Source organism: Rhinolophus hipposideros, assembly GCF_964194185.1.
Source record: "Rhinolophus hipposideros genome assembly, chromosome: 5".
Lineage (NCBI taxonomy): Eukaryota > Metazoa > Chordata > Mammalia > Chiroptera > Rhinolophidae > Rhinolophus > Rhinolophus hipposideros.
In genome coordinates, this window is record NC_138051.1 from 37,456,568 (window position 1) to 37,578,375 (window position 121,808).

The 121,808-nt window shown below is 42.0% G+C and overlaps 2 protein-coding genes and 1 pseudogene across 4 annotated transcripts; 2 read left to right on the top strand and 1 right to left on the bottom strand.

The window, feature by feature from the left end:
* Positions 1-236: 236 nt before the first annotated feature.
* On the bottom strand, positions 237-20,602 carry BMF (Bcl2 modifying factor). Of its 2 annotated transcripts, none has more exons than XM_081048545.1 (5): positions 20,473-20,602; positions 19,958-20,085; positions 17,512-17,808; positions 15,896-16,056; positions 237-4,218 (listed from the first exon to the last, which is right to left on the bottom strand). In XM_081048545.1, the coding sequence occupies exons 3-5, from the start codon at positions 17,801-17,803 to the stop codon at positions 4,117-4,119; spliced, it is 555 nt and encodes a 184-aa protein (XP_080904671.1). In that variant the 5' UTR covers positions 17,804-17,808; positions 19,958-20,085; positions 20,473-20,602; the 3' UTR covers positions 237-4,116. The 2 variants fall into 2 exon arrangements, with proteins under 2 accessions (XP_080904671.1, XP_080904672.1); XM_081048546.1 differs by having other exon boundaries at positions 19,958-20,056; positions 20,473-20,566.
* A 26,756-nt stretch (positions 20,603-47,358) lies between these two features.
* Positions 47,359-108,677, top strand: BUB1B (BUB1 mitotic checkpoint serine/threonine kinase B). Its single transcript, XM_081048693.1, has 23 exons — positions 47,359-47,542; positions 50,366-50,512; positions 54,701-54,760; positions 55,199-55,343; positions 58,947-59,143; positions 67,145-67,314; positions 68,405-68,619; positions 68,797-68,888; positions 80,602-80,831; positions 85,319-85,431; positions 85,955-86,070; positions 86,670-86,719; positions 87,856-87,916; positions 88,034-88,136; positions 95,914-96,188; positions 97,439-97,572; positions 97,861-98,001; positions 98,331-98,431; positions 101,206-101,355; positions 102,694-102,836; positions 105,697-105,868; positions 106,648-106,754; positions 108,128-108,677. The coding sequence occupies exons 1-23, from the start codon at positions 47,511-47,513 to the stop codon at positions 108,357-108,359; spliced, it is 3,186 nt and encodes a 1,061-aa protein (XP_080904819.1). The 5' UTR covers positions 47,359-47,510; the 3' UTR covers positions 108,360-108,677.
* Positions 62,914-64,224, top strand: LOC308497804 (large ribosomal subunit protein uL4-like; annotated as a pseudogene). The gene has a single exon. The product of its transcript is annotated as a large ribosomal subunit protein uL4-like (transcript).
* Positions 108,678-121,808: the final 13,131 nt, after the last annotated feature.

The window sequence follows — 121,808 nt, forward strand, 5'->3', positions numbered from 1 at the left end:
GCTGGAACCCGGTCCAAATCCAGGTCCAGATCTAAAACCTGTGTCTTTCCACCTTATGGGGACTCTGCTTTGCTGCTTACTGTGTGGTCAGAAGGCTCTTCTCCACTCCGAGGGGAAGAGAAGTCCTGACAAGCTGCGATCCTCCGGGTGACTCAGTGTGACACAAGTTAGGAGTCAAATTCCCTAACGGACCCCCTGGCGCTTTTACCACACCTTGAAAATGACAGACCAGCTTTGCTTTAAATGGTTTTATTAAAAATGGTACCAGTTGATGGGGGGGAAGATACACACAGACACACACACACGTATGTGGACAACAGAAAGCCAAATACTCTGTACAGGTTAAAACAAAATGGGTCCCTATTCCCATCCCTCTTTCCCTGTCTCTCTCCCAGAGGCAGAGTGCCTAGAACCCAGGGCAACTAATCTGGGATGAACAAAATGCTACATTCTCACTGGGTCTCCCCTGACAGCCCCTGTGGACTCAGGGATGGGGTGGCCTGCTGAGCAACGCTCACAGAGCAGGGAGAGGCACTGGCCCCCTGCACAGAGAGGGGTAGTGTGTACCGGGAGCCTGCACCGGCTCCGAGCACCTCCAGCCTCGAGGCTGGCACATCTACGGAAGAGCTTGGATTTCCCTGCCACTCCTTCAAGGCTCTACGTCCTCCCCAGCCCTGAGGTGCCCACTGCCCAGTATCCCCAGGAAGCTTCACAGGCTGATAGGTTAATCCCTTCCTGGAACAAGTCCGCCAGGGTGGCCTGCCACCAAGGATCCCCCCTCCACACACATACAGAGGGACCTTACAACTTCGCAGAAGCCCTGAGAGCCATGGCAACTGAATTTTCCTGCTTCTGCTGCTCTCCACTCTCCTTATCCTCTCTTCACCAAGTCCCCCCAAGAAAACAAGCTTTCAAGTGTGCTCCTTGCTGACCAGGACAGTCACGTGGCTGCCCAGCCTCCTTCCCAGACTTCGGGTGGATGGAGGCCCTGGCTGAACCATCCCAATCAACCCCTCCTTGCCATGCCCAGGCCAGAGCCATCCTCAGACAGAGCTGGCTGCTGGGGACAGTGAGACAAATCAGCTGGGCCCCTCGGAACATTTGGAACATGCCTGCCTCATAAGCTTTGGACACAGACCCACTCCCCTAGGGGCTGGGAGAGGTCACTGCGAGGTAAACTATCTGCCTCAGATTGAGCAAGAGGCCACGGGGGCAGCTCTCCAGTAGCCCAGACTGAAGCAGGCAAAGGCAGAGGCCAAGCCCAGTTCTCCAACTGGCTTGGGGGGTACCCTCCCCAGTTCTGTCTACAGCTTCCAGAACCCCAGAGTTCTGAGTTGGAAGGCCTCTTCTGATCCTGAATGGCAGGCTTCCCTTCCTCCAGGACATTTCTACACTGGGGAGGGAGGTTTCCAGTGCCCACCCCCCACCCCTCCTCAGCAAACCACAAAAGCCCCACAAGTCTTCAGCTGGTTACAGGTCAGGACCCAGGTCAGACTCTCCCTCCCTCTAAATCTGATTCTCCACCCCCTCACTGGAGACAGCCAAGCCTCTGGGGGTGGGGGGGTGGGGTGAGGGGGCCCACCGGGACGGACCTGTCTCCTGAGGCTGGACTTGCGGAATGTTCCGACCAATTCTACAGGCAGCAGGGGGAAGGGCTGGTCTGAATCCCTAGGCCAATTAAAAACAGCCAGCCAGGAGGAACCTCTCTCCCTCCTGGGGCTCTTCTGCCAGTTACCTCCTGGGTTTCTGGTGGAGGGGAAAGGAGGGAGGCTTGAAGTTTTGCCCTGGCTTGCTCAGGAGAGTGAGTGAGTTCTCTGCTGCACGGAGAACGAGGCTTGAGGTTCAGGTGGGCTTGTCAGACTGGGCTCAGTTCTCAGGACAGGCCACAGGGCATCGCTCCCGGGCCTCGCTGGGCCCCTGAAGCTCATGGCTTGGCCTCAGCACCAAAGTTTACACTATTTATTTGCTCTCACTCAGCTCAGGTGGAAAGTCCGCCAAGAGAGGTTAAAAATGGTTGATAGAAATAATCCTGGTTTTCTTGTGTGTTCCACTCAAGCATATACCAGCAGCCTGCCCATCACAGCCTTGGTCCAGGAGAGAACACATGTCTTATACACATCAACATCATGCGGAGACACGCAGGGAAGGCTGGATTTCACAATGGTCAGCATGTCCCAGAGCCAGTCTTCATGCCTGTTCCCTGGGCTCCTCCTTATAAGCAGGAACCCATCTTCTTAGCAGACAAACCATGGTACACACCCTGAGAATATAATTCTGCCCAAGAAGAGGTAATACCTCCAGAACATCCAAGCAAAACAAAACAAAGGCTTATGCACAGTTTGAGGTCCTTCTCCTCAGGGCTACTGTGAGCCCACACGGCACCTTTGTGCAAACTAGGAAAGGCACCTCTTCTTCTGGACAGACATAGCCCTATACTAGGGCATACAACTTAGTGAGCAGAGCACCAGCTGGATTTTAGCCACCATTATCTTCCTCTGCAGGTGCCTTTGTGCAGTGAACAACCTGCCCAACTGTACATCCAGAAGATGAATGCTTCCTTTAACAGTACAGAAGACCTCTTTGTAGAATTGGAGGAGCTTGGGCTTCTTCGGATTTGAGAGTCTATTCTGGACTCCTCCAATTTCCTTGGGTAGCCCTGGTGTCTTCTCTGCCCAGGAAAGCCATCCATCTTTTCTTTGGGTGTTGCTTCCCTTGGGCATTGCATAACATTAGCACCAATGTCATCTTTTCTTACATATGCAAATATTATCATTTAATTTCTAGGTGACTGGTTAATAGGTTTTGTTAACCAGAATCCCTATGTCTTTTCAGATTCCCTGGGTCTGCTCTCAGAGCTGGCAGACTGGCTGTTTCAAATTCTCTCCATTCGCGCCACAGCAGGGAGAGAAGGGAAGAAGTTCAGAGGCAGCTGTAATCCTGCTGAGTTCCAGAGCACACCCTTCTGGCCTAGCTGGAAGCTTAAGGAAGACAGGAAATGTGTACCCAGCTTTGCCGGTTCCTGCACTCTTAATCATTGTCTGTTATTCTGAAAGACACATTTCAGCTGACAAAGCCACTGTGCTGGCTTCTTCCTGTATCATACTAGGTGTGAAAAAGGAATGGGGGTAAGCGGGAGGAGGTATGTTGTTTCCAAGGAAACCAAGGGGTCTGGGTTCCTCTAAGGCTGACTCTTACAGGTGGGATGGCCACATTTCCCAGTCCCACTGTAATCCTGCCCCTCCATGCCCTAGAGAGCTGATACTGGCAGTGGAATACAGTCTGTTGCTGGGTCTTTGGAGAGAAGAGCTGACAAGACACACGCTGCTGGTGACAGCACATTGATTGGCTATTTGCCTCATCCATGGCTCACACCCAGCCAGTTCCAGGAAGCCAGAGGTGGCAGTGGTTCTCTGTACCTCAGGACCAATCCTGGGGCATCCAAGTGGGACCAAGTCAGATTTGAGACCTACCCAGAAGTTTGGTTCATTTTGCGGCATGTTTGAGGGGTCCTTGGAGAAACCCAACCCTCCCTGAGGTCTGCTGGAGATGACAGGGGCTGGACAAGAATCCCTGAGCCCTTGGGGCAGGCACTGGATGGGCCAAATGAGAACCCAGATATAGGCTGACCGGCCCGGTGAAGTTGCCGTGCTCAGCTGGAAAGCCGCTGGCCAAGGCCCAGGTGGGTTAAAGCAGTGTGACCATCCGGATCTCGGTCCCCTCCACGGTGAAGGCTGATACGTTTGGCAGAACCAGGACTCTAATAATCCAGTCTATTTCTTAACTGAGTTCCTGTGGGAAAACTATAGTCCACTTGCCAGAGAACATACTACCTGGTCATCTTCCACAACTGTTGACTGAAGAATCTGCTCCTCAGAGCCCTTAGGAGGTCCCACCATCACAGACACATCAACCTCTACTTCAACAGTGTTTGACAAAGGCCCCCATTCCTGGTGGAGGCCCCGAACAGGGAAAGAGGTCCCCCTTGGGTATGTCTTATGTACACAGAGATAAACTTTTAAAATAAAAACAAACAAAAAAAACAACTTCACAAGACACAGAGTCAGTCCTCGCTGATGTCCTTCCTGTGATGCCCCTTTCGAAGAGGGCAGCCCAGCCTCACCTGGGACCTGCCCCGTTCCGGTTCTCATCTCCATTCAAAGCGAGGTTGTGTAGGAAGAGGAGGATCTGCCACCACACCCGATTTCGGTTCTGCTGGTGCTGAAAGGAAAAGAAAATCAACGTGACTCCTAAACACAGCCTTAGACGACTCCTTATCATTTCCAATAAAAGTTCAGATCAACATGTCTGGGGCGGCACTTTAATCCTATCAGTACAGCAAACTGGGGGGTGGGGGGGGGAACAAGAGAAGTGGCCATGAGGGGGAGATAGCTGAGTTCTCCAAAAACAATTGCAGTTTTAACATTAAAAAGAAAAGACCAGGCTCTTTATGCACTGTGCACAAGAGGATTAAACTTTTTCCCCTGCTTGCAGGATTTTCCAGAGTTTAGCCAAGTGCTGCTTTTAATCAGATTGGCTCCTGAGCCCCTCAAACCTCAGCTGCATGAACAACAAACTTTCTTCAGAAAGAAAGAGAAGAAGTGCCCCCTTCTCTCCCCCCACTCCAAAGTAACACAGAGAACAAGGGGGAAAAGGGGGGAGCCTCCATCTGCAAGTGATTTGACACTGTGAAGGTCACAGGGTTAATCTTCAATTTAAACCACACTGCTGAGGCAGCAAAAATCTGATTTCATCCAGTGCAAATACGCACACACACAGACACACACACACACACAGACACTAGCGCAAGCGTGCGTGCGCGCGCGCACACACACACACACATACACACACTTGTGCGCCCTCCCTCTCTCCCTTCCCAGCATCTCCAGCTCAGCGCTGCCCTTTTTATAGCTACTCTTGACAGTAAGCCATAAATAACCCCTCTTGGAGCGCTTTCCTACTGACTGGAGCCAATTAAACGTTAAGCAAGAACATACTTGAAAACAAAACAAAAACAAAGAATGCACACTACTCTCTGGAGGTTATCCCAGGTCCTACTGTCAGGCAGGCAAGCTGGGGGCAAAGGTCAGGGGTCAGTAGCTCACAGGATTGTGCCCAGTGCCCCGCCCACACAGGTACCATTTCCCTGGGGCCAACAGAGGCCCAAGGGGACTAAGGGGTGCTGGAAGAGGGGATCTTTGTTCTTTCTTTGTCTGCCGGGGTAGGAGGACTGGGCTGGGGCCCTCTCCACAGGGTTCTCAGTGGACAGGGGAATAAAAACCTAGTGTGCAGAAAGGAGCCAGCATAGGCTAGACCTGGATTATGGCAGCAAGCACATTTATATGAGGTGTCGGGGGAGCTGGGGCCCATTCCTGAGCTGGCTTCAATCATTGTGCCCCGGCCCCCACCAAGAGATTCCTAGTCAGATGGGAAGAGGATAGGGTAAGTCAGTGGCAGAACCGGAGAGTGAGCCCAGGTCTTCCGGATACCCAGAGCTTCGCAGGTCCATCTGGCTGGGGGCAACCAAGCAGGTTGCTGGGTTCCCTTTCACTCTGCCTTAGGCCACAAAGAGCACAGAGGTGAGGTGTCAGCTGAGGCTGACCTTAGAGCCCTGCCAATCTAGTAGAACAGAGGGCCCCGTACCTGTGGTAATAGTATTCTTTCCCCTGCAGAAGGGAGACTGGAAAACAATCCAGAAATGTGGAGGCAGAGCTACGACTAGGAGGGGCAGGGAAATTGGGCTGTGCCACCGAGGAGGCCTGGCAGACTGCGGCTGGGGAGACTGATGGCTTCCTTCTGTTTTGTAAACAAAGATGAGTAAAAAGAGGAAACACACCCGGCTTAATAAAATCTAGTTAGAGTAAAGCAGCGTGAAAATGGACTCAACTGCAGACCTGAAGACTCAGGGCCACAGCAGCTGGGCAGGGAACCCTCCCCTTTTCCACGCCAGCTGCTGCCTAGGACAGGTGCAAAGGTCATGTGGTAGAACAGGAGAATCCAGGAAAAGACTGGTCCCTGGAGAGGCCAGTCTGCTGGAATTCCCAGTCTCCTCAGGTGCCTGTTTAAAAAGGCCAAGTGACAAAAACAGCCACGATCCTAACAGGCGTAATACTGAGTGTGCCAGGCTCTGTTCAGAGTGTATTCCATCTTTACTTCTCAGCGTGTGGTCCATGGACCAGCAGCCTCGGAGTTATCTGGGAGCTATTAGAAATGCAGACCTACTGAAGGAATCAGAATATGCACCTCTAACAAGATTCCCCAGGTGACTCTGAGACATTATTGTATGAGAAGCACTGCGTTATATACATTGAACTCCTTTGGTCCTCTCACCAACCCTGTGATGTAGGTATATTTTATCATCTCCATTTTACAGATGAGATCATTGGAAGAGTTAAGTAACTTGACCACATAGCTAATAAGTGTCAGACTGCACTGAACCCAGACTACCCAACCCTAGAGCAATGTCCTTTCCCACTGTCACTGTGCTCGGAGTGCCACCATATATACCTTTCTTTAGACCAAATCTAACCTTCTATTCTCCCCTTCTCTAAATCATCTCAAAACAGCCCAATGGCCAAGGAAGGGAAATCACAATCCTCTGATTTGGGGCCGGGTCCAATCCCATCTCTGTGTGCTTCAGTTTCTCCCCAAATTCCGCTAATAGGCCACTTGCTGCCTGGGTACCTTTCTGAGCCTCGAGGTCTCTGGAGATAAGGCAAGGCAGCACCCTCGCTCCCGTCACTGGGGATGTTGGGGGACCCAGAAGCAGCTGTGGCCCAGAGAGTGCTATCGGACAGGAAGGCGGAGGTCTGGCTGAGAGATACAGGCAGGCCCAGATGCAGGAGCAGACACGCAAATCCACCCCCAGGAAGGACCCAGGTTCCAGGCTTCTGCCTGTGACAGGCCTCAGGTTCATAAATTGGCGAGGAAGGCTCTGGGCCACGGATTAGAGGACCTGGCTATAGGCTGGGGTCTCCCACCAGCCTTCCTGTCAGTCCTCGCTTTCCTTACAAGTGAAATGCATGTTCCCAAACCTGACTGTGTCAAAGAATCCACTAAGGCACGGCTATAAACACAGAGTCCCCAGGTCCCACACAGACCAACTGGGTCAGAATCTCCAAGCCGGAGACCCAGGAATTTGTATGTTAAACAAGCTCCCTGGGTGACATTTTTTTAAAATCAGAGGTAACATTCATTGTATATTTTAGTCATAAAAGTAATACATGTTAGCCGTAGAAAAACTGGAAAATACAAGAAATTACAGAGGAGAAAATAAAATCATTCATGATCCTGTAGCCTAGAAGAAAACACTTCATGATTTGGTGTTTTCTTCAGTCTCTTTCATCCTCTTCCCACCAAAGTAATGACTTGGCCAAGCCAGAGGTAAATCCTGCCCAGGTGCCAGGCCACAGACAGGCATTTGGAAACCAACGAGGTGATTTCCAACCCTAAGGTTTGGTGATTCGGAGTTCGTCATCCATAATTATCTGCAGGATTACAAGTCAGAGCTCCAACAACTGAATCCGGTCAGCTTGGTGAAGGGTCTGGGTGGGTCTGGAGAACAGGCTACCTTGTAGTGAGTTAAGCTGGTGGCCACAACAGCCGTGAGACCAGCAAGAGCAGGCCCGAGAAACCTCCTGCAGCCCCAGCAGCCCTCTCTCTGGGCACAAGCAGATGCCACACGTATTGCACTTAGCTTTCTCCTGCCACAGGGCAGCCCCCAAAAGGCCCTTTTCTGAAAGGAAATCACGCTGCCTCATTGTCAAGGGAATCAAAGAATGCCCTGATTTTAATGAGCAACAATAAATATATATTTTTTAATTAAACAAAAGGGCCTGACTAGAAAGGAAAGAAAAAGGACTTAAAGGGAGGCCAGTGAGAGAAACAGTAAGGAGGAAGGAAATCAACATTCACCCAACAGAATAAAGTACACAAAAACACCAGAACACCAGAGAACATGGATCCTTCCAGGAGAAGGTGTGGATGAGAAGGGGAGAAGGAACGGGAAACCAGGACAGGGTATTGCTTAGCCTCTAACTCTCTGGCACTTGGCATAGCACCCAGCACATAATCTGAGATCCACGAATGCAAACCCCGGAGCAAGGTTCAGCTCTCCGAGACTCAGCTTGAGAACCCCTCAAAATCTGGGAACCTGCAAAGAGTTGGGGGTTCCCAGAATGCATAGTCAGTGTTTCCTCAGGGCTGGGGGTTGGGCTACAGGAGATGGGAACCTGGTGGGAATTTAAGCTTATACCAGAAGCCCTCAAATTCAGAGTCTAGAGGGTAGGACCAAGGCACGGAGGGAAAGAATAGAGGTGAATGCCCCACGGAAAGGGGTTCTGTCATGGTGGGTAAAAATATTCTCTTCAGTGAAGAGAGCACAAGCAGGGCTCAGAGGCCTGAGGTTTTCCTTTGACTCGGTCCCACTTTCTTACTGCAGTCAGAGGATAAAGGCAGTCAGTTGCCAACTGTTCCCATCACCCTCTCTGTGTGCAAGGCAATGTGACTGAATGGTCATCCATCCTGTGTAAGAGAGGGAAAGCCCAGGGACACACAGTAGGTACTCAACAAGTGCACACTGGGTTGACTACAGAAAAGTCAGCCCTGCAAGATAACCCACTTGTCTGAGGCCAGCAACAACTGATGTGTGGCCAGGTCTAAAGATGTACTCGATGTGATAGTATCAGCCTCTTGCCTGGGGAGAGGCCCAACTAGTAAAAGGCTTTTTTTTTTTTTTTTTTTAAAGAGCTGGCTGTGGTGTCCGACATGCTTGGATTACACAAATCAAACTCTGTTTCATTCCACATGGCCTCTGCCCTAAGCACAAAGAGTGTTCCCTGCCCTCCCCAGATAAGAATCTCCTACTACCTCTCCCCTTCAGATCCAATTCACACCCCCTGGGGACTTTCTGTGTCACCGGTGCTCCAGATGCTCCTGCAAGAGCTAATTCCCCCAAAGAATTAGAAGAAGGAGCAAGGCTATGCTGTGGCCCTGCTTTAAAAGAACCCTGCAAATTTCCTAAACAGATAGCGATTTATTATATCTCATACTTAGAACAGGGTGCTTTCCTTTCCTTGTTCCTCACGTAGATGTGGGACATAGGAAAGGCAGGTATTATCACTTCCATTTCACAGACAGGGAAACAAAGGCTCAGAAAAGTTACCCCAAGCAAATTAGTTGGGGTGGGGGGAGGTAATTAGACCCCTGGATTTCTGACTCCAGAGTTTTGTTCTTTCACTAAAATATTACAGTGTACTTATTCATATTAGGAAAATAGTATTAACTTTTCAAAGCAAATCACAACTGAACTGCTCCCCTAGTATGTTTAAAGACATTGTTTCCAGATCATTAACTATTTAGTAAGGATGCTGTGGACCAGAAAAAATAAACCTTTCAGAGGCAGAGCTAACTGAAGATCAAACAGAAATAAAGCTGAAACTGGTCTGAAATTATAACTTCAGATCATGCTCTGAAACCCTGCTGTTTCTTTAAAATGTAGAATGGCACATATTCTGTTTTATGGGGAGACATACTCTATAGAGTGACATTTTCCTACCTCTTCCTTTTCCCCCATCAGACTCTAAACCCACCCTGGCAGAGGCTGAAGGAAAGAGCTTTGCGGCTGAGAACAGGAACACAAGAGATAAGGGAGATTTCAGGAAAATTCCACTTGAAAGAAGCTGGGAAGATACATTAGTTCAATTCAGCAAGCTTTTATCAAGCACCCAATGGAGTTAAGAGTTATGTAGGATACAAAGATGAGCACTGTAAACCTTGTCCTCAATTATTTTACAATCTGAAGGTGAGAAAAGCAAGAACATAGAAGTATGAGAGGAGGCAGAGCAGCGTCGGGGCAGCCCGTGGGAGCTTCATCATGTTCTCACTCTCCGGGATGAGCGCTGAGCAGTAGGGAGGGGCGGGTGGGAGGGAGGGGCGGTGGAGACCACGGTTTTATGATCAATCAGATCTGTTTGGCTCCCAGCTCAGCCACTTACAGTGTAACCTGGGCACGTTATCTTACGTCTATGAATCTCAGTTTCCTATAAAATGGGAATAATAGGGACTAGAAGTGCAAGGTTGCTCTGGTGATCAAATGAGAAAAACCTAAAGCCTGGGCCCGGCGACTGCACTGAGCAAGCTCACCCCTCCTGGGGAACACCGGGGAAACCTGGGCCTACTTTGCTTTGCTGAGCTCTTTCCCTCCCGCTCTGCTCACAGTGCCCGTCCAAGAGTGCTATCTTCTCAACAAACTCCTCAAGTCCTGGGGAAATCCTTGGCTTACTCTGAGTTAGACTTCGGCCGCCAGAGGTAGCTGGGCTCAGAACTCCAGGCTGCCACGTAGAGTCAGGGATTCTAACCCCCCTCCCCCGGGGGCAGCCCCTCAAACCCAGTGGACCCAGGATGCTTCTGACCCAGATACCCGAGGAACGAGCAACAGAATGGCAACACGTTAAAGCAAAAAATATTCCTTGCCAAGAGCTTCCTCTCAGCCCAGCCAGGGGTGCTAACAGGTTGCTAAAGCCACAGGTCAGCACCACGGCAAAAGGGCAGCCTGGGGCCAGCAGGTTCTCAGTCGAAGACAGGAGGGCCTCCTCTAAGGCAACTGGAGGTCACTGCCTTCCGTCACTGAGGGTGGGGGACGACGGACAGGGCTGTGCATCCCACCCATGTCCCCAGAGCCCTGCTCTGCACTTCCATGGTCTGGCCATAGGACCTACTAAGGCCCTTGGCCAGCTTCCCCCTGGGACAGCTCTGTGCTCCAGTTTCCCTCAACCTGAGAACAGCTCCATCAAGCTATCAGGCAACCTCTGAAGAACTCCAAAAGGAACAGTGGTGTGTGTGTGCTCTAGTCAAAGGTGAGGGAGAGACGGCAACAAGGAGGGGGCAGGTAGGTTGTAGGTCTAGAAAGCTGTAGAGAAGGAACCCCGAGGCTCTGACTCCCAACCTGGGTCCTCAGCAGCTGTTCTTGTCCTACCTGGGGCGTTCCCTGGACAGGACAAGGCAAACTGAGCGTGGACGATGACCAGGCCCTCCTCCTCACCATACACAATGACTGCTCTCATTCTGGTCATGGAACATGCCTTCTTGGTTGCCAGACGTGGCTCAAAACACAAGTCAGACATTTTTCTTTATCCTTCTTTTTCAGTGCCTCCTCCAAACCGCTTCCTCTTCACCCCCTCCCTCAAGAAAAAAAGAAGAAGAAAAAGCCAATTCCCATCCCCATGGCTTGCCTTGGTGGGGAGGGAATGAACTGTCCCGACTACAAGGGCCTTCTCCTGGAAAAGAGAGTAGTCAGGTGCAGAGTTGTGTGGGGAACTCGGCCTCTAGTCAGCCACGCTGATGACTCAGAAGCTAAATATAGCCAGCGATATAAACAGAGCCAGCCACAGAGCAAACACAGGGCCCCCAAACCCCAGCACTGGCTCTCACGCACAGCAGCTTTCCCCAGCCCCTCCCCCAACCTCCTTCTTCCCAGGCACTGTCCTAGGTGGACCTCCCACTCCTGGGACAAAGGCTGTCTCTGTTGGGACCCTTCTCACTTTAAGTTGAATCTCTGGGGCTCCTGCCCTGGGCTGCCCCATCTAGAGCCTGAACAACCTCACTAGCCACAGTCGGAGCTCCAGAAAACCACTGGCCAATAAGAAGAGCATCCCAAAGGGTCAGGAAGCAGTCAGAGGCTCCTTGAACAAAGGATCCAGGCTGCTGGCAGAGAAGCTGTGAATTAATAAACCATGCAAACATCAACCTTGGGTATAACTTCCAAAAGAGCTCCCCAAGAACTATAAAGGCAGGTCCAAGAGAAATCCTAAAATCATCTTTTAACACATTTCCAAAAGTGTTAAACCTTAAAAGTGCCCATATCTTAATAGTTCCATGTCTTACAACTTACAAAGGGCTTTCACATCAATTCTGCAAGGTAAGCATTAGAAATTGAGGCTTGGAGAAGATAAATTATTTGCCTATGAACACAGTACTCATAACTGACAGAGCTGGGATTTGAACCCGGATGTGTCTCTAAGTCCAGGATCCTTTCTGTGATATTGCAACTCAAGGTGGTTTCAACTGAGTGGCTGAAATTTTTCTCAGATTTCATTTTCCAGAAAGTCTAATTACTATTCAGGGAATTTCCAAATCCGACTGTTCTGAATGAAACCACTGCTGGTCCAAGTGAAAGAGCCATTTCCAACACGAAGAGTAACAACCCTCCTATAGCTTTACTCAACGGTCTACAGCAGCTACTCTTTTTTTTTTTTGAAGGATTCTTGGCTTCTTAACATTGCCCAGAAATAGCCCCACAAATTTCAAGATGGTGCTATTAGGACATAAGACTTTTCGAAGGGGAGGGGACACCAGCTACTGTCCATTCTTAGGTTCATGCTGGAGATCATGGGAGGGGGAATGGAAAGCAACTGGGACTCACTCCTTCTGACCACAGCAGCCATGAGCTCAGTGAGGAAGCAAACCTGCACCTCCTCTTTCCTGCAGAGCACCCTCACAGGGCCTGAGTCAAGGCAGGCCACAGTCAGCAGACCATGAGAGGTCACCTGCTGCAGCTGGTCAGCTCACAGAAGCGCAAAAAGGGGAACCTTCTGCCTGAGACCCAGCCAAAGAAAGGTGGGGTGTGTGACCAGGTTTGGAAAGGCTTTCGCTCTGCTTCTCATCCTCTTGCTGCTTTGGAGACTCACAGAGCCAACAGCGAGCACTTTGCTGACACTGATCTGCCTCCACTTCCATGCCAGCTGGTCCAGAGGAGCCACCCAATACTGGGCTAGCTCTGGGCTAGAAAGGCTCCACTGGAGGCGAGACATCCACCCCAAATGCTCCTTGGGAAACATGCTGGGAGGGCTTATGGCCCACATAAACTGACACCTGGAGAATTTGCAACCTTTTCAATATGGGGTCATGTTGAAGCACTCAATTTGCCATAATGCTATGAGCTCATAAGGCAGAACTCATACTCCCTATAGGACTCAGGGATCAATGGCTACTATCTGGCCCTGGGACACCACCCCAGATCTGAGGAGAAAGGGGATGGCGAGGCCCCCTCAACTTCTTACTGCCTCTGGAGTTGTCTTTCATGGCTCTCTAAACTCAGCCCACCATGATGGGGAATGATCACCAATCTCGGAGGAGAATGTACAAGGCCAAGGCCCACTGCTGAACAGCTTGGACACCGATTTCTCTGGACAGCACAGGTGAAGTGGAGCTCAGGGACCTGCGTAACAGGTGGGGTGGGAAACGTGAGTGCTGATCAGAATTATTGAGAGACAGAGGAAACAAGCATGAAGAATAACTACTGTGTGCCTGGAATTTTCACAGGTATTTTCTCACTTAATCTTCGCAGTAAAATTCTGCAGTACTAGCTTAAAGTTACAGAAGAGAAAATAGGCTTGGCAAGGTCAAGTGACTTCCCGATGACTAGCAGGTGGCTAAACCGGTATTTGAACCTAGGCCTTCTGAATTCATACTCAAAGCCTAGACTTAATCCAAAATCACTTCCTTCCTAGTGCCTCAGTTTCCCTGTCTGCAAAGATGAGGTAAGGGAATAGAGAAAGAAGATAAAGGATAATAGTGTAGGTGTGCCAAAAGTACTTTCTAGATAGGAAATATTAGACTGTGATTTATGTAATAATTAAGTTCAGAAAATGACTCACTTCTTAAAATGAGCTGCTGACAGGTCCTATGTGTGGCAGGGCTCCACCTGCCTGTGGCCGTTATCCTAGCCCTTCCCCGCAGGATGAGCTACTGACAACAGTCTGTGAGGAGGGGGTTGGTAAGGAGGGGTGAGGAGGGGGTTCATGGGGAGGAGGGGGTGAAAAGCAAGAGGACTCCACAGACAAAAAGTCTGGTCTTTGTAATGGAAAATTTGGGAAAACCAGCTCTGGGCTAGAAAGGCTCCACTGGCCAGCCTCCCGCTACTGCAAAGTAGGAGAAGCAGGTAACTGGTAGGAGGATGAGGGGTACAGGGAACTCAGGAGCCAGTGTGAGGTGAGGTACAGATCAGGAAAGACTCTCCTACAGTTAGTTCTGCTCTGGCTCTGCCCCCCTCCCCAGCTGGGGTGGCTCTGGCTGAGAGGAGAGCACCCTGTCTAGAGTTGAACTGTACCCTCCCAGAGGCAGCCTTGGACTGGGGGAAATGATGCCAAGCAGCAAAGAGCAGGGTCAGACCTTGGCATAAGGGCCACGTCATCCTGTTCAGAAATGAGTCAGGAAGAAAGAGCCCTGGGATATGGCCTGGTCCTGTCCTCCCAGCCTGCTCCCAAACCTACAGGACTTACCAATGGATGGGGAATAGTCTGGGAAACACCTGTTGAGAGAGACCAGGACTGTTGGGAATGAAGAAAGCTGCCTTCCAGAAAGTCCTCTAGATGAGTCTAGGGGACCCACAGCCACTATGTCTTCCATCAGCTCCAGCACCAGGGCTGGAAACTGTGTGCTGGGCTCAGCCATAGGCCTATACAAGCAGAGTAGAGTGAATGGGCAGGAAGGAGGCCAAGAGAAAGAAATCGAGAATCAGAGTGAGTCCACACATGGACTGAAGGGGAAACTCTAAGCCAAGTTTCCACAGAACAATCAAAGAAGGGACTACAGACTGGAGTTTGGGGCCAGAAGAGAGGGCCAGGCTGCCTTATTATCTAAGCACAGGGCCACCCTCTCTTTCTGATCCCTAAGAGACTGGGACAGCCTATCAGGACCAGTTCTAGACACAAATTTCCCTCAGAACTCCTTGGCAGAAAGCACTAACCATATCTAACCCCCGATGGCCTAATCTCAGGAGACCCAAAGTCAATTTCTCTTCCCCTGGTGCTGGCAATGGTTTGGCCCTTAAGTCAAACCTACTACTACCAATAACTTCTCTGGTCATCTGAAGTGACCTATCTAACCTCAGCGTCTGCCTGTCGGTGATGTTATTTATTCTCTTAATTTCCAGACACACAAACACACACAAATCTTGCTGGGCCAGGGACACTGTCCCAGAGGTCGGGAATGCATTCATTTCCAGGTGGCGTGCCTCTGCTTCAGTGGTGGTTATAGCACAGATCAGCCCCAGGCTTCTCTCCCTGCCTTGGCAGCTGTCCAGAAAGCCAGCCCAGAGAGGAAGGGTTAAGTGCCTGGGGGCCGCCCAGACAGGGCTGCAGAGCAGGGCAGCCTCCAGCCCGTGGCACGGAGGGCTCCTCCAGCACGAGCCTGCCAGCCGCCGCCTTTGTTGATGGACTCTGCCACATGCTCCACTGACACGCGATGCCCCACCCTGGCGGGGCTGGTGCCAGGCTGCCGGCCAAGCACCAGGCCAAGCGCCTGGCCGCCCGGTCTGGAGAGACTCTCTGAGGTACACTCTCCAGAGTCCCAGGCCCCAGTTCCCAGACAGAGACAATGAGGAGCGGCCTCCCCAGCTGGAAAGTGTCAGGTTACAACCGGTTCCACCACTTTCCCCCACTCAGGCCCATCCCTCCCCCTTGGTTATTCAGTTCCCACTGCACCCAACTGTCCAGTTTCACTGCTGCACCCTGAAAATCTTCCCCTTTCATCCGTGAGGGACAATCTCCCAATCCTGGCCTCAAGAAGACACAGTTTGTCAAGCAAGGTTGCAAAAAGCCACCCCATTCCCCAGGAGGGAGGGATCATAGCATCTCCCAAAAAACCACTGTTATGGAGCCTGAGCTGAGAGTGGGCAGATAACCAATTTGGAGCTCAGAGATGAGGGCCCATCCAGTCCTCGGGAATCACAGTAGCCACGGCCAAAACTCTGGGACCATATCCTTGAGGCCTGGCAGAGACCGAGCTGCTGAGGCAGGCCCCAGCCCCCCAGCCCCAGAAGACTCAACCCCCGCCACCCCCATCCCCAGGCCGCCACCCCCATCCCCAGGCCACCCCCATCCCCAGGCCGCATGCCTACTTGCTGCATATGAAGCCGATGGAACTGGTCTGCAATACACTGAAGCTTTCGGGCAATCTGTATCTCTGCTCGATGTTGCCACTGCCCTTCAGGGGGCTGCTCACCAAGAGGTAAGCCTGCAGGGAAACTGGCAGGGAGAGGGAGCCGGTAGCCAGCATTGCCTGCAAAGACAGAGAGCCCACATCTCAGCATTCTCCACGACTGCCCCTTCCTCCCATGCCCAACACTCCTGGCTGAGACCTGGGGCTGAGTCCTTTATCAGGGCACTGTGCCAAAATTGGACAACCTGACTTGCCTGCTGCCCCAGTGCATAAAAGTTGATGCTAGGAGAACAGAAGGGAATGGTCCCAGGCTTCCCTTCAGTTCTCCATTCACTGGCAGTGCCATGGCAAAGATAAGATGTGTGGGTGAACTTGCCAACTTTCTGTCCTTATTTACCAAGCTATGCTTGACCACAATTTATTATTCATGTAGTAGCAGGTTGAAAGCTCTTCTCTGGAAAAGCACTGGAGGCAGCTCTCCAGAGCTCCTGGATTGAGCAAAGCAAGGGACGGAGAAAGAGAAAACCAAAAAGTGTCTTCATTTCTTAGTGCAGCAAGGGAAGGCTGGTCTCAGGTCCTGAAGCTCTGGGCAAGGGTACAAAAACCAAGGAGAGAAAACTCCTCAGACCCACAGAATAACCAAGTTCCTCTCTGGAGGCAGCCCCAGGTGAGACGGAGTGCTGGCAATTGAGTTGCCGCTAGGGGCGCCCACCCACCTCCTCCCTCCTTTCCCTCGTCCTGCCTGCCAGCCTTATCCATCTTCTCAGACTCCCTCCAGAACTGTTATGCCAGAATTGCCCTACAAGGCAGCTCTCTCTGGTAATAACTGCAGCGTCTCCTCAATCTGTCCGTCAGATCTAGCAAGATAGCCTCCAAACCTTTCCCCTCTCTCCATAAGCTATTATGCTAAAAGAAGAAAACAGACTGAGTGTCTAACCCTGCCCTTTTGCCAGAGGACAGCATATTGCTCATAAAACAAACCACTTAAGCCGACTAATGAAAGGGTCTTGTCCTATTGAGACTTGGAATCAGCCCCTGTGCTGGCATTGAGCCCAGGAAGTCCCAACCTCTTTCTCCAGTTCCCTTTCCAAGTACAGAAAGTCCCAAGTGACAATTGGGGGTCACCTTCTGCCTTTAGGAACCTTCCCTCCCAGAAGGGGCTGGGTTTTTCCCTTCAGTGTCAACAGCGAGTCACAGATCCGACCTTCTCCAGGACAACATTAGTCACTGCATGGAAGGTGCATCACCACCAGGGCACAAGTCTGGGCCACTCAATGGGCTACAGGATCCAGGTGCCCTCTCTCCAACCCCAGAGGAGACACCATGGACCAAGGATCCCTCCAGAAAGGGACAAAAGAAAGGAAATAATGGCAGGGCAATTTGCCTTTCTTGGGGCCTGAGGAGCACAGGTAAGGAGCAATGACAAGCAGAAAGGTAGTAGGTGAGAGCTGGGCAATCAATAGCCTCTGCTGCTCAATTTGGGGAAGGAAATAGCAGAGGGCAGGTTTGGGGAGGGAAAGTCCCCTCTTTTCCCCCAGTCTCTATGGGAGGAGTCTTGAGGCTAAAAGCACTCACCATAAAAGAGTCGCTGGGGTTCCTCAGTCACCCCACAAGGCAGCATGACACCCTGGCTTGGGGAGGCTGGACTGAGCGTCTGGGTGGCCTTGTCTTCCTGGCTGGTGGGTCGCAGCCCAGGGCCACAGCAGTGGGTGAGGGGGAAGAGCTGCAGACGGCTGAGGGGGCAGTCCAGCTGGCTTTGAGCAAACAGGTCAGCAGAGGGCAAACTCCCAGGCTGGGTCCCCAGGTCCCCATCCTCTGGCTGAAACACATCATCCTCCAGCTCTTCCACACACTGAGGCGGCTCCATCTCCCCTGTTAGGGCATAATAAGGCATCCAGGATGCTGGCCCCACCCAGGCCAACCCTGAAGTGGGAGACCTCCCCTCTCCAACCCTCTTCCCTGGTCTCCCTTCTTATCTGGGGAAGTGGGGGCAGGTCCTAGTGACAGATAACCCTGGTGGTAAAGCACAGCCAAGGGTGACATCCACCCTCAAATCTGGATTGCCTCACTATTCAGGGACTTTCTGCACCTCTTTCCTGGGCCCACCCACAGCTATCCTCCCCTCGGCCTCTTCTTCTGACCCAGCTGGTCAGTCATGAAGTTTGACTGCTGCTACAAGCACACAGGGTACCTGGGGAAATGTTAACAAGGCTAGCCTCCCTGAGTGGCTGTGGGAGGGCAGAAGGGTGCTGTGACTGGCTGTACACAAAATACTCACAACTAACTCTCTCTCTCTCTACCCCCCCCCCCACCCCTTGCCCTGGGGAGTAACTACCAAGTCTGAGCTGAGTTCCAGGCTCAGCAGTAAAAACAAAAGCCAGCCAGCAATCGTAGGGCAGCCAGGTTCCCTCCAAACCGGCTAAGTCCCGCCCACCTGCCCATCTACTCTAGTCTCCACCCCCTGCTTGCTCAACACAACAGACTCCTTGGTGTGGTAAGTGTGTCCTGGGAGAGAGAAGGGAGGAAGACCCAAATTAGTCATTGCAGCTGCCCTCTCTGATAGAGCTGTCTACCCACCACAGCTTGGCCAGGAGAGCAGGTCCAGCATTCAGTAAAGTGACCAGCCTCCCCCAGCTCAGTCTATTCACTAGTCTCCATGACTTTAAATCTTTCACCATAGCCAGTCTACCATTCCTGCCAGTGCTGAACCTGAGATTGGTACAACCTGCCTCACAGAAGGAAGTGAAATTCAGCCTTTTCTCCGTGACCTCACTCACTGGCTATACAGGTTGTTGATGAGTTTCTTGGTAATAAAGAAGTTCTTGCTCCACCTGTTGGCTCTTGGAAGTCTGAACTTGGAACCATCCAGCATCTTGAGATCCGAACCCAGACCCCTACACACATTCACTAGGAACCCCTCAAAGCCCCTGGGGTAGCCAGAAGCAACAACCACCTGAATGGGTTAAGGCTACAGAGAGACAATGTTTGTCACTGCCAGATTCGATTAGATTCCCTGGGAATTCTGTCTCCCAGTCTCTTGCCTTTGAAGAGCAAGCCAAAGGGTCTGTGGGTTGGTAAAGTACTTAAAGAAATCCCAGTAAAATTCAGAAATCCTGGCTTTCCTAAATGCAAGCTGTCTCTGAGATGCTTGTTTCAACCCTCCCTCCATCCCATCTATTCCTGGAACTATCTATGGTCCTATCTCTGCCCTCATCCCTGGAGAGTGAGGAGATGCCTACTTGCATGGCAAAACAGGCACCTGGTGTTCTTTCAATAGTGTTTCCCAAAGGAGGGGTGGGGTGGGAGAACTCCAGCTTATCAGCACCAGGAAACAAAGTTTCCCGCTTAAAGGAAAGGCTGTCCTGCCGGTCACTGGCAGGGGCTCCCCTCCAGCCCTTCAACCTCCTCTCAGCAAGCTGGCAATCCCAACGTAAGAAGGGGCCCTCTAAAGCCAATCACAAGCAGGAGTCATTGTCTTGGTTCTTCCTTTGAAGCCCGTCACCTCCCCCTCCCCCTCCCAGCAAAGCCCCAAAGTTCAACCCTTTGCCTGGACTGGACGGTGGGGGAGGTGCAGCCGGAGGGTGTGGCTCTGCCAAGGCGGGAGGGGGGGAGCGGGCGGGGACCCGTCCCACTCTCCACAAGAACTGCAGGTGGGCGCTTCCAGTGGGGTGCTGGGCAAGGTCAAGTGTAAACTGACCTGAGCAAAAGGGGTGATGTCCAAACTGGTAGGAGGGGAACACTTGCTGAGAGCACGGCCAGGGTAGGCTTTATTGCTAGCAAGGGGGGCTAAAGCTCGCTGGAGTCATCCCAGCCCCTAAGGACTCTTAACAGGGATGCTGAACTTAGACTCCTCCTCGGAGAAGGCAGTAGCCAGACACTCTGAACCTCGACTAGGGCTAAAATCTGGAAAATCTCTCTCTCTCTCTCTCTCTCTCTCTCTCTCTCTCTCTCTCTCTCTCTCTCTCTCTCTCACACACACACACACACACACACACACGCACTCACACAACACACCGCCGACCTGGGTGACTCCAGGAGAGAGTCTCGGCCTCCGAGTCGTGATGCCAGGGCTCCGCGCCAGGGTCCAGCGTGACGAGCACTCGGGGGCTTGGCGCCCAGACTCAATTGGGAAGGAGGGAAAAAGCCCAGCTGTTAAGGAGAGGAGCCTTCAAACTCCGCAGGGAGGCAGGATGCCCCACGACTCCCTGCCCTACCCCAAAGTAAGATCCAGAGGCCCGGCCGATCTCGGGCGCCTAGGTCGGCTCAGCAGTGCCCTGCAGGTTCCCCTGCCCACCTGGACCCAACTCCTCGGACTCTCAAATGCTACTGCCCCCAAGTTGCCTCGTGGAGCAGCGCGCCTAAATGTGGGTTCCTCACCCCGTTCCCGCAGCCCAGCGCCCCAGTCCTTCATGGTCACCCCCACACGCCTGCAGCCCAACCCTTCCCGGGCCCCCACGCGCAGCGCGACTCCTCTCCCCACTTCCCCGAGGAGGTGCGATCCAACTCCGCTCGGCTCCCGGCCGCCCGGGCGCTCACCCGGCTGCGGCGAGAGGTGGGAGGCGGGAGGAGCGAGCAGGGGACGCAGCGGCAGCGGGCGGGCGCGCCCGGGAGGAGGCCACTCCGCACCGCGCGGTATTGTTTCCAAAATACGCCCGCTCAGGGCATCCCGCAAACAGCTGATGAGGCCCCGCCTCCGGCGCGTCACGCCTACCGCGGGCCAATGGTGAGTGGAGCCCCAAGTCCCGGGCTGGGCGGCTGCCAGGGACAGTCACGAATCTACGAACCTCCCCTTCGAAACATTGCAAGGGGCCGAGCAAAATTCTGACCCCCGCCAGAAACGCAATCGGCGCGCCGTGGCCCTCGCAGACTCGGTTCCTAACGCAGGCTAGGGAAGCACAGCCCTCTCTATTAGGAGCGAACGAGGAGGCGCCAACGGGACTTGTCTTCTCTTTCTCGGGAATAGGCTGAACAAATACTGCGCGTCCCTACAGGGAGGGGAGGAGGAGAGCGGGAGCTTTTAAACGCGACTGGCAGTGTCCAGCGGGTGCAAGCGCGGATCCCTGCGGATCCCGGCAAGGTAGCAAAGCACCCTCCGGCTTGCGGAGCGGGTCTGGAGAAAACTCCAGCCCCAGATCTGTAGGAAGCATGAGAACACTTCTGTCCGGTGCTGTTACTTAGTGACATTCAGATCAAACTCATCCCAAGGAACCCTCATGTCCTCTTCTTGGCTGGGCGTGAACACAAAATAGGCATCTGGCTGAGGAGAGAAGAGATCAAGAATGCAGGGGCTGCTTGGGCAGTTGACACACATCCTGTTTATGGCAGCACCCAGAGGTAGTGCTGGGGCTGCCAGGAGAGCAACGGGTCCTAAAAATCATATACTATCAGTAAGGGAATCTCTGGGCTAGTCCCAAACATTTATTGAGTACCTACATTGTGCCAGATACAGGGCTAGGTGCCCAAAACTTGGTACCTGCTCTCAGGAAGCTGACAATCTACTTGGAGAGATAGACTTGAACATAATGGAAAGCAGTATGAAATTAATTCATTAATTAATTAATTTCTGGGATAATGACTGATGGGAGATGCAGAAAAATTCAGAAGGCAAAGACTAGGGAAGGCTTCAAGGAGATGGCTTTTGAGTAGGGTCTTGAAGGACCCTTGAAGGAGAAATTTTTCAATAAGAAAAACCAGGTAAAACAGCCCAGGCTAGGGGCAGCAGAATAATGTGCTGCACTGGAGAATCTGTCCGGGAGCAGGCGAGAGGACAGGATTACAAGGTACACATTGGGAGTTAAGAAGGATGAGCACAAACAGGTAGATTCAGGTCAGAGTGCAGAGGTATCTCTACAATGCCAGTCTGAGGAACTGCACTTTATTCTGGAGGCACAGGGGAACTAGGAAAGATTTTATGAGTGACTTAACCAAGACTGAATTTTAGGAAAGAGAAATGAAGAGGCCAGAAATCAGTGAGAGGGAGCCAGTTCCTGCAACAAACGAGATGATCAATGATGGGGGCCAGACTCCAGGGGTGATGGGGACTGGCCGTCCTCTGACCACCAACCCTCTATCTCTGGGTGAGAAACTCAGACAGATTTCAGAAGAGTTGGGACCCTTAGCCCAGAGGAGCCTGAAGTCACCTTGTACCTTTTCCTTACCCGTTCTTTCCCCTAGCTCCCTCAAAGGGCAGCTAAAAGAGAGCGAAGCTGGCATTTTGAGGGCTGTGGTTGCTAGAGTAAGAAAACACTATCCCCAAAGGAGGGAGAAGAGGGAAAAGGGAAAGAAGGGAGAGTCAAAGTTGGCTAGCATCCCAGTCCCCGCCCCCCCCACCCCAGAGTTGACAGATATCCAGAAAAAGGTATGGGAGCCAAAAGGAGGTACACTACCAGGAGGCTTGGCCAAGAGGGAGTGTCAGAACTGGTCAGAGTGACCGAGCACTCATGCCACATGTGGGCAGATGAGGAGACCAAACCCCCAGCCTCTGTGCAGGGCTCTGGGGAGCCCTCGCCATGTTCACCACACAGAGCTCTCCTTCCCCTCCTTCTTTCCATCCTTATTAGCTTTCCTCCTGGGCCAGTGTCTCAGGCCGGCCAGTGATGACCATGGGAATTACTTTGTGTCAAAAGTGGCGCTGAAAGACAAAGTAGCTCTGAATTTGTCCTCTGCCCTTCCCCACCCCCCCATCGGCCCTAGGGAGGACTGTGCAGGGGTCACCCTAATTCTCCTGACCTACCAGAGCTGCTACAGCACTGTCTGCTTCATCATAGCCCTGTAAGGTGGAATTGGGGTGCACAGGGCAAGGAAGCTGGTAGAGCAGGGTTTTTACCGCATTTCCCTAAAAATAGGAAGTAGCCGGACCATCAGCTCCAATGCGTCTTTTGGAGCAAAAATTAATATAAGACCCGGTCTTATTTTACTATAATATAAGACTGGGTTTTAATATAATATAATAGAATGTCATGTCATGTCATGTCATGCCAGGCCATGTAATATAATATAATGTAATATAATATAATATAATATAATATAATATAATATAATATAATATAATATAATACCAGGTATAATATAATACCAGGTATAATATAATAATATAATGTAATACCGGTTCTTATATTAATTTTTGCTCCAAAAGTCACATTAGAGTTGATGGTCCAGCTAGGTCTTATTTTCGGGGAAACACGGTACCTGGGATCCATGTATTCTCCAGACTCACCAGGGTCTCCTCAGCTTTAGAGTGTGTGAACCCCTGAAACTGGCTAAATTGTGTTTGTGGGTTGACACAGTTTTAGAGGGTTGGCTTTGTAGCTTACAACAGTTTCCTAAAGGGGTCTGTGATCCTATAAAAGGTTAAAAATCACCATTGTAGGGAAATGGGGCTGGGGAGTAAAGGGGATCATCTTAGTGGGTCTGGGCAGTTTGCAAAATAGAGGGAGGGTCACACCCTCTAGGGACATTTCTTCTAAGACCTCTCTTGCAGGCTTTCCCAGGCTGTTCCCTCAGGCTGGTTCTAAAGGACACCTGGTGGCTTGGCCTCCTGTGCGCTCAGTCTCTAAGGTCAAGCAGCAGGGGCCCAGCCTTCTGAGCCAGAGGGACCAGAAAAGACTGTCAGGGATAAAGGGGTCAGGGAGGTCAGGAACCTCACTCCCCACCTCTCACCACTGTCAAAGCAGGCCCCTCCCCCTGTGCCCTTTCTTCCCTCCTAGCATAGGGCAGACTCAGCAGTGTCAGGACCTGCTAGACTGGGAGCTGGGCTCTGAGCGCCCTGTCCAACAACAGCACCCTGGGAACGGAGGAACCCTGAGCTTTTGACTGGGCTCAGGGCAAACACACATTGCAGCCCAAGCAGACTTTCTTGTGGAGAATTTCCTTTCCCTCTTTCTCTTCCCACCCCTTGCCCCAATTTGTTTTTTCCTCTGCTGACTGATGCTGGCTCTAGAAGGAGGGTCCCCAGAGAAAGGCAAAGTTGCTCTGAACAGCATCAGCATGCAGGCCTGAGAGGGAGGCAGACCTTCCCCCACAATCTGGGAGGGACACAAAGAGTTAAGGGGAGCACTTTGAACAGAAGAGAAAACCCAGCTCCCTGTAGACAGCAGGCAGGAGCCCTCTCCATTGTTTCACCTGGCTATAGGATTTCTCTCTGAGACAAGGAATGAGCTCTAAAACTCCAGTAACTAGATCACTGGGAAGGGAGGTTTTTAAAAAACCAGCTGACAGCTGAATAATAGGAATTACCAGGCAGGCCGCCCTGGGGTTACTGAGGTTTGTAACTCAACCCCCAGGGAGGGGTTAGATTGGAAACTGATTTATGGGTAAGGTGGGGGTCTTGGAGGGAGAGCCCATAGTGCTTGATTGCCTTGCCGCTTAACTCCCTCCAGGAGAGATCCTGAATGTAAGAAAGACCAGAACCTGGAAAGCTTGGTGTCCTTCCCTCACTGGACTTGTTCTAACAGAAGGAATTTATCTCTTTGTGCATCGGTCCATCTGCCTGCAAAGCAATAGTCCCTCTCTTCTGAGTTGCAGAGGGGTGTGTGTGTGTGTGTGTGTGTGTGTGTGTGTGTGTGTGTGACAGAGAGAGAGAGAGAGAGAGAGAGAGAGAGAGAGAGAGAGAGAGATAGCAGAACAGACAGATTGGCTTCTGCTAATTGGATAAACAAGTACAGAGACTTGATTTCCAGTCAAAGAAAATAGAAAAAGCAGGTACTGAAGATAAAACGTTTGGGAATTCAGAAATCTGGATGTAAAGGGAAATGCAGAGACCGAGGCTGCCATGCTAAAGCCCAGTGGAACCTAAAAGACAAGGTGAAGTCCAGAATCCCATGAATTATGACATTCAGCACATATTCAGTTTTGTTTGGGGGAACACTCAATAAATATTTCCTGAATGAGCAAATGTACATTTCCCCATTTAAAAAAATATGAATAGTTTTGCATTGGGGAGTGGGGGGCAAAAAACCTGTGTGGAGGATTTTTCCATGAATGTCCTGTCTACGTTGTATTTGCCACTTGGGATGCTTGGCCTTACCTGAGTTCTTCTCACTAGCAGAGCCTCCCCTTAGAAGCCACACGTGATGCTGTCAACACTTTGGTACCCTCAGACCGCCTTCTTCCAGGTTTGGCACATGATAGAACTAAACCTGTGGAGACAAATTTACAGAAAAACTTAAGCATGGCCTCAGGGCAGTGTCTTCAGCTCCCCTCGCCCCTACCACCTGCCTAGCCCAGGGTTCAGCATGCTCATCCCATGGAAACAAAGTCGGCTTGATCCTGCCAAGCAATAAAGAAATTCAGTCAAAATACTCTTCCTTTAAATCTACTTCCCCCAGGATGCATCTTCTTTCTTGCACAAAGGCACATCAGTACATCAGTACATACTTTCCTTGGGATTGTCACGGAAATCTCAGAAATTTCCAGCTGAGGCCAGAGAACGATCAATCAATCAATTATTTTCAAGGAAACCTGCCATCCCTGGAAGAGCTGGGGCCTTGTCCCTTCTAGGCCTAGAGCCGCCCAGGTTTTGAATCAGGTGTTCAAGAGGATCTGGGCCAAGAAGATGAGGTGGATCAGCTGTTTCCCAGTCAGCCCCTCACTCACCACTGTCCTGGAGTGGAAGAGGGTCCCTATCTGGCATTGATGGAGGGGCTCCATCACCTAGGTATGAGCTCATCAAAATATTAACTAAGCACCTGCCATGTGCTAGGCTACTTGCCAATGGCTGGAGGAGCAGATACAGTCCCTGGGGGGATCCTTGAGCATATCCGCACTCTTTCTTTTCACACATGAACCCTCATCGGCACATCGACACACAGGCTAGAAGAGAAACTTGGGGACAGGAGAAGAGTATGGCAGGGAGAGCTGCAACTGTATGAGCAGAGGGTACACAGCCTTCCCAGGGAGGCTGGGGTGGTCTTGCCTTTTGTCATGCAGCGGCATCCCGGAAATGTTTGATGCCCCCACTTCTTCCGTGTTCCCAAAGCCCACATGTCATCAGGTCAAGTAGAAAGAGCTCTAGACTAGATGTCAGTTCCCAGCCCTGCCATCAACATGTGACCTTCCAACACTCACATTTATGTCCTTGCCCCTACAGATTCAGAGGTGACATAACTTGAGTCAACAGTCTGGCTGGGCAGGGGTTAGGACTTTGAGGCCACACCAGTCTCTTATCTCAATCCTGCCTGAGATCCTTGGGCTATCATCAAAACAACTCCCACCTACTGAGCACCCACTGAATACCAGGCATGTGACAAAAAGTGTCTCATTTAATCCTAAACAACACCCAGAGGGAGCTATGACCACCAGTGCCATTTTACACTCAAGGAAACTAAGGTTACGTTTCTAAAGACAGGCAAACAGCATCAGAACTATGAGTTCGAGGCCACATCTATCTGGCAGGAAACCTGGTGCTCACATCCCCTAAATCTACTGCCTTAAAGGCACACTCAGTCCCTCCCCACAGACAGAATTCACTCCCCTGCCCCCATCAATAACACAATGTCCCCTGTGCCCCCAGAACAGGAAGACCAAGCCTGAGGCAGCCTAGCGAGGTAAATTCCAGCTTCTCTCAGTTGCAAACACTCCCACAGCCACCACCACCTGCGGCAGAAGCGATTGCATCACCCGCAGGAAGCGGTCCAGCGGCCCAGCATCAGCTCTGGGGTGCATTTTCAGTTCCCACTTCTATCCTTGCCTACGATGATCACCCTGCCTTATCTTCTAGCCCTGCCTTAGCCCTGTGGGTTTAGGCTAGCATGCTTGACTGGACAAGGGACTGTGGTCTGTCTTTTGGATGGGATTTGTAAAGGACCATCAGGGGCCCCTCATCCCTTTTCTCAACACTGCCTGACTGGAGAGGGGAGGTTGGCTGAAGGGGCTTTCCCAGCCACGGACCAATCAGAGATTTCACGGCTCAGAGGAAAAGTCCTCTTAGATGCAGGAGGCAAGTCCCAGGCAACCACCATTACCCCACATCTGCCTTTCAAGGATGAGTACCCGCACGTCTGGGTTGTGTCTGGCTGTCAGGTGAGCCAGCAAGAGGAAGGTGCTGAAGAGCTTGCCAACACACCCAGGAGGTCTCTGGTGTGGTGCCCATTAGATTGACATTACTGGGCTTTGCTTCTCTCCCTACATCACCATGGAATCTTCTGGAAATGAGGATAGAGCCTCCCTCTTGTAGATCCTCCTTTGCCCACCCTGGACTTCATTTCTTTCTCTGCCAACTTCCTTTTCCCTCTCTTCCATGCAGCACTCTTTCTTTATTTCCTTAATTTCTCTTCCTACCCTGGTTTCTTCCTGCATTTGCCACCTCTTTCTGGCCTCACCTTGGTCCACAGCAGTAATGGTCAGACTTTTATGGGCTCATAAAATTCTTGACTTTTAGCAGGAGTCATCATTCCCTGTGTGGAGTTATCATCCCCGTTTGAAAATGGTTCGCTTGAGTCTAAGTGACACTTTACATGGCTCTGCAAGTGGGGTTATCACTGTCTCTTCACCCCAAGAGAGAGCTATGCTAACCCAGTGGCTGCTCTGTGGACCGCAGATGCCCTTTGCACCACTAAACAGACTTACTGCTTGGCAGGGGTTAGAGCACCTGAACCAGTGATTTGAATAAATATCAAGTCGTTCTTTTAGGACCGGCTCAGCCTCAACATACCAATACTGGTTTACTTTGTTTGAAAAAATTTCAAAATGCAACACGAAACTGAATAATGACAGGGCCATTTCAGGCTCTCTCCTAAGACTTAGAGTTAGCAAACCTGTTCTAGATGTAATAAACCTCTAAGGAATGAAGGAGGACCCCGGGAACTCTGACCTCTTTCCCCAAATCAGACCAGGTTATGGAGCCTATTCCAGGTTTCATGGCCTCCCAAGCATCCTTGGAAGCTATTTGAATTCGTGATGAAGAAACCAAATATTGGGATCAACTCTGGATTTCACAACTGAATAAAAATATCAAAAATTCCCCAATGCTTCAGAGTGGAATCATTTTTTCAATCCTGACCCCTCGCACAATGAGGGTATAATGTATATAAAACTGATGTCTGTATAAGCCCCAGGCATCAAATCTTGACCTCAGGGAGAAACTACTTCCCCCACTTATGTCAGTTCCGAGACAAGTCATAGCCTGTGATCTTCATGGTGCCTTTGAACTAGGTAAACCCTGAGAAGGGAGGAGAAAGAAAGAAACTTGATGTGGCTTTGGGTTTAGAATGCAATTCTTTGGAAAGCATTCCTAGAATTTACTGGTTTCCTTGTCTGCAGGAAGGAAGTTTTGCTTAAACATTTATTGCTCAAATATACCCTGTGGGCAGAGAGCTTCTGTCTTCCATTTCTTTTGTACTTAAAACAAAGTTTGTATCATTGTCTTTGAAATGTGAAAAATATTTTAAGAAATAATTCAGTCTTATGTTTTGGGGACATTGTTTCATTTGATCTCTTTTTGAGTTTTTGGCAATGGGAGGTCTCTTCCTATTTCTACACGTCTCCAATAGTTTCATTGAAATCATTATTACTTCTTCTCTGAAATCAAACTATTTCCTTTACATTAAGTATTTACTGAGCACGTAGTAGGTGCCCCAAACCATATTAGGAGTATTAGGGAGGCCATCAGGTATAAGACACAACTCCGGTCTGCCTTTCCATTGCCTGCCCTTACAGTCCTTATTGAGATATAATTGATATGTAATTCACCTACTGTTGCCTTACAGCTGCCAAACCGTTTGATGTACCATAAAATTCACCCATTTAAAGTATACAACCTAATAGTTTTTAAAATGTTTCCAGACTTTTGTAACCATCATCACAATTTTAGAACATTTTCATCACCCCCAAAAGAAATCCCATATCCATTAGCAGTCACTCTTCATTTCTCCTAGCCCCCTTCCATAGTATATGGAGTCATATACTATGTTGTGTTTTGTAAGTGACTTCTTTCACTTAATGTTTTCAAGATTCATCCATGTGGTAGTATATCAGTAATTCATTCCTTTTTATGGCTAGATAGTATTCCATTATATGGATATGTCACATTTTGTTTATTTGTTCACCAGTGGATAGATATTTGGGTTGTTTCCACCTCTTGGCTATTGTGAATAGAGCTGCCATGAACATTCGTGTTCAAGTTTCTGTTTGAACACCTGTTTTCCATTCTTTTCAGTATACACCTAAGGAATGGAATTGCTGGGTCAAATAGTAACTCTATGTTTAACCTTTTGAAGAATCATTGTGGGTTTCATTTGCATTTACCTAATGACTAATGCTTCTAAGTATATTTTCATGGTCTTATTGGCCATTTGTACATCTTCTTTGGAGAAATGTCCATTCAAAACCTTTGCTCGTGTTAAAACTAGGTTATATGTCTTTTTATTGTTGAGTTGTGAGAATTCTTTATATATTTTGGATACAAGTCCCTTATATACGTGATCTGCAAATATTTTCTTCTATATATTAGTTGTCTTTTTACTTGTTGTCTTGATGATGTCATTTGCAGAACAAAAGTTTTAAATTTTAATGTAGTTCATTTTGTCTATTCTTTCTTGTATCACTTATGCTTTGGTGTCTTATCTAAGAAAATATTATCTAACCCACAGTCACAAAGATTTACTCATATGTTTTCTTCTAAGAGTTTTATAGTTTTAGCTCTTACATTTAGTCCTATGCTCATTTTTAACTAATTTTTGTATGTGGTATAAAGAAGTTCAAGTGCATTTTGTGTGTGGATATCTAGTGGTTCCAACACCATTTGTTGAAAAGACTATTCTTTCCCCCCATTGAATGGTCTGAGTAGCCTTGTTGAAAATCATTTGACCATCTATGTGAGGGTTTATTTCTGGGCTCTCAATCCTATTCATTTGATCTGTATATCTATTCTTTATGCCAGTACCATGTTGTCTTCATTGCTGTAGCTCTACGGTAAATTTGAAATTGAGAAGTGTGAGTTCTTCAACTGTTTTTGTTATTCAAGATCGTTTGGATATTCTTGGTCCCTTGCATTTGTACGTGAATTTTAGCATCCATTTTCAATTTCTGCAAAGAAAACCAACCAGCTAGGATTTTGATTGGGATTGCATTGAATATGTAAATCAATTAGGGAGTGTGGTCATCTTAACAAGATTAAGTCTTCCAATTCATTACCATGAGGTGTCTTTCTGTGTATTTATATCTTTAATTTCTTTCAACAATGTTTTATAGTTTTCAATGTACACATCTTTAAAAACTGTATTCCTAAGTATTTTATTCTTTTTGGTGCTACTATAAATATAATAATCATTTTCTTAACTTTATTTTCAGATTGCTCATTGCTAGGGTATTGAAATACAACTGATTTTTGCATATTGATCTGTTGTTCTACAATCTTGCTGAATTCATTTATTAGTCTAATCGTTCTTTTTTTTTTTTTCTTTTTTTCTTTTTTTGAGGATTCCTGCCGCTTTTCTACATACAAGATCAGGTCATCTGCATATAGAGATAGTCTTACTTCTTCCTTTCCAATCTGCATGTTTTTTATTTCTTTTTCTTGCCTGACTTCGCTGGCTAGAACCTCCAGTGCAATGTTGTGCAGAAGTGACAAGAGTGCATGCCCTTGTCTTGTTCCTGATCTTAGGGAAAACGCTTTCAGTCTTTCACAATTAAGTATGATGTTTACCGTGGGGTTTTTGTAGGTGCCCTTTATCAGGTTGAGGAAATCCCCCTCTATTCCTAGTTTATTGAGGGTTTTTATCATGAAAACACGTTGGATTTTGTGACATGGTTTTTTGGTGTCTACTGAGGTGATCATGAGATTTTTGTCCTTTGTTTTATTGATATTGGCTATGGATTGATTTCATATGTTCAACCAACCTTGCAATCTTGGGACAATTTTCTACTTCATGTATAACCCTTTTATGTGTTGCTGATATTGGTTTGCTAATCTTTTGTTGTCTTACAGTCTTTTGAGGAGGTATAATTTACACAGAAGAAGGAATAGAGGACATTTAATGCAAGTATTAATATCTAACCAAGTACTATAACATACAATCAATACTATTCTATTAAATACGGGCATACCTTGTTTTATTGCACTTATTTTTATTGCGCCTCACGTATGTTGTGTTTTTTACACATTGAAGGCAAGACCCTCCACCAGCAAAAAGATTACGACTCGCTTTAGTGCAGTGGTCTGGAACCAAACCCACTACTTCTCCCAGTATGCCTGTAAATATTTATTGTGCATCGACTGTGCCAGGTATTGTGGTTTGGGGAGCTAAAAGCTGATGCCCATGTTCCCCAAGAGACCAATTAGAATCTCTAGGGATGGGATCTAGGCCTTAGAATGTTTAAAGCTCCCCAGGTTATTTAAATACACACCTGAGGTTTAGGACTATATTTCTAGGTAGAGCTTTGCATTAACAATAGGAAGAGAAGAAGAGTCAAACTTTAAAATTAATAAATTGACTAATGAGGGTGTGGAAGAGGCCCGAATATACCCCTTTCCTATAAATCTGCCCTACAAGAAGAAAGACCCAGGTAAACACAAGCCTTTTCCCTAACCTGAGGTTGAGCTGGGGGTCATGCAACCATGTATCCTGCCCACTCCCCTTAGATGGACAGCCATACCAGACACTGCAAGCTTGAGCCTGATGTCACTTTTAATCACTCAGTGTTAAATTCCCTCTGGAGGACAAGGTGTCTGCCTTGAATACAAGAGAGTCTTGTGTCACCCAAATACTTTACTTATTCATGAAATGAGTAAGAGCCTTTATCAACCCCGATCGTGCACGTATCCAGACTGTCCCAAGAAGCAGCCTGTCCTCCGCATGCACGCTGGCCACACCCTGCCCGACCTGGCATATCTTTGGTGCCTTCACACAGAAAGAGAACGGTTTCTCACACAGAAAGAGAAGTTGATGTGGAGCTTAACAGAGTATGGAAGTGAAATGGAAGCCAGGGTAACCTAGAATCCGTGTGCCATCCCATACAAAGTGGTTGTGCAAAAGGAGGTTTCTGGGAGCAGTGGATTTGGGCCCCAAGCCTTGCCTATAATTAAGGAGAATAGGCACCTTCGGGAGAATTAGGCTCCTTGGTGGGGCTAGCCGGGAAAGCAGACGCTTCCTCTGCGACAGGCCATTTTAGGGAAGTAACTGGTAGTGAAAGAAGGGTGGGGCTTGGAATCCTCAGACACAGATAAAAATCCTGCTGTGCCCCTTATAAATCACTTAACTTCTTTGAGTCCCAGTTTCTTCATCTGCTTATAAAAAATGGGGATTAAACAAGCTGACAAAACGTGCAAACGCTTTGACAAAATGGTGCCAATCACAGAGATGCTAGGAAATGTTAGTTTCCCTTCCCTTTCCCAGAAAAGGGAAGGAGTGGCAGGGGTATGATCGGTCAGCTGTCCAAGGCTCTTCTATGACCCAACCCAGAACCACCAGTGTCCTACTACTCAGTGTCTGTGTCTTTCAGAGCTATTGCTAACTAAGAATAGGGTAAGATTGACGACTGAAATATTTCTCTAGTAATTCTCCAGCTGAGGCTGCAGCAAGCTTGTGATTTAGTCCACTTTTAGTTACAATCTACATTTCCGGTACAGAAATTAGAAACTCAAATGGCAGAACACAAAGTTTATTTTAATTCTAAAATTATTATTGTAAAAAATGACAATCTTGTGACCTTGTTTCTCTACAGGGGAAACAGTGCCTCACAGGCTGTACCCATTCCCATGAGGGCTTGGGGCTTTCGTTCAGGCTTTCATTTTTGGGTTTGGGTTCACATTTCTCCATTCTCTCACAGAATCTAGGGCTGAATTTCTAAAAGAAAGAAGAAAAGGAAGTAGAAGAAAAATGGGCTGTTTTCTTTAAAAAGGAAATGGTCCCATCCTTTAAATGCCCTCAGCCCTCTGGAATGCTCACATGAACCGCACATTCCCAGTCTGGAGATCTGAACAAAAATAATACCAGGCCGCTTGGGATAGCCCCAAATGTTGTGCTTATTTGCATATACTTAGAAGCAAACATGCATAATGAATTAATTAGGGCACCCAGAGGTGATTGCAATCAACCCCAATATTACACGCTGGCCTGTGGGAAGCAGGTGGCATGACCACAGGGCAGCGCAGGACAGTGCTGCAGCCCAGAAGCAGCTCCTGCTCCGGGGCCTACCTGAAGTGAGAGCCGGAATCCCAGTGCCACAGTCTAAAAAGAAGGGCCTGCTGGGCACTTACCCCTTTGGCAGTAGTTCCCACCCCTCAAGAGACTCTGCATGGTAGCTAAGGTGGGGCAGACACACAGGAACATACCAGCAACATGGAGCCTAGTAAGGAAATCTCCAGGAAGGCAGGCAGAGGAGCAGACCTGGGAGTGTGGGGAATTTGGCTCTGATCCATTACACCTGCCTTTAAAGTACACTAGTAAAGTTTCATGCTGTTTTCTTCTGCTTTTCGGCAGAGCCCTTTGTTCTCTGGTCATTGCTGACCAGCCTGACTCCTGGACAAAGCCAGACAGATTTTTCTAAAGTTTGGATAGACACTGTCTCTCTGCATCCAGTGAGCTGTCACTCAGGACTGTGCCCCAGAAGCCAGGCAGTGCCTGGAGGAAGTGGGAGGGGACAGCATGTATGACAGCATCCACAGTTGGGTGTGAGCCTCACCAGGTTAAAGAGAAGTCTGGACTGCACTGACCTCTGGCCCCAGATTCCTCTCTCAAGGAGCACAATGTCCTTAAGCCTTTAGTTATCTGGTCTCCTGAAGGCAGAGTCCAACCATAGGCAAGGTCTATAAATCCTGCATGGCCCTCAGGCCAGAGCTACCCACATGGCATTGCTACAGTTATCTTTTCATCACAGGACTGTCCACACTTAGGCCAAGATGGCAGTAACCAATATGGAATGGTGTGAGAAGGGTCCCCAAACCTCTGGGTTCCCACAGCCAGGCCTGCTGATCTCACAGTTAGACTCCCTCTTTTGGAGGACCCAGAGGGCCCCGTTAAAATACAGCTATTGCTAAAATAAAGCCTTGAGAAAGGGACCTTCTCTACAGGAGGTGCTCCAGCTTCTCTGGGATAACATTCAGCCAAAATCTCCTCCTAACGGGGTTTTCCTTGCTTATAGCTTAACAAGGACAGTAAAACAGACCCACAAAACATGTCATTTCAAAAGCTCATTGCCTCTAACCACTCATACAGTATACCCCCTTCCTGGCTCGAGCCACAATTTATGGAATCCTGTGCTGAACGCCTAGCATAGTGTTGCTCAAAGCTTAATGAATCACCTGGACATCTTATTACAAGGCCAACCACATTTTGATTAGCAAGGCTGTAGAGAATTCAAAGAAAAAAACAAGCTGCTGAGCATGGTGGAAGTTAACCTGGATTGTACCCCCCAGCGTGATGGCGGGCCAGTACGAGTGAGGCCCAATGGGTAACTTCTACCTTTACACTGAGGAAGAACTTGTGTCCAGGTTAGCCTAGGACAGTCCCACCATATAATACATAACTGTATCCAAGAATAATTATTAAAAGTTCCCTCTTTCACTCCCATCACTACTATTTTTTTTACATGATAATTTCTATGGTCACCCTGGTGTAGCCCCCAGTCTGACTGCAAAAGCTGAGAGGCAGGGTGGCTGGGCCCCTGCCTGGCCCCATGAGGCCCTCCTTCTCTGTGCTGCTCCACTCTAATGGTTCTTGATACACTCCCACAATCCAGCACAGGAAGGAGTAGGAGTCTGGGCTCAGGACTGTGTGGGGAGTCCGGCAGGCTCAGCCTGGCCTTAGGGCAGCTCTGGAAGGCTAGAGCGGGAGCGAGAAAGCACTTTGGGGCTGACCCATGATGAGAGATGGCCCCTGACTGCACCAAGCCTCAGTCAGGCCTGTCCTAGAGCTCAACTCAAAGCTTCTCACCAGAGGGGAGCAGGGCATGGGACAGGGGACACACTTCCTGGATATTTACACCGTGACGTTAGACTTTCCCCTCCTGAAAAGGTGGGGGGCGGTGCCAGGGAGACAGCAGACACTATATCATAGAGAATCTGAACTCAGGAAGCCAGGACACTGCCAAGGCAAGGTACCTAATGACAATTAAAACTGCAATTGACTATTTATGTCATTGTAGGTTGCCTTCCTATACTCCAGGACTGACTCTAGCACAGTGCAGCTACAGGCCTATGAGGAAGTCACATTCCAAGGAAGGTGCCACACTTGCTTTCCCATGTGGCCCCAGTCTGGGCCTTTGCCTCTGAAGGAGCCACATTGTCCTCCTTCCATGGATGTTGATTGGGACCCCAACTCAGCTCTGTCCTCCCTTTCTTCACTACCACATTCTGCCCTGTTACCCACAGCCAAACCTAATCCCTACTGATAGAAGTATGTTAAGATTTACTGTTCACACTTCACTTATTTCTAAAAATAATTTGAGACAACTTAAGAAATGACAGAATCATGCAAACAAGGATAAATGAATAAGAGGCATATAATAAAAATGGAGTGACAGTTTTTCCAGAAAATGTGCATTAAGGTTAATCACTGTAACTGCATGCATCATTTCACATCTAACTTCCTGGCAGCCAAGTCAAATAAGGGATACCTGGTGACTTAACGTACTTCTCATTATCAGAGTGGCTGGCCAAGAGAACAAGGGCCACCACTGGCATGTTACAAAGCAAACTCTATTTTCAATAGCCTCATCCCACAGGGAGAAAGTAAATTAGAAACCTGCATTGGAAAGTGTGCTGTATATTCCCCACTTGCCCCAACTGGTTCACTCTTTTCTCAACAGTGTCCTGGAAGGACTACATCAACCAGTTCTCTCGCCCTGTGACTTTCAGTTGGCTTGGCCATTTGGAGCCCCTGGGAAGAGGGCCTCAGAAGATGGGAAGAGAGAGAGGCTGGAGTATCTATTCCTTGGTGGTGTCATGCTTGTCATTGGCTGCTGTCCTCTACCTTTAGCCACATCTCACCAGGCTCTCCCACTGCTATCATTCTCAGTGGGTTCCAAGAACAACTCCCAACCCCTCCCCCATCAGAAGCAGGGGTAACAGCTTCCCACTATTGCTAGTCCCTAAGTACCATCCCTAGTCACCATCCTTTATTGGTCCCCTTTAACGTTGTCCCTACCTCGTGCCATCCATTGGTTTCCTGCTAGGATTCTGACTGGTACACACAGTGTCTATGTTAGGAATGAATTTGTCTTCAAGTAACAGAACGCCTGACAATGGCTTAAACAAATAGGGTATTTTTTCTCACATAATGAGAAGTCTGGGGGTGGCAGTTCCAGGTTAATGTGATGGCTCCATGAAGCGGTCATAAACCAGGCTCTTTCTACCTTTCCACTCTGCCTTCCCTTAGCATATTGGCTTTTATCTTCCTGCTTTCACCTCATGGTCATAAGATGCTGCCCAGCTCCAGACATCACATCTATCTCCAAGGCAGGAAGAAAGACAAAGTGGTATGCTGACTGTGTCTCTTCTACCTCCATCTTCTCTAGATTACTGATTGGGTCATAACTGGATTATATGGCCGCTCACAGATATAAGGGAAGGCTGAGAAACTGGGGAAGAGAATTGTCGTGACTGGGCCAGGAAAATCATGAGCCATTGCTTGGAGCAGGGCACATTGGCATCGGGGCATTGGTGCTGGGTAGGCCATGAATACTGACAGCTGCCATGAAGTTCCCTAAGGCTGGGGATACAGCCGGGCCCAACATAACTGTGAACAGATAAGGAAGACAAGCTAGTGGAGAGTAGTGTCTGCAGCCAGGTAGAGATGAGGGTGGACTGAAAGGTGGTTAGAAACCCACTATCCCTAAAACTGTCTGGTGTCCAGCCAGGTCTATTCTTTGGTGAAAGTTATGGAGAGAAACTTAAGACACAGTCAGAAAACTGCTCTGCAAAGTTTTCCACAGCAGTCTCAGAAGTTCTCCCTCCCTCCTCCACATGTCCAAGCTGCATATGACACTTCTGCTGAGTCACTGACTCAGTGTATTTTTCTTTCCTACTAGGATCTTTTCACCCACTAGACGGGTGTGCCTTGGGACAAGAATTGATCTTATTTGTCACCCCATTGCCCAGTAGTACCTGTCATGTAATAGCAAATGCTCAAAAAGGATTTGCTGGCAAGTGACTGACTGAATAAAGGAATGGGAGTTGGGCTGTGCTCTCTTTTACCCCCAATATGCTGTGTGACCCTGGACAAACTTCTCTGAACCTCGTTTCCGTGACTGTTAATGGAGAGAGTTGCACTAAAAGATCTGTAAGACCTCTTCTAATTCTGACATTTGGTGATTTTTTGATTTCTACCTCAGACGAAAGAAATCCCACCTCTGGAGTTATTTCTTTGGATTGGGACATTAGCTATGCAAATATCCGCTGTTAAAATACACATACACCACATGGGGAGGTTATCATAATAAAAAAAATCCATCAGCATCCTAAGGAAAATTCTCTGATGTTTATAATTAGCTAGTCTCAAAGAGAAGTATCTTGAGGGAGAAGGGCGTAGCAAAGTTTCGGTATGGGTGGGAAAGAAAGTCTGAAGTAAGGTGTACTGTCCAGGTTCTCTGGGACTAGTTGAGATTTTGCAGGAAATAGAGAGGGGACAAGGATCTTGGATAACTTGGATAGGGGACATAAGGACAGTAGGGAAATTGTGGGGGCACAGAAAGTCGCCAAAGAAAATGCCATCAGTGTTCCATGTCTGCCTAGAAGAATAGCTGCTAGATGACGATCCAGGCTGTGGCTCGTGGAGGGTTGTGGGGCAGGGGTGGGACAAAGTCCAATACTTTGTTCCAGGAGGACTGGCCAGAGGACCAGATGGGAAGCCCCTCTGGGTAGCAGGTTGTCAGGATGTGACCTGTAGCCATCGGCGTTCCAGTGTGATACCCCACGGGACAGTCCCCAGGGTCCCTGCATGGCTGAAACTGAACACAAGAGGGAAGAGCCTGTATCCCTCCTGCCTTCCAGGCCCCCCCCCCCCCGACACACAAACACATACTATGCATGTGCTGGGAAAGAGTCAGACCCGAGGCAAGTGACATTCTTCCCAAGGTGCCTGCTTTTGTCTTTTTGTATAAACTGTCACATTTTCTCCCCCTCACAGATATTTTTGCCATGAGTACAATGGTATTATTAATACTTTATTATTAGTCACTCGCCCTGGGTAATTTTTTTTTTAACCCCAGATACATTGGCTTAATCACAATCCTTGGTCTATAGACCTCTTTCTTCCTTGATGCAGGCATAGCCTGCCATTGTGTTTATTTATGTTTAATTATTTCAAAAGAATATAAGAAACACACGTGAACACCCAGCGCCAGAACTGAAATACGGACCGTATCCACTTCGACCTATGTGCTCCTTCTTCATTCTATCCCTCTCCCCACCATCCCACGACCCTCTTCCCCCACAGATTTTTTTTTTTTTAAACTTGATCTCCAAGGCTAATGAAGTCTCACACGTACTACCAGAGTTTTTCCACCTGGACCACAACCCAGGGCTTCCGAGTTCTAACTCGCTAACGTGCTCATGCTCAGAAGAGCCCAAGCCTCAGTCAGTGACACCTGTTCACTGCACGGTGGCTGGAGTCGCCAACTTGTAGTGAGGGCAGATTGCTCACAAATATGCTTCGAATTGTTTAAAAACTTTATCTAGTCCAGGGTTTCTCAACCTTGGCACTACTGATATTTTGGGCTGGGTGATTCTTTATTGTGAGGGGCTGTCCTGTCTGTTGTAGGATGTTTCGCAGTATACCTGGCCTCTACCCTACACTAGATGCCAGTAATACCTCTGCCCACCCCCACCCCCCAGTTGTGACAGTCAAAAATATCCCCTGAGGGAAGGACAAAATCACTCCTGGACAAAACCCACCAACCGAAGCAAATATTTGGCAATATGCAGTTCAAAACATTCTGCAGACAAAATACCCCCAAATACAATGCCCCTCCCTAAAATAGACATGCACAGTGCAGAGTTGTGATGTGGGGCCTTGCTCTGTAGAGTGTGGTCCTAAACCAGAAGTTTGAACAACACCTGGGAGCTAGTTAGAAATACAGAATCTCAGGCCCCCACCCCAGCCCTACTGAATCAGGATTTGCATTTCCACAAGATCTTTTTTTTTTTAATTTTTTTTAAATTAAATTTATTGGGGTGACAATTGTTAGTAAATTTACGTAGATTTCAGGTGTACAATTCTGTATTACATCGTCTATAAATCCCATTGTGTGTTCACCACCCAGAGTCAGTTCTCCTTCCATCACCATATATTTGATCCCCTTTACCCTCCAGATCTCTAGGTGAGTCACGTGCACAATGAAGTTCGAGAAGCCCTGCTGTAAAGACTACACTTCTGTGAGCAAAGTGGGCCCAGATGCAGTTTCTCAACGGGGGAGGTGCCAGCTATTTGGGGTGGGACAATTTGTGGCTGTGTGGGGTTGTCCCCACCGCTTTGCAGAGCACCCTTGCCCCGTCCCCATTAAATGCCCTCACTGCTCCCTGGTCCTCAAGACCAGAAACACCCTCACCCTCCAGACAGCCGTGAGGGAGCAGAACCACCTGGAGTACCCAGACCCTTGGTTGGAGTGTTTCTTGCAGTGTGGACAGTTAGCGTGAGGGCAAGGCTGCCTCAGTCTACAGATGGGTCCAGGACGCAAGGACCAATTCAGAAATTAAAACTTCACAGTGCTCTCCATCACGTCCTCCCGCCGGGAGAGGGACAGTGCCAAATGATGAGTACTGGCCAAGGAGGAGCCACATTAGCCAATGGGAACATGTCAGAGCTGGGGGCAGCAAGAAGGGGAGCAAGGGAGACTCAGGAGCCCTCTGGGAGAGACAGGAGCTGCCATCTGCAGCCCAACCAGTCAGACCAGCTCGGGCAGTTCCCCCTGGTCAGGGCTCAGTCAGGATAAAGCAAATAGATGAAAACAGCTTGGCATCAGACAGCCTGTCTGAGATGAGGAAGGGAATGCATCCAGCGGGGTGAGGTGTCCATTCTGTGCCCTGCCCTGCCCCTTTCTCACCTGGGGCGGGGGGAGGGGTCTTCAGGCCCTACCCAGAGCAGGAGGAATATGTGGCTGGGAAACGTGAGAGCCCAGTGGGAAGAGATCCAGCTTCCAGGCTACAGCTGGATGCCCACCCTACACTGGAAGCAGAAGAGGTTGGGTTTGCCTTCCAGTCTTGCTATTTGCCAGGCCCAGTGAGTCAGGGGCATCTCCAAGCTCTCACCCAGTTACCTAGACATCCAGTGCATTCTCTTGCCTTCCTGAATTAGACATTTTGTTCCTCCTGCCTGGAAAGCCCTTCCTCTCCTTCTAGTAACTCCTAATCATTTTTCAAGACCCCTCTTAGAAGCACTTTCTGACCTCCCTTCAATCAGCCCCAGGCTCAGGTGGGGGAGGGGCTGTACCATCTTTTGAGCTCCCCAAACTCTAGGTACACACTGTGTTATATAGCTCATAAGCTGCCACGTTATAGATTGTTTTTCTTGAGCACAGGACTTGTGCTTTTTCCCCCCCATATTTATACCCCTAGCATCTGGCACAGTACCTGACACAAAATATTCAATAAATGTTGAGTGAATGAAGGACATCTGAGAGTGCTTGGTCTAATTAACAAGGTCGTGTGCTAGCTATTCTCTATTGTCAAATTCCATCAGTCAGTCAGTTAGTTAACCAGTATTTAATGGGCACCTAGCTTGGCCAGGTCCTGGAAATTTAATAATGATGAGCCAGAAATACCACGCCCTGCCTCGTGGCTTCACACTCTGGTGAGGGCCACAGGATGAAACCTGGAACACAGAGCCTTTGACGTCTGGGAGGAGCCAGTAGGTCCAATTTCTTTGCAGTTGAGGAAACTGCTGCCCATGTATGGGAGAAATGAGCCGCTCTTACACCTGTCTGTGTGGCAGTGCCACAGGTAATCTGGGTCAAGGGTCTGTCTGTTCCACTCACACCCATCTCCTAGTTGGCAGAAGCCGGCCTCCCAATACCACAGCTCCCCTGGTGAAAACACAAGGATCACAGGTGGCAAACATCTTTGCCTCTTCTCTCAGAATGCCCACAGCCTTCCCTAACTCCTTACATGCAGCCACAATGGAAAATCAGAAATATGATCAGATTGGATCCACTTCTGTCTTTGGCTTATTAGGAGATGATGTTTTCTAACTCTGCCTATCTCTGAATTTCTTCTCCCTGCTTCCGTGTTGGAGCCTGTATTGGGAGAAAGTCATAGAAGCTTCCCAGAGACAACTTATCCTGAAAACCTCTATAAAGAAGAAGGGAAGGCTGTGTGGTTCTGTCCTGGCTCAAGAGACTGGAGTTCTCATTGCTGGCCTGTTCAAGCCCAGGAGGGAGCCTGGGATTCCAAAATATGAAGAGTTCCCCTACCATTGCTCTATAAGGGTCCCAAATTCAGGTTTCCCCCTTGCCCTCAGTCTCAGAATTGTTTTAAGAAAGGAAGAATGTTGGCCAATCCTGTGGCAGACCCACACCTCCAGACAAGCCTTTAGGGTACAGGGTAGAGGTGGGAACAGAGGCCAAATAGCTTGTCACTTCACTTAATTCTTCTCTGAATCATCTCACATCTAGCCATGGTCAGCTTCTTACTGTGCAATCCAAACATCTCCAAGCTTGGCTCCCACATTCAGCCAGACTAAGTCGTTTCCAATTGTCTCACCCTATCGCAGCCTGGGGGCCTCTGACCTCTGGCCTTTCCTTGGAAAAGCAATGCAGAGCCCAGATCTGCAGGAATGCCTCCCACAGCTGGCCCCTCAGAATGTCAAGAAGCAAACTTTCCACAGTCTGCACCAGGCCCCAGGAGGCAGTGTCTGAGAGAGGGAGCAAGGAAGCCTGCTTTGGCAGAGAAGCAGTGGGAGTCCAGACATACCCACCCCCCAGGACACTCCATCCTCCTGTCAGCTTTCCCCATATTGGTTGGCTCTGCCAAGAGCCATCTCAACTGCTATTCAGTTATCATGGGATCACCACCTCCCTGAACAAGGAGAGATAGACCAATACGTAACTCATTTCCTCAGGTTTCACCACTGTGGGGCCTCAGGAACAGAGTCATAAAAACTCCACTGGCTTTTCCATAGGACCTCCAGGCCCAGGACCACAGCTAGCACACACAGTGCTTTGCAGGAATTAGAAAAAGGAGGCCGCTCTGGACAGACAAACTTTTAAAGGTGTCTCCTCTGAGAGAACAAAGCAGGAGAAAGTATCCCCGCTCACGTCTCTGGCCAGGCGCTCTTGTCACAGCGTCATTTGTATACCTACTCACACAGCCCTGAGTCAGCCCCCCCCCCAGTCCAAGTCTCCCCCACATCATCCGGGTGTTTTCCAGAGTGCTTGAGCTCACCAACCAGTCCATTCCCCACAGTTCCCACCCGGTATCCACCCTGCTCTTCCTTTCCTGCTCTCTCTGACGCCACTGGAGAAAATCTCACCTCTGCTGGAGCTGGCTAAGAGGGTGCTGATATCCAGGCCCAGGCATGGCCCCCGCAGTGCTCTTGGGATGGCCAGTTGTTGAGATGCTGGAGCTAGGCTGTGCCATTGGCACCTGGGCATGAAGGCAGTGGTGCTGGAGGCCAGCCTTCCACAGAACCGACTCCTGTAGCCTCTGCCAAAGGCCCTCTCTCCACCAGGCCAAGAGTCCTTGGGGCCAGACCAAGGAGGGTCATTGGCCAAGGTGAATGCCAGGTGGCCTCCCCATTCCTGTTCCCCTCACTCCCATGGACAAACTCTCATGCTTTCACCATTCCTCTTCCTCAGAGGCAAAAACAATTGCCAGGGGACCCACCCATCAGTTTTGGGGAAATATACAACATGTTGGAATGAGAGGAGGCTCCCACTACGTATGATGCTGGGAGATCCTGTATTCTCTCCTCCCATGAAATGGGGCATCCTGAAGCTAAAGTTTATGAAACATTAGAAATTGTTGAATCCCTTAATTTAGAGTGGAGGTTTGTGGCACCCAGAATACTGGGCTTGGAGAAAGAAGCTGGCACCTTTCAGATCCTCCTCTGCTCTTCTGCAATGGGAGCTCTCATAGCCACTTTACCTCTTTGAGTTTGGGTCACCTCATGTATAAATTGAGCACAGTAGTGAATATTTGGGAACTCTCTAGATTCTCCAAGACCTTCCCGGAGCACAAAACTCGGGTCAAGTTAATGCCAGGGCAAAACAGCCTAATTTTGTACTTCCTATTAGTTACATAGCTTACTTAGCTCCACCTCTTACCTTGTTTCTTTCTATCTTTCTTTTTATCCCCCCTAAATAACGCAAGGTAATACTTTTTAAAAATTTTTTTATTGAGGAATATTGGGAAACAGTGTGTTTCTCCAGGGCCCATCAGCTCCAAGTCGTTGTCCTTCAGTCTAGTTGTGGAGGGCGCAGCTCAGCTCCAAGTCCAGTTACCGTTTTCAATATTTGTTGTGGGGGGGCGCAACCCACCATCTCATGTGGGAATTGAGCTGACAACCCTGTTGTTAAGAGCTCATGCTCTAACTAACTGAGCCATCCGGTCGCCCCTTACCTTGTTTCCTAACAGCCCCGCCATATGATTGCTTCTGTTCTCAGCTTATTGTCCATTCTGGCCTTTTGGTTCTTTTCTCCTTGTTTAGCATGTATATTCTCTGCATATATTGGTGTGGAAATTCTGGGTCAGGCAGTTTCCAATATTTTGAGAAGACCCAGGAAAAGTAAGATAGTTCTGCAGAAAAGCAGAATCATAGTCTAGAAAGGAGTTTCCATGAAATTAAAGAGAGAAACACAGCTCTTTGGACAGTACCCTAATACCCTGTCAGCAACAGCTACTGTGAGATGCAACTTGCCAGCCCTAGGCTAATGTATCTTTTCACCCTTCACCTCCCTTCCTCCTGACAACACAAGATGGTTTGGATTATTATGCCTCTTTCTCATTGGTTCTTCTACCTCAAGACACCTCATCACTGGTAAACACAAGATGAAGATGCTGCTCTGATTGGCTGATGTGTTGCTGGGGTGAAGGCCAGCATGGTGATGCTGCTTTCCCAGATGTGTCCTCTTCAGGCCCTGAACACACACACACCCCATTTGGTCTCTTTTGACCTTCCTCCCCCACTGGACAGTCCCTCCTTTCTCCTATGGTTGCACAGTAAACAAGTAGTCCGTCCAAGGGTTCCCTGGAGACCCAGAGGTTTTCATCTTTGCAGTTTTTAGCCTGCTAAAGCTGGAGTTTGCATAATCTATGAAGGCGAAGTTGGGGGAAACCAGCCTTTGACAATCAAGAACACATGCATCTCCACAAGTCCAACTGAGAGATCATAGATTTTCCTCTAACAGCCACTGGTGCAGATAGGTGGATGGCTTTGCATGTAAAGTAAATGGGTGAAAATGAGGGGCTTGCTAACTCCCCAACTACTACCAGTTGCCACTGTGCCTAAAATTCCACCATTAAGATTTATTCTTTTATGCATTTTCTTCTTCTGGGGCTTACTGTTAGACTACAAAGAGCCTAACATCTGTTCTGAAAGATGTGTGAGAAGGTTTCTTTATGATCAAATAAGTTTAGAGATGCTAACATATTTCAGCACCCCCAGGGGTAGGCAGAACAATGATGTCCATGTCCTAATCCATGGAACCTGTGAATATGTCACCTTATGTAACAAAGGGATTTGGCAGATCTGATGAAGCTTCAGGACCTTGAGATAGAAAGGTTTACTAGATCATCTGGATGGGCCCAATCTAATGACATGAGCCCTTAGAGGCAGGGCGATTTTTCTGACTGTGGTCAAAGAGATGTGGGTACAGAGATATGCTATGTTTCTGCCTTTGAAGATGGAGGAAGGAGCCACAAGCCAAGAAACCAGTGAATGCCTCTAAAAACTGGAAAAAAAAGGAAATGAATTCTCCCAAAGGGCCTCCAGAAACACAGACCTGCCAATACCTTGTGTAGCCTAATGAGACCAAGTCAAACTTCTGACCTACTAAACTGTAAGATAACACATTAGTGTTGATTTAAGCTACTAAGTTTGTGGTAGTTTGTTATAGCAGCAATATAATATACACACCCCCTCCCTTAGAGATTCATGGTGCACTTTGGCACCATGAATCACCAAGAAAGTTTAGGGAAACTTTCCGTAAAGATGCCCACTTATCCTAACATTTCAGAAACTTATTTGAACACCAAACACTTATTCCCCTATAACATCTATTAGCATCTTAGAAAATGATGTGGAAAATACTGCATTAACTGTTACTCACATCTTAGTGTGATTTCGTTTGTATGTTTTCAATGTGATAGTTAGGTGACAGAGAATAGGACACAGGACAGACAAGTTTTGATGGGCCAGCATGGAGGTCTAAAGGCTTGGGTGGGAGAACTTAAAGGAGAAAGGGGGGAATAGAGAGGAGGTGGGCACATGCTGTAGAGAAACTTCAGTAGCTACATAATTTGTGTTGCTGTCCCCAATAGTTTGTGTGAAATCCTCCTTGCCCTTCAGGTTTATTGTCTTCTCTAGGAAATTTTCCTGGACCTTCTCCTCTTCCCCAGGCCTAGGGTGGAAGCTCTTCCTATGTGCCCCCATGGCCCCCTGTGTTTATTTATCTCTGGCTGTGGCAGCAATGTACTGAAATTGCCTCTTTACCTGTCTCTCCACCAGCCTGAAATTCCGACAGGACAAGAACTGTGTCTATTCGTTGTTCACATTTTCTGTGTCCCACCCATGCTTGGAACATTCAAGTACTCAGGTTGAGCCTTTGTCTCATCCTCTTTGGACCATAAATGTGTAAGCGCTTAATTCTGACTTTCCTCACAGTTGGTGGGTGCTGTTGAAGCTTGTATTACATCTGGGCCCTGTGCTGGCCACTCAGCCGTAGTCCAGCCTAACAAGAACTCACATTCCAAGTAAGACTACAGAGCACCTCTGTCATACATTTTGTTTTACCTGTTTCCCTTTTTCTCTAGAGAAACAAGCAAAGGGTTTAGCCTGAATGTGTTCTATGTTGTACCACAGTTTATGGGGCATCTGACTAGGCCACAAGAAAGACTGAGATCAAAGGAGTAAAAGCTACACTTCTGAGTTTATAGGAAGCAATTGAAATTGAGGAGTTACAGATGTGTACAGGACACCCTGGGGAAAGGAAAAGCGGGGCTAGGTTGGTACTGGTGTAAGGTAAGAGCTAAAATGAGCCAGAGGGAGTATTCCATATACCACATCTCCCATAATCCAGGGAGGTTTCCTGAATGTAGAGGATGTGGAAGTTAAGAATAACCAAAATTTCCTCTACGGAACCACCCCTCCCCGTTTCTCAGTCCCAAGGTGAAACACATGATTTGGGCCGGAACAATTAGAGCCCCAAATCCACTAGCCCCAGTGACTGTGTGTGGAGCTAATCAGAGTGACTCCTAAGTCTGAATTTGAAGCTGGAAGGATAAAGTCCTGAAGCTGTTCCATGATGGAGAATGACAATATACCACTATGAAAAAGAGCAGAGGTATGAAATGGGAAGGCCCAGTTCTGATGATACCACATGAGTCCTGGGTTAAGCATCATCTGAAGTCTGTTATATATAAACCAGTAAATTCTCTTTTCTGAGTAAGCCAGTTTGAGATGGATTTCCACTCTATTGCTATCAAAAGAGTCCCAACGATGCAGAGGAAATAAGAGCTTACAGAGTAAGAACAAAGAAAAAGCTGGGGACCAAGAGCCAAGCAGTAGTGAACACCTCTGCTACCATCCCCATAGTTACAGAGGATGTACCTGGGTTTCTTAAAAAGACTCTGTCTGCTCCTTTGGCCATAACTGAATCCACCCCCGTTTCTTCCTCAGGAAATTAGAACTGGGACTAAGAGTTCAGTACAGTGGAGTTGGTTTCCTGAAGGAGAAAAGAGGCAAAACTTTGAAAGCTGTGGCATAGTTGTGTTTTTTGCCCGTGGACTGTGCAACAGAGACAGAAAGGCAATATCATCACATTATAAATTGAAGATTATGTGGCTTACTTAAAGTTGCATCTTTGGTACGATGTTTAGAGAACTAGAATCCAGCTTTTCTGAATTCAAGAGTTGGGCAGGAAACAGCTGGGTCAGAGGCCCAAGAACTCGGGACACATATGAGACTTGGGGCAGACAGCAGGGGGTGATCACAGCCCTGCCAGCCACCCCAGAAAAGTCAGGCTCCCGACACTTAAAACATCAAAGAAATTCTGGTGCTTAAAGTACGTCCTGCTTGGCTCAGAGACAGGCCTTTGAGCCAGGAACGCAGAAAGCACCAGCACAGAATTTATACCACCTAAATCTGCGGCACCTGGGCAGCAGTAGATGCTGGAAACTACAACTCCCACTATGCACCGCAATCGAATGGGCTAAGCCCGGGATAAACTACAAGTCCCATAATGCCTTGGGCACGAGGCGCGAGTACGGAGGAGCGGAGGGGCGTGGCTACGTCGCCCGCGCGGGACCGTTAAATTTGAATCTTGGCGACTGGCCTTGGGTTGGCCGGTTGGTGAGTCAGGTGCATCCTTTAGTCCCGAAACACCGTCTGGTCGCTTCAATACCTCTAAGGGCAGGTTGCATAAGGAAACTCAAACGGTCTGCGGCCCGGAGGAAAAGCCCGCGGCAGGACGAGAGCCGGGAATGCAGGATGGCGGCGATGAAGGAGGAGGGTGCTCTGAGGTAGGCACGGGAGACAGGCTGGGAGCTGGGCCTGCGAGACCCGAGGGTGCCTACCAGGTGGCAGAGGCCCCACTCAGCACAGTTAAGGAGAGGAGCGGCGCGATCAGTAGAAGAGCAGTCCAGGCCGCCACCTCCTTCCTGATCGCATCCGACGGCAAAGGGTGGAAGCGAGGACTGGGGCAAGCGCCGACCTCCGTGGGCTGTGGGCACGTGGAACTCCCGCGGCGACACAAAGGAGGCTGCGGGACCCCCGTGGTACCGAGAGCTTGGAATTGGTAGTGGGGGTCTGGATCTCTCTTCTCCGCTCAGCCATTGGCTAGCTCTTTGACGTGGAAAATGCTGACAAATCAAGGCTGCATTGCCGGGTTTGGGGAGAATTCAAAGTATTTGTAAAGTCACTGCCTCCGAATATGTGCTCAACGAGTGGTGGGTACTATCGTTATGCCCGTGGCAGAGTTGGAAATCTAAAAAGCCCTTCTCCGCGTGCTCGCTCCTTTTACTTATATAAATATGTGTCAGCCGTTCTAGGTTGGAATTCTGTATGTGTTTTCGTTGTAGGGCACGCGATGCGTAGATAAATGTCAAGTCGTGAGCTCTTTCATTAACACAACAAATATTTATTGACAACCTATTAAGCACTAGGTGCAGCAAACAAAAGACACAAAAATCTCTACCCTCCTGAAGCTTAGATTCTGGGTGGGGTGGGATGAGGGCAACAAACAATAAACAAGATAAATAAACTAAAAGTTTGCTGGTGGTCAGTACTTTTAAAAAAAGAAATGGTGGGGTGGAGGGGGTTGGTGCAATTTTAGATAGTTTTGAACAGGAGGCCTCACTGAGAAGGTGTCATTTATATCAAGACTTGAAGGAAACTCCAGAGCTAGTCATGCATATACCTGGGGGGAAGCACGAAGGCTGGAGGGTTAGGGTTGAGGGAGGAGCTGCTCCTGGCAAGTACTTGCTGGAGCCCAAGGACCGGGAGGGAAAAAGGAAATGAAGGAGGAAAAGGGAGGATGCAGGTATTGTAAGGACTTGGCTTTTACTCTGCTGAAGGTTGAAAGTCATTGGAAGGTTTCGAGTACAGGAAAGACGTGATCTGACATGGAATCACTTTGGCTGGAGTGTTGGAAAGACTAAAGGCAGAAAAGGGTGGAAGCAAGGAAACCAGATAAGAGGTGATTGAAATCATTGAGGCAAGAGAAGCGGGGCCTTGAACCAAACTGGAAATAGTGTTGATGGTGAGAAGAGGTTGATGTCTGGATATATTTTGAAGGTAGAGCCATCAGGATTTGCTGAGTGATTGGGGATGTGTGAGAGTGGTGTCAGGTTGGCACTAAGACTTTTGACTTGAGCAACTAGGAAAATGAAATTGCCATTTATTTTGAGATGAGGGAAGATGGAGGAGCATGTCTGGGAGGAGGCAGGAGGAGGAGAAAACAAGGGAGTAGTCCCAACTCAGTTTAGGACATTTAACTGAGATCATTTAATTGCTGGTTTAAGAGCAAGCGAAGAAATTTAGATGAACTCAACAAACATTTATTCAGTGCTTACTAGTGTCAGATCCCATATTAGACCACGGAGATACAGAAATAAATAACATGGCCATTACAGGATTCACACAATATCAAAAAGATGTGAGGAGTTACAACCTAAATTATTAATCACTTATACTTTATTTTCTGCAGGAGAGTTTTCGCTCTCATCTAGACTGAGGTTACACATAACTTTTCTCTGTTTTGAAGATTAGTGCCTTATCTGTCTCGTTTTAAACGCAGAGATAACGTCTCATCTAGAAATCGGCTTCTATCTGACTATTGCAGAGCTCTGAAGTTCAGAGCACATACCCAATACGATGATTGCCTCCAAAAACTTGTGGGGATTCCTGACCCCTCTCCCTTTTCTTCCCTTCCCCTTCCCCCCCTTTTCCCCCCTCCCTTTCCCCCTGGGCTTGATAGAATTTGGTGGGTTGGAGGGTGTCATGCTGGTTCTCTGCTCCCTCCCCACATAAGAACGCAGGATATGGTGAGGCCAAAAAGGAACACCTACGGAGCCATAGGTAGGAGAGTCATATCACTAGTCTCGCCGGCGGCATCCGCCTCTCTGCAATCCGCTCTTGCTAGCTCAGCCACCATCTTCTTGCTAGCCCCCATTTTTTCTGCTAGCGTAGCCACGACAGTCATATCAGTGGCCAATGGCTCACTGGTTACAGCTGACGGCCAACTAGCCACAGCTGATGGCCATCCAGTCACAGTTGATGGCCATTGACTACCTGAGCCAGCAACTTTCCACGTGAGGCCGAGAGCCTGGAAACTGCACTCCTGGCACTCCTGTCCCCACAGAGGGGCGATTGTGACCAGTAAACTATTTTCTGCATCTGCTCTGGGCTATCTATATATGTAAATTTCAGTTTTAAGTCATCAGTTGAAACATGGGATGGTAGTCTGACCAACACCTTGGTAATTGCAGATTAAAGTATGTGATGCATTCAGTGGTAGGCATAGAACTGCTTTTTGTCTACTTTGCCAAATGTATAATATTTTTCCCCTTCTTTTCTCCCTGCCTTAAACTTTATTCTTACAGTACTGTCCACAATACCCTTGCTACATCCTGACTTCCATTAGGCAAATACGATAGCCATAAACTTGGAAACCAGGTCACAGAAAGGCTGAGAAGTTTAGGAGTATAATAACACTACTACTGTGTCTGTACATGATCTTCAACCCAGACATCACGAATAATCACTTATCCGAAAACATTTACAACAATCCAGTGACATAATAACTCAATGTTGGTATGAGACTTACTTTTGTTTCCCCTTCACAGTGAAGCCATGTCCCTGGAGGGAGATGAATGGGAGCTGAGTAAAGAAAATGTACAACCCTTAAGGCAGGGGCGGAGCATATCCACTCTTCAGGGAGTATTGGCACAGCAAGAATCTGTTCGTAACACTACCCTGCAGCAGCAGAAACGGTATGTAGAACAGTTGGGGTTCAACCTGTCATCATTCTTCATCCCTGACTGGTAGACAATGTATGTGGATCTATGCACAGTGGCATAAAGAGTACTCCTCAAAAATTGGTAGTATGAGAATCTGTTCTCTGCCTGCTTTCTCATCACATGACAGCTATCTAACGATCTCCCTCCTCAAGGACCATTAAGAACAAGAGCTATAGGATTTCATTTCATTATGGAGCAGCCAAAATCTATATTAGAAATATATCTTATACAGGGGGCAATGAGAAGCAAAGTAAAGGAAGTATCATATTACAATATTTCCCCAAAGTATTATATCATTCTGAATCTTTAAATAGAATGAATTCTTTGATAGTAATCAATTAGAGAAATTTCGTCCTCGGATTCTTAGTAATAAGAGAGAGTGAATCTGCTCTCTTTTATGTGTGCTCAATTATTAACTTTCTAGAAAGTATTTTTGAAAATGAGAAAAAAGAAATAGTGATCTCCAAAGAAAATGGAAATCTCAGAGAAACAATTTATACTAGAAAGTTTTTCAGTATGATGGTTTAACAAACTCTGGATAAACAAAAGCTGAAAAATACTACAACTTATTCAAATGGACCGATGGAACTTGCTCTGCTTTGACTAATGCATATTTTGATAAATATGCTTTTTTAAAAAAAGTAAAGTATCAGTTTCCATCCTTAATCTCTGACAAAAAATTCTGTCATCATAAACAAATGATCATAATTTAGGTTATAATGTAATGAACATCCTTGTTCATCTCATTGGATCTTTAAAAGCATTGGGTTTTATGGGTCGTTCCAGAGATTATGGTGTCCGATTCTTACCTCTTCTTCCAAGCTTCTGTGACATTGTACTAGTTTTTCTACTTTTCTAACTGCTCTTTCATTTTTCTTGTTGGCTGTGTTTTACATCTCTGTTCTTTGCCCTCTTTCGTCCATATTCAAGTTTTTCAGGATTGTTTCACTACTGTATACATCTCTTATCTGCCTTCTAAATGTCTTTTTATCTACCTGTAACATGTAATTAAATAAATGTTTCACTGATGTATTAAATACTGAATCTCTTCTCTTATAAGTGACCTTCCTTTTTCTACTCCATTTTGGTCAATAGTACCAAAACTCATCTGAATGATCTTACTGCCCTCTCACCCTAATTTTATTTAGTTGGTTACTAAGGACTGGTGATTTTTTTTAAAAGTATAATTTACATCCAGTGAAATGCTCTGGTTTTTATGTAAACCATTTAATCAGTTTTGACATGCATATCAAGACACCGAACATTTTCATTACCTCAGAAAGTTCTCTCATGCTCCTTCCCAATCAAAGCAACTGGTGATCAGATTTCTGTCACCATAGGTTATTTTTGCTTATTCCAGTATTTCATATAAATGGAATCATACAGTTCTTTCACTCAGCATGGCTTTTTTTTTTTTATAGGCTCTTTCATGTTGCATGTGTCAGTAGATTGTTCCTTTTTATTACCGAGTAGTATTCCATTTATTTATCCATTTATCAATTGATGAACATTTAGATTCTTTCCAGTTTTGTGTGCTTTATGAATAAAGCTGCTATGAACATACTTATGCAAGGCTTTGTGTGGACATAGATTTTCACTTCTATGTAATTGCTGGGTCATAGAATAAATGTATGCTTAACTTTTTAAGGAACTGCCAGTTTTCCATAGAGATTGTGACATTTTATACTCCTACCACCAATGTATGAGAGTCTATTTGCTCCATACCCACTCCAGTATTGGGTGTTATCAGTCTTTTTCATTTTAGCCATTCTGGGGGGGGTGTAATAGTATTTCATTATGGTTTTACTTCTCATTTCCCTGGTGATTAATGATGGTGAGCACTTATTTGCATGCTTATTGGCCTTTTATATACTGTATTTGTTAACATATTTTGTCTAGTTTTAAAATTAGATTGTAGGAGTTCTTTATATAGTCTGTATACAAGTCCTTTATCAAATATATGTGTTGCAGATATTTTCTCCCAGTCCATGGCTGTCTATTTTCTTAGTGGTATTTTTTGATAAGCAAGAAGTTTTTAATTTTGATGAAGTTTAATTCATTAGTGTTTTTCTTTTATGGTTAGTGCTTTTTGTGTCTTCTCTAGGAGATCGTTGCTCCTCCAAAGTTGCAAAGGTATTCTGTGTTTTCTTCTAATAGTTATTGTTTGTTTTTATGTTTAGGTCCTTGCTTTCATCTTAAATTTATCCTTGTGTTTGGTTTAAGGTTGGAGTAAAAGTTCTCCCTTCCCCCTCCTCCCACCCGCCCCAATATTAATATCTAGTTGTTCTGCCTCCGTTTTTTGTTGGATTTTGTTTTTCCTTTTCTCATTGAATTGCTTTGGGGCCCTTGTCAAAAATCATTTGATTGTGTGTGGATTATTTCTGGACTCTCTATTCTGTTCCATTGTTCTAATTGTCTGTTCTTTCACCAATTATACATTTTATTGATTAGCTTTATATGGTATGTCTTGAAATCAGGTAGAGTGTGTTCTCCAAGTTTTCTTGTTTTTTTTTTTTTGTTTTTTTTTTCAGAATCATTTTGGCTATTTTTGGTCCTTTGCCTTTCCATGTAAATATTTTTTTTTTTAAATGTGTTTTTCCAGAACCCATCAGCTCCAAGCCAAGTAGTTGTTTCAATCTAGTTGTGGAGGGCGCAGCTCACAGTGGCCCATGTGGGGATCGAACCGGCAACTTTGTTGTTAAGAGCCCCATGCTCTAACCAACTGAGCTAACTGGCCACCTCTCCAAACAAATGTTTTAAATTCTTGTTAATTTCTAGAAAAGAGCCTGCTGGGATTTTGGTTGGATTGCATTGAATCTATAGATTTATTTGGAGGATTGCTGATTTTTATCATTGGTGCCTTGGATTTAATTTTTTCACCATTACTGCAGATAATCCCCTCATTATTTCATACTGAAATCACCATATTATCTTCCTAATTATGGCCCTTTTTCTAATAGTTGTATTCTTATACTGTTACTTGGTTAATCTTTTTGAAATCTTTTCTTATCATATTCAAGATAACTCTCCAATTAAAACCCAGTAGTGGCTTGAGTAGATGTAATCCAGAGTCTTTAGATTTACATTTAAAGTATTCCCTTCTTACCTCTCCAGAGAGCTCCATTTATTCCCAATTCTGAATTTATGTTATAGCTCAATTTCCTCAATTTCCACCTTTACAACTTTATTTAATACTGATTTCCCTCTCTTAAAAAACTCCCTTTTTCCTTCAAATGTTATGGTTCCTTCAGAGTCCCACCTTCTGAGGCTGTTTCTTTGACTTCTTAAAGCCTTAACTATCCATTCTTTGCAATTGTAGTATACTATACTGCTTTGTATTTTGTTAATTTTTCATTTGTATACTTTCTTATTAGAGTATAAATTCCTTTGTGTCAAGGACTATTTTATTGTTCTTTATATCAAACATAAACCCTTAATAGTATTTGTTAATTTATCTAAATTGAGGTTTATTACTCAATACTTCCCCTCTATTCTAGTTGGTCAGTCTTAACTTAGTCTTTGCCCTCTGTATTTATCAGGTCTTTACCAAGTCACACTTTATACTTTCTTGAAGGCACTTCCCAAATTATATATGGTATTTTTCTCTGACTAATGTCGCCTATGGAATTTTTCGTTAAGATTCTTATTTCTATATATATTTGTGTACTTAGTTTGTTCAATACTTCATGTACATATAAAATAACTAACTTTTTGCATACTTACTATGTCTAAAGACTTTTACATTTAAGACTAATCAACCTAATAAGGTAGGTACTATTATTATATTATCACCATTTTATAGATGAGGAAACTACAGAGATTAAATAGCTTGTCCAGTGTCACTCAGCTAGTGATTAGTGGAGCTACAGTTAAACCTAAGAAGTCTTGTTCCAGAGCTTTAAATTACTGTGTACTATTGCTTTTCTATATGTTGTCTTAGAATTTGTTTCTCTGATTTCTACATGTTTTGTCCCTTCTGTTATCAGGCAGAATCCTAATTATTTCTATTATTTTTCATTCTATTTAACAAAGCTTCGAACTCCAGTGGAATTATCTAGATTCATATTAAACACTTACTAAATGAATAAAAATGGAGATAATACTCGTTCATTTAGCTATTATCACAATTGCTTATGCTTACATTTTCTATTTAAATTTCAGGGCATTTGAATCTGAAATTCGATTTTACACTGGAAATGACCCTCTGGATGTTTGGGATAGGTAGGTCTTTTTTATTTAAACAAGGGCTATGGAAACTTCACAGATGAGCCCTTATGGCCATGCTTCCAAATTGTGGTGTACTGAGCAGTGTGCCAGAATACGAGTTTAAAGTGGTGTCTTGGGGGCAAAGAGACGCAGAATAATCATAGTGTCTCTTCCTGAGGTATTTAGAACTGAAGAAATTTCAAGTTTGTGGCATGCAGCTGTGAGCTATATACCCTTCTATCCCCATCCCTGTTATTTCCAACAGGCACTTATTAGAAATACTTGGGAAATTTTGAGGGAGACAGGCTTAGGACATGTCATTGAGGACCTCTAAATAAACATTTTCAATATATTAGATACTTCTGCTTTAAAAAATCCAGAGTGGGTTTTGGAGCAAGAACAAAAGTACATGTTAAACTTTAAAAATATTCTTTTCCTTTTCTTTCTGTGCAGGTATATTAACTGGACAGAGCAGAACTATCCGCAAGGAGGGAAGGAAAGTAATATGTCAGCATTGTTAGAAAGAGCTGTAGAAGCACTACAAGGAGAAAAAAGATATTATAATGATCCTCGATTTCTCAGTCTCTGGCTTAAATTGGTAAGTCTCAAACACCATCTGAATTTAAAATATTAAAACAAGATTTTCTCCAGAGATACCTGGTACACCAAAAAATGGAAAAACCTAAGCAATTTAGGATGTACTAAACATTTAATATATACTCAGTATTTGCTACATTGGTTCTACTTTAAAGGTGGATTTTAATATAAGCTTTTTTACCCCTTTAAGAGTGATCATAGGCTGGTACGCCTCTCCATGGGAGTGGGTTGTTTGTTTTAAACTTAAATTGGGCCAGGCAACCGTATTGGAGGAGGATGTGTAGGAGCCAACATAGGGCATTAGTAAAATTGGGGTAAAGCTGTTGTAGGTGATTCTAGTATCCCTTTCTTCTCTTTTTGAGAATCATCATCATGAAAATTGATGTATAATTCTTCATCTGTCTTTGAGCTTTTTTTGCCTAGTATGTTGCTACATCCAAAAATGTCCACTTGACTACTTTGTACTGTCTTAACTTGACATGTAGTTCTTTTATTTCTAGAACACTCTTGAGGATTTTTTATGAAAACATTTCCTAAAAAATAATGACCACGGTTTTTGTGACATTAATTTCATTGCTTTTATCCTAAAAGAGATTTTAAAAAAGTGATAAATATTTAGAATAGAATATTAGGTAATAGATCATTAGGTAATGGATAGTTACAAAAATAAATAAATTTTTAAAAATAAAAATAGGTAATTAGATAATTGATAATTATAAATAGAATATTTACAACAACCGTTTTGATATAAAAAATATTGACTTGAAATTGATAAAATTTTTGGCTAAAATAATATTTCTTGATGAGGATTTATCTTAAACTTCAAATAATTACCAATATAGGAATTAGGTGAATCCTGAAGTCATAATGTTTCTTGAGGACATTTGACATATTTTGTTATCCTTATTGACAAGTTGGAGAAATTACCTTAGGGATATTACTTATAGGAATTTATAACAAAGGATGGCACTCAAAGAATGCTAAACAGATTTGTTAGCATGAAGACTGTACTCTTAGTTCCTGGTGGTATACTAGTGGATTTTGTTTTTCATTCTGTCCTCTATAATATTCTTACCTCGTATAATATTCTTATATGTGATTTACTAAAAGGTTAGATTAGGTAAAGCTCTAAAGTGACTTATTACCAGGATTCTGTGATTATATATCGTTGGGGCTACTGAAAGTACCACTTAATTGGAATAATTTCTCTGTTCACTTTTGCTAACCTGGTGCTGGTACTGAAGAGCAATGACATTATCATAAAGTAAAAATCATAAGCTAGCCCAGTGTTACTGAAAGAATGGTCAGCAGACTGTTCAAGGTAAGTATAAAAATTGAGAATAATCATTTAGAAATTTTGTTAACAATTTGACATTGCCATGGCATCCAAGCACATCATCATCTCTATCTAGTAACTTCTATTTTTATTGTATTTTAAAAAAATAACGGTCCATAATGGAATGGAAGTTTTTAAAGACTCACACACACACACACACTCTCTCTCTCTCTCTCTCTCTCTCTCTCTCTCTCTCTCTCTCTCTCTAATTCTCTCTCTCTCTCTCCACCCCCCCCCCCAAAAAAAAAAACTGGTCCCTTCAGCACAGGTAATCTGAGAAGCACTGATTTGGACAACCCTCAAATTCAAATGATCAGCCCTAGAATGATCAGCAATAATCTGAACTTTATACATGGATAACAAGGTGCATGTTGTATATATTTTGCTCTCTATATTTGCTGTTTTGCTGATCATTATATATATTTGCTATTTTGCTTTTTTTTTTCCCTTTAGGATGGTCAGGAGGAACTTTCTTTTGCTTTGCAGAAAGATGTCTCCAGTCAGTTATTTTTATAAGGGATAATTATAGTCTAGCTAAGGAAAAATTTGTTCTTAGATAATATCCAATATTTTCAGTTAAAAGTGTAAAATTGTTTTAGTTTGACTTTTTAGGAGGTACCAAAAAATTTGACTTTTGAATCTATTACTCTAGCCATGTTGTCCTTTTACTTATGTCATTGCTTAAGAGATCTCCTTCAGCATTCTGGAATAACCACGGGCAGCCAACATTTATTGGCTGTCCCATGTTGCATCAGAGCTATTCAGAAAGCTGTTAACAAAATGAAATCAATGTTAAACTTTATTTATGTAGTAACAGATACAAAGGACTAGATCTTATATTAGTAACACATTCAGAATTATGACTTTGCTTGAAACACCATTACACATGGGAAAACATCACTAATTTGGGTAAACAGAAACAACCCATTTACTGAATTACTGCAAAATTAAACTATAAAATACTAATTGTTTTTGTGAAAGATATAAATGGAGGATTTTATTTATTCAGCCTTTTTCTACCAAACCCTGGCTAGGGACTGGTGTATAGTAGATAGCAATGTTTTCTACATTTGTGTTGGGGAAGACAGATGTTAAGCTGTTGGTTGTAAGTGTAACAAAAAAAAAAAAAGAGGAAAAATATTGAGTTGTATGGTCATGCATATCAAGAGGACTTATTTGGCTAGACAATCAGGAAAAAGTAGGTATGAAAAAAAATACATCTAATAAATAGGAGAAAAATGCTATCCTCCCTGGTAGTAAAAGAACTAATTAGAACACTGAAATGCCATTTTTATATGAAATTAGAAAGTTTTAAAAATAAGTGTTTCCTGTGAAATTAGTATTTGGGAATTACTAGTAGCATTTAATATTTTTACAACTCTCTTAAAAAGCAATTTTAACTTTTTAACATAGTGCTACTAGGGATTTATCTTAAGGGAGTAATGTAAAACGTAAAAGGTTGTATGCATGAAGATATTTATTATAGAATTATTTATAATTGGGCAAAATTAAAAGTTGTTTATCCAAAAAATAGCGGAATAGTTAAATGATGAAAGATCTACAGATGGAACATTATCCAACCATTTAAAAATAGAAGTGAAGAGTAAACAACAACATGGAAAAATGAATGATGTACTAAGTGGAATAAAAGCAATTTTTATTATTAAAACTTTATAAAATGATAAAAATCCTTTTATCCTGTATAAAAGACTAAAGAAAATATATCAAACTGTTAATGGTGTGTGATTTTTAGGGATCAGCCCCCCAACTCTTTCTTGCTACTAGAATTATCTGCATTGTATCTGGGCTCAAAAGGTCCCTGCTAAAATACAGATTGGACCGTCATTCCTTTGCATGTAGCTGTCCCACCTCAGTACACATACATTCACTATCAGGCAAACTTGACATTCAAGATCTGTTACACCTTTTTTCCCAAACTCCTACCTTGCCTGCAACCCTACAAACTATTTTCTCTGTCTAGAGTGCCCTTCCTTTCCTGTTCTCTACCTGATGTAAGTATATTCCTCCTCCAAGGCCACACTCAAATATCATACCTTCTTGAAGTCTTTCCTTCCCACCCCTCTTTTTTCCCCCCACAAATTAATGGGGGGACTACTTTTTAGATCCTCCCAGTATAGTCCTTATAACATTGTATTATAATAGATTTTTTTTTTCCAATGCAGAAAATAGTATCTCCAGTGATTGGGACATACTAGACAGTAAGTGAATAGAAATTGTTTAACTGTTAATGCTTTTAATTTGTTACAGGGGCATTTATGCAATGAGCCTTTGGATATGTACAGTTATTTACAAAACCAAGGGATTGGCATTTCACTTGCTCAGTTCTATATTTCATGGGCTGAAGAATATGAAGCTAGAGAAAACTTTAAGAAAGCAGATATGATATTTCAGGACGGGATTCAGCAGAAGGCTGAACCACTGGAAAGACTGAAGTCCCAGCACCGGTAAGCTGCTTCTCTGGAGCTTGTCTTAACTCTTTAAAACTGACTGTAAATGATTGTTTTTGCATCTGAATAATGTTCTACATGGATTGCCAAGTTTCCTATTTACTATTCAATTTTTAAAAAGGTATATTTAAAAATTTTTATTTAACATACAGTAAAATTCATTCTATGGTGTACGGTTCTATAAATTTTCACAAATGAAAAGAGACATGTAATAATTAACATGATCGTGATATGGAATAGTTCCATCACTCCGTAGAATTCTTTCATGCTATCCCTTTGTGGTCAACACCTACTTTCACCCCCAACCCCTCGCAACCACTGATCTATTCTCCAGCCCTATAGTTTTGCCTTTTCCATAATGTCATATAAATGAAATCATATACTATGTAGCCTTTTGAGTCTGGCCTCTTTCATTTCGCAAAATGCATTTAAGGTATAAGTGTTCTTTATATATTCTGAGTGCAAGTCTTTTGTAAGATAAGTGATTTGTAAATCTTTTCTCCCAGCTTAAGTCTGGTCTATTCATACTCTTAACAGTGTCTTTTATAGAATAAAAGTTTTTAATTTTGAAGAAATCTTACTTGTCAATTATTTCTTAAGGATCATGCTTTTGACCTGAGAATTTTGTCTAGCCAAAGGTCACAAAGATTTTCTCCTATATTTTCATCTTGAAGTTTTATAGTTTTAACTTTTTATATCTAGATCTGTGATCCATTTTGAGTTAATTTTTGTAGAAGGTATGGGTCAAGGTTTTCTTTTTTTTTCTTCTGCAAATGAACCTCCATTTGTTCTTATGCCACTTATTTATTTATTTATTAACTTTTATTTATTTAAGTGTGTTTTTCCAGGACCCATCAGCTCCAAGCCAAGTAGCTGTTTCAATCTAGTTGTGGCGGGTGCAGCTCACAGTGGCCTATACAGGCATCAAATGGGGAACCCTGGTGTTGTGAGCATCACGCTCTAATCGACTGAGCTAACCGGCCGCCCCGCTATGCCACTTATTGAAAAGACTTTCTCCGTTAAATTGCCTTTGTACCTTTGTCAAAAATCAGTTTCAGTTTGATCGTATTTGTAGATTTATTCCTGTAACTTGACTTTGTTTTGTTGATCTACGTGTCTATTCATTAGTGTATACCACGCTGTTTAGATTCCTGTAGCTTTATAATAAGTCTGGAAATCAGGTAATATGAGTTCTATAACTTTGTTGTTCTTTTTAGCTCTTCTAGTTCCTTTGACTTTCTGTATACATTTTTGAATCCGCTTTCTGGGATTTTTATTAGTATTGTGCATGAACACGGTGTATTTCTGTACTCATTTAGATCTTTGATTTCTTTGAGTGAACTTTCGTAGTTATGTTCTTCAAGGACCATTCCATCTAATTTGATGAGTTTATGGGCAAAGAATTGTTCATAGTATTCCTTTATTATCCTTTTAGTGTCTGTACATTGTGTAATGATCTCCCCTCTTTTATTCCTGATCTTTGTAATTTGTGTCTTCTCTTTTTTCTCTCTCAGTGAGTCTGGCTAGAAGTTTATTGATTTTTATTGGCTTTTAGAGAACCAGCTTTTGGTTTGATTTTTCTCTTACTGATTTTCTGTTCTTTATTAAATATTTTGTTCTTTATTATTTTCATCTTTGTGCTTGCTTTGGGTTTAACTTCTTTTTCTAAAGTTAAAGCAGATAGCTTAGATCACTGATTCTAGACCTTTTCTTTCTAATATGAAAATTTTTCTTCAAAGCACTGCTTTTGTTGTGTGTCACAAGTTTTGATATAATACTGTATTATTATTTTTCATTTAGTTAAAAATATTTTCTAATTTTCTTGTGCCTTCCTTTGGACTTATTTAAAAGTGTGTTATTTAATTAGGAAATGTTTGGAGATTTTTCAAATATCTCCCTGTTACTGATTTCTAACTTAATTCCTTATGGTCAGAGAACATAATTTGTACAGTTTCAAATCTTTTAAACTAATTAAGGTTCGTTTTATGACCCAGAATGTCATCTATAGTGGTGCATATGCCATGTACACCTGAGAAATATGTGTAGTCTGCTTTTTTGGAGTGGGATGTTCCAAAAATGTCATTCAGGTCAAGTTGATTGGTCATGTATTCTTCTATATCCTTGTTGATACTCTACTTGTTCTGTCAATTACTAAAAGAGGAATTTTGAAGTCTCTTTTATTGTGAATTTGCCTATTTTTCCTTTCCATCAGTTTTGCTTCATGTATTTTGTTTGAAGTCCTATTGTTAGATACATACACATTTATCATTGATCCCTTTATCAATGTCCATCTTTACCCTTGGTCATACTTGTTCTAAAGTCTACGTGGTCTGATACTAATATAGCCACTCCAGCTTTCTTTTTGCATGATATATCCTTTTCCTTTCTTTACTTTTTATTTTTTTTTTAACTTTTATTTATTTTAAGTGTGTTTTTCCAGGACCCATCAGCTCCAAGTTAAGCAGTTGTTTCAATCTAGTTGTGGAGGGCGCAGCTCACAGTGGCCCATGTGGGGATAGAACCGGCAACCTTATTATTAAGAGCACTGAGCTGTAACCAATTGAGCTAACCGGTCGCTCCCAGCTTTACTATTTTTTTTTTAATAGCTTTAGTGTCCTGCAAGCATCACCACAATCTAATTTTAGAACATTTTTAACACCCCAAAATGAACCCTGTACTCATTAGCAGTTATTCCCCATCCCACTCACCCCAGTATCAGGGAACCACTAATTTACTTTCTGTCTCTGGATTTGCCTATTCATTTGACATAAATGGAATCCTACATTATGGGGTGTTTTGTGACTGGCTTCTTTTAGTTATTCTCAAGTTTTCAAAGTTCATCATAATACTGGCATGTATCAGTATTTCATTCTTTTTGTTGCTGAATAATATGCCATTATTTGGATATACCACATTTTGTTTCCATTTTTTTGGCTATTGTGAAATAATGCTGCTCTGAACATTCATGTTACAGGTTTTTGTGTGAATTTCCTTTCACTTTTAACCTACATCTTTATATTTAAAGTGGGTTTCTTATACACAGAAAATAATTGGGTCTTCTTTTTTTTCTACTCTTACAATGTTTTTATATGGTATGTTTAGACCATTTAATGTAATGACTAATTATGTTGAATTTAGGTCTATTATTTTATTTGTTTTCAGTTTGTTCTCTGTTTTTTTGTTCTTCTATTGTCCCTTTCTTGCCTTCTTTTGAGTTTTTAAAATATTTCTAGTGTTTCATTTTATTTTATTGGTTTTTCTAGCTAACATTTTTTTTCATGGTTGCTCTAAGTTATATATGCATACCTAACCTTTTACAGTCTACTTAGAGTTAGTATTTTATCACTTCAAGTAAAATACAGAAGTTTTATACCCATATAGGTCCCTTTATCTTTTTTGGTATACTTGCTGTATGTTTTACATATACATACATTGAAAACTCCGCCAGACAGTGTTACAATTTTTGCTTTCAACAGCCATACATAATTTTTAAAATCTTAGGAGAAAAATAGTCTTTTATATTTACCATTTCTGTTCTTTCTTCATTCCTAAAGTTTTAAGTTCTCTTCTAGCATTAGTTCTCTTTGGGAAGAAGAGGTTTTATTTTTAGGTGTTCATTAAGAGTGAGTCTATTGCCAATAAATTCTCTTAATTTTTCTTTATCTGAGAATGTCTTTGTTTCATCTTCATTCCTGAAGGATATTTTTACTGGATGTAGAATTCTGGGTTCTTTTCTTTCAGCACTTGTTGTTGTTCTAGCGTTTTCCTGTGGGAGCCACTGGGTTGAGAAGAGCATGGCGGTCTCTCCCCACCATGGTGTGTGCTCGCCCACTGATAGTCGGTACACTCTGAACAGAGGGAATCATCTGGCAAAAACGTCACTTTGCCTGCTGTGTTCAAGGCTCCCATTCAGCCAGATATTGTGAACTTAGTTCATCCCAATTTGCACAGAAACCATAGACAGCCCTGTGCTGTTAGTGGATTAGCAGGTCCTCAAACGAGTGCTGAGCCTTGGGGTCCTGGCAGACCTGCAGCTTGAGTGTGCAGTGTTCAAAGCAGTGGGACTCCTTATTCTGGCCAGGGTGCTTTTCAGTATGTGTAATGGGGGCTGCGTGTGTGCACCAATCAAAACTGGCACCATTGGCACTGCAGAGTGAACACAACCCAGAAGCCGTGTGCCGTCTGCTCTGCCCTGGCTGCCTCGGCCTTCCCAGCACTGGTCACGTCTAAAGGTCATCGTGATGAGGAAGTTCCTGAACTTCCTTTGGGAGTTGAAGATAAAGGTGGTGAAGGCTACAAGAAAACCAAGAAGGCTGTTTTGCTTCTTATGACACTTCTTAAGGCCTGGGATGATATCAAAAAAAAGATGTATGCCTCTCAGGGAATGAGAGCTGGCAAGGTCAAAATGAGAAACTGTCATCATATCCATTGCAGGGGACCTTGCATCATCTGTAATGAGGGCAGTGGCATCATCAAAGCTTTCAGAGACATCCCTGGAATTACTCTGCTTTATGTTCAGCAAACTGAACACTTTTAAAGTTGCTCCTGGTAGGCATGTGGGCCATTTCTGCATTTGGACTGAAAGTGCTTTCTGCACATTATCGAACTTGTGGCATTGGGTGTAAAGCTGCCTCCCTCAAGAGGAACTACAAGCTTCCCATGCACAAGATGTTCAGTACAGACCTCAGCAAAATCTTGAAAAGCCCAGAGATCCAAAAAGCCCTCCAAGTACCCACAAGAAGATTCATCGCAGAGTCCTGAAGAAGAATCCTGCGAAAAACCTGAGAATCGTGTAGAAGCTAAACCCACATGCAAAGACCATACGCCGGAACGCCCTTCTTCACCAGGCCAAGAATCGTAAGCTACAGGTGGATAAAGCTGCAGCAGCGCTAGAAGCCAAATCAGATGAGAGGAGAGTTCCAGGCAAGAAGCCTGTGGTAGGGAAGAAAGGGAAGAAGGCTGTTGGTGTGACGAAGCAGAAGAAGCCTTTGGTGGGGAAAAGGCTGCACTGAGAAACCAGCAGCTAAAAAGCACGCAGAAAAGAAATCCCAACCAAAGAGAAGAAGCCTGTAGCATAAATTTGTTAAAGGTCAGATCACTTTGGACAGCTAATTTTGAATAAAAACCTGATCAAATGCAGTGATAAGGCTGAAAAAATAAAAATAAAGATGTTATTCCACTGTGTTATGGACTCCATGGTTTCTGATAAGAGATCTGCAGTCATGAATGGTTCTTCCCCTTTACATAACCTATTGATTTTTCTTTGGATGTGTTTAAGATTTTTTTTCTTTCCCACTGGTTTTCAACAGTTTGATTTGATGTGTCTAGGTGTGATTACCTTCGCATTTAATCCATTTGGGGTTTATTGGGTTTTTTGAATATGTAAAAATGTGTACCTCACACAAAATTTGAGAAATTTTGAGCCATTATTTTAAAAATACTTTTCTGTACCTATATCTCTTTCTTATTCTGGGACGTCAGTACATATATGTTAGACCTTCTGATATTGTTCCACAGGTTCCTGAATCTCAGTTCATGTTTTAAAATTTATTTTTTTTTACTATTATGGTTTATTTCATTCAATAATACACTAAAAAATACTCATTTCACTTCTATTGGTATAATTTAAATTTACAAAATTATTTTCCAGTATGCCACTGCTTTTCGCAGTCACGCTTATTTATCAGCACTTTTTTTTTTAAACTTTTTTTTTTAAACTTTAATTAAAATTTATTGGGGTGACAATTGTTAGTAAAGTTGCATAATTTCAGGTGTACAATTCTGTATTACATCATCTATAAATCCCATTGTGTGTTCACCACCCAGAGTCAGTTCTCCTTCCATCACCATATATTTGATCCTCCTTACCCTCATCACCCACCCCCCACCCCCTTACCCTCTGGTAACCACTAAACTATTGTCTGTGTCTATGAGTTTTTGTTTCTCATTTGTTTGTCTTGTTCTTTTTGGTTTATATACCACATATCAGTGAAATCATAGGGTTCTCTGTTTTTTCTGTCTGACTTATTTCGCTTAGCATTATACTCTCAAGATCCATCCATGTTGTCACAAATGGTCCTATTTCATCTCTTCTTAATGCCGAATAGTATTCCATTGTGTATATGTACCACAACTTCTTTATCCATTCATCTATCGAAGGACATTTTGGTGGTTTCCATGTCTTGGCCACTGTAAATAAAGCTGCAATGAACATTGGAGCACACTTGTCTTTATGTATAAATGTTTTCAGATTTTTTGGGTAGATACCCAGGAGAGGGATTGCTGGGTCATATGGTAATTCTATTCGTAATTTTTTGAGGAACCTCCACACTGCCTTCCATATGTAAAATTTTTTTAACCTTTTTTCTTTTTTTTAACCTTTTTTCAATTTTTATTGATTTGTCTTTAGGTTCATTTACTCTTTCCTTAGCCCTTTCCATTTTAAACTGAATCCTCACAGTAAATTTTTTATTTCAGATATTGTGTTTTTAAGGTCTAAAATTTTCATTTGGTTCTTTTTATATGTTCTGTATCTCTGCTAAGAGCTTTTATCTTTCTATTCATTTCAAATGTTTCTACCTTTATCTCATGGAGCACAGTTATAATGACTGCTTTAAAATCTCTATCTGAAAACTCCCACATCTGGGTCATCTTGATTCTGGCTATCTTGTCCTTTGATAATTGGTCACATTTTCCTGGTTTTTTTGTGGATCAAGTAATTTTGAATTATATCCTGGACATCTATCCTGATATTATGTTATTAGACTTTGGGCCCTGTTAGTTTATATTCTGTGGAGAATGTTGATGTTTTTGTCTTAGTAAGCAACCAGCCTTTAGATGTCACAAGTTCTGCCTCATCTTATGTGGTAGCAGTTTCAATGTCAGTTCAGTTTTCAAGACCTTTGAGTCTATCCCAGGTGTATTAGTTACTCAGGGCTTAGCCTGGGACTTGGGCAGTGGTTTATTGGGAGCCCATTTCTTACAGCCATTTCTGTACTGCTTTGGCTCTGCCCTGTGCATGCGTAGCTCATTGTGCCAATTCACGTACAGCTCATCTTCTCCCGTATTTCCCCATACTCATTGGCTCTCGGAGTCCCCTTTTCCTAGTCCTCTGGCCAGAAAGATGAGGTTTCTCTAGAAATTTTATTATAGCTTTCCACACTATCACTGCAGCAATTCTCAAAACCATGAGAGAAAAGAGAAGGAGGGGGGAAAAAAAACAGGAAACAACCCTGTGTGGTTGTTTCTTCAAGTTTGACTCCTCTCCACAGTCCACTTGCTTTTGTTTACTTTTCAGAGGCCTCCGTTGCTTTTCCTTCTAATCAGTGAGAGAGAGAGAGAGTCTGTGGGCTTACTCCATCTCGGCCAGCCCTCGGAGTTTATTCAGTTTTTTTTAACCCTTCCGATAATACCTAAAACTTTGGCAGTGACACAGGAAGTTTAGTCTTCAAACTTCTGCCAGCTTTGCTAAAGCAAAATGTTACATTGGATGCAACTTTATTTCATGATTCCAGAAAAATGGTGCATGTGGATGCAGTGTGTGAAAGAGAAAAAGAGACACAGACAGTGATAAGATGCGTCAAGATGTTAACAATTGGTGAATGTACACAGAGAGTATACCAGTGCTTAATTACTCTTTCAACCACTTTATAAGTGTAAGAAGTTTTATAATAACAAGTTGATGGAAACTGTGATCTTAATAAATTCTGTAATATTAGTCACCCTGATCTGATCCTCAGATCAACTTAATGCTGATCTTCAGAGTATTTTTAATTGGTCGAACTTGAACATTGAAAGGAGTTAAATCATTCTAGCCAAAACCGACTCTGAGCTCAAGGTGGCTTTCTTTATTCCTGAGAGAAGAAGCACTTTCTTTGGGCTGTTCCTATATATTTCTTCCTCCATTCTACCTTCCTTCCTTGTGTGTATTAACAAATTGGAAATTTTGAATCTTTGGTTCGTCTTACCAAAAGTTAATTGCCTGTTCTTTTACTTTAGACAATTCCAAGCTCGAGTGACTCGGCAGACTCTGTTGGCACTTGAAAAGGACGACGAGGAGGAAGTGTTTGGAGCCTCTGTGCCACAACGAAGCACACTGGCTGAACTGAAAAGCAAAGGGAAGAAGACAGCAAGAGCCCCAATCAGCCGTGTAGGAGGTGCTCTCAGGGGTGAGTTTGTTAAATGTTGTTATGGGAAACTTAGTCTCTGGTGGTAGGCAAATTATGTAAAGAGATAATGTATAAATATATATGTAGACATTGTCCTAGTTTTCTGAGTACTAGGCAGCAAAAAGAATGAAGTCTAAGGAGAGCTGAGATCACAGAGTACACTAAAACCAAAACATGTCAGAAATTTTGTGTCTTAATTAAGAAAAACCTAACATATAGGAAACACCAAGAGTTTCTGAGTTTAAGAGTTATTAGTTGAGAGAAGATCTGTAATAATATAGCAAGTATTGTCAAAGTAAAATTTACATGTATCCAAGTCTCAGAGAATGTATTAACATGGTCTTCAATCTTTTGGGGCCAGAAATTCAGCTCTCTTTGTACACCTAAGCTTTTTTTTTTATTCACTGTCTTTTAGAGAAATTTTAGGTTTACAGCAGCATTGAACAGAGGGTACAGAGAGCTTTTGTTAACTAAATTTATAGCAGTTAGACATGTAGACCAGGGTATTTTTTTTAAATCTCTATCCCTTTCTTGATATCAACTTATCAATATTTAGAATGTTTTTTGGAGATCCTAGAATTAGAGTGTGTGGAATATACGGTCCGAAAGAATATTTCATTCAGATCATGATGAGGCTTGATTGTAATAAACAGTCACACAACAGAGAATACCCCTAATAAATGGGCTAATTTTAATTTGTCTTCTCTAGATTCAGTACATGCATGCCAAACTGATTTCTATTGACAAAAAATTTTAAACTGAGAAATGAAATTTGGATTACATTAGTCTATAATAAAACTGGACAATGTTAGAATGATGACTGAAGGAAATGTAGAATTTGGGGTTTTTTATATCTGGATAAAAAATTGGAGATAGAGAAAGGAGGGAGAGTATAAGTAACAAACAGAATGGGTTAAAAAATTACTAGTATGATCCATTAAGGTTTTTTTAATTGCTATTTTTTAAAATCTCTGATTCTATGATAGTAGAAATAATCGCCTTGATTTGGGGATGAGTTAGGTATAACTCATCTGGCACCTAAATTAATAATTTAAAAATTTAACATGAAGTTTTAACATTTTTCTCCTAGCTCCAAATCAGAACAGAGGACTCCAAAATTCATTTCCTCAACCGATGCAAAGTAATTCTAGAATTACTGTTTTTGATGAAAATGCTGATGAGGCTTCTATAGCAGAGCTCTCTAAGCCTGTAGGCCAGCCATGGATTGCACCCCCCGTGTCCAGCGCCAAAGAAAATGAGCTGCAAGCAGGCCCTTGGAATGCAGGCAGGCCTTTGGAGTATGGGGTAAGGACTCCTAGATCCAGTGTTATTTGCCAACATAACAAAAACTTCAGATTTAGAGAAGAGGAGTATTTTTAGTATCTCTTTTAAATCCTCTTGAATAACTAATTAGGCAATGTCTGCATGTATCGAGTCAGAATGTAAAACTATGGTAATTGTAGTTTGCTTCTTCATCTCCAGCCTCGTGGCAATACAACTTCTGTAACAACTGTACCACCTGTGCTCCCCAGTTTTACTCCATATGTGGAAGAGACTGCACAACAGCCAGTTATGTGAGTTTGATTTCCAGATGTTCTGAGATGGGAATTATTATTAAGAATGGACAGGGGCATCTATCCTAGTTCCCAAGGGCATTTTCTTCTTTGTAGGGACAAAAGTAACTACAATTTTGTTTTCCTTTATGTCTGTATTCCTTTGAGTATATTAGGGCTAAAAGACCATTTGGTGGTATTCTTACTGAGGAATAAACTTAATACGTTTACATTGCTGTAGTCAAAGATAATCACTGTGATTTAAGTGAAATGTTCTACCTTTGTTATTGACAGTAATTAGAAATTACAGTAGTTTTTCCTGAGAGTTTTTCCTTCTAGATGTCTTTTTTTTCCCTAACCCTTAGCATTTCTTTTTATAAGAAGCATGATAGGTGATGAGTGGGTAATCAGGCTGTTTAATACAGAATGTTGTGGAGTTCTGATGCTAGATAGTGTTGTGTCCCAGCACACGTTTCCTCGTAGATAATCTATAACCCTCACTGTGTGCTAGGTAATATAGGAATGTAGAAATAGATAAGGTTTAGAGCACTAATTCTGTCTGATAAGAGCTCAACACGAGAAGCTATTCTTAAGGAAATCATAAGAGCCTTTACAAAGGATCACCTGGAGAAATTGATAGCACACATTTATGGGTGTTTAATTTTTCTAATGTTTCAAATCACTTTGTGACAGCAATTATGTCAGAATAAATATGGTATAGAAAACGTGGAACTTTATTTTTATTTAAGCTCTTTTACAGGGCTGTCTTATTTGACCTCTGCAACATTTTTAAAAAGATTTTATTGGGGAAGGGGAACAGGACTTTATTGGGAAGCAGTGTGTATTTCTAGGACTTTTTTTTTCCCCCCCAAGTCAAGTTGTTGTCCTTTCAATCTTAATTCTGGAGAGTGCCATTCACCTTCAAGTTGTTGTCCTTTCAGTCTTAGTTGTGGAGGGCGCAGCTCAGCTCCAGGTCCAGTTGCTGTTGCTAGTTGCAGGGGGCACAGCCCACCATCCCCTGCGGGAGTCGAACCGGCAACCTTGTGGTTGAGAGGACGCACTCCAACCAACTGAGCCATCCTGGAGCTCAGGGGCAGCTCAGCACAAGGTGCCAGGTTCAATCTTAGTTGCAGGGGGCGGAGCCCACCAACCCTTGCGGGACTCCAGGAGTTGAACTGGCAACCTTGTGGTTGAGAGCCCACTGGCCTATGTGGGAATCGAGCTGGCAGCCTTTGGAGTCAGGAGCATGGAGCTCTAACTGCCTGAGCCACCGGGCCGGCCCTGCAACATTTTTCTTTATTTTGGGTTTTTCTTACTGTGTTCCAGGGACTCATCATAGATTAAGAAAACCAGCTAAAATCTGTAATAGGAATTGCAAATATTTTCCCCTAGTTTGTCACTCATCTTTTGACCTTGCATAGAGTAATCATTATAAATACATTTTTAATTTTTATACAATCAAATTTTATAATCTGTTTTATGGTTTCCATGTCTGTCATTCGCTAGGATTACTGCAGCCTAACTAATCTCCCTACTGCTACTCCTGTTCATTCATTGTGCTGTCACAAGTCTGCAGTGCAAATCTGATCATGTCATTTTCCTTGCTAGCTCCCCATAACCTATGGAATGAAATCCAAACTCCTTAATATTAATTATAAGAACCACTTATGATTTGGCTCTGCTAATCTCCCCAGTTTTCTCCCTCTATATTTAGTCACACTATACTGTTTGCAGGTTCTAGAACTTGTCTAGAATAGCCACCCTTTTTACACTTAGGTTGCTTCTTTCTACTTTTTGGCTATTACGAATAATGTTTCTGTGGACATTTCTGTACACTTTTTTGTGTAGACATAGTTTTCATTTCTTTCGGGTATACCTAGAAGGGGAGTTGCACAGTTATATAGTAATTTTGTGTTTAATATTCTGAGGAACTGTCAAACTGTTTTCCAAAGAGGCTGCACCGTTTTATATTCCCACAGTGTCATAATAAGGGTTCCGATTTCATCCTTACCAACACTTCCTGTTCTCAGGGTTTTTTTTTGGTTATTGTCATTGTGAAGTGGTATCTCATCATGGTTTTGATTTGTATTTCCCTAATGAATAGTTATGTTGAGCACTTTTTCATGGGCTTATCGGCCATTTGTGTATCTTATTTGAAGAAATGCCTATTCAAATCCTTTGTCTATTTTTCATTTGGATTATTTGTGTTTTTATTGTTGAATTGTAAGAGTTTATATATTCTAGATGCAAGTTTCTTATCAGTCAATATAAGATTTGCAAATATTTTCTCCCATTCTGTGAGTTGTCTTTTCACTTTCTTTCTTTCTTTTTAAAGATTTTATTGGGGAAGGGGAACAGGACTTTATTGGGGAACAGTGTGTACTTCCAGAACTTTTTTTTTTTCCAAGTCAAGTTGTTCTCCTTTCAGTCTTAGTTGTGGAGGGCAGCTCAGCTCCAGGTCCAGTTGCGTAGCTAGTTGCAGAGGGTGCTGCCCACCATCCCTTGTGGGACTCGAGGAATCAAACTGGCAAACTTGTTGTTGGAAGCCGCACTCCAACCAACTGAGCCATCCGGGAGGTAGCTCAGCTCAACTCAAGGTGCCATGTTCAATCTTAGTTGCAGGGGGCGCTGCCCACCATCCCTTGCAGGACTTGAGTTGAACTGGCAACCTTGTGGGTTGAGAGCCCACTGGCCCATGTGGGAATCTAACCAGCAGCCTTTGGAGTTAGGAGCCTGGAGCTCCAACTGCCTGAGACACCGGGCCAGCCCGTCTTTTTACTTTCTTGATGATATCTTTTGAAGCCTAAGTTTTTTTTATTTCAATGAAGTGTAATTTATCTATTTTTCTTTTGTTCCTTGTGCTTTCAGTGTTGTCTTAAGAAGACTTTGCTTAACCCAAAGTCATGAAGATTTACTCCTATGTTTTCTTCCAAGAGTTAATATAATTTTAGCTGTTAATGTGTGTGATCCATTTTTTTTAATAAAAATTTATTGGGGTGACAATGGTTAGTAAAATTACATAGGTTTCAAGTGTACAATTCTGTAATACGTTATCTATATATCACATTGTGTGTTCACCACGCAGAGTCAGTTTTCCTTCCATCACCATATATTTGTCTGTGATCCATTGTTAACTAATGTTTTTGTGTATGGTATAGATAAGGACTCTAACTTCTTTCTTCTGCATGTGAATATCCAGTTGCCCTAGTACCATTTGTTGAAAAAACTTCTTTCCCCATTGAATAGTCTTGGTACTGTATTGAAAATCAATTGACCATTATGTATGGGTTTATTTCTGAACTCTTAATTTTAGTCCATTGACCTATATGTCTATTGTTATACCAATACCACACAGTCTTGATTACTATAGATCAGGGGTGTCCAAACTCATTTCAACGTTTTTCACCTTTAGATCCATGAACATGGGATGGCTTTCCATTTATTTATATCTTCTTCATTTTTTTCAACAGTGTTTTATAGTTTTCAGAATACAAGTTTTGCGCTCTTTTTAAAAATTAGTAGAATTTATTTTTTAGAGCAATTTTAGGTTTCTAGAGAAATTGTACAGAAAGTACCGAGAGTTTCCATATACTCCCTCACCATCACCCTGCATTCAATTGTCCCTATTATTAACATCTTGCATTAGGATAGTACATTTGTTATAAATTGATAATCCAGTATCGATACATTATTATTAACTAAAGTTCATAGTTTACATTAGGGTACACTCTAATGTGTTTTACAATTCTATAGGTTTTGACAAATGAATAATGTCATGTATCCATTATTACAGAATCATACAGAATAGTTTCACTGACCTAGAAATTCCCTCTTCCTTATTCATTCAACTCTCTACTGAATCCCTGACAACCACTGATTTTTATATTGTCTTTATAGTTTTGCCTTTTCCAGAAAGTCATATAGTTGGAATCCCCCAATATGTAGCCTTTTCAGACTGGTTTCTTTCACTTAGCAATGTCCATTTAAGGTTCTCTATGTCTTTTTGTGGCTTAATAACTCATTTCTTTATAGTGCTGAATGATATTCCACTGTATGGATGTTTACCCATTCAACTATTGGAGGACATCTTGATTGCTATGAAGTTTTGGCAATTATATATGAGGTCTCAAACATTTGTGTGCGGGTTTTTGTGTGGATATAAGTTTTCAACGCATTTAGCTGGATTACATTGTAAGACTAAGTTTAGCTTTGTAAAAAGGTACCAAACTCTCTTCCAAAGTGACTGTACCATTTTGTTTTTCTACTAGCAGTGAATGCCACTTCCTGTTGTTCCACATCCTTGCCAGCATTTGGTGGTGTCGATGTTTTAGATTTTAGTCTTTCTGATAGATGTGTAATGGTATCTCATTTTAATTTGCAATTCCTTAATGACATACGATGTTGAGCATGTTTTCATATGCTTATTTACCATCTATTTATCTTCAGTAAGGTATATGTCTATTCACATTACTTCTAAAAACATTTATTCGGAAGTTTTCTTTTTGATGCTGTTACAAATAGAATTGTTTCCATAATTTTATCTTCAGATTGTTCATTGCAGGTATATAAATATCCATTGATTTTCTATATATAAGATCATGTCATCTACAAATAGAGATCGCTTTAAACTTCTTTCTTTCCCATTTGGATGCCTTTTATTTATTTATTTTTTTGCCTAATTGCCCTGGCTGGGACTTCTAGTACAATGTTGTGGCAAGAATGGACATCCTTTTTTTTTTTTTTTTTCTTTTTCTTTTTTTTTTTTTTATTAATTAATTTATTTATTAGTTTCAGGTGTACAAAACAAGGTAATACTTAGACGTTCATCATTTATATCCCTCATACTGTGAACCCCCCTCCCCCCATCCACTATCCCTCCGACCTCACACTGAACCATCACATTATATATATAAAATTATAGTTGGCATTCATTAATGTTTAGCTTCTGATGTACAATGCCATGATCAGGTATCCACAGTATCCCTGAGGTGGTCTCCCAAATAGGACGCATGTCCATCGGATACCCAACAAAATCTTTACAACATTATAGAATACCTTCCCCAAATTAATTTTCAAAAGAAAAACCCTGAGGCCATCTTGTGGTTACCAGCTGCTTCCAAATCCCTTCACCTTTCCCCTTATCCCCAACCCCCTCCCACACACCCATCTAACCACTCTCGGTTTTTTCTCTGCGTCCCCAAAACTGACTCTGATTAGTTCATTCACATAGTCTTTTCTTTAGATTCCATATATAAGTGAGATCATATGGTACTTGTCTTTCTCTTTCTGACTTATTTCACTTAACATAATGTTCTCTAGATCCATCCATGTTGCTGCAAATGATAAGATTTCTTTCTTCTTTATGGCTGCGTAATACAAGAATGGACATCCTTATCTTGTTCCTGATCTTAGTGGGGGAAGCATTCAGTTTTTCATCATTAAGTATGTTTCTATGGGTTCTTTACAGATGTTCTTTATCAGGTTAAGCAAGTTGAGGAAGTTTTTTAAGTATGAAGATACTTGGACCCTACTGTTAAAGGCTCTGATTCCGTAGATCTGGGGTAAAGACCAGGTATCTTTAGTTGTAAAAAGGTACATAAGAAAATAAAAGGTATATTAGTGATTTTGATCCATAGCCGGAGTTGAGAACATTTGCTGCGTCCTGATTGAGGTACTTTTATGCTTCATTCTTTTCAAACCTATATTACCACTCTTATACTTCTCCCACAGCTGAGAACCTTGAACTTTACTCCCACAGCTGAGAACCTTGAACTTTACATCATCCGTCTCTAAATGCTGTCTAACTGATTCTTTTGGGTGCTAAACAGTGGAAATGGGCTGTATTGGGTAGGTTAATTTCTTTTCATACACTGAGTTTGATTAAGAAATGGTATTATGAGCTTCAAGAAGTGTACATTAATTTATATCAGAGAAGCTCACACAGGAGAAAAATTCCACAAGACAGAAATGTTGCAATATTTTCATTGAGAAATCTAATTTCAGATGCATCAGAAAATGTACACCAGAGTAAATCCTCTAAGAGTAATAAATGTGAGGAAAAACTTTTGATTAAAAGTTACAAGCATGTGATATTAGAGAATTTACATGAAGGAATAACTGATTGCCATCAAGTATTTGAAAGCCATCTCTGATTATGAAAAAACATCTACAAATAAAACATATAAGAATGCAAACTTATGAATGTATTAAATATGGGGATGACTACTATGAAATGCAACTTTATTTTGTATAAGACAATATTTAGGAAAAATTAAGCCAGGTCTATGAATTGAGGAAATCATTTCCTCTAGAAATAATAAAGAAGTCATGTTCTTACTGTGAGTACCAAGTTGATAAATAAAATATTTCAAAAGGCTTTCAGTATGAAGAAGAGATTGGTGTTCACTGTGGGTTATGGGCCTAAGTGTGTGAATAAATGGAATGATCAAAAGAAGATGAAAAAGTTACCAACTATGTCAGCTCTAGCTGAGTGTTTTCTTCTGAGAATATCATGGAACCTGAATTTGATAGCTTTTTGAGTTTTGTAAGTACAATATTTATAGATATGAAATGAATACATATATTGTTTTGTAACTATTTTGAAATGATTTCCAAATTACAGAAAAGTCGCAAGTAGAGTACAAAGAACGCTTCATCCAGATTCCTCCATTGTTACCATTTTATTACATTTACTTTATTATATTCTCTCACCATATATACATATGTATTATTTTGTTTTTCTGAACCATTTGAGAGTAAGTTTCAGACATGATGCCTCTTCAGTGTGTATTTACTAAGAACAGGGACATTCTCAAACATAATCACAGTATAGCTATTAAAATCAGGAACTTTGATCCAATACTATAATATAAAAGAGATTTTATTCAGTTTGTCAATTCTCTAGTAATATCCTTTATAACAACAGAAAAAAGAAAACCTGGATTTAAAACCATACATTGTGTTTAATGGTCATAGTATTTCTTTAGATTCCTGTAAGGTGGAACAATTCCTATTTTTGTCCATGATTCGTGACTTTGCCATTTGCAGAGTAAAGGTTACTTATTTTATAGAATATCCTTCAATATAAGTTTGATGCCTCCTAATGAAACTTTCATTAGTTTTAGCAAGCATTTGATTATTCTTACCTGGTTCAGTTATTGCCATGATGGCTGCAAAATAGTGATTTTCTATCTATTCTGTATGTAGTATTTAATGTTTGGTATTTACTGGAAAGAAGAGCTTTCTTCTCTCTCCCATTTATTTATTTATTTATCTATCTATTTATTTATTTTAAATTTTATTGGGGAACAGTGTGTGTTTCTCCAGGGCCCATCAGCTCCAAGTCATTGTCCTTCAGTCTAGTTGTCGCGCGCCCACCTGAACTGGCAGCCTTGTTGAGAATTCGCCCTTTAACCAACTGAGCCGTCCAGCCACCCCTCCAGAAGCTCAGCTGCTTCCATTATCTTCAGTCTAGTTGTGGAGAACTTCGAACCCACAACCCTGTTCAGAGCTTGTGCACTAACCAACTGAGCCACCTGGCCGTCCCTCCCCCATTTATCTTTTTAAATGTCACTGTGGAGTTATCTATTCACTGGTTTATCATCTTTGCTATCATTGTTTTGAGCTCATATTTCCCCAGATTTGGCCAGTGCAAGTCCTGTCAAGTTGTTTTCTTTGTGTTTTTGACATGTTCCCACCATTTTGTGAGCACTTCTTTTTGGTTCAAGAATATTGTCGATTTCTCCAAGGAGTCCTAGGTTTTTAAGGTACAGAGTTGTATTTATTATAGAAACCAAGGTCAGGGTGCTAGGTGTATCCATTACTACTGAGGTCATTGCTTTTAGCCTGTCTCAGTGGGTAGAACTAGGAAACACATACTCATATGTATCTGTGTATGTATGTGTACATGTATGTATATAACCATGAATCACACTGATAATTCTCATTTTAATCCAACACCTTGGATTTATTCTTTACTCTCTCCATATTTGTTACTCTATTCTCCAATTGTGTAAAGATCTTTCTTCCATTATTCTAAAAATATTTACTTATTTTCTCAATCCCTAGAATATACAGAAAGGAATTTCAGAGTAGCTAACCCATGCTATTGTGAAAAACTTACCTGACTAGAATTAATATGCATTTATTGTTCTTTTTGTCCCAAATATGAGGGTGTGTAGTTAAAATACTGTGTTTAAAAGTTACGTGGGACAGTTTTTAAAATCACTTTCATGTGATTATGAATAACATAATTAGATTAGTTATTTTCTGTTTGTATTTTGTTTTAGAATTTTTCCACCAATCCTTGTTGATGTTATTTATTTATTTTTGGTTTGCAAAACATTAACATGGTTCCAAAAGTCAAAACATACTGAAAGGTATACTCAGCAAAGTAAGTCGTGATTTTTAGTTTATAGACATACCATCAAAATTCCAACATTTGCACTTTATAACAATGCAGCATCATTACTGAAGTAGTACAAATTACCTTCCATCTACCTATTTTTTGGGATGAGGATAATTGAAGGGTGTAGAGGGAAGCATGAGATTGTTTTTCCTAATATTTCTAAAAGGGTTGAAATTCCTATCTTCTATGCTCATTCATGAACGTGGAATAAGAATAAGGATAGTTCCCCCTTACTTAAAAAAAAAGATAGCTGGTTATTTTATATATTTTAACATATGCAAAGGCAAAAAAACACGTTCATCAATGGGGCACTATACCACAGTGCAGGGAAATGGCCTAGAACTACATTTACCAGTATGATTGAATCTCACAAATACAATGTTGATTGAGAAATCTGATCATAGAAAACAAACAATACAATTCTATTTAATAAATTTAAGTGGCATAAACAAATAAGTTTCTTAGAAGTACATATATAGCAAAACTACAAAGAAAAGTAGGGGAATGCTAGGCACAGAATTTAGCACAGTAGTTACTTGGTGTGAAACGGTGGTCAGAGCAGAACACAGAAAAGGCTTTCAGGGGTGTTGATAATGTTCTCTCTGAAGCCTGGTGATGGATATGAGCCTTCGGTCATTTTTTTTTTTCTATCTTACATATATAGAATAGATGGCCCTTTGTGTGAATTATATTACAGTTCCAAACAGTACTAGTGTTTGAATAAAACATCAACACATCACGTTCTTTTTTCACAATAATACCTGATTGGCAAAAAGTATAACTCAAGTACTTTTGAATCAAGGTCCAGTTGTATTTGAACAGTAAGATTTCATAATATCTTTATATTATTTTTAATCATTTTAGGGGTTCATGAAGTGTCTAACAGTAAAGTCAGAACAACCTTGTTGTACTAGTTAAATACTTCAGAAATCTACTCTATGCAGAAATTTTAGAACATTAAAAATTAAATTACTTGGCTTTATTTTTGCTTCACTGGGAATTTCCACATGGCAAATCATTAGAAACTAAGGTTTTAAAAAAATTACTGTTTTAAAGAAATTGTTATTTTTTCTTTCAGGTATTGTCATAATATCAGTGTAAGAAAACGTACCTTTGTTAAACCACTAATGTGCAAAGTACGCCTCCCTTTAAATTTTCATGATACAAACATTAGTTAACATACTGATCCCTCTCATGCCAAAAAAGAAAAACCGCTTTGCTTGAATGTTGATTACACTAAAAGATAAATTAATATTAATCTTGACTCCAGTTTCTGAAAGTTACAATTCCTCTTTAAGCACAATTTTTATGTTGAACTGGTATATGTAAAAGTAACTGAAATGTTACAGTACATTCTCTGCTCTGGAAGAGTTTGTTTTAAGGTTGGTGCTATTTCTTCCTTAAACATTTGATAGAATTCACAGATGAAGCAATGCAGGCCTGGAGTTTTCTTTATGGTATTTGATTAGGAATTCAGTTTCTTAGTATTATACTATTTAGATTTTTCTAGTTTGTGTCAGTTTTATATGTTGTGCTTTTCAAGGAATTTATTTCATCTAAATTGTTAAATATAGTGACAAAATTATTTATAATATCCTCTTTTTAAAATTTGTTTATTTATTTAATTAGTTTCAGGTGTACAAAACAATGTAATAGTTAGACATTTACACCCCTCACAAAGTGATAAACCCCCTCCCCCAATCTACTACCCCTCTGAAATTGTATACAGCTGTTACAATTCCATTGACTCTATTCCTTATGCTGTACTCGACATCCTGTGACCATATATATATATTAAATTATAGTTGACATTCATTGTTTTTTTGTTTGTTTGTTTTTTAATTTATTGGGGTGACAATTGTTAGTGAAATTACATAGATTTCAGGTGTACAATTCTGTATTACATCATCTATAAATCCCATTGTGTGTTCACCACCCAGAGTCAGTTCTCCTTCCATGACCATATATTTGATCCCCCTTTATAATATCCTTTTAATGTGTTTAGAATCGATCTGTAATGATGTCCCTTTTTCCCTTCCTAAAGTAATTTGTGTTTTCTCTCTTGATCAGTATTGTTAGGGGGTTTATCCATTTTACTTATATCTTAAAATAACCTACTTTTGACTGTTGATTTTCTCTATTGATCTCTATTTCATTTATTTCCACTTTTCTTGTTGTTATTTCTTTATATTGCCTTTGGGTTTAATTTGATCCTTTTCTAGTTTCCTTTTTTTTTTTTAATTTATTGCTTTTCTAGTTTCTTAAGGTGTAAGTGTAGATCATTGAGTTCACACTTTTCTCCTCTAATAAAAGCCTTTAGAGGTAAAATTTTACCTTTAAGTACTACCTTTTGTTACAAATCATAGGGTTTGATGTTTTATTTTCATTATCATTCAGTTCAAAATATTTTCTAATTTTTCTTGTGATTTCTTCTATGGCCCATGGGTTGTTTACAAGTATGTTGTTTAATTTTCAATTATTTGGGCATTTTCTAGTTATAGTATTGATTTCTAATTTATACGTTGTGGTCATAGAATATATTTTGTGTGATTTAGATAAAGCTTTTGGTTTTTATTGAGACACTTTATAACCCAGCACTTTACAAGAATTTGATTTTATATCATGCTGCTGTTGGGTGTAGCATTTTATACGTGCCAATTACGTCATTTGAACCTGTTGTTTAAATCTCCATATATTTTTACTGAGTTGTTGTCGTTATTAGACCATTTGGTATTTTCTCACAGATCTTGAATACTCTTTTCTGTTTATCTTCCCACTATTTTTTCCTTTTTATATTTCAGTTTAGGTTCTTCCTATGGATCTGAATCCAAATTCACTCATTCTCAATGTTGAGTTCAACCTATTATTAAAGATATCTGATACTGTATTTTTCATTTCTATAATTTCTATTTGATTATTTTATAATTCTATCTGCTGAAAATTTCCAGCTCTTCACACACATGGTCCATCTTTTCCGCTAAATCCTTTAGCATTTTACAGTAAAGTTCCTGTCTGGTAATCCCAAAGTCTGAACTATTCTCAGGGTCTACCTTTTATGTGTTTCTATTTTCCATATGTATCAAATTTTCTTTCTTTGTGTGTATCTTTTAACTTTTTTTTTTTTTTTTTTTTTTTGCCATCCTGTGGGATACACCTTCCAGAAAGGTTTCATTCTCTTTTTTAAAAAAATTTTTTCTTTTTCAATTGCATACAAGATTGTATTAGTAGTTTCAATTGTACAACATAGTGATTAGGCATTGTCCCTGTGTTATAAGAAATAGCTCATTTGACCTGTATGATGAATAATAATTATATTGCTTCTTTTAGGACACCGTGTAAAATCGAACCCAGTATAAACCACATTCTAAGCACAAGAAAGCCTGGAAAAGAAGAAGGTGATCTCCTGCAAAGAGTTCAGAGCCATCAGCAAGATTCTGAGGAGAAGAAAGAGAAGATGATGTACTGTAAGGAGAAGATTTACGCAGGAGTGGGGGAATTCTCCTTTGAAGAGATCCGGGCTGAAGTTTTCCGGAAGAAATTAAAAGAGCAGAGGGAAGGTATGTGTATTGATCCCGTTCAAGTTTGTAAAATAACTTAACTTAGTTGTGAGAAGGTTGACCTGATATACTAAGGCTGAGGAAAATTGTCCCATTATTTGTATGTTTATGTGACTTTTCTTTGGTTTCTACTGTTTCTCTCTCTATTTAAGCTGAACTCTCATTGCTGCTTTCCATGAGGTCCCTGGGCAGGGTAGGGGGGAATCTAAGCAACTAAGTCTGTGTTCAAAAGTAAAGGAGAAGAAACTGTAACCTGTAGAAATAATTCGTATTCTCCAATGCTATAGGCAGACAGCGATGATCCCTGACATGCATACAGGTACGTGCCAGGCCTCCCCATTTAGATATTTCGATTAGGATCTATGCCGAGAAAGAAATGTTTCTTTTTACACAGATATCCAGAATAACCTATTGTAGCTCTGCTCACTTAACAGGATATGGCATTTGTAGGGCTACCTGGGAAACTTAGCCATCAGTTTATTTGAGGACATATTTCTGAGTTCCAGGTGACAAGTTAGAAGCAAACTTCTATAAGGCAGACTTGCTATTAGTACGTTTGGAATTGCCTTCATTTGTTCATATCAACTAGTCCCTTCCAAGATTAACAAAGGTGCTCTGGGCTCAAATAATGTATTGAAAAATGGAACCTATGTACCTAGGTAGGAGAGGGGAAATGGTCAGAAAGCAAGGAGTTAGTTAAGTAAAGCTTTTAAAAAATGGGAACCACCCTGACAAAGAAGTAGGTTAGGAGGATAGCCAAATATGAGCTGGGAAAAGAACTAGGTACTCAGATATAATAAAAAACTAGTATTTCCTTCAACTTCAGTGTCCATCGATAGATGAATGGATAAAGAAAATGTGATGTATATATATGCAACAGAATATTATTAAGCCACAAAAAGAAGAAAGAGAAGGAGAATAATAATAATGAAATCTTGCCTTTTGAGACAACATAGATGGACCTTGAGGGCATTATGCTAAGTGAAATAAATCAGACAGAGAAAGACAAATACTATATTATCTCACTTACATGTGGAATCTTAAACTCATAAATACAGAGAACAGTTTGATGGTTGCCAGAAGTGGGGGATGGAGGGTGGACAAAATGGGTGAAAGGAGTCAAAAGGTACACTTTCATTTATAAAATAAGTCTTGGAGACGTACAACATGGTGACTATAGTTAATAATGCTATATTGCATATTTAAAAGTTGCAAATAGTAAATCTTAAAAGTTCTCATCACAAGAAAAAAATATTTTCGCAACTATGTATGGTGACAGATGTTACCTAGTTATTGTGATCATTTTGCAACATATACAGATATTGGATAATTATGTTTTATACCTGAAATTAATGTTATATGTCAATTATACCTCAATAAAAAATTTTTAAAAATACGTTTCCTTAAGGGGAATATCTCACTTATACCTGGTATAAAAAAGTAAGATGAAAGTACATTTTATTCATAGCTAGCCAAAGAAGGACCTGTGCTAGGGTTAGATGGGATTTGAATAGGTAAAAAGACCTGAGGATTTTTCAATACTCCTTTTCTAAGCTGGTCTCTGAATCTACTTCATGAACTTGTAATTTCCCTGCTGTGTGTAGTTTGTATTCTTATAAATCCTCATGCCTGTAATAAAGTGGTTTCTTGTTACTCTTAAAAACTGGCTTCGAAGACTGTTGCTGACTACTTACTATCAGGAATACTAGAAATGAGAAAACCACAGGCAGGGCCTAGACACGAGGCGGTTCTTTCTTCCTATTGCTGCTTTCAAATCATCTTTCCCCCCTCCTTCAGTAACTCTAGCTTCGTTCACATCCATGTCCTTCAATTTTCTTTTTCTACCTCCTGAGCCTCTTTCTTTAGTATTCTCTCCTCAGACTTTGTAGTCACTCCCCATCATGCATTAATTGACCAAGCACCTGGCTCTGTATCTTCCTTTCCACCCCTACACCATCCGGTACCATGGCTTCTCAATTCCATGACCACCATGCCTCCTGTGATCTCTTCCTTAACCCTACTCACCACCACCTCTCATGGGCTTAACTATTGACCTTGTCACCCATTAATTCTTTTGAAGGTCCTTTCCTTTGACCACCACCTTCTCTTCTGGCTTACTTACTTTAGGACTTTCCTCCTGGGATTCTTTACCCTCCTTGAGATCACCACCAGTCCAGCCCTACCAATTGTACGTTTTACCTTTCATTACCATCCTAATGTCCTGATTTCCTTTCCTCTCAGCTCAGAGTCAATAATGGTTCTTATAGTCAATCCTTCAAATATCCTTAACCCCTCTATCCTATATTCTCTCTATATCTCTCTCTCTATATATATATCCTATATATCTCTATATTGTTTTCACCTGGCAAAACATGAACCCTGGTTAAATTCAGTATCTGCTCACACTTTGTATCTGCACCCAAGTACTTTAAATATAGCTGGAGAAAAATGCAATTGTATGTACTGGTCTCATTTTAAGTTCACCACCACTCATCTCAAATGGGCATTCACCAGTGCCTAGAAGTCTTATTACAGTTTCCTGGTAGGTGAATTTCTTCTTTCTGCTAAACAACTAATTTCATTTTTTCTCATATTTAAATTTTCTATGTCCTTACTCTTCCTTAGTTTTGATCTTGCTTCATATGTCATTGGAAAAGTAGAAGGAATATAATGGTAACTCAGTTTTCTTCCACCACCTCTACCCTATCTGTAATCCATATCTATGCAATGTAATATTCTGTTAAAATTAACATTTTTCTGTTCCTATCAAAGGAATGACCCTTTATTCGCCTCCCCCCCGTATTTTCTCTTTCTACTAAATCATTTTCACCATCATACACACACACTCTTAATGTCTCTTACATAAAAACATACATACACACTCTTACATACACACTCTTAATTCTTTTTTAAAAACTGTCCTCCATTATCCTCATAATATTCTCCAGCTACCACCCTATTTTTCTCCCTTCACAGCAGAATTTCTTGGGAATTGTAATCTCCTTCACTGCCTATGATTTCCTCAAGTCCCTCTATTCCAACGAAACAGCTCTGATCACGGTCCCAGAAATCTCCTTTTTGCCAAATCCAGGGTCTTTTCGGCTTCACTTGGCTCAGTGTCAGAAATACTTCTTTAGGAATTGCTTCTCTCGGCTTCTTCCTTGATGTGTATTACTTCTCATTTTGCTTTATTGCTGTTCCTCTCATCCAGGACCTCTTCCTGAGGCCCAGGATGGAGTCTTGGAATATTCCAATTATCTTTGCTTTCTACAACTATCTCTAAGTAATTGATTAAATACTGTTTATAAACTGTAGACTCCCAAATTTATATCCGCACCCCACATTTCACCTGAACTCCAGACTCATTCAGTTGCCTGCATCTACTGGCTATCCTGATAAACATTTTAAACTCAACACAGCCAAAACAGGATTACTGATCTGCCACAAACCACAGCTCCCAAACAGGGACCATCACGCTTCCCCATCTCAGTAAAAGGCGTCACCACGCACCCCGTTGATTCAAGCCAAAAAAATCCAGAAGTCATCTTTGAGGACTCTTTCCTTACCATATACCCCCTTCTAATGAATAAGCCCGTCCACTTGACCACAAAAAAATTTCCCAAGTCTTTCATTTATCATCATTCCCATTATTACCTTAATCTAAAGCCACAATCTTTTAACTAGACAGCTGCAACTAGATTTTCTGCATTCATTCTGGTCTTACCACCATTCATTTTGCTCATAGCAAATGATCTTTTTAAAAAATCAGATCACGTCACTCCTTTACTTAAAATTCTTCAGTGTTTTTTCATTGTCTTAGAATGCAGTATAAACTCCTATCCCCACATGACTTGGCCCCTCTCCACCTCGCCTTTTACTTTTCTCCCTCTTACTGTGCCATATGCCATACTGGCCTTCATTTGGATCCTTGCGCACAGTGACCTTGTTCCTGTATTAGTGCCTTTGTGCCAACTAATGCCTTGGCCTCAGATCTTTCTCCAGATCTGTATATAACTGGCCCCTAGTCATTCAGTTTACAGTTTTATAATGTCTTCTTAGAATGTTCTTCCCCTGGTCACTGCTCTTTAACCCCTGACCTCCATCCCCCTACCCAGTCACACATTCTCACATCACCCATTTGACTTGATTTTTAATATTGATTTGTGTGTGTGTGTGTGTGTGTGTGTGTGTGTGTGTGTGTGTGTGTGTTTCCCCCAGGTTGAACGTTAGCATCGCCAAGGACTTTGCACATTTCAGTCCCAATGGTGTATAACACAGAGTTGTGCTGGCATGTAGTACTCTCTTTTTTTTAATTGACTGAATAAATTAAAAAATAGAGACCTCAAATTGAGGACTCTGCTCCACTTACATCATTCTCATCTGGGTAATATTAACGTGTATATTGAGGACATGAGCCCCAAAGACAGTTTTTGACAGAATAAATTGCTGTGAGGAGTAAGTGCCTCAGCCAACTTTACTGTTTTTAGCTGAGCTACTGACCAGTGCAGAGAAGAGAGCAGAAATGCAGAAACAAATTGAAGAGATGGAGAAGAAGCTAAAAGAAATTCAAACCACTCTGCAAGAGAGAGCGGGTGATCAGGTTGTTTCTCTTTTTTTAATACATAAAACTAAAGCGTACTGAAACAAGTTTAAACAATTTAAAATCAGAAGGTAAAAGTCCCCCCAACCTCCGTTTAGAGTTTTCTGTGGTTTCTTAGCTATTAATTAAGAGCAGGAAAGTAATTTAACGGGTGACTTCAAATAGAATTTGTAGCATGTGATATAAGTGATGCAATTTATTGATTTCTTAGTTATACTCTAAACCATTGTTTTGTTACCTCTAACTTTAGTTTGTTATTCTAATCATGTTCCATTAAAATGAGATTAACTGAAAAAATTCAGTATGTGCTTGGCACTGCTCCGTCAAGTACAAAGTACTAGTTTATACTACTGGTAGGAACATAAATTACTGGAAACAACTTTTGTGGAACAGACATTTTATATGGTTAGTGGATAGCTAGGGGGAAAGAATGGTAAAGCTAATTCTGGAACTAAGGATTGAAACTAGGTAGCATTTTCTAGATAGAAGGGACAAATTGATTTTGTTTATTTAATGCAAATAGCAAGAAGAGAAGATGCCTGCAAAGGAGACAGCTGAACTGCGAATTGCTTCAGAGTCTCAGGAAATACCAGGAATGACTCTATCCAATTCTGTTTGTCCAGTAAACTCTGGTGCCAGGTAGGACCACATTGGTGGAAAGGACAATACTTATGGGAGGGCATTTAGAAGCAACTTGCATGACTTGAAGTCTCCTTGACTATCATAGTATCAAGATAAGAGTTTGCAAGTATCTGTCACAACACAGACTTTGATGCTGAAGAGGGAGGACTGGGTGTACTGACTTTTTGCCATTAAACAAATACATGGTTTGTGCTCGCTATGGCAGCACATGTACTAAAAAAATACGTGGTTCGTATAGAAGCCATCAAACATAAGTCATTTTTTAAAAGATAAAACCTCCCATTTCTGCCACCGAGAGATGACTATTAACATTGATATATTTCTCCTTATGTGTTCTATTGTTTTGTTTTATAAAAATGAAAGTTGACCTCTTTGTAATCTGCTTATACTGTTCATGCAACTTAGCATTTATTATCAAAAATACTTCAACAATTTTAATAACTGAAGGTTCCATCTTTTTAAAGAATTTGGATTGACAGAATATTTCTTTATCTTAGAGTGAAGAAGGTTATATTTAATGAGAAAACTTCTTGGATTTTTAAGACTTAAATAAATCTGTGGGTTCTAAACACGATTTAAAATGAGTTTCTTTGCAGGGAAACTTCACTTGCAGAAAACATTTGGCAAGAACAACCTCATTCTAATGGTGAGTTGTATTTGACAATGTTGTGAAGAACTTGCTGATAACCCAGGCATTATGTAACAAGTGGTACATATTTTTTTAAATTACAGTAAAGGGAGTTGAAAGAAGGCTGAGAGGGCTACTAGGTATTATTGTATCTTTGAATCATGGAATTCAGTTATAATCATATGATTGGAGATAAGATAGATATTTGAAAGAGTACTTTCATAAGATTCCTGTTTTAAAATATTTGGTTTAAATGTAAATTTAAATTTATACTAACACCAAATAATCTTCCACTTTAGCTAATGTACACTAAGCTAAGCATATCTATAGTATACAGTAGCCAAGACTGGAAAGTGGATTTTGGAACAAATTTTAAAAAGCTTAAGACTAAGGCTATTTTATATTTAAATTTGTCCTCTTTTTCCATTCAGAAACATGTTAAAGTGATAAAAATATGAATATCCACCTATAACTAGTTTTTTTTTTTTTTTAATGTCAAACAGAATCTGATTAAACCTCTAATTCCAACCACCAAATTATAGGAAATGAAAGCATGGAGGAACATGTTAAACAACACAGAAGTATGTAATTGGCAAAAAAAAAAAAAATTCAGCATTATGGGACAAACAAGCTAGATTCTTCAACAAAAAATTTCTATGGAATAAAAATGATTTAAGAAACATTTCAACCAGGCACAGTACATTAATCTCACTCTGCATTCCCAATTTAAACTTTATGAAAAATTTTGTTAAAATGTGAAATTTTTGACTGGATATTTGATACTCAGAAACTAATTCTATAGGTATGACCATGTTTTAAGATTATGGTCTTTAAAAAGAGCCTCTCTTCTAGAAATACATACTGAAATATTTATAGATGAAATGATAACGATGTCTTAAATTTGCTTCAAAATAATCTGGACTTGGGGTGGATTTAGGGAATGGTGGTAGGGAATAAAGGTATAACAAGATCATCCATCTGTGTTTAAATAATTATTATTAAATGATCTCTACTTTTATATGTGTGAAATTGTTCGTTATAAAAAATAGAGTGCCTTTCTGCTTTCAAACAATGCAAAATATTACTTGATCTAGTTGTCTTGAAGAATAGAGCATTTACTTTTAAGAGTATGAATCTAGTCTCTTTTTCTATAGGTCCCAGTACACCTTTTTCCATTTTTGACGAGTTTCTTCTTTCAGAAAAAAAGAATACCAGGTTTGAGGCTTTTTGTTTTATTTTGACACCTAAAACTTTTTGTTATTATAAATGAGGGGTTACTGTTATCAATGTCAACAGAAAAAACATGGCTAAATGGAGTCTGTCTTTTCCCAGTCCTGCAGGTCCCCCACCAGTTCTACTCCAACGAAGACCCCTTGCAGTTCTCAAAACTTCAGAAAGCATCGCCTCAAATGAGGATGTGTCTCCAGATGTTTGTGTAAGGAGCAGTATTCCTAAGTCAATATAAAGGGACTAGTAGATTGTTTCATTCAGTTCTCACAGAAGTTTAGGGTTCATGTGAAAATTACTGGCTTGAAATAAGCACGTGAAAAGATACTCAACATCATTAGTCATCAGAGAATGCAAATCAAAACCATAGTGAGATGCTGCTTCACAGGCACTAGGATGAGTATAACAAACAAAACAGAAAATAACAAGTGTTGGTGAGCATGTTAGAAAATGGAACCCTCATACAATGCTGCTGGAAATGTAAAGTGGTGCAGCAGCTTTGAAAAACGCTTTGGCAGTTCCTCAAAATGTAAAACATAGAATGACCATCTGACCAGAAATTCCCTCCTAGGTTTATATCCAGGAAAATTAAAAACATATGTTCATACAAAAACCTTGTACGTGAATATTCATAGCGTTGTTCATAATAGCCAAAAAGTGGAAGCAACCTAATGTCCATCAACTGATGCATGGGAAAACAAATTGCTGTATCCATACAGTGGAATATTATTTAGTCATAAAAAGAAATGACTTACTGATACATCTTACAACATGGATGAACCTTGAAAACACTTTGCTGAGTGAAGCCAAACACAAGAGACCATGTACTGTATGATTCCATTTATGTGAAATGTCCGGAATAGGCAAATCCATAAAGACAGAAAGTAGATTAGGGATATCCAGGGAATTAGGGCGAGTGACTGCTAATAGGTATGGAGTTTCTTTGGGGGGAGATGAAAATGTTCTCGAGTGAGTTAGTGGTGATGGCTGCACTACTCTGTGAATCTGCTGAAAACCTGTGAAACGTCCACTTTAAAAGGATCAACTCTTTGGTGTGTGGATTATATCTCAGTTTTTAAGTGGGGGAAAAAATTACTGTCTTAAAAGCCTTTAGAACACTTTTTTTTAACCAACATGACAAAGGATCTTTGTTCTTTTATATAAAATGCTTTTTGTGGCAATGGAAGAGTTGTGTGGACCAACCATTTTTCCTTTAGTAATGTTCTATTTTAACTACTATGGACTGGTGACATGACATTAGTAGAGTAAAAAGACCCATGTAGACATTCAGATCAAAGTAAGTAACCTTTATCAGTGACATTTCATTAAAGTCTTAAGGAAGAAAATCATCCTTCTATTCAAACCAGTATCTAGAAACTTGTCTTGAGGTTGAAGAGGATTGAACAGGTTTAATCTTAAGACTTAAGACGAGATGTGAAGAGTAGCTATAAAGATTTAAAGCAGTGTTCTCCACATCCTAGGCAATGAATTACTTGAGGGTACTTTTTTTAAACATTTTTTTTTCCTATTTATTGAGGTATATTTTGCATCTAGTAAATTGTACAAGTATTCATTGTACAGCTAGATGAATTTTTACATGTGTGAATATTTATGCACTCTCCACCCAGATCAAGATACAGAAAATTTCCAGCAACCCAGAATTGCTTAGGGAGCCATTTATTACTGAAGGTGCTCAGGCCAAATTCCAGCTATACTGAATTGGAATTTCCAGGGATCAAGTCTAAACATGTATTTTTCTTTGTTTTAAATACTTTCCCAGGTAATTCAGATAGTCCACTAACTGCTATGAAAAGATAACATTGTAGAAGAATAATTAATTACATATTGTGTTCTTGAGAATAGCACCAGAGAACATGATGGATAGGCTGGATTTGGAGGTAGTGGTTCTAGGTTCAGCTGTTCAGGGATGGACTTAATTACTAAAGGAGTCAATCTGGTTTTTTGGTTTTAAACCTTTTACTTGTATTTAATTGTTAATAGGTACCTGTCATAATTATTTCCCCCTAAAAAATATTTAAAATGTCTAAAGTAATAGTATAAAATGTATTCTTAGACTATAGATACTGTTTTACTTTAATCTTATAATTTTTAGCTGTATTTATTGTTTCTTCTATATGTACTCCTCACCTCTATTTACTTATGTTGACTCAGAAATTTAAAGTATATGTCAAATTGATAATCTAGAAAATCAGTATCTAGTATCTACAAGGGTTAAATGAAATAGGCACTTTTGTATACTGCAGGTAAATGTATAAAGCGGTACAATCTTTCTGAGGGCAGCTAGGCAATATGTAGAAAGAATCTTTTCTTTTCTCATAAATGTTGTTGGGGAATATTGGGGAACGGTGTGTTTCTCCAGGGCCCATCAGCTCCAAGTCCAGTCGCTGTTTTCAATATTTAGTTGCAGGGGACGCAGCCTACCATCCCATGTGATTATTTAACCAGCAACTTTTTGTTAGGAGCCATCCAGCCACCCCTCCAGAAGCTCAGCGACAGCTCGTTGTCTTCAATCTAGTTGTGGAGGGCACAACTCACTGGCCCATATGGGAATCGAACTAGCAACCTGTTGTTCAGAGCTCGCACTCTAAGCAACTGAGCCATCAAGCCACCCCTGTAGAAAGAATCTTAGTGTTCATAATCTTTTGACCTGATAATTCTACTCTTAGAAATTATTCCTAAGAAAATTAAGATATTCCTAAAGATTTAAATGTACAAGGATATTTGAAATCGTTTTATAATAATAAAAAACAGGGAATAACCTAAAATAATTGGTTGTCTTCTGATAGACCCCACAGTGTGACCATCATGTTTTTAAATAATTTTTAATAGCACAGAAAATAGGCTAAAAATATGAGAAAATATATATACAGTTAACCCTTGAACAACAGAGGTTTGAACTGCACAAGTCCACTTATACACGGATATTTTTCAATAAATAAATAGCTTCTATTTCCCTGGATTGCACATCCACAGATTCAACCAACCATGGATCATCGTGGGTTGCAAACAGTATTTTTAATCCTTGGTTGGGAATCCGCATATGTGGAGGGCCAACTCTATGCATTGTTCTATGCCATTTTATAGAAGGGACTTGAGCATCCCCAGATTTTCCAATCCACGGGGTGGAGGGTCTTCGAACCAATCTCCCACAGATACCAAGGGATGGCTGACTGAAAGTTACGTTTTTGGGGACTCAGAAGTTATATAGGATTTTCAACTGCATGGAGGTCAGCACCCCTAACCCACGCATTGTTCAAAGGGTCAACTGTATTAGCATATATGCTTTAATTTCACTTCTTTTTTTTTTTTCATTTCTTTCTTCAGTGTCTTATAATTTTCTGAGTACAGATCTTTTACTTCTTTGGTTAAATTTATTCCCAGGTATTTTACAGTCTTTGGAGCAATTGCAAATGGGATTGCTTTTTAAATTTCTCCTTCTGATGTTTTATTATTGGTATATACAAATGCAACTGATTTCTGAATATTAATTTTGTATCCTGCTACTTTACTAAATTCATCTATCAGCTCTAATAGTTTCTTGGTGGAGTCTTTAGGGTTCTCTCTATATAGTATCATATCATCTGCATATAATGACAATTTTACTTCCTCCTTGCCAATTTGGATGCCTTTTATTTCTTTTTCTTGTCTGATTGCTGTGGCTAGAACTTCCAGCACTATGTTGAATAGAAGAGGAGAAAGTGGGCAAACTTGCCTTGTTCCTGATCTTAGGGGGAATGGTTTTAGCTTTTCCCCATTGAGTATGATGTTAGCTGTGGGTTTATCAATTATGGCCTTTATTATGTTGAGATATGATCTCTCTATTCCCACTTTCTTAAGGGTTTTTATCATAAATGGCTGCTGGATTTTATCAAATGCTTTTTCTGCATCTATCGATATGATCATGTGATTTTTATCCTTCATTTTGTTAATGTGGTGTATCACATTAATTGATTTGCGGATGTTGAACCACCCTTGCATACCAGGGATGAATCCCACTTGATCATGGTGTATGATCTTTTTAATGTATTGCTGAATTCTATTTGCTAATATTTTGTTGAGAATTTTTGCATCTATGTTCATTAGCAATATCGGCCTGTAGTTTTCTTTTTTTGTGGTGTCTTTGTCTGATTTGGGGATCAGGGTGATAGTGGCTTCATAAAAAGTGTTTGGGAGTCTTCCCTCCTTCTGGATTTTTTGGAAGAGCTTGAGGAGAATAGGTGATAATTCTTTTTTGAACGTTTTGTAAACTTCACCTGTAAAGCCATCTGGTCCAGGGCTTTTGTTTGTTGGGAGATTGTTGATTACTGATTCAATCTCCCTGGTGGTAATCAGTTCATTCAGGTTTTCTGTTTCTTCTTGAGTTAGCTGTGGAAGGTTGTACGCCTCTAGAAAATTGTCCATGTCTTCCAGATTGTCAGATTTGTTGGCATATAGTTGCTCATAGTAATTTCTTAAAATTTTTTGCATTTCTGCGGTGTCTGTTGTCACTTCTCCTCTTTCATTTCTGATTTTATTAATTTGGGTCCTCTCTTTTTTTTAATGAGTCTGGCTAAAGGTTTGTCAATTTTGTTTATCTTCTCTAAGAACCAACTTTTGGATTCATTGATCTTTTGTATTGTTTTTCTGGTTTCTATTTCATTTATTTCCGATCACTATTTATTTCCGATCACTATTTCAGAATGATCTTTATTATCTCCTTCCTTGTGCTCCCTTTGGGCTTATTTTGCTGTTCTTTTTCCAGATCCCTTAAATGTGAAGATAAACTGTTGATTAGTGATGTTTCTTGTTTCTTTAGGTAAGCCTGCAATGCTATGAATTTCTTCTCTCTTAGGACTGCTTTCGCAGCACAGACCCATAGATTTTGGGTCATCGTGTTTTCATTTTCGATTGTCTCGAGATATCTTTTGATTTCCTCCTTGATCTCCTGCTTGACCCATTCATTATGTAGTAACATGTTATTCAGCCTCTATGAATTGGTGTGTTTTCCAGTTTTTTTCCTGTAGTTCATTTCTAATTTCATAGCACTGTGGTCAGAGAAGACAATTAGTATGATTTCAATTTTCTTAAATTTATCAAGACTTGTTTTGTGGCCTAACATATGGTCTATCTTGGAAAATGTTCCATGTGCGCTTGAGAAGAATGTGTATTTTGCAGCATTGGGGTGAAATGCTCTGAAAATATTGATTAAATCCAAGTGGTCCAATGTATCATTTAAGGCTGTTGTTTCCATATTGATTTTCTGTCTGGAAGACCTATCCCTTGTCAGAGGTGTTGAAGTCCCCTACTATAATAGTGTTACTGTTGATCTCTGTCTTTATGTCAGTCAATATCTGTTTTATATATTTAGGTGCTCCTATGTTGGAGCATAGATGTTTACTAGGGTTATGTCCTCTTGTTGGATCGATCACTTTTTTATTATATAGTGCCCATCTTTGTCTTTTAATATGTTCTTCATTTTAAAGTCTATTTTGTCAGATATAAGTATTGCAACTCCAGCTTTTTTCTCATTTCCATTTGCATGAAATATCTTACTCCAACCCTTCACTTTCAGCCTGTGTGTGTCTTTTGATCTGAGGTGAGTCTCTTGTATACAGTATATACAAGGGTCTTGCTTTCTTATCCACTCAGCCACCCTATGTCTCTTGATTGGAGCATTTAATCGTTTACATTTAAAGTAATTATTGATATGTACATAGTTGTTGCCATTTTTAAATTTGTGGTTAGATTGTTTTCATCTTTCTTTTATTTACAGAAGTCCTTTTAGTGTTTCTTGCAATGCTGGCTTGGTGGTAATAAATTCCTTTAGCTTATTTTTTTCCGGGAAGCTCTTTATCTCTCCATCAACTTTAAATGACAGCCTTGCTGGATAAAGCAATCTAGGTTGTAGGCCTTTGTGTTCTATCACTTTGAGTATCTCCTGCCACTCCCTCCTGGCCTTCAGTGTTTTTATAGAAAAGTCATTTGATAGTCTTATGGGAGTTCCCTTGTATGTAACCCTCTGTATTTCTCTTGCTGCTTTTAGGATTCTCTCTTTGTCTTTAAGCTTTGCCATTTTAACTATAATGTGTCTTGGTGTGGACCTGTTTGGGTTTATCCTGGTTGGAACTCTCTGAACTTCCTGGGCGTGTATATTGGTTTCCTTCATCAGGTTAGGAAAGTTTTCGGACATTATTACTTCAAATATGTTCTCAATCTCTTGCTTCCTCTCTTCACCTTCTGGTATTCCTATAACGCGCATGTTGTTGCGCTTGGTGTTATCTATCCCAGAGGTCTCTTAAACCATCTTCATTGTTTTTTATTCTTTTTTCTTTCTGTTCTGTTTGGGTGATCTCTGCTAACTTGTCTTCTAAGTCGCTGATTCGATCCTATGCTTCATCTAACCTGCTGGTAATTCCTTCAAGTGAGTTCTTAATTTCGGTAATTGTGTTCTTTAGTTCTAACTGGTTGCTCGTTAAGATTTCTACATCCTTCTTTATGTCGTCTCTAAGCTCCTTAGACATTCTTATCACCAGTGTTCTGAACTCTTGTCTCTTATAGGTTGGTTACCTCTGTTTCATTTGGTTCCAGTTGTGGAGGTTTCTTCTGTTCTTTTATTTGGGACATGTTTCTTTGTTTCCCCATTCTGGCTGACTTCTGTGTTTGCTTTGATGTATTGGGTAGATCCCCTAAAGTTCTTATTTCTTGCTGGGTTATCTTATGTAGTATGTGTCCTTTATATTTGACTTGCGCTACTCCGTTCTTCTCCTCTGCGTGTGCTCCAAAGGTGACTCTTGTGTTGTGTATATTGTCCTGTTAGAGAAGATCTTTAATTGCTTTTCGCTTGTGAGTAGGTGAGGTTAACTCCTAGGCTGACTAGTTGTGAGACTTGGCTCTGCCCACCGCAGGGTGTTCTGCTGCGTGAGGTTGACCACTTAAATGTGGTTTGGCCTCTATGGGCTCTTGTGCCTGCAGAGAATTCCCTCTGGGTGTGTGACTTGTAGGTCAAACCCGGTAGTACTCTGGTTTGGTCTGGAGTTGGCCTCTGGATATGTTGAATCTTGTACCTCTCAAGCTGGGCCCTCCTGGCTTTTGTGTTCTCTGTTCCGTCCTGGATCCCCTGCGCCTCTGCAGCTGCGGATGCGGGCCGCGTCTCCACAGCCGAAGGTGCGGGCCGCGCGTTCCCACTGCCGCAGATGCCAGCCGTGTTTCCACCGTTGCAGATGCGGGCCGCGTCTCCACTCTGCTCCCTTTCCCCTTCCCCCACTCGCCCCAATTTCACTTCTTTTAAAACCTCTTTTTAAAATGTGAAGAATATGCTTGTGCTTGTACCTACAGGTATATGTGGTAACAGCAGTTGCTTCTGGGAGTAGTAATTGAAGTGGAGATGGGGGCAGGGGCTGTGTCAAGTGCCTGAGGGAGACTTTTTCACTACACAACCTTCTAAACTAGTTGGCTTTTTAAAACCATATACATGTATTAACTTTTAAACACAAAGGCATATTTTCAATGTGTTTTTTAATACTTTATTTTTCATATTTTCTATCATGATTGTGAATTACCTTAAGAAATAAAATAAAAATTAAGTATTTGGCATAGAAGGAGACCGCTTGAAAGCTAAGAGGATAGCAGATTATCAGAACATTTTCTAGGCCAAAGCCAAACAAAAAGTAGTATTAGTCCTCTACTTAGGTGAAATTGGTTGGAGAAAAAAACTGTTGCCCAGTATTTTTTTTCCTTTGTGTGGAGAATCCTCACAGTGTATTTTTGATGAAATATAGTTTGCTGTTTTCATTATACAAAACCTTTTTCCTCAAATGTTATAATCTGCTTTTTTAAATTGTGTTTCCTTAGAGATTCTGATGTGCTACTTTGTACCCTGTGTTGAAAATCACTTATCTAATAAATGTCTCTCTAAGTAAAAAGGATAGGACATTAATATGCTTATTGAAATATTTCAGCTAAACTTTACGTGGTTTTTATTTCAGGATGAATTTACAGGAATTGAGCCCTTGAGTGAAGATGCTATTATCACAGGTTTCAGGAATGTAACTATTTGTCCTAACCCAGAAGACACTTGTGACTTTGCTAGAGCAGCTCGTTTTGTATCCACTCCTTTTCATGAGATAATATCCTTGAAGGATGTCCCTTCTGATCCCGAGAGACTATTGCAGGAAGAAGATCTGGATGTGAAGACTTCTGAAGAACAACAGACTGCTTGTGGTACTATCTACAATCCAACTCTCAGCATCAAGAAGCTAAGGTGACTGGTGATTATTGGTTGCCCAAACCAGATTGTTGAATACTCTCTTATTCTGTGTGTGCATATCAATTATAGCAATTAATTAGCAAGCTTTTACTGTTACTGCTATGCTGAGTGCTTTACATGACAGTAGACTCCCCCAGATAAAGTGTCAGTAGGCCTTAATAATTGATTTGAATATGAGGGTTAGAAGAAGTAAATTTTGATGGTTATGAGACCAAGGCCCAGGAGGATTATGGTATCTTTGAGGACATTTGGCAAAGTGTACCTGATTAGGAAAGAGGATGCATTTTTTTCCCTTTGATATTAAGTCTAAAATAATGGTAGAATAGCTTGATTCTAATTTCAAATAGGCATCTAGAGGTGTATTTTTTTTAAAGTATCATTTGATAGAGTGGTGGAAATTAATAAAGAATAGGTGTGAGGAATGGCATAGAGATCCAGGGACTAAGCCTTATGATCTATCATATTTAAAAGTCGTCTAATATAAACTAATTCCAGTTTAAAAACATTCTTTAATTTTCCAGTTTGTGCTTTTAAAACTACATTTTCAAACTTTTCCTCCAACATATTTTTTATCACATTTGCTAACATGTATTCACTTAGTGATGTTGGTGTCCCTTTTTTTTCTTGACATTTTCTTATTGCAGAGTAAAAACTCCAGAGAGGGAATAAACAGGAAGAAAGACAGTGTCTTAGTAAGTTTTTCTCAGTAGTTTAGAATAGATGTGAATAGGCATTTACTATATATTAGATAAATAAAGCATAAGTTCAGAAATTTAATGCTAGATATTGCTTTTCAACCAGGGTAAAGTTACCTAGATTCTGATTATGAGTCGATTTCTGTTTTAGGAAAATAGTGGAGTTTAACAATGAGACTATTAAATATCAAATAAAATTATAACAGGTAAGCTGATATATATATATATGTATATGTATATATATATATACATATATATACACACACACACACACAGAGGATGCCAAAAAATTTATACACATTTTAAGAAAGAAAAAAACTGTTATCAATATATACCGATAACAAAAGATGAGTACAACTCACATTTGACTTCTGCAATTACAAAAGGTGCTCAAAGTGGCACCAGCGTCAAGACGCTTCTGATTATGTTGAACTGCTGCTTGAGCAACGTAGACCAAAGTGTTAATATCCTTTAAAATGTGTATACATTTTTTTGGTACCCCCCCCAGTATTTTCCCTATGAGGATTGACCCATTTGTGGTTCTTTCAGCCCAATTATTGAAGACAGCCGCGAGGCCACACACTCCTCTGGGTTCTCTGGATCTTCTGCCTCAGTTGCAAGCACCTCCTCCATCAAATGTCTTCAAATTCCTGAGAAACTAGAGCTTACTAATGAGATTGCAGGTAAGTTCATGTATACCACTTACTTGCAAGCGAACATCTACATCCATGTTTAATGAGTACGTATTTATCTCCACAAACTAAGCTGTTTTTCTTCTCTAGAAAAGTTCCCATAAATTGTGAAATTTTTAGAATAAGTTAATTATAGCTGACTATGGTATCATAAAGACCTGAGGTGGATGAGTGTTGTTTGGTTAACAGTATTGACCGTGAAATCTTGTTTATTTTTCCCCTCCTCTGTCGTCATACTCATTTTAGGTGTTTTGGGTGATGTTTTTTTTCCCCCCGCAGAAAACACTATTCAGTCACCCTGGTGTTCACAGTATCGCAGACAACTACTAAAATCCCTGCCAGACCTGAGTGCCTCTGCAGAGTTTTTTGTAGAAGACAGACCAATGCCTAAATTGGAAACAGAGGAGGAAATTGAATTAGGTAAGTAACATTGCATGGATGTCCTTTTGGTTATGACAGTGTACAAATTAGTGATTATTTGTACTTGAGCTTGATGCTTGTGCCCAATAAATATTTCTAAATTGGAAGAAACAGCATTATAGAAGTTGACACACTGATAAGTTCATGTCCCAGTAACAACAGGAATCCTGTTTTCCCCTCTTTCAATTTCTAACAAATGATTTTGAAAACTGTTCTAGCTGCTACTAACTGGCAAATACAAAGTTCCTTTAAGGCCTTACCCCAGGAAGTATAAGCTAGGGGTTATACTATTCCAGTGGTTTTTAAATGGAATCAAACCTTCTCAACAGGTAATGAGGATTATTGCATTAAACAAGAATACCTAACATGTGAAGATTACAAATTATTCTGGGTGACACCAAGAAACTCTGCAGAATTAACCATAATAAAGGTGGGACTGATTCTTTTTCATTTCAGTTGCCTTGTAAATAATGTGGGTGGATGCAGTAACTGTGGCCCCATGGTACCAGCAAATCTTTGACTAGTCTGTAAGTTCCTTATAGAAAAGTCAGTGATGCATCGAGAAATCGCTTACCATTATATGACAGGATCAGATATCAAAAATAAACTATTGTGTAAGTCTCTTAATATGTCCAAACCTATTAAGTATTCTATTAATTTTATGTTTTTTAAAGATTATCTTTTTTAAAGATTGGCCTTCTCCAATCTGTACTATCTATCGTGTTTCCCTGAAAATAAGACTGGGTCTTATATTAATTTTGGCTCCAAAAGATGCATTAGGGCTTATGTTCAGGGGATCCTGAAAAATCATGCTAGGCTTATTTTCTGGTTAGGTGTTATTTTCGGGGAAACACAGTAGTTACATTCTAGCATTAGCACACACGTGTGCATGCATGGCTGTGAGCTCACACACACACACACACGCAGAGTATTACTTTGAAATTGTCATTCACCACCATCCTAGGGGTTCACATTACCTCTTTCTTATAGTGGCTGCTCAGTGATACTGGATCCCATTTTGTCATCTTTCTTGGTTTAAGCCTTCATGTTTTAGTAACTTCCCGAGAAAAGATGCATGGGTATAAGTTTTTTGAAACCTCGCATGTCAGAAAATTCCTTATTTCACATCGTTACTTGATTGGTAGTTTGGCCTGGTGTTAGAATTCTAGGTTTAAAACTATTTTCCTTAGAATTTTGAAGATGAGTTCTATTATCTTTCGACTTCTAACCTTGCTTTTAAAGTCTTTTGCTGTTCTTTATGTGAGGCTATTTTTCCTTTTCTCTGGGTCCTTGCAGGATCTTATTTTTGTCCCCAGTATTCTGAAATTTCACAATTCATATGCTTTGGTAAAAGTTTTTTGTTGCCTATATGCTAGGTACTCAATGGCCATTTCAGTTTGGAAACCCCTTCATTTCTAAGAAATTTTCTTCAAGGAATACAGTTTTCTTCCCCTCAGTCTTCTCTGTGCTCTCATTTCAGAGTTCTTTTTATTAGGATATGGGGTCTCCTGAACAGATCTTTAAAAATCTTACCTATTTTCTATATCTTTTTGCTTTACTTTCTGGAATGTTTTGTCAACTTTATTTTCTATTTTCAGTCTTTTTACTAGGTTTTTCATTTCTTTTGTCATGTATTTAATTTGCAAGAGCTCTTTTATTCTCAGAATTTTCTTCTTTGTAGCATTCTCTTCTTCATTTCAAAGATGGAATATTTTTCATTTCTCTGAGTATATTAATGATGCTTTAAAATTTTTTCTCCCTGCATCATCTGTTTCCTGTTGGGATTTGTCCTTCATATTAGAGGCTTTCTTCAAGTCTTTGGCTTCCTATTCATATTTAAGTGTAGAACTCTGAACAGCAATTGAAAGCTCTGTATATGGAGGGACCTTGACAGCTGTGGGGCTCACTGGAGGATGATCTCACTGGGTGATTTTATTAGAAAACCCCCAATTTTTAGGTCTTTTCATTTGAGCTGATCAGATCCCTCAGAAAAAACTTTTCTAATTTCCTGCCCCATGCATACAATCCTGGCTGCCAGCTTCCCGAAAGCTGGGTGGGGAAATTAGTCTGGAGAGTGGAGGGGCAGAAAGGTGCATCTTAACACTTGATATATGAGGTCAGACAATTAAGTTCGCGAACTCATCCTAGAAAAAGTGCTATATACCTCATTGCTAAATATCACTACGGTCACCTGTGAAGTCCTCCCCTTGGGAAGTTATGCACAGACCCCAGCACCTAGTCCATCCTTCAAAGCAATTTGGCACTCTTTCTGGAATAGCCATCAGCTTCCTTGATGTCCTGAATGTCATCAAAATGTCTTCCTTTCAATATTTCCTTTATCTTCAGGTAAAGAAGGAAGTCATTGGGGGCCAGATCAGGTGAGTAGGAAGGGTGTTCCAATACAGTTATTTGTTTACTGACTAAAACCTCCCTCACAGACAGTGCCCTGTGAGCTGGTACATTGTCGTGATGCAAGAGCCATGAATTGTTGGCAAAAAGTTCAGGTGGTCTAACTTTTTCAGGCAGCCTTTTCAGCACTTTCAAATAGTAAACTTGTTTAACTGTTTGTCCAGTTGGTACAAACTACTAATGAATAATCCCTCTGATGTCAAAAAAGGTTAGCAACATCATTGCAACAAGTTCACGAACTTAATTGTCAAGCCTTGTATAAGCTTTTTCCTCTTTTCTATATGGTATTTCCACTGTCAACAGTACATAGTGTCCTCTAGTCCAGAGCCCTTCTGCTTTATATTCTCTAGGAATAACTTCTGGTGCTCTGAAATGGGGAAGAGAGACAGTTGCTAGGCTGGGTTATAAGAGGAGGAGGGAGAATCTGGGGTGTGACTTCCTCTTTAACAGTTCCACCACTCCTGTTTTAGCTCTGCTTTCACCATTACTTCTGTAGGTAATTGGTGCTACCAGTTTTATACTACAGACAGATGGTATAAATTTCGTTGCTCTCAGCTATCTCCATTGCTGGAATCAACTTTTCTTGGGTCTACTAAGTGGGTTTTATCTCTTAGTGGTCTCTTTCCAGCTTCCAGAATTTGTTGCTTCTGTGCCCTTTATTATAGATGCTTTTTAAAACATCCCTTTACTATTATTTCTGTTGGGGTATTGGAAGGGCTGGAGGGAATGTTTTCAATCTGCCAATGACAACCGTAGATTCTAATTGCTCTTATTTTAAAATATAATTTCTTACAGGTATCCTCTCAAACTGTCCCATGGGACTTTTATATCAACCTCAAGCTAAGGGAACGTTTAAATGAGGAGTGTGATCATTTGTGCAGCTATTATCAATACCAAGATGGCTGTATTGTTTGGCACCAATATATAAACTGCTTCACCCTTCAGGTTTGCAATAATATAAAAACATAGAATTTTAGGTCTCAAGTAGAGAGATTTGTGCTCCACTTAGCAAAAGAATTTAGTACATAGTACAAAATTCCAGTTAATCTTCTATAAATAGTCCAATTTGTTATAAATTAAAAGCATTGATCATTTTCTTTTCCTAAGGTATTTTGACCAAGAACTTCTTTTAGCTTTTAGTGTGCCAATTTTCAAACATATACAAAAGTAAAGAGAATTGTGCAATTACCAAATCATCTAACTATGATCATCATCAGCTTATGTCCACTCTTGTTTTAAATTCCTGGACTGATAATTCCAACATCCTTGCCACGTCTGGTTTTGATACTTGCTCTGTCTCAAATTGTGTTTTTGCCTTTTAGTATGCCTTGTAATTTGTTCTTGACAGCCAGACATGGTGAAAGGAACTGCTGTAAATAGGCCTTTAGTAATGTGATAGGTAAGGTGTGAGGTTCTATAATCCTGTGATTTATATTCGTTTATAGTGAGTATAACTTTTATAGTGAGTTGCACTGTGAACTTCACCACAAGTGTTTCTCATGTTTTTTCCCTCTGCCCCTTACGTGGGATAAAATGGCTAGAGAGGGCTCAAGTTGGGTATTTCCCTTCCTGAGTGCAGGCCTTGTGAAGAACAGAGTGATCTGGATTGTTTCAGAGTGGTTCCTTTTCCCCTTCCCCTGCCACAGCACGAGGGAAATTTTTCTCTGATATTTACTGAGTGAACCTGGTCTAGCTCCTAAATGTAAAACTCACAAAAGCATGGAGGTCCCCCATGCTTACAGATCTCTTCTGAGTTATTGGTTTTTCAGTCTGTTCAGCTTTTTACTTGTTAGGACAGAATGGCGACTTCCAAACTCCTTGCATAAGGAATGGGAACCAGAGGTGGAGAGGTCTATTTTTGTCACTCTTATTTTGTCTATACTGCCCCCTCACATACTGGATTACTTTTTGAACCCAAACACAATATATCGTTTTACTCCTTGGAATGTTCTTAGTACATTAGGTTTTGCTGTATGTTTTGATGGTAATATGAATTCTCTAAAATGGTTGGAATAAGGGTATTTTAAAACTATCCTTTATAGAGCACCTGTTATGGGCCAGGTTCATCCTTGATGCACTTCGTCCATTATTTCATTAAATCCTCGCAAATAATCTTACAGGAGAGCAGTGTTAAAACTGGGGCAAGACCCAACCTACACAGGAACCTACATTGTAATAGAGAACAACAGGGAAGAGTACAAAGCAGCAGTTAGCAAGGTATTGAGTTTAAGTACAGTCATACTAACGTAAGAAGTAGTGAGTTTTTTGTCCTTCTTTTTCCAGGATCTTTTTCAACACAGTGAATTTATTACCCACGAAATAACAGTGTTGATTGTTTATAACCTTTTGACAATAGTGGAGAAACTACACAAAGCAGAAATAGTCCATGGTGACTTGAGTCCAAGGAATCTGATTCTTAGAAACAGGTCAGTCCTTTTCATTCTCTTACGATTCTGTCAGCTTTCTCTTACACATGGATAGTTGCCTTTTTCTTTTGCCTTTTGATAAATGCCATATTGATGAACACAGTATTTTAAGAGAATATTTGTTATCTAAAAGTCAATAATCATGGGGAATAGTTTAAACGAATTCAAAGAAAAAAACACAATGAGGAAATACATTAAATCAGAAAAAAGAATTAACCACTCTGAGTATTGTGATGATCCCTGTCAAGAAGAGATAGAACACATGAATGTTTGGGGAAATGTGAAGTAGATTGTGTGTAGTCTTCCTTTGAGTGGGACCAGTGCAGATCTAGCAAATAATGCTAGTGAAACCGAGGTACTGCTCAGTTCCAAAGGCCAACCCTGAAGTCAGGCCAAACTGAGGAAATTGCCAAGAGGAATGGGGAAAACCAGAGTACAACCGCAAACTATGCCAAGAAAAGGGGCTTAGCCATCAGGTTCAAAGGGTGAGTGCAGAGAATAAAATAAGAAATGAAGCCTAAATACTAAGAACTGAGAAAGTATAAAAAACATTGAGGCATGAACAATGCAAAGACATCCCACAATTTTTGTTTTATGAAAAGGACCATCACACCCTTTGAATAAAGCGATCTGGTTTAAAGATGCTTTGTCTGCCCAATCCTGTGTCTACCCCAACCTTGGGTAAGCGTTTAACTTTTTGTCTGAGGTCACTGGTGTACAACTAAAAGCTGCAATCATTCTTTACACTTCTGACCACTTCATCTGTAAGAGGAGACTGAATTAGACTCTAAATTATAGTTGGCATAGAAATTAAAAGAACCCTCAATGTATTTCTGCAATTATAACCAAAAGAACTAGAACATCCCACTTTCTTTCCTGAGATAGCAGAATCCTAAAGTCTTCCCCAGCATAATGTAGCAGCATTTCTCATCCAGGGCACTATAGGTATTTTGGATGAGAGAATTCTTTGTGCATGTCTGTCGCAAGCATTTCAGGATGTTTTATATCTCTATTTCCCCAGAACTCCCCCCACCCCACCCAATTAAATACAAATTATATTCCCCGCTGTTGTGACCACCAAAAATCCCCCCCCCCCATGTTTCTAAATGTGAGAATCCCAGGTATAGTTTTTATTTTCACCCTACTTCACACTAAAAGTTCAGAGGATAGTGCTGAAGTTCTCAGGGCTATAGAAATTATAAGCAAAGGGATATTCTAAGCCTTTTAAGGATTGGACATTTCTGTACTATGTATTCAGAAATCCCTTCTCTCAGTCACCAGAGGACTCCAGGAAAAAGGACATTGCCTTTTACTTTGTCACAACTTATCAAATTTGATAGGGAATTTCATATAGATTCACAAGAAATTGAAAGAGACTTTTGAAATAATTTAGTGCAATATATATATATGTATGTGTGTGTGTGTGTATATATATGTGTATATATATACACACACACACACACACACACACCCCAACCTTGGGTAAGCATTTAACTTTTTCTCTGAGGTCATTGGTGTACATATATATGTGTGTGTGTGTGTGTGTGTGTGTGTGTGTGTGTGTGTGTATGTATGTATGTACATATATGTATATATATGTATATATATGTATATATATGTATATATACACATATATATGTGTATATATATGTGTATGTATACACACACACACACACACACACACACACACACACACACAAGTACATTGTGTGTGAGGAAAATGAGATCCAAAGAAATGGAATGTCTTACCCATGGTTACATTGAGTGGCCTAGAAAGCTAGGAGACCTTCCTTCTTAAGAAACATTTTTTCTACCTCTCCCAAGTTTTAAAAATAGCTGGGAATTATAGTTTTATGATGCCCAAAAAGGTTGCATCTTGTGCCAAGGAAAAATGGGAGCGAATATAAATTTCAAAGTAAAATAAATCATTCTGTGCTGTGGAAGTATGTGATGGGGTTAGTCAAAGCCTAAGTATTTATGAATGTAGGACCTGCCAGTGATGTCGGTCAGGGCTTTGAGAGAAATAACGGAGAAAGGCAGACAGACAAAAGAAACACAAAAACAATCCATTCTTTCGTCTCACATAAATAGTTCTTGTGTCTCTTTGGATGTATTATAAAGTATTATAGCTTTATTGCATGGAATAGATAAACCCAAGGAAAATAATCAGTAGAGAATTAGTGTTACAGAGTTTCGTGTTGTTTTTTTAAGGAAATAAGGGTTGGAATAAGAGTAAGATAGAATATGTTAGTTTAATAGAACCAGGATAGTTTACAGTATAGGTAGCACTTTACCAAAAACCAACTTTATAGAGTTTTCAATTAAACTCTGGAAGAGAGAAATCTGAATAACATTTGGAACGCTTAATCTATAATAGTAAACAAGAAAGGCTGTGACACCTGTAGAAGCTTAATTTTCTCCATCGTAATTGTGTATAAAATCATTATTTTTATATGTGTTAATGTGTACCGTACAAGGCTGAGTCCTACACTATACTTCCAGTACTTACTTTATATAATACATATATATACTTACTTTGTAATACATATATATACTTAGTTTATATAATATAAATAAACTTGATAAATGTTCTGTGGTAGCCATACAGTATGGTTTAGATATATAATACTATGTGTCACTAAACTATAATCTTGACACTCCCCACTTGGGTGGATACTGCCGCTGCTCTTACAGGTGCATTTTCGAAACTGACCACTGGAGGGAGCTGTTGACATAGCTAAGACACACCTGCAGTACCTCTTTTTTTTCCTTTTTCTTTTTTTTGTTTTTTATAAGACCAGCTATGCAGCTTCTTTCATGGCCTATTTTTATTATCTCTTTCTCTTAAATCTGGGCTTAGAATCCACGATCCATATGACTGTAATAAGAACAATCAAGCTTTGAACATAGTGGACTTTTCCTACAGTGTCGACCTTAGGGTGCAGCCAGACGTCTTTACCCTCAGCGGCTTTCGGACTGTACAGATCCTGGAAGGACAAAAGATCCTGGCTAACTGTTCTTCTCCCTACCAGGTAAGTGTAAAACAAGCCTGAGAAAATAGGGAGAGGGTTTCTTAATCTTTCTTCTCTAAATAGGCTATGAAAGCTAGTGTTTACTCATATCGTCTCTCCTGGAATAGATGACCTAGATTTCAAATATCATCAAGTCAAGCAAAATGTACCATTTTTCTGTCACAACACTGAAGACTGTACCATACACGTGCAGACACATGACTGACTCAGGAACCTATGTGTCAGGGTCATTTCTACCACTTACCTATGTAATCTTTATAAGTCATTTTCTGTGATCTTCTTTGTAAAATAAGGAAAACGATTTGCTCTGTGTACATACAAATTGTTGTGAGGATTAAAATAATGTATATAAAAAGAACATTAGGACAAATGTAAAGTGTTTTATATGGTGGCATTATATACAAAAACTCCCTTACAATTCAGCTCTGGACATACGGCGTTTGCTGATTGAGTATATAGCATGAACCTGGACTAGTCATAGGAGACACATGTAGATCACAGGTGGAGTCCATGCAAATTCAGTAGGTCTACAAATTTTAATTTGACAGTCCAGATATTTTTATCTTTTGTTCTTAAAGATATTTCCCAGAGTTGGCTCTCCTGATCACTTCTTTGGGGAGTTTCTCTCTGTACTGTAAGGGTAAGGAACAGTTCTACTGAAATACATGTCATGAAATAAACTTAGTTAATCACTACAGTATCTTAACTTCCTACGTAAATAAAATTGCCTTGGTAGTAGTAGAGAATTATTTTAGCTGATGTGCTTTTTATGATTTCAGGTAGATCTGTTTGGTATAGCAGATTTAGCACATTTACTATTGTTCAAGGAACACCTACAGGTCTTCTGGGATGGGTCCCTCTGGAAACTTAGCCAAAATATTTCTGAGTAAGTATTGGTGATTTCAGGGTCTTTACCTGTTCAAATAATTTTCTCTTTCTCTTAGGTGCTCTCTCAGCTTTGGCAGCCTTAGTTTTCTTAGTCCAGATGTCATGATTCCATTAACCAGTTTTTGTTACAGTATCAGTGGAACACCTAGTGCAGGATAAAGGAATTGGTAATTAAGAATATGAAACTATTCAGACTTCAGGATATCTTTCTGGACCTTAGATGTGTTGTAAAGAATGCAATTATAGTATTGAAGCCTCTTAATTTAGAAGTGCTAGTAGAAACATTTTATGAGAATAATTTTCTAACCAATTGGTGTTAGTCTTATACCCCTTTTTAATAGCTATTGTTATCAAAAGTTAATAATCATCTCTTGAAGAAAGTTAAATTTCTAAATTACATACTAATAGTAGGCCATTGTTTGTTTATTTATTGAATGGGTGGGACCAAAGCAAAGAACTAAATCTTCTTAAGAAGAGCTGCTTGGGCTCAGCACCTTAATACTCCCTCAAGCCTACTCAGAAAACGTACTAAATACACCATATTCCACTTTAGTTTATCAGAGCTAATAACTTTCCAGAGTAAGTTTACCAATTATCACTTTTTGGTACATTCTTTGATTTCAAAAAAATAAAAATCAGCATTGAAGATTTAACACCCCTTTTCCATTCCCCCCTCCCAACAATTGAATTGTATTTTTTTCTTTATTAAATTCAGAATTTGGCCAATCTTGTCTCTAACATATACTTTAAAAATAGGCTTGAAATATACACATAGGATTGATTCAGTATCTCCAGCTGGTTATAGTCCTAGGTGGGTCTTGAACACAAACAGAAACAGGTGAGATCAGCTGGGGTCTCCTAATAGCTCTGCCTTATGCAGTAATGGAAGCTTCTTTGATTTAATAAAAAAATACAAATGTCATAGACTTAAGCAGTAGTTACTTCAGTCAAGGTTAGGATTCTCAGAATTGTGAAGATAATAAACCTTTGGGTGGGGGAAAGGAGCTGTAGTTTTACTAATAATCTAGACTTTAGGAAAATCAGAGGAGAAAAAAGTTATTTTTCTAGTTGCAGAAGTGCTGTGTCTTACTCAGTACACAGAGGAAATTTATAGATTTAGATGAGACTTTTTTGCCCCTTTATGTGCACTGTATTATGGCTTTTCCCACTATGGTAGTCTTTTTTTTTTTTTTTTTTTTTTTTTAGTACCACCTTGGGCTTTCAAAGGACTACTGAATAATCTCTAACCCTAGAGTTCTAGGCATTACCTTAAATCATCTTAGTGCATAACTGTACCACTGAGTTAAACACGGAAATAATTTTAACTTTTATATGCCTAATCTTGATGGAAATGGTTTTATATATTTTTAGGCTAAAAGATGGTGAATTGTGGAATAAATTCTTTGTGCGGATTCTGAATGCCAGTGATGAGCCCACAGTGTCTGTTCTGAGGGAGCTTGCAGCAGAAATGAATGGGGTGTTTGACACCACATTCCAAAGTCACCTGAACAAAGCTTTATGGAAGGTAGGGAAGTTAATTGGTCCTGAGGCTTTGCTCTTCCAGCGAGATAGGCAGTCAAGTCTTTCACAGACTCCTGCCTAAAACCAGTGGTTCTGTTGTGGAACACTGGACATATATGTGCTATAAAATCTAGTTTAGTACACATTTAATACACTATCAACACTTCTACTTTTTGGTAGAGTTATACTTCTAGATAACCGACATTTTTTTACACAGCAATGTACCTACACTTGGCTTTGTCTAACTTTAACAAAGAACTGTTTTATTCTAAATGGGACTTCATGTGAATGGGTACCTTGTCATTTAACACATTTGTCTATAATTTTTTCCCTTTTGTAATTTGTGACATGTACCCGTGTGATCACTATGTACTTTGTAAATAATAAAATAGTATTTGTTAAATTTGTGCTTCTAACATCTCATCTACTTTTTGCCAACTAAGATAAAAAGAAATGGCTTGATTTTTTGTTTGTTTTTGCAGACAGGAGCTATTTTACCACGGAAATTTATATATCCTAGATTTGGAACTATTATGATAGGATAATAACTTTCCTGACCTTCCATTAAGTGGTCTAGATTGAAAAGTAAGTAGATAAAATGATTTACGCAAGGCCAAATTTTCTTAAATTTCAGGTTTATGTTTTCATTATATTTTAATGTTTTCTTATCCACCAAGCCCGTTGGTCTATTTAAATAACCTAGTGGTGCTGCTGCTGCTGGGTCTCTTCATTAGGATTGTGGCTGTTAGACCAGAAAAGAAAAGGTTTTGAATGGGGTTTAGCAACCTTTCAGAAATAGGATAACCCCTATTCTAATACAGTGATTCGGTGGGGGCAAGGGTTATGGAGGAATAAAAGGGGGTTCTGATGTTTGGAAGGTTTGAAGAGGCAGAAGGTCAGAATAAAAAAATAACTTTGAAGTATGGAATAATTTGGGGGAGGATAGGTCTAGAGGAAGTATTGGACCCCCAAATGGAAGCACAAACTACACCTGGCCTTGGGGACAGGCATGAAAATTGGTGTAAAAAGGTACTGAAAATTATCTATTTCATATCCAAATGTCAAAATTACCAAATATGCCTTCATGCTGGTGCCTGATTTTTTTTTTTAACTTTATTTGTCACTGTTACTACTCTGAGATTGCTGGAAAGCAGAAAATTCTAAGTATATCTCAACTAAAAATAATTAAGAATATAAAGTTGAAGCACTGAAACATGACTTGGATCTGAAAGATAATCAACTTAGAAATTCTTGCTCTTAACCAAAATACAACTCTTTAAATATGTTCATGTTTGCTTCTGTAGCTAATGATATAAAATTATGTATCTGCACCTTTTATGTAATTGAGCCCTTCTATCCCTCTGTTCTCCTCATCTCTCAGTCTACCGCTTAGACATAAAAAGTTGTTACTTTGAGGCTGGACAATAAATCTAGATTTTTTTCTTAAGATAGGCTTAGCTACCATCTAGTGACTTTTTCAGCAATCTTGACAGTAAGACTGACAGACAACTGCTCTACGGATAAAACTTTGTTTCTGCAAGTCCATTCTGAGGAGAGGGAGGAGAATCTGAGGAAGCTACTTTATTAGAGATGTTACAACTGTTTTGCCACCACTCCATTTCCCATCCCCTCTAAGCCCAGTCCTCTGTACAGGGGAGAAAACAGTACCTGATCAGTTAGGAGCTATGATGTCTTAGTTTTCTCTTTGCCTAAGCATAAAACCACAAAGCGGGCACATCCCCATTAACCTTGTATTTTATATTTGTTTGTCTTGGGAGAAACGCCTCTGTTTGTTGGCAGAAGCTTCAAATGATTTTTATTTCTTATCTCACTAAGGCAGAAATAGCATAATGATGGACCTGGGGGCAAAAACCAGCTGAAAAGACAGGATTTTCATTTTTGTTTGAAAAGAGACCATGGGATACATAATGCCTCGCCATTCACAGAGTGCGCACCCACAATCTACCACTGTAAGCCTCAGTGACGGTTGTGTGAGACACCGGCCACCCAAGTCACAGTGCTCTAAGTGATGCCAATTCTGAGTCTGGAAATAAAAACGTTTCCTTTAACAGTAGGACTTTAGCCTGTTAGTTGAACTATTATCAAGATAGATAAGAAAGCCTTTCAGAGGGGTAGCACAAGGTTCTTTGAAATGACTTGTTGATGTGTTGAAGCTAAAGTCTTTAAGCAAAGAAATGCTTCTTTTGAGGAAAATCTTCATCCAACTGCACCAACTCTTTCTAGTATGCCAAAATCTGCTTCCAATCTGGCTCCTAAGATAAAGACTTCCCTAGTGAGGAAAATACATTTAAAAAATTTTTTTTAATATGGCAGACTTCAACTTTAGTGAGGTCCATGGTTCTACGAAAGATGCAAGAAGCCATGAATATTTAATAGGATAAAGGTGGCATTTCAAATCAGCATGGGGAAAGATGGGTTGTTCAATAACTGGTATTGAAACACTGGCTTAGAGTTTGGACTCCATCACCAGTGCCACCATTAGTCCATACAGCACCTCTGTACATGCTGCAGAGGCCCTTCCCCTGGTGGATTCAGCTCCTCTCAGCACACCGCACCGCAGCTCCACTGGAATTCAGCCCCTACTTCTCAGCCTGGTCCCTTGTGTAGTGAATAAATTGTGTAGCCAGGGGCTGTGGTCTCTGCCGGTTTTACTGCTTATCCGCAAAATAATTTTAGATAGATCAAAAATGTTAATGTAAAAAAATGAAAATACAAAACTATATGACTTTGTAATCTTTTGTCTATGGGACATAAACCCACGATATAAACAAAAATATTTCTATTCATTACTATAGCAGATAAAATCTAACATGACCACCTATCTCTCCCCTCCAAAAAAACCAAACAAAAAAACCACCATAAACTCAAACTAGGAAAACTTACTTGCAAACATTATTCGCATCATCTTTCACTTGCATTATCCCAAGATCTCATTAACTGGTCTCTATGCTTTCCCCACCCACCCGCCTCCAGTCTTATATGACTCCTCCAAAGGCTTCCCATCTCACACAGCACAAAATCTAAACACTTTATCACCACTGACAAGACCTTACCAGATCTGACCCCACTATTTCCTGACTCCTCATTTCCTTGTCCATTCTAGTCTGTCCACCTTCTTGCTGCTCTTTAAACATGCCCACTAGTTTCTCTTTGCAGCCTTTTTTGCTTTGCCATTTCTCCTGCCTGGAATGTTCTTTCTTGGGTCTTGGTTACTCCCTTCTCTTCAGGGGTCTTCTCAAATCTCCATTTTATCAGAGACTTATGGCCAGACTTTCCTGGCCATTCTGTACAAAATAGCATCCCCCAGACACGCTGCTATTATTTTTTATCCCTCTTTACCCTGCTTTATATTTTCAACTATCACAACTATCAACTTGATTTTAACAACTGTCACCATCTCATGTGTGTCTGTGTGTCTGTGTGTGTGTGTAAATTCTTTTTCCTATATCCCACTATTAGAATTTAAGCTCCTTAAGGTAAGGAATTTACTTTGTTTCCTGTTTTAACCCCAGAGCCTAGAGCAATGCCTGAATGAATAAAATATGATAAAGCACTATTTTACCTAAAGTAAAAATAAAAAAAAACTCTTTTGAAAAATTGAAAAGCAATAGAAATAGACAAAGGATCCTGAACAACCCACTAAAATATTTTGATGGCCAGCACATGAGATGTTCACCCTCATTTCTAATTAAATAAAATGCAAAATAAACTTGAAATTTTCATCATTCACATAGTAAATGGTTAAAAATTGTGAGGGTGAAAGAGAAGCAGACACTCATATATTAGCAGTTGGAGTGCAAATTTGATACATTATAAGTTGATTTGGCAATTTTTTTGAATTTAAATATTCCCTTCAGCTGATCAAGTTTTCTAAAATTTATCTTGAAGAAACATTGGCACAGGTGCTCAAAGATAAAGCACTGTCTGTAATACTTGTCCTCCCTGCTTCCAAAGCTCATTCGTCCTAAAAGGATAATCAGTATGACACCCTGGGAAAATAGGGTCCTGAACTAACGCAGAGGTGACATCAGACTATTTCTATAGACTCCAGGGGGAGGGGAGTAACTTGGCATTGTTTCTGAAGGCCAGTCTTCCAATTTGGCACGAGCTCCCAGAGATGGCAGAACCTAAGTCAGGCTTTGAAAGATGAGTTCCAGACATTTTCAGCTTATGTTTTAAAAAAAAAAAACATGGGAAAAAGTGATTGCTTTTGGGGAGAGTAAGTACATGGGTGGAGAGAGAAGAATGGAGGCTTTTACTTTTCAATTTGTACATTTCTGAAATTTTGAATTTTCTGACCATGTACATGTATTACTTTTTTTATATCTCTAGGATAATCTAGGCTAAGAAATTATGGACCATGGTTTTGTCATCTTTTCCCTTCTCTACATTTTAAACAATGAAAAGCCTAACAAGTGTTAGTTGGGTTTTTTTAATGGGAAATGTGGGACTCTTTGTCATCCAAATATAAAAGCAAGATTAATTTGGAATTAAAATGACAGACTAAAAATAATTTCAAATCATTGAAGATAACATGTCTGAACTTCTATTTTTAGTATGCTAATAATTCATGTGGTCAAATGTTTTATAACGTTTCTATGCAAGATATGCTTTTGAAAATTATCATCTTCCTACTATTACAACTTCCTATGTCTGAACAAGGGTTTGAATTATATAAAACTCAGCTTTTTTCAAAACGAATGTATTTTATGGCTTTCAAATAAAAACTTGAGTTTCCACAAATTGGCATTGTATGATTAAGAAAGGAGAAAACAATGATGAACTTAGGCTAAACTTCTATAAACATATACTTTTGTCCCATCAGAGCATACCACTTCCAATAATCTTGCTCTCACAGGTTCCCGTGGCAGACTTTTGGCTTCTGAGCATTATTGTCCTAAATTCAAATTGGCCTCTCCGTGGGAAATCGTGCTTGCCCAATCAAACTGCTAGTTTTTAAAGCCCATGTGAGCAAAGGACTGTGTGTCTATTAACTTTATACAATCCCAGAAATTAGCACATAAAATGTTAGAAAAGAACAGCAATGAGTTTTAAAAAACTAGTTATATGAGAGTCTTGGTGAGGGCAGGGGGAATATTCTATCCCAGTCTCTAGATGTGCTTAGAATCGTAATTTCAACTTTCACTTCTGTTGTGTATGTTTCTTTAACCTTGTGTTATAATTTGATGCTGATCTTACATTGTGATACATTTCATTGTCCTGTTTACTCTTTTTAAAATTAAATATTATTTTCACAGATGTATTTATTCCATCAAAATGTGTACTTTATTTCCCATGTGTGTTTAAATTCACCCTCATGTTCATTTGAAACAGTTATGTGAATCAGTGTATGCTGCAATTTCAGAGTAGTTTAATCTTACTGGCTTGGTCATGTGATGATGCATTTTATTTCATTGCTTCAGTCCTGCAACTAGCAAAGTGAGGATGGCATTTTTAAAAACAAATACCATTAAAATTTATAAACAAAAAGATGGACGGAATATTGAATATTTACTTGTTTGGTTTTGCATTTTTAAAACAAAATTTAAAAATTTGGTAACACTAGAATAAAGTGATAAAAATATTGAAAAGGATGACCAAAAGCTTTAATGAGATGGTTCATTTAAGGAAATGAGATAGCTAATGGTGAGTGTGTGTGCAGTACAGCGAGCCAAGGAGTTCCAGTGAACCCAGGGGGTCAGGTGGGCAGAAACATGAGCTAGGCAGAGCAAAGTTAACTAGCATTGCTAGGAGAGATTTTCTTGATCAACTGTACACTGTCACTAAATAGATAAGGAAGCCATTTGCTTAGGACTCACCTTGCCAGACACACCCAGTATCCTACCATGTGGACCAGTGGTCGAAGTTCCATGGTATAGACCACTGGGGGCAGCCCCATAGCTCCTGCCTGTACTCTTCCCCTGCTACATTATGTTATTAGTTAATAGGACAGGTACAGGTACATGTCTTACCTAACTCAGATGAGCTCTTGGGCACAAAATCTGTCTTCTTTTTTTTTTTAATTGAGGAACAGTGTGTTTCTCCAGGGCCCATCAGCTCCAAGCCGTTATCTTTCAATCTAGTTGTGGAGGGTGCAGCTCACTGGCCCACGTGGGAATCGAACCAGCAACCCTGTCGTTCAGAGCTCTCACTCTAACCAACTGAGCCAATCGGCCGCCCTAGTCTGTCTTTTTATACCCTCGTTATAACTTGCATATAGCACTCCCCTCATATGGCATCAATTTCACAGGCTCGGGACTTACTGGAACTCCTCAGTATTGAGGTGGCTTCTTGCCTGTTGGTGCCAAACCAGACACCAGTGTGGTGCTTAGAAATGCTGCCTCTAAAAACCAGAATGCCCGGGCTTGAATCCTGGCTTTCTGGCATTGAGAAAGTTACTTACCCTCTCTGAGCCAGTGTCTTCTATAAAGTTAGGATAACCTGAGCGCCTACTGGGCGGAATATTGAAATCTAAAGCTTTTAGTACAGACACTTGTAGATGCTTGTACTGGTTTAGTGGTAATGTTTAGAAATTCTGTGGAAACCTCTCAAGTAGATTAGGATCCCAGCTAGTCGATCGGAGCTTCACTGGCTCAGATTAATTGACAGTACATAGTATAGCTAAATTTGTAATACAATAAAGGTAGGTGAAAGAAACATGGTATCCTGTAATCTAAAGATAATGGGACATGCCTTGTTTCTATTGGGAATGACCTTCAGGAAAATAAATATTTGCACTTAAAGAAGCCAGTCTCAAAGTCAGCCAAGTACCACACTATCAGGAAGGTCCATCTGTCCCGTCTTCAGTGTACAAGGCCATTTCAGTCCAAAGGGCCTCCGGCTTACAGCTCTGCCACTTTTGTGCTGTGTTCAGAGCACAGGAATCTTGAAGAAAGGGCTGCCTCTGGTCCCGTTTTCTCTGACATACCAGGCAGGGTCTTGCTGCCACCTTGATGGGAAGCAGGATAGAGATCCTCTCTCTCTCTCTCTCTCTCTCTCTCTCTTTGTCTCTCTCTCTCTCTCCCCCTCCCCCTCTTTCCCTCTCCCCCCCTCCCTCTCTCCCTCCTCCTCTCCCTCTCCCTCTCTCCCTCTCTCTTTCTCTCCTGTACCAGTCTTCCCAACTTTCTGGCTTAGGGAGCAGGGCCCTATTTAAGGCCGAGACATTCTTGCTGTGACTTCTTGCTCGAGTTAAATTTTTGAAACTGTTTCTGTTTTGTGCTCTGCTACATCCCTTTCCTGAGCCAATGGATAAAAAGTGATCATTATTTAATAGGAAAAAGGAAAAGGGGTGCATAGGAAGCCCTATAAACTTGATTCAGGAACTGGAAAACCTGGGCTCATACCACAGGCGTCCTTAACCAGCTGCTTGGTGCGGGCAGGTCACTGCCATACATATACACTGGTGATGATGGCTCCTACTCCAAGGGGCTGTCGTGAGAATTAACTACATGGTTGCCGAACATGAAAGTTCCTTGGCCCATAGCAAGCAGCGGATTCTTGTCTGTCTCCCCAGCAGCCAGCACAGTGGCTTAATGCATTGTGAAATCAACTGTGATTGAGACGTCTGATGTTAGGCAGCTGCAACCTGTTGACTCCTGTTTTATTTTGTTGAAACGCGCCCATTTACCCTCTCCGGGCAACAAATAATCTATTGAAATGTGTCAAAGAAGATGAGCCAATAAATATTTGTTAAGCTCTACAGGGGCTCCACAATTAATGACAGGCACCAGGAAGGATAAGAAATGTAAGGCGTGCTTACTTCCTTCAGGGAGTTTATAATTTAGTTACAGAAACAGGATATTACAGGTTAAAAGCCAAGATGACAGAGCAGTAAGTCAAAGGACCTGTCAAGGTCATGACCAAGAGCCAAAGGAGTGGAGCAGCTGTGTCAGGACACTCAGGAAGTGAGGGGCACCTTGGATATGGGGGTCCTGGAAGCCATCATGGCGTGGTAGGGATTGGAGCTGGCTTGTGTTTGGTGGTTTCCACCTGCAAAAAACAAGACAATTCAAAATGTAAGTGGTAAGAATATTTGCTGTGTCACATAACAAGCCTGGAGCTCAGCGCCGGGGGAGGACCCAAGTTGTTTTCACCTTTCTATTCTTCCATCCTCAGCGTATTGGCCTTTGTCCTCAGGCTGGACCCCTCAGGGACTTGGTTGCTTACCACTGTTCCAAGCTCAACAACCTGGAGTAGCAGAAGAAAACTTCCCAAAAACCCTCCAAGCAACTTCCCCTCTGATCTTTTGGCTGGGTTGCCCGGGTTGCCGCATGCCCTGGGACCTAAACCAATCCCTGGCAAAAGGAAGGCAATTACCCAAATTGGTGCAAACTAATGGAGAGTCACTCACTCCTGGGGCTGGTGCTGGGGAGGGGCCCTTCCTGACACCGGAAGAAGAGTACATTCACATGCACTGGGTTTCTTCTAGCAAATAAGAAGGGAGATGAGATGGTTTTAGGCTCCAATATAGTGTCTGCTGCATAGATGGTGCTGGGAATTAAAAAGGATGTGGTAGCAAAATAGCATCCTGGCCCCTGAAACCGATTGTCCAGGTTCAAACCCCTGCCCAGTTAGCGACCTAAGCAAATGAGTTAACTTTAGGAGGCCTCAGTTTCCTCATTTCTGAAATGGGATAATAATAGTTCCTACCTAGATTGTAAATGTCATGAGGACAGCGACGCGACTTGAGCTTTGAACCTGGCAAGTACTCAATAGATATTTATTGACTGGATTCATGAACTGGACGGTTGTGAGGACTTCATGAGTTAATGGGTGTATGGCAAGGGCTTAGCACACTACGTAGCCTCTAGGTATGTGCTCAAGAAAAGAGTGCTTAGCCACAGTCATTCTAGAGACATTGGAAACCCTCCACGTGTGTCTTTGCTGCTCGTATCACCTGTGTGGCCAGATTCATCACTAGTCCTTGCTCTTTGCAGAGATGTGTCAAGACCGCTCTGCTTCTGGCGGACTAGGGCTGAATTGGCAAAGGCCCATCACGTCGTCCAAGTCCAGGACGCGGGACTCTGCAGTTGGGAACTCTGCGCTGACCAGCTCCTGCGCCGGCCCTCGCAGTGGTAACCCCTCCAGGTCCATCTCCTGAAGTGTCCCAGGGACCGGCCGGCCGAACTCATTTCTAAAGCCACGTCGCCAGAGCAGAGAGGGGTGGCCATTTGACTCTAACAAGAGGTTTTTCTTTTGCATTCTGTCTCTTCGGCACGGCTCGTCCCTGCTAGTCCCTCCTTCTCCCTGCTCTGACAGGCCAACCCCTGCCAGGAAAGGCTTAACCCCTAGGAAGTGCCTCCGCTGGGCCGCTGCCAGCCACAGAGCTGGGGAGTGACTCCCTCCCGAATTCTAAAGGCCTGTCGTGCGCTTCCCACAGAGATGAAAGCCAGCCGAGACAGGCACATCCCTTTCAGCAGCACTCAGCCCGTCGGAGCAGGTGGTGGCCAGACCTGAACTTGAGTGGCTCCCTTTAGCCATCTGTGCAGTGTCACCCAGAGCTCCCCCAGGGAGTTCCTGCCTCGGCCACGGGTGTCACAGTGACAGCCAGGGCAACGCTGAGCCTCAGACTCCTCATCTGTGCAAATGTGGACAACACCCACCTCTTGGTGTTCTGAGGATTCAGGCTACCACCAGGCAGAAAGCCTGTCCGTCCTATGCTGACACATGCCAGATACTTCATCAAAATCATTTCAGATGCTGCCATCTCCTCACAAAACCACGTGTTCTCACAATTCCACACACCTGCTCCCGGAAAAAGCATTCCGTTCCCTATTCACTTGCTTGAAAAAGTGTTTCTCCTGAGGGGAGAGTCCAAGAGGTCAGCAGCAAGTCCTCAGCCAGGGTCACTCCTAATCCTCATGGGAGTCTGGTCTGTGCCCCCCCTCACGTGCCCTACAGCACTGTGATAGGTTGGGCAAGAGGGAAGACCCTGCAGAATGGTGCCCACCTCTGCCTTCTCCGGCCAGATGCTGCTGACACTGCCCTCTTCTCTGGGTCTGTCCTTATTGGTCGTGTCCTTGTCACTCTTCTTGCTTCCCCGCTTGCCCCAGAGGCATGAGGGGTGTTAAACCAGCTTCTTAGGGTATAATCCCTGTTTTCCGTCAGAGAGCACTATGGTCCCTTCGCCGCCTCCCCACTTCCCTGCCCCTTGGTTTCCAGGCAGGTTACGCAGCCCAAACTGGGCTACCGGAAGAGCTCATCGTTCTTCTTTGCTTTTAGGCAAAGGGCCAGCACTGGGCCTTTGATCGAGGCCCGAGTGGCTGTGGCAGCTCCGAGGCTTTTCCAATCTACTTTAGTCAAAGAGTTCTGGAGAAATTCCCTCATCTGCAGCCCAGAAGGCACTCCTGTTCCAGGAGCATGAAGAGAAGCCCCCTGCCAGCCATCCTCCACACACCTTGCCCTGCCACCAGGGCACCTCATGGCCCCGGTCCCTGCTCCACCCCACCCCCACAGGAGGGAAGGAGGAACGGGCCAGGGTCCCGGGAGGGCACAGAAGGGACAGAGCGACCCTATCTGACAAGGTCCTTAAGCTCCCTTCCCACTGAGGATCCCCAGGACTTGACCTGGTCGTCCTCCTTTTGCTACCAACACCTTGGCGAGGGGGTGGGGGGGACAGGTGCCCTGAAGGTGGGGCCCCTGCCTCAGACCTGGCTCTCCTGGAGGCCCAGGGCTGAGGGGTGCCTCAGGTAACACGAGTCTCAGAGTGCAGGACACATGCTTCCAGTGACAACGGCTCATTCGAGCCCTTCCTTTCTGGAGCCTGCCCTGGCTTGGGATGGCTGGGGGTGACGCCAGGCAGAATCTGTTCCTCCCCTCCTGGGCCTGCGGTGAGAGGTGTTGACGCATGTAGGCAGGTGGAGACAGGCCCACTCAGCCATCAGAAAGGCCTGCATAAATCGTCCTCTACATGCAGCACAAGGGGGCGGGGAGTGTGGGGGTGAATCCGAAGATCTAGAAAACTCTTGGCCGTAAAGGAGTTTTTTTCCCACACGTTAGAACCCTAGCCTCGGTTTCTGAAACTTTTTATTCTTTGGGAAAGCCTAGGAAGTGTTAGTTTAGGAACATTTTAGGACATCATTGTTACATGGACTTTTCTAAACACATTCCCAAGTGAGTCTTTTCAAACCATGCAGTGGCACATTGCTGATGTCAGCAATCATTCCAACTGCACCCAACTCACCGAAATGGGGCAGATGAGGCAAGTTGTTTTTGAGGCTATAAGTATATGTCAGTTTTCAAAACAAAAGAGCTTGCAGTGAAAGACTGTATTGATTCACACAGCTGCAACCCTGAAGCCAAGACGCCAAGCCAGAAATGCCCATGGTGACAGCCCCGTTGCTTCCTTTGACTAAATTACAGGTACATCACACTTGGGGCTTGAGCTCCAGTGGGCCTGCATGGGCAGGCAGCAAAGGGAACAGGCCTGTGAGGAGGGAAAGCCACATTCCAGTCTCACCTCTGCCTCCAGCTTCCTCTGTGGCTTTGCTGGGTCACCTAATCTCTCAGAGCTACAGTCTGCTCACCTGTAAAAGGATTGGGGCTGATGATTCTAGAATCCCTCTCAGCTCCCCAGTTCACTGTATTCTACGTAAGGGTGTCTAAAGAACAGGACCTCTGCAGATGTTCATTCATTCATTCAGCCAAGTTTGAGCATCTGCTATGCACCAAGCACCGTGCTGGGATGCCCGCCCTGGGGAGCTCACAGCTTACGGGGGTTAGCAGAGAGGTGACTCCACTGGGAAAAAGACAGGCACAGCGCATAACACTGACCCAGGAACTCAGGCATGTGTGCAACAGGCAGCCACGCTTTGCAGGGTTTCCTCCAATGGCTGGCAGATCCCCCCTTTCTATAACCTGTGAAAGAAATGGATCTAAGTTTGCAGATATTTCTCCAAATCAAGAAGTCATGTAATATGATAGAGCAGAGGAATGAGTCTTGTTTGTGCCGCCCATCAGTTTTCAGAAGTCCGTGAAGACAAAAAGAATTAAGAAGGCCTGATTATCACACTCGGGAATTTCAAAGGATCAGAAAAGGTGGCAAAGATGTTGGGTGACCATTGGCTGGCTCAGGACCCCTTTCCTTTAGTAACAGGACCCTAATCTTCACACATCGTAGCTGGTAACAGAAGCACTGTGCCAGGCTACCCTCCCCTCCACCAAAGCTAGAGGTGGACGTGTGAGCAAAGCCCACCAACCAGATGCTCCCTGTTCTAGATGGATAGAGCGCACGTTGGGAGCACCTTCCATCAAGGTGCGGGGAAATGTGGAGACTGCAGAGTCAATCCTGATGCCTACCAACCTCGGGGCTACCCTGGCTTCTGTCCTGGACTCGATGCTCCACACTTCTCATCAGCGCTGGAAATCAGTTACCCGAAGGCCGTCAAAAAATGTCTTTCCTGCTCAAGATGGAGCTGGGGTGGGTTCCATGGCTGGTCCTTGGAGGACCTGACTAATTGTTAAAGTTTTTATGATTAATGCCACATGGTTCAATACCGTGCAGTTCCATCAAAATGTCTATGTGTGCAGCTTGAGACCTTTGCACAGGAGATGACTGGGGTCATGGTTTGGAAGATTCACCAGCTGGTAGGTGGGTAAGAAGGAGCAACAAGCAACACAGTCAATAAAGCTGAAAGTGAAAAGAAAATTCATGTTTGTTGAGCTCTCAGGATGAGCAGTCTCTGTGCCAGGAGCTTTGTTCATTTAATTCCCACCATCGTGGAAGGCAGGTGAAATCATTCCCATTTTATGGATGAGCTCATTGGTTCAATAACATGCCGAAGGTCATTTGGCTAATGATGAGCAGGACTGTGAAGACTTAGCCTGGGCTTTTAACCAAACACCGCGTGGTTTCACTGTGGAAGAAATGTATGAAAGAGCCTTCAATCGTAACATGAGCAGCCTCGTCCCACCTTGGATGTAAGGGGCTGGAGGTGGGAAGAGTCAGAGCAGGTTGCCATCTGTCAGCACCAGTGGGCACTGGGAGCAGAAGCCGGCCAGTCAGGGTGGCACCCTCAGTGGGGCAGCCAGACGTGGGCTCCAGGGTACGCATTTCCAGGTTGATGGTCAAAGCCATGGAGAGGATGGCATTTCAATGGGAGTGTGGATAAGTGTGGGGAGAGAGGTGCAGGGGGCCAAGCCTGGGGCTTGGGCGCCCCACAGGTAGACACTGGGAAAAGAAGGAGCCAGGGAAGGAGGCAGGGAGGCTCAGAGAGAAGGGGGTATTGTGGAAGACCAGGCTCCTCCTGGCAGAATCAGGGGGCTGGCAGGTGGGTGCGCATGTGGAGAAGCTCAAGCTACCCGCCTGCACATGCCCCTGTTGCTGACCAGGGAACTCTGCATCCAAGGGGTCCAGTTGCGTCCCTGCCAGCCCAGGAAGCTAGCGTTTGCGCTGCCGGGCACCCCCTATATGCCGCTCACAGCAAAACCAGCTGAGACCCATAAAGGGGAACTCAGCCCAGCTGTGGCCACCAGGTCTGAATCTCAAAGCTCTGCGAGGGGCGTGGGGGTG

Excerpts from the sequence above, each read along its gene's own strand:
- BMF (XM_081048545.1), bottom strand. The coding sequence starts at position 17,803 with ATGGAGCCGCCTCAGTGTGTGGAAGAGCTGGAGGATGATGTGTTTCAG. Across the intron at positions 16,057-17,511 it reads ACCCCAGCGACTCTTTTATG|GCAATGCTGGCTACCGGCTC; the intron begins GTGAGTGCTTTT and ends CTGTCTTTGCAG. Across the intron at positions 4,219-15,895 it reads ATCGGCTTCATATGCAGCAA|CACCAGCAGAACCGAAATCG; the intron begins GTAGGCATGCGG and ends TTTTCCTTTCAG.
- BUB1B (XM_081048693.1), top strand. The coding sequence starts at position 47,511 with ATGGCGGCGATGAAGGAGGAGGGTGCTCTGAG. Across the intron at positions 47,543-50,365 it reads AAGGAGGAGGGTGCTCTGAG|TGAAGCCATGTCCCTGGAGG; the intron begins GTAGGCACGGGA and ends TCCCCTTCACAG. Across the intron at positions 68,889-80,601 it reads ACTGCACAACAGCCAGTTAT|GACACCGTGTAAAATCGAAC; the intron begins GTGAGTTTGATT and ends TGCTTCTTTTAG.